General features: G+C 45.6%; 6 protein-coding genes and 1 long non-coding RNA gene across 10 annotated transcripts in view; 4 read left to right on the top strand and 3 right to left on the bottom strand.

Annotated features, from left to right (window-relative positions):
* Idh2 (isocitrate dehydrogenase (NADP(+)) 2) overlaps window positions 1-3,059 on the bottom strand; it is an 18,544-nt gene extending 15,485 nt beyond the window's left edge. The window contains exon 1 of the mRNA XM_026388115.2: window positions 2,864-3,059. Coding sequence (XP_026243900.1) covers window positions 2,864-2,978 — 115 coding nt within the window. The 5' untranslated portion in view covers window positions 2,979-3,059. The remainder of the gene's footprint in view (window positions 1-2,863) is intronic.
* A 17,866-nt stretch (window positions 3,060-20,925) lies between these two features.
* Window positions 20,926-23,016, bottom strand: LOC113182342 (uncharacterized). Its single transcript, XR_003300715.2, has 3 exons — window positions 22,312-23,016; window positions 21,355-21,437; window positions 20,926-21,010 (listed from the first exon to the last, which is right to left on the bottom strand). It is a non-coding gene; the product is annotated as an uncharacterized LOC113182342 (long non-coding RNA).
* Window positions 23,017-63,161: 40,145 nt separating this feature from the next.
* On the top strand, window positions 63,162-100,685 carry Sema4b (semaphorin 4B). The gene is made up of 15 exons (XM_026388193.2): window positions 63,162-63,300; window positions 76,095-76,343; window positions 89,277-89,440; window positions 89,597-89,659; window positions 91,336-91,434; window positions 92,153-92,264; window positions 92,565-92,678; window positions 92,793-92,944; window positions 95,353-95,534; window positions 95,674-95,824; window positions 97,136-97,346; window positions 97,445-97,560; window positions 97,835-98,001; window positions 99,464-99,549; window positions 99,815-100,685. Exons 2-15 carry the CDS (start codon window positions 76,232-76,234, stop codon window positions 100,555-100,557), a joined length of 2,472 nt encoding a protein of 823 aa, XP_026243978.2. The 5' UTR covers window positions 63,162-63,300; window positions 76,095-76,231; the 3' UTR covers window positions 100,558-100,685.
* Window positions 100,686-102,516: 1,831 nt separating this feature from the next.
* Window positions 102,517-106,090, bottom strand: Cib1 (calcium and integrin binding 1). The gene is made up of 7 exons (XM_026388180.2): window positions 105,946-106,090; window positions 105,781-105,815; window positions 104,621-104,729; window positions 103,486-103,636; window positions 103,231-103,349; window positions 103,054-103,142; window positions 102,517-102,758 (listed from the first exon to the last, which is right to left on the bottom strand). Exons 1-7 carry the CDS (start codon window positions 105,994-105,996, stop codon window positions 102,737-102,739), a joined length of 576 nt encoding a protein of 191 aa, XP_026243965.2. The 5' UTR covers window positions 105,997-106,090; the 3' UTR covers window positions 102,517-102,736.
* A 264-nt stretch (window positions 106,091-106,354) lies between these two features.
* Gdpgp1 (GDP-D-glucose phosphorylase 1) lies at window positions 106,355-112,640 on the top strand. 2 transcript variants are annotated; one of them, XR_013343739.1, is made up of 2 exons: window positions 106,355-106,686; window positions 107,540-107,588. XR_013343739.1 is itself a non-coding variant. In XM_026388158.2 (2 exons), the coding sequence occupies exon 2, from the start codon at window positions 111,304-111,306 to the stop codon at window positions 112,453-112,455; it is 1,152 nt and encodes a 383-aa protein (XP_026243943.2). In that variant the 5' UTR covers window positions 106,355-106,686; window positions 111,285-111,303; the 3' UTR covers window positions 112,456-112,640. The 2 variants fall into 2 exon arrangements, 1 of the variants encoding a protein (XP_026243943.2); XM_026388158.2 differs by lacking the exon at window positions 107,540-107,588 and adding an exon at window positions 111,285-112,640.
* Window positions 112,641-118,332: 5,692 nt separating this feature from the next.
* Window positions 118,333-133,022, top strand: Ttll13 (tubulin tyrosine ligase like 13). 3 transcript variants are annotated; one of them, XM_026388157.2, is made up of 14 exons: window positions 118,333-118,592; window positions 119,145-119,185; window positions 120,238-120,356; window positions 123,217-123,347; window positions 123,612-123,768; window positions 124,347-124,490; window positions 124,829-124,914; window positions 125,225-125,456; window positions 125,956-126,140; window positions 130,104-130,289; window positions 130,580-130,760; window positions 131,054-131,233; window positions 131,785-132,139; window positions 132,769-133,022. In XM_026388157.2, the coding sequence occupies exons 1-14, from the start codon at window positions 118,333-118,335 to the stop codon at window positions 132,846-132,848; spliced, it is 2,337 nt and encodes a 778-aa protein (XP_026243942.1). In that variant the 3' UTR covers window positions 132,849-133,022. The 3 variants fall into 3 exon arrangements, with proteins under 3 accessions (XP_026243942.1, XP_077656023.1, XP_077656022.1); XM_077799897.1 differs by having other exon boundaries at window positions 131,992-132,103; window positions 132,478-132,838; XM_077799896.1 differs by having other exon boundaries at window positions 131,785-132,103; window positions 132,478-132,838.
* Window positions 133,023-133,368: 346 nt separating this feature from the next.
* On the top strand, window positions 133,369-139,946 carry Ngrn (neugrin, neurite outgrowth associated). The gene is made up of 3 exons (XM_026388159.2): window positions 133,369-133,592; window positions 134,006-134,116; window positions 138,941-139,946. The coding sequence occupies exons 1-3, from the start codon at window positions 133,429-133,431 to the stop codon at window positions 139,545-139,547; spliced, it is 882 nt and encodes a 293-aa protein (XP_026243944.2). The 5' UTR covers window positions 133,369-133,428; the 3' UTR covers window positions 139,548-139,946.
* Window positions 139,947-141,378: the final 1,432 nt, after the last annotated feature.

The following is a 141,378-nucleotide window of genomic DNA, read 5'->3' as shown; positions in this document are numbered from 1 at the left end:
CATCCCTGGGCCTATTTTGTATTTTATTTAGAGACGGGGTCTCACTGAGTTGCTTAACACTTTGCTTTTGCTGAGCCTGGCTTTGAACTCTTATCCTCCTGCCTTAGCCTCCCAAGCCACTGGGATTACAGGCGTATGCTATCACACAGGTTTCGACTGGGTACATTGCCACACAGAGGCCAGAGAGTTTGAGCCAGCTGGCTACACCAGAGGTACACGGGCGGCTCTGCCAAGCAACGGGCTTCTGCCCCAGACAACCTCACAACCTAGAGTATACTAATATTTGCAGTCTGGGCTGGAGGTGCAGCTCAGTACTTGAGTGCTTGCCTAACATGCATAAGTTCCCAGGTTCTAACCCCAGAACCAAGGGGAAAAAAAAAATGCAGTCTGCTGGCACTTTTAACATGGGTTTACACAGTATAAAGCCCAGGGCAGGTGATGGCCCCTTGCTTCCTGGAATCAGAAAGCAATTTCCAGACCTCCACCCTGAATGGAATCAGCCCAAGAGGACTCAACCTTAGGTAGATTTGGGGACAGGACCCAGGCTTCTCAAGTTGTGTGGTTTGGTTTTGTTTGTTTTTGTAGTGCTGGGAATTGATCCCAGGCCTCCTTCATGCTTCCAAGTGCTCTACCACTGAGCTATATCTCCAGCACAGGCCCCAAGCTTTCCAGAGACATTTTCCCTTAATACCTACTGGATGAAAACATAAGCACCCAAACCAGCTCTGGGGAGAGGGAATTCAGCAGGAGAGGAGGGTGGGGGTGGTGACTGATGGTAAAAGACTCCACAGGGGAACAGATAAAGAACTCTACTGGTGGGTCTTTAATCATTAAATAATTTGTCCTGGAATGGAAGAGTGCAGGTAAGACACCAATCACATCTAAATGGGAGCAGGGTGAAAGTTTCTGGCTAGAAATAGAATAAAGGAAGGCTAGGTAACTAATTTTCCCACGGAGCAGTTCCGAGTGGCCCTCACTTCCCTGAGCTCTAACTTATCAGAACCACCAGCAGCAGTCGCTGAAGGCTGCGAAGTTTGAAAGAGACCCGTGTGGGAATTGCAAGGCAGCAAAGACACAGAGCCGTTTTAGCCAAAAATTATTCTTTCTTTGTCATCAAAGGGAATGCCAAGTATTTTGTCTCCAGCAATGTTGCCAGGTAACAAGCTGGCAGAACTGTCAACTGTAGAGACGGATGTCCAATTCAAAGTACAGGCATTTTCTCTGTTATAACTACCCCACCCAGGGACTTCTAGAAGGACTCGCAACTGACCACTTTTTTAAAGTGTATCCAAACCCAGGCCCTAAAGGGGCTTCATTTTGTTAGTGTAATTGTTGCTTTTGTTTTGGTTTCTTTTTCATCAACAAGGCAGAAAAAAAAGGGGGGGGGGGTGGAGAATTGGAAAATGTATCTAACTTTTACCATTTTGTGAAGGTGGTGCCATATGTAAATCTTAGGGGCCTGGGGCACCTGAAATCTTAAATTTCAGGGTGGACCCTTAGAGACAGATCCCAGAAGTACAAAAGCAAACATATCCTTTTCTCCTTAGAGGGGACTGGGGCCCACGTCCTTTTCCCGCCTCCCAGCCACCAGTTCTGGTCGGTTGTTCCCACTCCGTTAAAGATTACCCAATCTGGAGGCTGGATTTGTGGCTCCCTGATAGAGGACTTGCCTAGGATGCATGAGGCACTGGGTTCAATACTCAGTACCACGTAAACGTAAAATAAAGATATTGTGTCCACCTAAAACTAAAAAATAATTTAAAAAAACAAAAGATTACCCACTCTGGCCAAGCCAAGCAGTGAGCCCCACTCCCTCATTCTCCCGGCCCACCCCAAAGGACTTCAAGGCAGGTCTGATGCCTACTGGCTAGGAGTTTCTGTGCCAGCAGGCATCAGAAAATGCCAAGAGACCGTTCCCTGTCTTCTATAACAGAGACTTGAGTACACAGGGTAAGAGGCAGACCGATGCTCACATGCCAGGCTGGGCAGCAGTATGGGTAACCGGGTCTCAGTCTAAGTCTCCCTTTTTTTGACTTTCCTCTCCTTAGCAGAGTTAAAAGTATCCCAGACGCCGTGAGAACGACTCCAGAGAAAGTGACATTTTGCGCACGCTGCCAAGTCTCCGAGGCGGGTAAACCAGGCAGGGCCAACAATGGAGTAGGGCATGGGCCGGTAGGCAAGAAAAGGCAAGTCAAGCCAAGGAGAGGCCCCAGGATGGGGCCTCAAGTGCAACGACCAAGAAGAAGCGGGGGGGGGGGGGGGGACGGGGGGAAGGGGGGGCAGTCTAACAAAAGGGGAAAACTGAAAGGACACTCCTTCAGCTGTCGAGTAATGGCTCCAAAAATAGCTGACGTGGGCCTGATGGTGAGGAGGGATTAGAGCGCGCCCGGCTGTAAAGGAAGGGGAAGTGGATGCCTCCCCCCTCTCCGCCTTTGTCTGAGCAGGGGCCGTGCTGCGACCCTCCCTCTCGCCAGAGAAACGGTAGGGTGCCCCCCTCGGTTCCTTGTCTCCCTCCAGGGGCGCAGGCGGGCAACACATCTATCAGATCCCGGACTCCCCCCAGGACTCCCCCCCGGAATACCTGGGGGCGTACGGCAGCCCCGAGCCCAGCCCTCGCAAGACAGCAATCTCCCGGGCCACCAGTTGCCACCGTCCCTCAAGTCCCCACCACTGCGCCTCACGCGGCCCGGAAGCGCCAGACAGGGTAGTGCAGAGCGTGGCCGCCCCCCCAGCCTTTTGTGTGCCAGATCCCGCCGCTCCCGGGCCACAGGCGTCGCGAGTCGCGCTCCCCGGCCCCCGCCCGGGAAGTCGCCACGTCGCGGCACCGGCGCGCGCCCGCCCGGACCCTCCGTGCGGCACTCACAGTGGCGCCGTGGCTGCTCTTGCAGGCTGGAGGTGTTCAGGGCCGTCGGCACCCAGGCCGGCCCGGAGCCCGAGGCTCTACAGAGCGAGCGTACGACCCGCAGGTAGCCGGCCATCCCGAGCACGGGAGCGAACGAGCGGGCAGCTAGAACCCAGTGCGCCGCTCCACCAGGCTGCCTGCAGCGGGGCCGGGTTGGCGCTGGCAGCCAGGACACAACCGGGGCGGGACTGCTAGGGCCCGCCGCCCCATTGGGCCTCGCCGGGAGGGGGCGGGGCCAGGGCCCGGCCCCGTCGGACCCTTCTTAGGGCCTTTCCAGAGCCTGCGGGCCAGAGTGCTGAGCCCGCGCATCTTGGGCGCTGCGGCTTACCCAGCTCCGCGGGATCCAGAGGTTGAGAGACTCACTTGAACCGGCGAGGGGCTGACTGCTCCAGGATGCCCCACTGAACCTGAGTGTCAACTGCCCAAACATCGCCTTAACCCCTGTGTCCTTTGCATTTGAAGGGCTGAACCCCGATGGGCATTAACCAAGTGCGGGTTCCGCATTAGTGACCCAAGACTAAGAAACCTCGAGTTTCTCAGATCCAGCTGGTTGCATAGATTATCTAGGATCGAGAGTTGAAATCCCTTTTCTCCTCACTAGGTCAGACTCCAGTCCCCCAAGTCCCTTAGCATAGCCAGTCTGTTTTCCCCTGTGCTGAACGGGATATAATAATAACAAGGCTGCCAGAAGACGTGGGTGAAATTATGTAGTAAAAAGCTTGGGGCGCTCCCCTGTGCTCAACAACTACTTATTCCAAGTGTTAGCTCTGCAGCCCCAGGCAGAATTGAACCCAGGGCCTCAAGCAGGCTAGGCAAGAGCTCCACCTCTGAGCTACATCCAACCCGACAGTTTGATTTTACCCTGTATGCATGTGATGGATTCTGCCACAGACAACCAAACCCTCTCTCTCTTCACCCATTTTCTTGAAATGAGACTAAAACTAAGGACTGAGTTTTATTTAGAAAAATGTCATATCAGCCCCCTTTCCCAGTCACATCAGTTTACTCCAAAAAGGAGCGATCTTTCTGCCCTCTGTTCAGGGTTCTCTCCACAGCCTCTCAACATTGCCAGATGGAACTGGCCCAGGAAGGTGACCTTGAACTCCACTTCAAAGCTTTCCTCACCTAGTCCCAGCCTGGCAGGCTACTGCTTTGGCCCTAGTCCAATAGACTGGGCCCAAGTGGAGGCTGTTTTGGGGCCTCCCCAAAGTCTAAGACTACAGTCAAAGGCCTGATCTTGGACCAGGGTGTCCCAAAACAACATATTATCCCTTTCACTCTGTTCTCAATTCTCTTGCTCAAAACACTAGTATAAGCCAGCTTGGCAACACGTGTCTGTAATGGCAGTGACTCAGGAGGTTGAGGCAAAAGGATCACAAGTTTGAGGCCAGCCTCAGCAATTTAGTGAGAACCTATCTCTAAATAAAAAAGGGCTAAGAATATGGCTTAATGGTAGAGCACTCCTGGCTTTAATATCTAACACTGAAAATGAATTTAAAACATACACATATACACACACATGTAAGCCGGGCATGGTGGTGCACACCTGTAATCCCAGTTGCTCTGGAGGCTGAGGCAGGAGGACTGTGAGTTCAAAGGCAGCCTCAGCAACTTAGAGAGGCCCTGTCTCAAAATAAAATATAAAAAAGAGCTGAGGATGTGGCTCAGTGGTTAAGTGCCCTTGGTTCAATTCCTGCTACCAAAAAAAAAAAAAGAAAAAAGAAAGACACACACACACACACACACACACACACACATATACACACACATACTAGAAGATACCAAGACAGCATTTGGCTTTCTTACCAAACTGGTATTATCAGGTACCCAGATCTCAGTGACTGTATCTATGAGGTTGGAGAATGGACCCCTCTGAGGAGCCTTCTGGTCCAAACAGTCTGAGAAACTGATGTGACAGCTTCTACCTCGAGGCCTGTCCTAAGGAAGGGGACGTGACCCTTGTCCTTGGAAAAAACCCACAGAGCACTCCTAGGCACATACCCACCCTGCTGAGTTGTTTGTCTGCAAATAACAGGAGAGATCTGAGGTGCCAGGTGTCCCTGACTCAGTTAGGCTAGGTGAGGACCCATAGCAACCCCCCCCTAGCAACCTCCAATCAGCATAAGACAGGGACAATACCTGGGATGCCAGATGACCCCCCAGTAGTTTATGGTGGTTGATAACATGTTGGAAAACCATGTAGTTTAGCACATACATCCCTCATGGCTTAAACCAATCAGTTCAAAGGAATCCCTCTTTTGTACAACCAATCACCCCTACCCAACTTGTTCCCACCAGTGAATGTGCTAATCGATGTTAAGAGTTGTTTGATTTTCCCGAGGTATGGAATGGTTTGCTGTGTGATGTTGTGACGCATAAAGTATCCCCAAAAAACCTATAAAATATCACTAGACAAAAGACTGGGACTCACTCCCTGGGACCGCTGCATAGGGAACGGTTGTGAGTCCAGGCTCGAGCTTGCAATAAAGACTCTTATGTGATTGCATCGGAGTCTGCTCCTGGAGGTCTATTGGGGTCCCATGAATCTGGCATTACAAGTCAAATTCAGTTATCAATAACCCATACTGACACCACTGAAAGGGTGGTAAAGAAATTGCTTCCCACACACAGGAGCCTGTCTCTTCCTCCATGTGGTGGTCTGGGATCTCAGAGGCCTGGAAAGCCTCAGTGAGTTCCTGAGTCTGTTCTCTACCTGCTTAGGGATCAGGGTGGGAGCTCTTGTGTCCTTCAAAACATAGCGGTAGCTGGGGGCAATTGAGACAATCTTTTAATTTTTATTTATTTATTCAGTGGTGCTATGGATTGAACCCATGATTTTACACGTCCTATGCAGGCACTGTACCACTGAGCTGCACCCCCAGCCAAAGAGCCAAAATCTTAAACTGCCCCTCCCTGCCTTCCTCCCAGCTCTCCAGCTCTGGGCCAGCTTTCCCTATATAGTGCCTGTTTGGTAAGGCAGCTGGTGTCAGCTCCACTGAATCAGAAAGTCTGGTCACTTGGTTAAAATCACACAGCTGGGATGTAGCTGAATTCCAATTCAAACCATGGTCCTGGCTCATAGTCTATTACTCTTAAGGACAAAAAGAAAGAGACCAAAATCTTATTTATTGTGCTCGTGTGGTAACTACTGGCCCTGAAAAACAGTAAAACACTAAAGAGAAAGATGGTATTTAAAGAAAAGGGGCTTAGATCCTGTAGTCTGAGATCAGACTATATTTCTATATTTTTAATCATACTGTATTTCATTATTAAGTCTACGTCATACACAAGTTCCCTGTAGAAGCACAAAAATGCCTATCACTCAGTCCCAGCCCTTTCAGAGCCAGACAAACATATATGCAGTCCAGGGAGAGGAAGAAGCTGTTCCAAGGGGAGTTCATATGTCATGTTTGGCATCTGCAAAGACAGCATTAGTTCTGCTGGGACAGATGGTGGAAAGTGTATGGTGCAGGGAGGGGGCATTCATCAAGCTGGCTCTTCCAGGATATCTGGGAAGAGGCTGGATGGGTAGGCTGGCAGAGCGACCCAAACTTCATCCAGCCCTCACTCCAGGGCATTAGTTTGGGGAGGGGGCGGTATTTGGTAAGCAGAGGGTCATCCCTGTCAACAGTAGTGAGGGAATGTTGGGAGGCAGGGATCAGGCCTGGGGAAGGGGAACCAGAGTCCCTTAGCTAGTCCTGTAGCCTGACACAGCACCCTGGCAGGACCTGTAGGGGAAAAGCTGCAGCAGTGTGTGGAGGAGACGAAATGGGCAGGAACTGCAGCTGCTTGGAAGCGGGCATGGCAGGGGGAGGACTCAGAGTGACTCAGACTTCCATCCCAGGGGCTGGAAGAACGGCAAAGCCATTATTAGAAATTGGAAAATAGGAGGAGGAGGAGGAGGAGGAGAGGGTTGTGGGGGAGGTGTTGATAGCAGAGCTATTTATGGTCATCTCTATGCTGATTCCCTGCCAGCAGCCTGTGCCCTCTCCCCCACCCAGTCTGCCGGAGCACTGCTTCCAGCACCTTTGTGCGTAAGCCCTGAGCAGTCAAATGCCTGCAGCTCAAATGCCTGCAGTAGCTTCCCACTGACTAATATGATGAACCTGGATAGCTTAGGCCATTCGTGGCCTCCACCTCTTGCCACTCTTCTCTTCTGCTCATTCCTCTGCCCAAGAACCCTAACCCTACCCTTTTCCCAAACAGGTCCTGCCCCTGTGCCTTTGCACCATCCATTCCTTCCACCAAGTGAACTGTTTCCCCTCCCACAAAAACTGCCAACACACACAATTCACAAGAAGTACCCAGATCTCCAAGATGTTGATATGTGTGTATGTATTTGGTACTGAGGATTGAACCTAGGGATGCTTAACCACCAAGCCATATCCTCAGCCCCTTTTTGTATTTCATTTAGAGACAGGGTCTCACTGAGTTGCTTAGGCCCTCCCTAGATTGCAGAGGCTGGCTTTGAACTTGCAATCCTCCTGCCTCAGCCTCCCAAGCCACTGAGATTACAGGCATGCACCACTGCACCCAGCATATGATAGTATTTAGAGACAGTGTCTTTGGAGGGTAGAACCCTCATGAATGAGACTAAGTGCCCTTGTAAGAAGAGACATGAGGCAGTGGATCCCTCTCATGTAAGGTTATATAACTAAGGAGAGTATCCTCATCAGGATGGACTCCTGCTGCATCTTTAACTTGGATTTCTCAGATTTCAGAAGGGGGTAGGGGACAGAGAAGAAAAGATTCTGTTAAACCATTGGGTTATGATATTTTTGTTCTAGCAGCCATTACTGACTAACACAGTGAACAAATCCTAGCCTACCTTCTCAAGTATGCACTGGGGGTGAGAGGTAGGGAGGTGACACAGCATTTATTTACCTGAGTTATCCTATAAGGTATCTGACCCCCACCCCAGGCCCTCAGTAGAAGTACAAAACACTACAGTGATGTGGGGGTGTGGGGGGTGTGTGTGTCACACCCACACACCCCCCACAGAGAGAGAGAGAGAGAGAGAGAGAGAGAGAGAGAGAGATGCTGGGGATTGAACCCAGGGCCCAGCACATGTTAGGCCAGTGCTCTCCACCACTGAGCTATCTCCCCAGCCCACTACCTTGATTTATTTTGTCAAATGGGTGATAATATGCTCCAAAGCATATTTGGAAGATTTTGTATTTTGTGATAATGTGTCCACCTACAACTATATCTATCTATCTATCTATCTATCTATCTATATAGATATATAGATATATAGATATAGATATAGATATAGATATAGATATAGATATATATAAAGATATATATACACATATACACACAATACCTTTATTTACTTTTATGTGGTGCTGAGGATTGAACCCAGTGCCTCGTGGATGTCAGGCGAGCGCTTTACCACTGAGTCACAACCCTAGCCCTTGACATACTATTTAATTTACCAAAATTTTCTCTCTGTTGCATTTATAATCCTAAAAAGTCCTAATAAAACAGAGAGCCAGGGCTGGGCTGTAGCTCAGTGGCAGAGCACTTGCCTAGCATGTGTGAGGCACTATGTTCTATCCTTAGCACCACATAATAATAAACAAATAAAATAAAGGCATTCTGTCCATCTACAATTACAAAACAATTAAAAACACAAAAACAAAAACAGAGAGCCAGAATCTGAACAAGGGGAAATAATTGAAAGCCATTAAAAAGAAACAGATGTGGGACTGAAGATATAGCTCAATGGTAGAGTGCTTGCCTGTCATGTGTGAGACCTTGGGTTCAAGTCCCCAGCACTGCAAAGAAAAGGAAAGAAAAGAAAAAGAACCATATGTGATATTATTATGTTGTAGCAGACTCCCAGACCATAAAGGTTTCTCCCAATTTGCAGGAGTAATTTGTATGATTAAGGGTCTCATTGCCTGACTATCACCTAACCTCTCTGAGCCTCAATTTCCTCATCTGGAAAATGAGAATAATAACAGCACCTAACGCAAATAAAGGCTAACCAGGTGGGCACAGTGGCACATGCCTGTAATCCTAGAGGCTCCAGAGGCAGAGGCAGGAGGATTGCAAGTTCAAATCCTCAGCAAAGGCGAGGCACTAAGCAACTCAGTGAGACCCTGTGTCTAAATAAAATACAAAATAGGGCTGGGGATGTGGCTCAGTGGTCAAGTACCCCTGAGTTCAATCCCCAGTACCGATAGATAGATAGATAGAAGGATATTCTGTGATATATTAAATGAAAATAGAAAATTGCTTGCTTGCTTGCTTCATCGTATTTATTTATTATAGCACCAGGGATTGAACCCTTTTTTATTTTTTATTTTGAGACAAGATCTCACTAAATTGCCAAGGCTGTCCTCCAACTTGCCATCCTCCTGTCTCAGCCTCCAGAGTAGCTGGGATTACAGGCTTGGGCTAACACACCTGACAAAACAAATTTCTTTCAAAAATAAATGGGGTGGTACAGGCCTATAATCTCAGCCACCCTGGAGGCTGAGACAGGAGGATCAGGAGTGCAAGCCAGCCTCAGCAACTCAGAAGGACCCTAAGCAACTTAACCAGACCCTATTTCAAAATAAAAAATAAAAAGAGCTGAGAATGTGGCTCAGTGACAAAGTGCTCCTAGGTTTAATCTCTGGTTAAAAAAAATAAAATAAAATAAAAAAGGACACTAATTATGGTGCTGTACAGAGTGCTCAGCACAATTCACTCTGCTGTTCATTTATTTATTTATGTATTTGGTACTGGGGATTGAACCCAGGGCACTCTACCACTGAACCACATCCCAGCCCTTTTATTTTTATTTTGAGACAGGGTCTGGCTAAGTGGCTGAGGGTATCCAAATCCCTGAGGCTGTCCTCAAACATTCTCCTGACTCAAACTCCTGAATGGCTGGGATGACAGGCGAATGCCACTGAGCCTGGCTGGCCACGTCTTTCAGTTAAGGTTTTACCTTGGCGTTTTGTCCACCCCTGGGAGGAGGAAAGAATTAAAGGCGTTGGGGGAGGGGAAGAGGAAGTGAGGTAGGGGAAAGGAGGGTGAGGGGCCCTGCCACCGGGCAATTGCCACCAGAAAACAAAAACCCGGCTGCTGCCTGAGACTGGCCACGCCCACAGCTGGGGCTGCTGGCAGCGGAAAGCCACTTCTCACACAGGAACCAGAGGGACCCAGAGGATGAAAGACAACAAAATACGAATTAGGTGGAGATTAGGACGAGGTCCTGCAACCCAGAGCCACGGTTCTCAATGCACGGCCCTGAGACCCTTGGTATCCAACTAACGAAACTGTCTTCATAACAATGCTAAGACATCACTTTACTTTTTCATTGTGTTCACGTTTGTAAAGATGGTGCAAAAGCAAAGGCGCGAAAACTGATGCCTTAACAGGAATCATGCGGAGGCACCAAACTATGTTAGTAGGATTTCATTGCTCATCACCGTGCACTCCCAGTTGTTTTAAACCCTATTTTAGGTAAAATATCTTTAATAAAGCAATAGCAATTAATAATCTTATTAAGTCTTGCAAGATACAGTGACACATGCCACGTGGAAGGCTGAGGCAGGAGGATCACAAGTTCAAGGCCAGCTTAAGCAATTTAGTGAGGCCCTAAGCAACTTAGACCCTGTCTCAAGAAATAAAAAGGACTGTCGATTGACTCAGTGGTAAAGCGCTCCTGGGTTCAATCCCCAGTATCAAAAAATAAAGAAAACTTATAAATAAAATATTATTTTCTTGCGCTCTTGTGTTAAAGTATATGTTTTATTTGTACAGAATTCTTATTCAAATACAGCTGTATTTAAAAATTCACTTAATCCAGGCACACATGGTGTGGTACCCCTGTAATCCCAGCAGCTTGAGAGGCTGAGGCAGGAAGATCACAAGTTCAAAGCCAGCCTCAGCAGAAAAGTTCTAAGGCTCAGGGAGACTCTTTCTTTAAATAAAGTGTAAAAAAGGCCTGGGGATGTAGTTCTGTGGTTAAATACTCATGTGTTCAACCCCCGGTACCCCCCCACACACACACACACACCCACACACCCAATCCAGGCACAGTGGTATATTCAGGTAATCCCATTGGCTCGGGAGGCTGAGGCAGAAAGATTGCAAATTTGAGGCCAGATGCAGAAATTTCATGAGGCTTACCTAAGCAACTTAGTGATGTCAACTTTATTTAATCTCAAAATAAATTTTTTTAAAAAAAATTTGGGGTAAGAACCCTCCACAAATAAAAAATTAAAAGATAAACAAAAACAAAATAAAAATCTTGTGCTACAGACCACAGTAAGAAAGATGATTGTGCGGGCTGGGGATGTGGCTCAAGCGGTAGCGTGCTCGCCTGGCATGCGTGCGGCCCAGGTTAGATCCTCAGCACCACATACAAACAAAGATGTTGTGTCCGCCGAGAACTAAAAAATAAATATTAAAAAAAATTCTCTCTCTCTCTCTTTATTTTTTTTTTAAGGATATATTTATTTATTTATTTTTTTTAAAGAGAGAGTGAGAAAGGAGAGAGAGAGAGGATTTTTATTATTTATTTTTTAGTTCTCGGCGGACACAACATCTTTGTTGGTATGTGGTGCTGAGGATCGAACCCGGGCCGCACGCATGCCAGACGAGCGCGCTACCGCTGAGCCACATCTCCAGCCCCTCTCTCTCTCTCTTTAAAAAAAAAAAGAAAAGAAAAGAAAAAAGAAAGATGATTGTGCCCTGGAAATGCACTTGGGCTGACTGGAGTCGTGAGTTTTCTTCATAGAATACCATTTTAACTTAAAAAATAACTGATAGAGAAACCACAGTTATTCTGACTTGATATTTGCCAGATACAGTCATCTCTCCGTATCTATTGGGGTATTGGTTCCAGGACCCCACCCTCACCAACACCCAGGATATTAAAATTCATGAATGCTTAAATCCTTTATGTAAATGGATCAATGTTTGCATATAATCTGCACATAACCTCCCATATACTTTATTTTTTTTTTAAAGAGAGATTGAGAGAGGGGAGAGAGAGAGAGAGAGAGAGAGAACTTTTAATATTTATTTTTTAGTTCTCGGCGGACACAACATCTTTGTTGGTATGTGGTGCTGAGGCTCGAACCCGGGCCGCACGCATGCCAGGCGAGGGCGCTACCGCTTGAGCCACATCCCCAGCCCTCCCATATACTTTAAATCATTCTGAGATCATTTATAATACTCAATAAAATATAAATGGCATATAAATTGTTGTTATACAATATTCTTTAAGGAATAATCACAAGAAAAAAGCCTATACCTGTTCAGTACAGATACAACTTTTAATTTATTTTTGTTCAGTACTGAAGATGGAACCCAGGGGTGCTCAACCACTGAGCTACATCGTCAGCATCTTTTATGTTTTATTTTGAGGTCTTGCTAAGTTGTCCGGACTAGCCTGGAAATTAAGATCCTCCTGCCTCAGCCTCCAGAGTCAATGGGATCACAGATCTTGCACCATCATGCCTACCCAACCCAATATTTGAATCTGAATTGATCTTCAAAAATGCATATATTAAAAGTTTGGTTGCCTGTGGCACATTGGAAGGTAGAGGAGCCTTTAAGAGATGGAACCCAGTGAAGGAAGTTAGCCCGTTGAGGGCATGGCCATGAAGAGGAAATTCCCCCTTCCTCTCTCACTTCTTGGCCATCCTGAGGTGGAAGACCTCCTCCAACCTGGGCTCCCACCATGACATACTGTGCTGCCACAGGCCCAAAGCCATGTGGCCCATGGACTGAAACCTATGAAACCATGAGCCAAAACAAACCTTTCCTCCTTTTAAGTTGTTTATCTCAGATATTTGTCATAGCAACAAAAAGATGACTAACACACCTACTCACTGGCTTGGAAAGTATGCATTCTATTTGTATATATTTAGAAATTAAATTTGTAATATCACCTTACAAAGCTTAAAATGCATTTTCCCCTCAGTGCTGGGAATCTAACCCAGGGTTTTGAACATGCTAGGCAAAGCACTTTACTACCAAGTTACATCCCCAGCAAACTGATTATTTTATTCATCCTTCTTAAAAATACAAAAATTAGTCAGGGGCTGGGGATGTGGCTCAAGCGGTAGTGAGCTCGCCTGGCATGCATGGCGCTGGGTTCGATCCTCAGAACCACATACAAATAAAATAAAGATGTTGTGTCCACGGGATACTAAACAATAAATATTTTAAAAGTTCTCTCTCTCTCTAAAAAAAAAAAAAAAAGACTCTTAAAAAAATTAGTCAGTTATGATGGTGCACACCTGTAATCCCAGCTACTCTGGAGGCTGAGGCAAGAGGATCACAAGTTTGAGGCCAGCCTCAGCAACTTAGTGAGACCCTTTCTCAAAATACAAAGGGCTGGAGATGTAACTCAGTGGCACAGTGCCCCCAGGTCCAATACTGAGTACTCAAAAAACAGACAGAAAATTAGATGATTTTTCCCCAGTTCTCCTCCCTTACCTCCATGTTATTATCCCATAGTATTTTAGTTTCCTGGGATTTTGAAGCTTCCCTCCTTTTTTTTTTTTTTTCCTACTGCTACATTAATAGACATTTTTGCTAGTTTCTTTCTTTTTTTAAAATGTTGAGACAGGAACTTTTTAAGTTGCTTAGGGCCTTGCTAAATTGCTGAGACTTGTCTCAAACTTGTGATCCTCCTGCCTCAGCCTCCCGGGTTGCTGTGATTACAGACATTCGACCCCACTCTTGGTTGCAATTTATTTATTCAGCATCGTGTCTTGAATTCCACTCCTACCTCCTGGACTCAGTTTCCTAATAACTGAACAGGTCTTTCAACAAAAGTCTGTATTTAAGTTTTTCTCTCAAAATATTTTACCCTTGCTGCTGTGATTGAAATGTCCCCCAAAATTCATATATTGAAACTTAATCACCAACGTGACAGTCTTAAGAGGCAATTAAGTCATAAAGGGTTGAGCCCTCACCTCTAGGATTAGTGCCCTTATGAAAGGGCTTGAAGGGCTGAGAGTGTGGCTCAGGGGAAGAGCACTTGCTAAGCATGTATGAGGCCATGGATTCAATGACAAAACCAAACAACAAAAGCCACTTTTATGAAACAGCCATGATTTATTTCTACTATGGATTGAACATCCCTAATAGAAAATCGGAGGTCTGAAATTCATCCAAAATCTGAAACTTTTTGAGCACTGACATGAGGCTGTAAGTGGAAAGTCCCACACCTGGCCTCCTGTGATAAGTCATGGTCAAAGTAGTATTTAAAACTGCCAGTCTTCAGCTATTACTAATAATGTTTCTGTGAATATTCTTGCATAGAGGTATGAAGTTCTGTTTCTATTAGTTAGGAGTAAATTACTTGGTCATAGGTACATATATAAGTGTTAAGTGTTTTGTTTCAGTACTGGGGGTTGAACCCAGGTCACTCTATCACTGAGCTACATCTCCAGCCCTATTGATGCTTTATTTTGAGTCAGGGTCTTGCTAAGTAGTCCAGGCTGGCTTCAAACCTGTGATTCTCCTGCCTCAGCTTCCCCAATAGGACATTACAGGCTGCACCACGGTGCCTAGCAGCTGTTCTGCTTTAATAGAAACTGCCAAAATTTTTCCAAAGTGGTAATTTATATTCCACCAGCAATGCATGAGAGTTTCGATTTTTCTACTTCTTGGCCAACAGTTGGCATTGTCATTCTTTTAGATTTTAGTCATTCTGGTGGGGACAGTGGTGTCTCATTGTGATTTTTAATTGCATTTCCTTGGAAACTAATGAAATTGAGACTCTTTTCATACGCTTATTAGCCATTTGGATATTCTCTTTTGTGAAGTGCCCATTTCAAGTCTTACCATGGCCTGTTTGTGATTTTTTTTTAAGAGTTTGATAAGCATTCTGATATAATTCCATCTTTTGGATATGTGTATTTCTTTTTTTTTCCTCCCCCACCCTATCCCCCACTGGGGATGGAACCTAGGGATATTCTAACGCAGAGCTACATCCCCAGCTTTATTTATTTATGTTTTTTTTTGGGGGGTACCCAGGATTGAACTAAGGGGCACTCAACCACTGAGCCACATCCCCAGTCCTATTTTGTATTTTATTTAGAAACAGGGTCTCACTGAGTTGCTCAGGGCCTCACTAAATTGCTAAGACTGGCTTTGAACTGTCATCTTCCTGCTTAGGCCTCCCTAGCCACTGGGATTTACAGGCGTGTGCCACTGTGCATGGCTCTATTTTTTATTTTGAGACAGAATTTCTCTAAAGTGCTGAGGCTGCCCCAGTCTCCAGAGTTACTGGGATTACAGGCATGTGCCACCAGGCCCGGCTGGATAGATGTATTTCGAATATCTTCTCCTACTCAGTGGCTTGACTGCTCTCATTCTCTTAAAATGTCTTTTGATGTATGATGTATAAAAACTATGTGGTGTGTGTGTGTGTGTGTGTGTGTGTGTGTGTGTGTGTATGTGTGAGAGAGAGAGAGAGAGAGAGAGAGAGAGAGAGAGAGAGAGAGAGAAACATAGGAGATTGAACCCAGGATCTCACACATGCTAGGCAAGAGTTCTACCACTGAGCTACATCCCCAGCCCACAAAAGCTCTTAGTTTTATTTTATTTATATATATATATTTATTTATTTACTATTTTTCTGCAGTGTTAAGGATTGCACCCACGGGTACTCTACTGATGAGCTATGTTCCCCCTCCATTTTATTCTTTTCTTTTCTTTTTTTTTTTTTTTTTTTTTTTTGGTGCTGGGGAATGAACCAGAGATGCTTACCAGTCAGTCATAGCTCCAGCCTTTTTTAAATTTTTTATTTTGAGACAAGGTTTGGCTAAATTGCTAAGGCTGGCCTCAATCCCTCCTGCCTCAGCCTCCTGGACCACTGGGATTTCACGTATGTGCCACAATACCTGGCTAAAACCTCTTAACTTTAATATAAAGTTGAATTCACTGACCTTTTTTTTTTTTTTTTTAATGTGGTACCAGAGATTGAACCCAGGGACAGTGAACCACTGAGCTACATCCCCAACCCTTTTTAATTTTTTTTTTTTTTAATTTAGAGACAGGGTCTACCTAAGTTGCTTAAGTCTTCATTAAGTTGCTGAGGATGGCTTTGAACTCAAGATCCTCCTACCTCAGTTTACCAAGTTGCTGGGATTACTGGCATCCACCACCGTGCCAGGCTACAGTTATTTTTTTCTTAATATCCATAGGCATTTTTATCTGCCATTAAATATTCTACAAGATGCCTGTCTGTATTTTTATTTTCAAATTGTCAATTTTAAAATTATAGTTACATGTATTTATGGGATCCAGAGTGATGTTATGATTTATGAATACAAAGTCAAATACTTAATCAAACTAATTAACATATCCATCATCTCTAATACTTAGTTGTTGTTGTTGTTTGTAGTGAAAACTTACTCTGTAAGCAATTTTGAAACTTATTATTTACTGTGTTCCCCATGATGTGCAAATCTATCTCAAAGGAAAGAAAGCTTCCTCCTATTAATTGAGGCTTTATTCCTTTGACTATCTTATTCTCATCATCCTTCCAAGATGTCTTTTTTTTTAAAAAGCTGCCTAATAGCACATCCTATGTATTGCCTCTCCCTGGAGCAGGGCCTCTGGAATCAAGCAAACCTGGATAATATCTTATCTCCCGCCCCTCTTCTTTTGGTACTAGGGATTGAACCCAGGGACACTTAATCAATGAACCACATCCCCAACCATTTTTATTTTTTACTTTGAGACAGGGTCTCACTAAGTTACTTAGGACCCTGATACATTGCTAGGGCTGACTTTGAACTTATGATCCTCCTACTGCGCCTAACCTGTCTTCCCCTCTTAACAAGCTACGTAACTTTGGCAAGTAATTTAAACTCTCCAGATTTTAGCTTTCATGGGAGGTGGCCAGGTTTTGAACTGAGTTTATTTTACATAGCTGGCTCTCAATTCCTAATTAATAATTGATTGGTTTATAAGTGCTGCATCAACTGAAACAGTGAGTCATGAACTCTAGAACACTCTGGAACACTCTTAGTAATTTGTTAAGATGTCCTAAAGACCTAGGAAAGGGAGATCACATTTTATGACTTCTCAGTTTTATTGTATGTGACTAAGAACAATAAACCATCTCTAACAATGCCCTATGTGGGCAGAGGGTATAGCTCAGTGATACAGCACTTTCCTAACATGTGGAAGGCCCTGGGTACAATCCCTAGTATTGCAAAAAATAAAAAATAAAAAAAGTCAAACCAAGCCCTGTGATCATTGAAAGCTCATGGGGTGTAAGGGTTGGCTGCATAAAGGATCTGCAACTGAACCACTTAATTCTCTGATCAAATAATCAGATTCTTCTTCTGAGGCTGTCCTTGAACTTAGGATCTTTGTACCTCAGCCTGCCAAACCACCAGGATTACAAGCATGCACCACTGTGTCCAGTTTCAGATTATGCTTTTTTATTTTTCATATTTTTTATTTATCAATGGACCTTTATTTATTTACACTCAGTGCTGAGAATAGAACCTAGTCCCTCGCACATGCTAGGCAAGCGCTCTATACTGAACCACAACCCCAGCTCCACTTTCATATTATTCTTTATCAGAGATTTTTAACCTTGTCCCAGCTGGTTGTCTTGAAGGAAAGTGGATAAATTTCTCTGTGGGGCTTACTCTATGATCTGTAAAATGGGTAGAGTAGAGTAATAGTCCAGTGCCAGCCTCATGATAATGTGAGGATTTAATAAGAACTTCACTGAGAAAGGACTTGACAAGTGATAAGTGATCCATAATGGCCACCATTGTTCTCACCTCTGGTATGGGGAAGGACCAGTGGGATCTGGACATTTGAGGCAGCTCATGTGGACACTGGAGTGGGGACTAGGGAATACTGAAACTCATGAGGAATGGCTAAAGACATTGTCCAATGAGGTGCTAATGAACATTTCAGGACCAGCTTTGGTGCGGTTGTGTGTGTGTGTGTGTGTGTGTGTGTGCGCACGTGCATGCACACACGCATTGCTTTGTAGTGTTTGTTGATTTCTATGGCATAAATACTTCTACCCTGGCCAACTTCAAACTACTAACATCTGCTCCGGTGTGGTGGCTTGTTCCTGTAATCCCAGTGGTTTGGGAGACTAAGACAGGAGAATTGAGAGTTCAAAGCCAGCCTCAGCAACTGCAAGACACTAAGAAACTCAGTGAGATGTGGCTCATTGAGATGTGAGATGTGGGGATGTGACTCAGTGGTAGAGTACCCCTGAGTTCAATCCCTGATCCCCGGTACCAAAAAAAAAAAAAACCCAACATCACTGAACACAGAATAGTATACTACTTCCACCACATGCATAAGGAAGATACAAATATCCTCAGGTGAATGGATACTATAAAATGTCAGAAAATAATTATTGAACATAGGAGATGCTTTACCTTTGAGCCACATCCCTAGCCCTTTTTATGTTTTATTTTGAGTCAGGGTCTCTGTAGGCTTCTTAGGGTCTTGCTAAATAGCCCAGGCTGGCCTCGAATTTGTAATACTCCTGCCTCAGCCTCCCAAATCACTGGAATTACAGGCGTGCACCACTGTGCCCAATACACCTATAATTTAATTTTGGGGGTGGGGGATTGGGGATTGAACTCAGGGGCACTCAAACACTGAGCCACATCTCCAGCCCTATTTTTTTTTTTTTTGTATTTTATTTGGAGACAAGGTCTCACTGAGTTGCTTAGTGCCTTGCAGTTGCTGAGGCTGGCGTTGGACTCCAAATCTTCCTGCCTCAGCCTCCTGAGCCGCTGGGATTACAGGTGTGTGTCACCACGCCTGGCTTAAATTTTATTATTTTTATTTAATTAATTTATTTATTTATTTATGGTCCTGGGATTGAACCCAGGACCTTGTGCATGGGAGGCAAGCACTCTACCAACTGAGCTATATCCCAAGCCCTGGCTTAATTTTTATAACAACTGTTGTTTTAGTCCAGTTTTTGTTGCTATAACAAAATTCATGACGCCTGATAATTTATAAAGAGAGAAGGTTTAGCCAGATGCAGTAGCACATGCCTATAATCCCAGGAATTTAGGAGGAGGAGACAGGAGGATCTCAAATTCAAAGACAGCCTGGGCAATTAGGCAAAACCCTATCAGAATTAAAAAGGACTGGGATTGTAGCTCAGTGGTAGAGTACCCTTGAATTCAATTCCCAGTATGGGGGGGGGGGGGAAGAAGAAGAAGAAGAAGAAGTTTCATTCTGTTAATGGTTCTGGAAGTTGAGAGAGATCTAAGGTCAAGGGGCCAGGCCTAGTAAGGGCCTTCTACCTGGTGGGGACTCTGTGGATCACAAGGCACCACACAGTGAGAAGGGAGTATCCAACAGAGCCAAAGTGGCTTTGTTTCATTTTTTGCAGTACTGGGCTTTGAAGCCAGTACTTGCTAGGTAAGTCAGTGTTCCATCACTGAGCTACAGTTCCAACCCTTTTAATTTTCAGACAGGATCTCACTAAATTACTAAGGCTGGCCTCGAACTTGTGATCTGCCTGCTTCAGCCTCCTGAGTCACTGGGATTACAGGTGTTTATCACCATGCCTGGCCCAGTCACCTCTGAAAGGTCCATGTGGTCTCATCGCTTAATACCTTCCAGTTGGAATTAAATGTCAACTTGAATTTTGATTGGGTACATTTGAACCACAGCAGCTGTGTTTAATAATTGCCTTTAGAAATTCTTGAAAATGTAGCAGGGCATGGTGGCACACACCTGTAATCCCAGCAGCTCAGGAGGCTGAGGCAGGAGGATGGAGAGTTCAAAGCCAGACTCAGCAATTTAGGCCTTAAGCAACTTAGTGAAACCCTGTCTTAAAATAAAACATAAAAAGGGTTGGGGATGTGGCTCGGTGGTTGAGTGCCCCTGGGTTCAATCCCCCATACCATCTACCCCCTGCCCCCCCAAAAAAAAAAATCCTAAAAACTTAATAATTGACTCTCATGAACTGGACAAGCTGGCTCCAGCCACCGCAGATACTTTTAGGGCCTGTAATCATAGACAAACAGCAGCTGTGTGTAGTTCAGGACCTGGCAACTGGACAAGTGTGAAGGGCAAGCTCAACGTATTTCTTAAGGACGAGGCTTTTTCCTCCAGTGATTGTGTCTGTCTCCCCCCCCCCCCCCACACACACACAAATATCTGGTACAAAAGGTGGACTTCTCCCCTGGCTTCAAGCTGTTTAACATTCTAATCCACCAGCACCCCCACCCCCTCCACTGCAGGACAGACTATCTCAGGAATGCCAGGGACAGGCATGCATGGAGGGCACTGTGGCCAACCACGTGTTTGCTGAACTCACCCTGTCAGGTGTTTGCAAGGTCATCCACATGGGCAGAAGGAGGGCAGCCTCCTGGGAACCGGCTGCGTACTCCTGCCCTCCGCCCTGAGACCTCTGCGTTCTGGGTTAGCAGATAAACTCCACCAGCCCACTGCCCCATGCGTTTCAAGTCCCAGGAACAAATGACCATTTCCTGGTTCATTTCGCTTCTCTCCACAGCCTCCCTGAAAATAAGAAGAGCCAGTAATAATGCTGAGAACTGGCTGCTTGCTCTAGAAACATCCCACTTAATCCTCATAACAACCCTATGAAGTAGGAACTATTCTTATCACAGTTCTGTGGATGAGAGATCCAGGACTTAGGTAGGGTGCTAACTTGCCCATAGTCACATGAAGGACCCAGGACTTGACTTCTGTGGAACCCAAACACATCATTATCGGGGTTTTTTCTTCTTCTTCTCTCAACCATCTTCCATTATGTGGTCTCCTCAGCTTGCAATTATTTGGCGTTCTTTGGCATGCTGCCCGCCACTCAACAGTCTCTGCATAGGGACAGTGGTAGAAGCTGTGGGTCTGAGAAGCTTGCTCAAAGAGCGAGTGTGTATGAAGAGGAATCATTGCTGGGGGTCCTGCACACACCCGCACCAAAGGAACCTCAAGAAGAAGAGAAGGACGACTGAGATGGAAGCTACAGAGTAGATTCCTTGTCCATGGATGTGCAATCAAGAGACGATGGATGGCCAGACACTGTGTCTCACGTCTGTGATCCTAGTTACTCAGGAGGCTGAGGTGGGTGGATCCCAAGTTCCAGCCCTGCCTGGACAACTTAGTGAGACCCTGTCTCAAAACAAAAAATAAAAAGGGTCAGGGGCAAGTGCGGTGGTACTTGCCTGTAATCCCAGTGGAGGCTGAAGCAGGAGGATCAAGAGTTCAAAGCCAGCCTCAGCAAAAGTGAGGCACTAAGCAACTCAGTGAGACCCTGTCTCTAAATAAAATACAAAATAGGGCTAGGGATGTGGCTCACTGGTCAAGTACCCCTGAGTTCAATCCCTAGTACTTCCCCACCGCCAAAATAGAAGGGCCAGGGATGTGGCTTAGTGCTAGAGCACCTCTGGCTTCAGTCCCCAATACTAATACTAATACTAATACTAATAATAATAATAATAATAATAATTGCTGACCTTTGCCAGTTCATGGAGGCTGGAGCAGGAGGTTGAAGTCAGGAGCCCAACCACATTGGGGATGGCCAGGGTAGACATCTCTTCTAGGAAAGAGAAGATGGGAAATACTAGAGACATGGGGACCTTTGGGGATTCGAGTCTCAGTTTTGTTTTGTCTTAAACTGTCCTTAACAAATTAGTATGCTGTGGAAAGGAGCTGGCGGAGGGTGGGTGGCTGAGCATGCCAATGAAAGAACCGTGATGGGGCTGGCTCCGCAGCCCGGTGACTTGGGAAGCTGAAGCAGGAGGATCACAAGTTCGAGGACAGCCTCAGCAATTCAGCAAGACCCCAAAATTTTAAAAGGGGGAGGATGGGGGATGTGGTTTAGTGACAAAGCCCCCCTGGGTTTGATCCCTAGAGAGAGGAAGGAAGGGAGGGAGGGAGAGAGAAAGAACAGTGATGGTAAGAGGTGGCTGGTGTCATGGGTGACAAGGGATCCCAGCTTCACACCTGAGAACTCACCCCTCCCCACCTGGAGAGGTGGGAGCTGAGAAGCTTCTGGTCTGATGGCCTCTGTTTTCTCAACTAGGAGGCCACAAGTGAGGGGGGACTGACTGGGGTGACGGAGGTGTGGGACAGCCAGTTGCAGTAGACAGAGGGCGCCACAGAAGCAACTGAAGTAGGAAGCATTGCAGGTGCGGTGGGACAGTGCCCGCAGCTGTCATGGCCCCAGCAGCTGCTTCCTTCCACTTGTGGGTGGATGCTGGTTTCATGTCATCTGTGGGCCCGGTTACCCCTTCCTTACTTGCTGCTTCTGCCACCAGGGGGCGACACTCTCCCTCTGGGTTCTGGAGGCAGCTCCCCATGCCCCGCCCACAGGAAGCACACAAGGGCATCCTGGATTTCTTTCTTCCCTTGCTTGTGCACGGCCTTCCTCATGCTCTCCTTCCTAACACATGACACGCAGAACGACTCACCTGCAGAATGAGGAAGTCAGGCTGTTGTTGTGCTCAGAGCACAGCAGAACTTGCAGTAAGTTTTCCATGTCATGGGATGCACCCCAAGATCTCTTGAAGCTTTGGAGCTGGGGTCATGGCTCAGTGGTACAGCACTTGCCTAGCATGTGTGAGGCACTGGGTTCCATCCTCAGCACCATAAGAAAATAAATAAATAAAATAAAGGTATTACAACTAAAAAAATATATATCTTGAGGCCTACCTGTACTTGGTCAAACAAAAAATATGTCCTTCCAGAAAAGAAAGAGCCCTTGGAATTGGCTTTGCCCTATTCAGCGTAGATGTAGGAATTCATTGCAACATTGGCCCTTTTCTTTTGAACCAGATTTGCCTGTTTCCATAATTCAGACCCGAGGGCTCGGGATGTAGCTCAGTGGGGCAATACTTGCCTAGCATGGAGGAGCCTCTGGGTTAGATCCCCAGCACAAGAAAGGAAGAGGAGAAGAAGAGAAGGAGGGAGAGGGAGGGAAGGAAAGAGAGAGAAGGGAGGAGGAGGAAAGGGAGAGAGAAAGGAACAGGAAGGGGGAGAGAGAAAGGAAGAGAGGGAGAGGAAGAGAAAGAAAGAAAAGAAGAGAAGGAAGGAAGAGAGAGAGGAGGCAAGGGAAGGAGAGGGGAGGGGAGGACAGAACAGAGATTCGGGAAAGAGAAGGTTTATGTCTGTTTGTTGGAGTCAGGAGGGGGTATCCAGAAAAGAAAAAAACAGCTCTTGGAGTTTAGACACACCCTCCCCCAAATCCAGGGCACAGCAAGCAGAGCAGTTGCCAAAAATCTCAGGCACAGCTGCCTCTTGGCACGCAGACCTGCAGAGGTGGGGGGCCAAGGGCCTGTGGAAATGGTCTGGGAGGAGGAACGCTGAGTTAGCCCTCCTGCCAGAGGCAGGCACAGGGTGTACCAAACGCAGCCTGCTCCTTCACTCTGGGCACAAATGGATTGTGATCCTGTGCAGACTGAAGCTTACCCAGTTGGATTGTCAGGGCTGGGGAGTCCTTTCTACAGGCTCTGACTCTTGTCTATACAAGTATAGACGCTTACGCTTCAGAAAGGGCTATCTGTAAAGAAGAAAATAAAAGAGGGTGAGGGGATAGAGCAGAAAGGAAAGGCTCTTCTACACTGAGTGGCAGGGGGAGGGGGTCAGGGAAGACCTTGTGAGCTGACTTTTTGGTCTGTTTGTTTGTAGTATTGAACCTAGGACCTCATGCATACTAGTCACACTTTCCACCCCTGATCTATACTCCCAGCCTATGAACAGACTTTTGAGATGCAAAACAAATAAGAAGGAATCGGCTATGGGGCTATTTGTGTGAAGAACATTCTGGGCAGAAAGGAACAGTATGTGCAAAGGCTCTGAGGTTGAACCAACCCTGTGGTTAGAGGTAGAACTTTCAATCCCCCCACACCCTAGAGGGACTAAAGGTTGGGTTGGGCACCAACAGTCAATAATGTAATCAATCATGCCTATGTAATGAATCCGCTATAAAACCCCAAAAGGACAGGATCCAGAGAGTTTCTGGGTTGGTAAACAAGAACAAATCCCTGGGCACTGAAATTCCTGCACTCAGAACCCTTCTGAACCTTGCCCTTTGTATCTCCAGGTAGACCAGTGTAGGACACCTATAGCTAGTGTCTGCTGGGGAATCGCTTGGCATATGAGGGGTTAATTTTTGCTAAGAATTCCCAACACATCCCCCCACTATTATTCTCTCCTCTGAGATAGGTTTACTGGGATCCCCATAACCAGTTCCTCAGGTTTATCATGGTCTTTGTTTGTCTCACTCCCCCCCCCCCTTTTTTTTTTTTTTTTGTACCAGGGATTGAACCCAGAGGTGGTTAACTGCTGAGCCACATCCTTTTTTTATATTTTATTTCAAGACAAGTTCTCCCTAAATTCCTTAGGGCCTCGCTAAGTTGCTGAGGCTGGCATTGAACTCGTGATCCCCTGTACCCAGCTGTTTCCCTCCCTTTCTACAGATTATTGATACACTCTCAATCTCTTTCTCTCCCTCTTTCCCCCTGAACTGCAGGCAAACATTTTGCTGCCTTGCCTCCCAAAAATCACTCTGGGCAGGCCAAAAGTCCATTGTTTAGGCTCCAACTCAGTCCTCTCCACCAAATCTTCAAATCTTCTCAAATCTTCTCACTCTCACTCTCACTCTCAAATCCCAAACAGGGAAGGGCACTGGGGCTACCATGTTGATTGGTGTCTTGCCTTAAGCTCCAAGGTGCACCTTGGTGTAGTTGTGCACACCTGTAATTCTAGCAGCTCCAGAGCCTGAGACAGGAGGATGAAGAGTTCAAAGCCAGCCTCAGCAATGGCAAGACGATAAGCAACTCAGTAAGACCCTGTCTCTAAATAAATAAAAATACAATATAGGGCTGGGGATGTGGCTCAGTGGCCAAGTGCCTCTGGATTCAATCCCCAATACCAAAAAAAATAAAATAAAATAAAATAAAAATAAACCACAAAAAACTCCAGGGTGCTATAAAGTATGTCCTGGCCTTGTCCAGGGAGCTCTTGGTCCTCCCAGGGTGGGAAGAGGAGGCTAGTGGGGTTGTCATGGCACATATTCCTCTAGACAGTGGACACTGGTGACGCTCATCCTGCTCCTGCTGCCCTACACCCTCCACCCTCTTCCTTAGCTTGAAGATCCTCTGACCACTTCATGTTTCCTTTCTGAAAAGTTCCTTTCCCCCTCCATGGAGCAAACTCGCTCATCAGACCTCCTCAGCAACCTTCCTCCTTTCTTCAGTTCCCTTCTGGTGACACATTCTTCCCACTGGAGGTTGTAGGAACTCAAAGATTCCCAGGGAGAACAGCGTAGTGGCATCCATCTGAAATCCCAGCTATTTGGAGTCTGAGGCAGGAGGATTGCAAATTTGAGGCCATCCTTGGCTACCTAGTGAGATTCTGTCTCAAAGTAAAAAATAAAAAGAGCTGGGCATGTAGCTCAGGGGTAAAGCACCCCTGGGTTCAATCCCTAGTAACAACACATATACACACACACACACACACACACAACACACACACACACACACACACACACACACACACGGGAGGGGATGGGGGGATGAGTAGGAACTCTGGCACCTTTATCTCCATGATAATAACAGTGCACTGTGAGGCCCTGCCCCCAACCAACTGAAAAATTAAGCAATGGAAGCTATCTTTGGGGAGTTGTAACAGTGACCGTTGTGATAAGCCTTAAGTGGAAGGAGACCAAAGATAGTTTCAGCTTTATTGTTTATAACTGACATATCAAATTAGATATACTTAAGGTATACAGTGGGAGCTAGGCGGTAGCTCAGTGGTAGAGTACTTGCCTAGCACGTTCTCCACAGGCAAAAATATATTAACAAATAAAGCTAATTATTAACTTTTATTTTTCCCCCTGTGGTGCTGGTGATAGAACCCAGAACTTTAAACATGCTCCAAGTAAGTGCTCTACCGCTAAGCCACATCCTCAGCCTTTCTTTCTTTATTTATTTCCTTCTTTTTCTCCTGGTATTAGGGATTGAACCTGGGGCACAATCCGAGCTATATCACCAGTTCCCCCCTCTTTTTTTTCTTTATCTTGTTTATTCATTTTTATGTGGTGCTGAGGATCGAACTCAGTGCCTTACATGTGTGAAGCAAGCACTCTGTCCCTGAGCCACAACCCCAGCCCCAGCCCCAGCCCTTTTTTAATTTTTAATTTGAGACAGGATCTTGCTAAATTGCTGACAGTGGCCTCCAAGTTGTGATACTCCTACCTTAGATTCCTCAGTTGCTGGATTGCAGCTGTGCACCACTGAACCCTGTGCGGGAAGGCTATTAAAGAAGAGCAAGGGGGCCAGGCACAGTAGAGCACATCTGTAATCCCAGTGACTCAGGAGGCTGAGGCAGGAGGATCACAAGTCTGAGGCAGCTGCAGCAATTTAGCAAGACCCTGTCTCAAAATAAAAATTTAAAAAAGGGCTGGGGATGTAGCTCAGTGGTAAAGTGAAGAAGAGAAGGCAGGTAAGGGAGGAAAATCGGGCTCGATTTGATCAAAGTATATTTTTTGCATGTATGACTGTGCCACAGTGAAACCCCCTATTCTCTATCATTAAAATGCACTAATCAAAAAATCATGATGTACAAAATATTTTTTAAAAATCTGTGGAATTACAAAAGCTAGGATCACTCAGACAGATGCAAGCAATGTGTCTGGGACCCCCAGGAAGACAGCATTTTAAGTAGATAAAGAAAACCTCATTAAGTGGTCAGTAGAAAGCATGTCTTGGTGGGTGGGGGCAGTCAGCTGACAAAGCCAGAAGGTGGCAGTGTCTACTCAGAGAGGGCAGGGCCCTGGCTGGGCCACATCTTTCACCCTTCCACAACCAGAGCTGCCCAAGTAGAAAGCCCTACATTGCCCCTGGGCAAGATTCAGGCCTGTCAGGCCTTCCCTCCAGGCCTGGTCCTCACGTTGGTCGGCTATGATGTCACACCAGGAAGGGACAAAGTATTAAAGGACAGCTGCCTAGGCTTAGCCCAGTTGCATGGCTGAGTGGCCCTAGACTTTATTTCTTTATTTTATTTTATTTTATTTTGGGGGGCACTCAGCCACTGAGCCACATCCCCAACCCTATTTTTTAAATTTTATTTAGAGACAGGGTCTCAACAGGTGCTGCTAAGCACCTCCTGTTGCTGAGGCTGGCTTTGAACTGTCAGTTCTCCTGTCTCAGCCTCCTGGGTTGCTAGGATTTCAGACGTGAGCCACAGCCCCCAGATAAACTTTAATAAGATCTCCTCCCATGACAATCCCAGCAGCAGTGGGGACCTCAGGATCCTCCCCACCGCTTCCAGGTGCCACTGGACTGAGTTGTGGCCCAAAATCACAGCCCCTTCCTCCCACTCCCTGGTGGGTCCATCTCTTGGGCCGGTGCTAGACTCAGTCAACCTCTTTTCTTTACCTCCTCCTCACATGAGATGAGGTTTTGCTGAAAGATTTGGCAGTAGACAGCTATACCTAACAGGAAGACAAGCCATTTCCAATGGAGTGTTATACAACCTGACCTTAAAAGTTCTAGGGCATCAAAAATCCCAACAGTATTTTGGACAAAAAAAAAGAAAAATCCATTGTAAAAAATCACATGGAACGTCTGTCATAGGACCACACACAGCCTTGAGATGCCAGATGAATTTTATTCATATGCATAGCCAAAATAATCTTGGGAAAGAAGAAAATGATTGAAGGACTTCCACTTCCTTGAAGTCCTCAAAGCTTACTACAAAGTGATAGTAATTAAAACAGCATGGGATCAGCACAAACACAGACACAAGAGAACAATGGAATAGAATAGAGAGCTCAAAAATAGGTCCTTACACATTTGGTTAAGCCATTTTGGCAAGGTTACAAAAAACATCCAATGATGTGTTAGTAAAATGGAATACCCACATGCAAAAGAATGAAGATGGGCCGAACACCACATATAAAAGTTAATTCAAATATTCATACAATTAAGTTAACATTGTATTTTGTGTAGTTCTGTCAGACTACGGCCTCCAGAACTGTAAGATAATTTTTCCGGGGGTGGGTTCCCACAGATTGAACCCAGAGGCATTCTACCACTGATCCACATCCCAGCCTCTTCTTATTTTTTAAATTTTGAGACCATGTATTGCTAAGTTGCTTTGGGCCTTGCTAATTTGCTGAGGCTGTCTTTGAATTTGTGATACTCCTGCCTCAGCTCCCCAGCCTCTGGGATTGCAGGCGTGTGCCATGGTGCCCTGCTTCTTTTGTTGTTTTAAACTACTAAAAATAAAATAACAATAACAAAAGGGATCAAAGACCTAAATATAAAAGCTAGAAAACTATAAAATTCTTCAACAAAACATAGGAGACAGGCTTCATGACATTGCATTTGGCAATGGTTTCTTAAATACAATACCAAAGGCAAAGGTAACAAGAGCAAAAACAGAGCCAGGATCAGTGACTATAATCCCAGCTGTCATAATCCCAGCAACTAGAGAGATTGAGGCAAGAGGATTGCAATTTAGCAAGGCTCTAAGCAATTTAGCGAGAACCTGTCTCCAAGTAAAAAAAATAAAATTAAAAAGGGCTGGGGGGCTGGGGTTGTGGCTCAGCAGTAAAGTGCTCACCTAGCACATGTGAGGCCCTGGGTTTGATCCTCAGCACCACATATAAATAAATAAAATAAAGGTATACAAAAAAGGGCTGGGATGGGCTAGGGTTGTGGCTCAGTGGTGGAGCACTCGCCTAGCACATGTGAAGGCCTGGGTTCCATCCTCAGCACCACATAAAAATAAATAAAAATAAAGTTATTGTGTCCATCTACAATTTATATATATATATTTAAAAAGGGGTAGGGCCGGGGATGTGGCTCTGTGGCTCAGTGGTAAAGCATCTTTAGATTAAGCTGCAAAAAAAAAAAAAAAAAGAAAGAAAGAAAACCAGACAAAAGTGAATACATTAACAAAACTACATCAGTATATAAATTGTACTATATCAATCACAATTAAACATTTGTGTGCATTGAGGAAATGAAGAGAGTATAAAAAGCAACTCACAGAAGAAAATATTCACATATCTTTGCAAAGCATATGTCTGATAAGGGATAAGGGATTAATACTCTGTTATTATTGTTATTGTTTTGGGGGGGATTATCAGGTATTGAACTCAGGGGTACTTGACCACTGAGCCACATCTCCAGCCCTATTTTGTATTTTTATTTAGAGACAGGATCTCACTAAGTTGCTTAGCACCTCCCTTTTGCTGAGGTTGGCTTTGAACCTGCAATCCTCCTGCCTCAGCCTCATGAGCCACTAGGATTATAGGCATGTGCCTGGCTGTTTTTTGTTTTGTTTTGTTTTGTTTTTGCCTCTTTTGGTACCAGGGATTGAACCCAGGGGTTCTTAACCACTGAGCCACATCAGCAGCTCTTTTTGTATTTTATTAGAGACAGGGTCTCACTAACTTGCTTAGGGCCTTGCTGAACTGCTGAGGCTGGCTTTGAATTTGTGATCCTCTTGCCTCAGACTCCAGAGCTTCTGGGATTACAGGCGTGCTCCACCAGACCCAGCTAATAGTCTGACTTATATTCAGAGTATTTAAAGAACAACTCAGTAACAACACAGTCAATTAAAACATGGAGGGCCAGGCTGGAGATGTAGCTTAATTTAGAGAAGCCCTGGGTTCCATATCCCCAGGACCACACACATGCATAAAGAGGATAAGGAGGAGGAGGAGGGGGAGGAGGAGGGGGAGGAGGAGGAGGAGGAAGAGGAGAAAGCCAAACCAGGGTGGGGAAGCATGATATCTTTTATATGTAGAATCTTTTAGAGAGAGAGGGGAAAAAACAGTTGAATACATAGAAAAAGAGATTAGAATGGTGGTTACCAGAGATGGTAATAAAATGGGGAGATGTGGTCAAAGATTATAAAATTGCAGTTACACAAGATGATTAAGTGAAAGATATCAAATATATAGCTGAGGACTATGGTCAGTGATACTGTATTATAGAGCTGGGAATGTGGCACAGAGATAGGGCAAAGCACTGGGTTCAATCCCCAGCATTGCAAAAGAACAAAATTAAATCACCAATAGCATACAATGTACTTATCATCAAAACTTTTGGGAGTATGTGTTTTATATTTTTTAATTTTATTTTTTAGTTATAGATGGACAAATAACTTTATTTTGTTTATTTATTTATTTATTTATTTTTTAAAGAGAGAGAGAATTTTAATATTTATTTTTTAGTTTTCGGCGGACACAACATCTTTGTTTGTATGTGGTGCTGAGGATCGAACCCGGGCTGCACGCACGCCAGGTGAGCGTGCTACTGCTTTTGAGCCACATCCCCAGCCCCGTGTGTGTGTGTGTGTGTGTGTGTGTGTGTGTGTGTTTTAATGGGAATCAAACCCACTGCCTCTTGCATGTGAGGATACTATACTACTAAACTAGAACTCCAGCCTGCTGTATATATTTTACCACTTTTTTTTTTTTTTTGATACTAGTGATGGAACCCAGGGGCACTTTATCCCTGAGCTACATCCCCAGCCCTTTTTATTTTGAGATAGGTCTTGCTAAGCTAAGTTGCTAAGTCTAGCCTCAAAGTTGTGAACCTCCTGCCTCAGCCTTCCAAATCACAGGATTGCAGGTGTATACCACTGCACCTGGCATTGTATTTTAACACAATTTTTTTAAAGTCCTCTGGTGTCCCTGCCACTAGGAATTTCTCACTAAGCACATGCATCCCAGGTTCTGGCCCTCTGCCATTTTGTTCTGCCCCTGCTTAATTTCCCTGAATTTCTCCTCCATCTTCACTTTTGGGGATCTCTCAAGTAAGTCCCAGTTATTGTTCTCTTTAAAGCTGTTTCGTTCCTCATGTGTTTAGCCATCTCTCTTCATCCATGTCCTTGGCACCTCCCCTTCCTCAGCCAAAGTGGCTGATCAAGATATTTTCCAAAACAAGATCTGTTCTCACCCTGCTAAATGCATCGAAAATTTACCATCTGGCCTATATATGGGTCTCCTGAGAAATGGATTAATCTGAGGCACAGCTGAGACATGAATCGCCTCTCCACCAGCTGCCAGGTTGAGATAGACCAAAGGCCCCAGGGGTGAATTTGTCAGGAGAAAGGCCACGTTGGGCAGTCTCTTGGCAGCATGCCAGTAGCCCCTTCTGGCAACATCCCAATTCTCTGAGCATCCTAGATCAAGCCTCAGCAGTGTGCGGACTAAGGGAAAAACTGAAAAAGACGGTGGGCAAAGTAATCACCAAGTCCAGTAAGGGGGGACTCAGCATGGTGCTTGGAAGCCCAGAGGCTGCAGGACCTGGTGGGGGTGGGGTGGGGTGGGGGTGATGGAATACTAGACAGAAGGAAAGTCCTACCTGTACAGAAATCTAGGGCTGGAGACAGGTCACCCCTGGAGGGGTGTGTGGGGGTGGGAAAGTTAAAAGGGAAGACCAAAAGCTTTCCCTGTGGTGAAAACTGCAAGCCAAGCCCAGAGGGGAAATAGACAAGCCCTTCTGGGCACAGATCTTCAAAGCAGAAGCAAGAGAGGGAGAGAGAGAAGTCTTTAGAATAAAAACTACTCTTTGATAACTGTTTGCTTTTCCACCTGGCGGTCATTGAGTGCTGATAGTGTAACTGGGACTGAGAGAGGATTCCTTTGCTAAAAGCAGCAACTCTCTTAGATCTGCAGATACCCTGTGGGATAAATCTTGGCACCTCTGCTAGGGGAGCAGTGGTGTACACCTGCAATCCAGCAACTTGGTAGTCTGAGGTAGGAGGATCGCAAGTTCAAGGCCAGCCACAGCAATTTAGCAAGACTGAGCAATTCGTGAGAACTTGTCTCAAAATGAGTAATAAAAAGGTGTAACTTAGTAGCTCACTGGGCTTAATGAACATTGTTATATGTTTTCCAATAATCCAATGTACAAGCAAAAAGTTTCAGTTATCCACTATTATGCTCAGAGTGTAAGAGTGAGCCCAGCTGACTTCCCAAGCCTTACTAATCATCATGGTACACTAGAGTCTCTGAACTTGGGCACTGGTATAGGGATGGGGATAGGGCTCAGTGGTAGAGCATTTGCCTAGCATGTGCAAAGCCCTGAATTCAATCACCATCATGGCTGATAATAATAATAATAATAATAATAATAAGGGGCTGGGGATGTGGCTCAAGCGGTAGCGCGCTCGCCTGGCATGCATGCGGCCCGGGTTCGATCCTCAGCACCACATACCAACAAAGATGTTGTGTCCACCGAGAACTAAAAAATAAATATTAAAAATTCTCTCTCTCTCCTCTCTCACTCTCTCTTAAAAAAAAAAAAAATAATAATAATAATAAGGCTTTGTGCAGTGGAACATGCCTGTAATCTGAGGACTTGGGAGGCTAAGGCAGGAGGATCACAATTTCATTTTTTTAAAAATTTTAATATTTATGTTTTAGTTTTCGGCAGACACAACAGCTTTGTTTGTATGTGGTGCTGAGGATCGAACCTGGGCCGCATGCATGCCAGGTGAGTGCGCTACCGCTTGAGCCACATCCCCAGCCCCAAAGGATCACAATTTCAAAGCCAGCCTCAGCAATTTAGTGAGGCCCTAAGCAACTTAGTAGGACTTCTCAAAATAAAAAGTAAAAAGGTCTGGAGATGTGGCACAGTAGTTAAGTGCCCCTGGGTTCAATTCCTGGTTTAAAAAACAAAAACAAATAAACAAACAAACAAAAAGGCAATGATATATGAAACCTATGAAAATAGTTTCCATGAGGCACTGAAGTGTTAACCATGCTTGAGTTTAGGTAATGGGGTGGCAAGTTGTTTTCCTTCCTTTATCTTCTCACATAACTGTTTTTTCCCTATCTTTTCTTGCATGAGCTTATGTTTCTTTTGAATGGAAGAAATAAACAACTGGCATAGAATACTGCCAGGGAGGACAATTAAAGGGAACTTGGGGGTTGTTCAGAACAAGAAGATGCAGGAATGGGCAAGCCTGCTGCTAGGAGCTGGGGGGGAGGGTGATATTTGCAGAAGCCAAAGGGCAGGTGGGACCCGTTGGGCCTGGCTTTCAGACGTGATAGGAGTGGGCAAGTGAGCATAACCAGGGAGGAACTGTGCTTAGCTCGTCCAAAATGGATTGAGGAGTTGATAAACAAGCAAAATAAGTTTGTGTCCCTTGGCCTGGACTAATTATACACTAATCTACAGAGAAATGGGGTGGTGAGTACCTGTCAGAGGTCTTTGAAAAATGACAAAGATGAGGTAGAAGGCTGGACAAAAAGCCATTCCCTTTTGTTGTGGTATGGATATGAGGTGTCCCCCAAAAGCTTATGGGTGAGACAATACAAGAAAGTTTACAAGTGAAATTGTTGGGTTCTGAGAACTGTAACCCAATCAGTGACTTAATGCACTTGAATGGATTAACTGGGTGGTAACTTAGGCGGGTAGGGTGTGGCTGGAGGAGGTGGGTCACTGGGGGCATAACTTTGGGTGTATGTCTTGTCCCTGGTGAGCAGAGCTCTCCCTGCTTCATGTTTCCATGTTCTGAGCTGCTTTTCTTCCTCTAAAATTGTTCTTGTCTGGTCTTTTAGTCACAGGGGTGAAAAAGTAGCTAAATCACTATTTAAGAAGAGAAGATAATGGCCCAAGAAATATTGGGTCAAGCCAGGTGCCAGGGCACATGCCTGTAATCCCAGTGGCTCAGGAGGCTGAGGCAGGAGGATTGCGAGTTCAAAGCCAGCCTCAACAACTGCGAGTCGGTAAGCAATTCAGTAAGACCCTGTCTCTAAATAAAATACAAAATAGGGCTGGGAGTGTGGATCAGTGGTTGAGTGCCCCTGAATTTAATCCCTGGTACTCCAAAAAGAAAGAAAGAAATATTGGGCCAAAGGATGAGCAAGATTAAAGGAGCAATAAAAAGTTTCTTACAATAAATAGGGAGTAAGAGGAGATTGGGGAGCCTGAGGCAGGAGAATCATAAGTTCGAGGCCAGCTTGGGCAACTTAGTAAGACTCTTTCTCAAAATAAAAAATAAGAAGAGTTGGGGGTGTAGCTCAGGTGTAGGACACCCCCCACCCTGGGTTTAATCCCCAGTACCACAAAAAAATAAAATAAAATGGAGAAGGGACTAGGACAACCTGGGTCAAGTGGTAGCAGGTGAGTTATAATGACCCTCAAGTTAGTGAATTGAAGTCAAAATGAAGGAAGTTCTCCAAGTCTCTGTTGAAAGGCTCTGTCCTGTTCAATATTTTAAATCAATTACTAAGAATACAGCAGAAAACAAGAAAGGCATGTCCCTGCCTTCATGGAATTCACAAACTGGTGTAATCTATTGTTACTGGGGAAAGTTGATTTTGTTTTAAAGAATCACAACTGTTTCTTTTACCTCATGGAGTGAGGGATAGCTAGTGGAACTGAGTGTCAATTAATTATTTCAATGACCTTGCTGCCTTCCAGGTGGAGTATGTTGCCAATCTCCACATAGGTGGAGCCCAGCAATGCCCCCGGCAGCAGTAGTGACTGGGTAACCAGTACATGAAGGAGACCCACACGTGGCTGCCCAGCCCCCATTCTGAGCTGAAAGCCAGTCCCTCACTGTGGGAGATCCTGCTGGCTGCCCACTCAGGAGCCATTCCTCAGTTCTTCCAGTCTAAAAGTGCCACAGATTTTTCCTCCACTCTCTACCCTGGGGGTTGAGCTCAAGCCTTATGCATGTTAAGCAAGGGCTCTGCCACTGACCTATATCCCAGTTCCCACCTCTCTTTCTGGCAGCCATATGCCTCAGGGGGAGTTGACCTTCACACACCAGGAGTGACCCTAATTGGCCTAAGAATAATTTTTTCTTCTTGACAGTGATTGGTCCTGGAAGGGGCATTGATCCAATCTGACTGGTATCCTGAGGAAATGTCTGGGGAGGCAAAAAGGTTATTTTGGGGAAAAATATTCTCCTTAATTTTTTTTTAAAAATAAGGAGTCCCACAGCTTTTATTGTCACCTGGCAATAAGATAAGGGTAATTAAAACAATACAAACAAATGTTTTAGAACTATGCTCCTAGCAAAGGACACCTAAGAAAACAATTTTTGAGCTTTCTCTGTAATTTCTCACTTCATTGATCATTTCTAAGTATCAGCGTAATATTATCTCTTCTGCATCATCTAATACAAGGTCCATGTAATCATCAAAGCCAATTAAACATCCCCTCTATCAGCATATTCGCTTGTTCATAGAGCCACACCTGAATCCAGGATCTCTTTGTTTTCTGAAGGACAGAGCTGTGTCAAATGGCCACTCCTAGCTGCAAGGCAGGCTGGGAAAGTGTGTTTTGTGCTCTCCTCTCTAGAAAGAAAGAGAAAATGGGACTAGGAACTTGAACCAGGTGAGCTACAATAGGAATTTATAGACACTCCTAATTTCTGGACACCTCAGTATGTGTAACTACTGCCGCCATCTTGATTCTAGCCTAAACAGGAAGCAAGAGCTGAAAAGGCCAGAGCAGAGAGGTGGAAATAATCTACACCCAAGACTAACAGCCCAAATGGAAAGTGGACAAAGGAAGTGAAAGCAAAATTCACAGAGAAAGAAAAACATGTATCCCTTAAGCATGAATAAATGTTCCACTCCACCTCACTCAGAATGAGAAATTAAAATTGAGGGGTTGGGGTTGCGGCTCAGTGGTAGAGCGCTTGCCTAGCACATGTGAGGCACTGGGTTCGATCTTCAGCATCACATAAAAATAAATAAAAGATATTGTGTCTGAAGGGAAATCCAGGAACAAGAGACCGGTAAGTGTGAAATGGAAGACGGAGACCAGGCAGAGGTACACAGGAGAGTTTATTTGTCAGCTCTGACAAATAAAGGCCATCTCTCATAGCAGAGGGGGGGCAAAACAGGCTTGGGTTCTGGGACTTCCATGGGGCAGGCTCAGGAATCAGAGCCCTGCAGGTCCTGATGCCAGTGGTTAGGGGTTGGGTTGGTATGAGGGAGTGGTGAGCCTTTCTCAGAAAGGCCCTTGGGCAGGAAAGTGAATCTTCTGTAAAATGGCTGCTGTCACTTAAGATGGCCATCCAGATGCTAAGCAAGGACTTTATGGTGTCTATCTACAACTAAAAAATATATATATAAAAAAAAACTGAAATAACAATGTGATAACACTCTTCACCTATTAGACTGGCAAAAATACAACTGTTTGACAACACACTCTCAGGCAAGAATTTTAAAATGACACAAATCCCTATGAAGGGGAAAGAGGACACAGGAACAACGGGTCCTCATTGAGTTGCTGTAGCAATTGATCTGGAGCCCACTTCCTACTAAATGACACAATAAATGTCCTGGCTAATTAAGCCAGTTGGAGTAGAGTTTTTGTTACTTAGAGCCCAAAACAGCCAAATCATGCCTGCCCCATACCCTGAGCCCATGAGCAAAGTGGTTCTGTCCAGAAGACAGATTTCTAGGTCTAAATAGGTCATCCAGTGACTAGCCAAACCCAAACAGGTACAAGTCCAAAGGCTGAGATCATCGCTGACAACAGAATCCCTCCCAGAGAATGGGCCCAGAGCCAATTCAAGAGTTGTGGGTGGGCTGTTGCCTAGGGTTAAATCCATTCCATGTGGTCATAGGAGGGGGTGGTGGTATCCTGAGCGGTTAAATGTTCTGGGGGAATCCACTGGCAGAGATGGTTCCAAGGAGATGAAACCTAGAGTTAGGGAACACAGCTACCTTGTTTTTTTTTTTTTGGTAGTACTGTAACAGTGGTCTACTTTATACTTTGAATATAGCCCTTGCTGCTCTGCCATTGCAACTTTTTTTTTTGGGGGGGGGCGGGTACTAGGGATTAAACTCAAGGGCACTTGTCCACTGAGCCACATCTCCAGCCCTATTTTTTATTTTATTTAGAAACAAGTTCTCACTGAATTGCTTAGCACCTTGCTGTTGCTGAGGCTGGCTTTGAACTCGACATCCTCCTCCCTCAGCCTCCTGAGCTGCTGGGATTACAGGTGTCAGCCACTGTGTCCCGCTACTGCAATTGATTTTTAAAATAGACATGTTTTGCCCGGCATGGTGGCAAATGCCTGTAATCCCAGCAGCCTGGGATCCTGAGGCAGGAGGATCTTGAGTTCAAAGCCAGCCTCAACAAGTGGCAAGGCGCTAAGCAACTCAATGAGACCCTGTCTGTAAATAAAATACAGAATAGGGCTGGGGATGTTGCTGTGTGGTTGAGCGCCTCTGAGTTCAATCCCTGGCATGCCCTCCCCACCAAATAGACATATTTCTTTCTTTATCTCTCTCCCTGCTCCTCCTTAATCTTTCTCCCTCCCTAATCTCAGGAGAAGCAGGATTACCTTTCTTCCCCATCCCAGGAAGAGTTATCTGTCCCTGTGTACACACCCACCATAGGAAGGACATAATCCAGACTTTGGGGATATTATCAGAAGATCTCAGAAGTGACTGTCTCCCAAATTAACAAGTGATTTACAACTCCAACAGAGAACTCTGTGGAATGCAGCCTTTGAGTCACCTCTGAAAGCCCCCTGTTCCTGCTGATGGGAGAATCACAGCCTCTGGAAAGGAGTCCCCTGTGTTTCTCTTTGCTAACAAAGCAATAAACCTTCTTTATCCTTTTTCTCAAAACGGTGTCCTAGGGCTGGGGCTGGGGCTCCATGGTAGAGCGCTTGCCTAGCATGTGTGAGGGGCTGGGTTCGATCCAAAATAAAGGTATTGTGTCCACCTACAACTATAAAGTAAATATTTTTAAAAAGGAAAAACACTGGGTTTTTTAAACATTATTGGGTGGGCATGGGGACAAGGATCAAGCTTTCAGCAACAGTACTGAGGGTTGAACCCAGGGTGCTCCACCACTGAGTTTTATTCTCAGCCCTTTTCATTTTGAGACAGGGTCTCACTAATTTGGTTAGAGTCTTGCTAAATTCTCGAGTCTGGCCTTGAGCCTGTGATCCTCCTGCCTCAGTCTCCCAAGTTGCTGGGATCATAGGTGTGTGCCAACATACCCAGCTCCCTCAGGCTGCTTTGTCATGGTGTCTTTTGGTATTTGGTCCATCCTATTGTATTTAGTTGTTTGTTTTTGTTTTTTCAATTCGTTTTGTTTTTGGTGCTGGGGGTGGAACCCAGAGTCTTGTGCATGCTAAGCACGCAGTCTACCACTGAGCAACACTGGCCCTTTCAGTTGAGTTTCTCATTCACTGAACGACTTCCTAGTTGCCGAGTATTCCAAGTGGTGTGGCAATCTCATACCCCAGTGTAAGTGAATAATTTGGCATTCTGCTTGTCTTTTGAAAAATTACTGATGAACTGAGTTCAGGTTAGTGGAATCCCTCCATCCTCCGCAGGCAACATTCCTCACTAACGACCTTACACGTGGTTAAAAACGATTGGTTCCTGCCCTCAAGCTACACTGCTTTAGGTAACTGAATTTCATAATCCCTGCCTTCTCTACTGAGCCCGGTGACTGGGACAAACTTCCAGGGCAGTCCTAATCAGAGTGGAGTGCTGCTACCTGTAGTTTGCTGCAGACGCATGTGTGGAGCTGCAGCACCACACGGCCCAGGTGATCTCTTCAAAGAATGAGCACATCTGACTTTGGGGGGTGGTGGAGCTCTGGGAATCCAAAGGACTGAGTTTGCACCCTTCAGCGAGGTTGTCCTGACAAGAAGTATTCTGATGCCCCTGGTACAGCCTGAAGTCTGCTGGGGTCGGGGAGAGGCGCAGGAGTGGGCCAGACAGACCTGGCAGTGGCTCATATTGAGCTGGGGTGGCAGTCATTCAGGGGGAGCAAGAACGTGTGGGGTCTTGGCATGGACAGACTCTGGAGAGTAGATGGCAGGTGAACCATGGTGCTTTAGTGGGCATAATGGTTTTATCTCTAGAAGATGTGTTGATTGTTAGGTCTGTGGAGGTGGTTGAGGAACAAAGCACCAAGCAACCCGCATGCAAAAGAACCACCAATCAGGCACTGAGGGAACCACCTGTCAATCAGTGGGGTCTCCTGGCTAACCCTGGATCTTAGCCAGCTCCCCAGATCAATCCCAGTAGGACAAGGGACTCTGAAAACCCCCCTTTTCCTGTCCCAAGCCCTCCCTTCCTGCCCTAAACCCAATAAAAATTCCAATCCGGTCCAGCCCCATGTGCTTCTCCAGGGACCCACCCTGTTGGTCTGGAGGGTCTCTCCCAGGAGTGAAATCTCAATAAAGCCTCATTTAGCAGCCTTTTAAAATCTGCCTCCTTTTGGTCCCACTGCATGACCTTACAGTGATGTTGGCCTCTCCTTGACATCTACCCACACCCCATAAGACCCCAGTATATGGGCATAGTGTTCTTGTTTGTTTATTTGTTGCAGTACTGGGGAATTGAACCCAGCTACCTCCCCATCCCTTTTGATTTAATTTGGGGACAGGGTCTCATTAAGTCCTCCAGGCTGGCCTTGAAACTTGGGATCCTCCTGCTTAAGCTTTCTGAGTCACTGGGATTACAGACATGAACCACCACATGCAGCTTGGGCATGGTATTCTTCCAGATTCCTCTTAAACCATGTTTCCTAGCCTGGCATGGTGTCTCACCCAGGCAATTAGTCAGACTGTCTCAAAAAACTAAATAAATAAATAGAGTTGGGGAGGTAGCTCAGTGGTAGAACACTTGGATAGCAGGCTCAAGGCCTGGGTTCAATTCCAAGTATTACAAAAACAAAACACGCACTCAAAAATACGTTTCTTGCCATTGGCCTTGCTTCCCCTCTAATGACTGCTCTCAACACACACGTGTTTAGTAACCGTCCACCGTTGTATTGTAGTGGTTTGCAGGTTGTGTGTGTTGTGACTAAGGTGGACAGAGAGGCCTCTGGGATCAGAATCTGTCTTCTGTTTTTTTGAATTGTCTTTCTTCCCTACCACCCCCACCCCCAGTAACAGCTAACATTAATCCAGGCATTACATAACATAGACAAAAATGCCTGTAAATAAGTCAACATCACAGACACTCGGAGGTTTGCCTCTATTGCAAATTCACACAACATTAGAGAAAGGCTTAGTTTTCAAAGCTAAAAAATATGGAGAGAGGAGGGGTTTTTGTTGGGTGTTTTTTTGTTTGTTTTCTTTTCTTTTTTGTACCAGAGATAAGACCCAGAGGGGCTTAATGACTGAGACACATCACCAGCTCTTTTTTTATATTTTATTTTAAGACAGGGTATCATTAAGTTGCTTAGGGCCTCCCTAAATTGCTAAGGCTGGCTTTGAACTCACCATCCTCCTGCCTCAGCTTCCAGAGCCACTGGGATTATAGGCATGTGCCACTGTGCCCAGCGAGAGAGGAGCTCTTTACCTCTGCAGTTCATTTCACAGACTAGGTACCTGTTTGCCCTGACAGGGTTGTTGGAATCATAACAGAAGGGGAAGTTCCATAACCTCATGGAACATGTTTACCTAGAGCTGGCACAGAGCAGGCAAATAACTAAGACAACAATTTTCAGACATCACATTCTTCTGTCTGAGTAGTTAAGTTTTAAAATAAATTAGAGTCAGAAAATTTGCTTTGGCTTCATGAAAATCTAAAAATCCTTTTTTCAAAAGTGTTTACTCTGCATGGTGCAGTGATGCAAGCATCATTATAATCCTCACAGAGTCTGAGGCAGGAGGACAGCAAGTTGGAGGCCAAGTATCAGCAATTCAGGGCAGGGGGTGTAGCTCAGTGGTAGAGCCCCTGCGTGCAATCCACAGTACCTTAAAAACATTAATAAAAAAATTTTTTTAAGAGTTTACTTTGAGATTCCTTAAGAGATCAACTTGTATAATTTTCATTCTTTTTGGTACTGGAGATTGAATCCAGGGTACTCTACCACTGAGCTACATTCCTAGAGGCTCTTTTTATTTTTTCATTTAGAGACCTGGTCTGGCTAAGTTGCTCAGGCAGGCTCTGAACTTGCCATCTTCCTGCCTCAGCCTCCCAAGTCACTGGAATTACAGGCATGCACCATGAAATGTAGCCAGAATGCATTTTATTTAAAATACAAAACACACCTGGGTGTGCTGGTGCATGCCTGTAATCCCAGTGACTCAGGAGGCTGAGGCAGAAGGATTGCAAATTCAAAGACAGCCTCAGCAAAAAAACAACAACAACAAAAAAAAAAAAAAAAAAAAAAAGGCGCTAAGCATCTTAGTGAGACCCTGTTTACCCTGTTTATAAATAAAATACAAAATAAGGCTGGGGTAGCTCAGTGGTCGAGTGCCCCTGAATTCAAACCCTAGTACCCCTCCCCCCCCCCAAATAAATAAAATAAAATACAAAACACATACAAAGGTGCAAATTCTTCCTCTCCCTGAGGGTCAAGGTGCTGAGCATCTCCCAGCCACAAGGAGGCGTGGTCTCCTCAGTTCCAAACTAAGGAAACAATTATGGTGACTCCAGCTGTGCCAGCCTCAGCCAGCAGAACTAGGAGGGAGGAAGCCAAGGTCCAGGGGTTCCATTAGACTCCAGACTTCTTCCCTTATTTCAGCAGCTCCAGCAGGGGAGTGAGCGTACGCCTGAGCTGCAGAGTCCACGAGCTGTCATGCTGGGGCGGAGGTCATATTTAAATTATAGACTGGGCAGGAGTGCTGTGCTGGCAGCCTCACCCAGGAGCCAGCAGGGCGGGCCGTGTCTGGGGCATGACCTCTGGGAGGCTATGGTGTGGGTTAGGGTGCTGGGTGGAGCCTGGCTGACAAGGCTGAGAGAGTGTGGGAGTGACAACCACAACAGAGATGGAACCACGCAGCGCCTGGCCAGCTGCTGCTCCCAGGCCAGCCAGAGTCGAGACTGTAGTGTGGTCAAGGCAAAGTCCAATTTGGGGTGCAGCCCTCTGAAGTCTGGCTTCACTCTCCCTTCCCAGCATCACCTTCTTTAAAGTAGCTCTTCTCCTGCTCAGCTGAATGACCAGCTCTTCCCCAAATGACTGACACTTCATTATTCACTCACTTTTTCATACTTATTGAGTGCCTACTGAGTCAGGCACTGCGGAGAGCTGAGGCACTGCTGGGCCTCCATATCTTTATTTCTACTTGCTTACCAATTATTGGGGGTGCTTTACCACTGAGCTACATCCCCAGGCCTTTTTAATTTTTTATTTTGAGACAGGGTCTCTCTAAATTGCCGAGGCTGGCCTCAAACTTGTGATCCTCCTGCCTCAGGCTCATGCCTATATCTTTTTTCCCTTTGTGGAATAGTCTGTCTTTCTCTCTCTGCCTGGCTGGATGTGACCATCATTTAGTGGCCTCCTCCAACCCCACCAGCTCTAGGAATTCCCTTCTGATTATTCCAAAATGAGAAAAGGGGTCTTGTCTTTATTTGTTATGGTCATACCCTGAGTGTCAAGTACTGTACCTGGCATAGACAGGGGCTCAGTCAGTATTTGTTGACTGAATAAATAAGGTTGACTGGTCCACCTCTGACTTCATCGCTTAGACTGCCCAACTTTCACTTGGCAAACCATTCAGTTTGCCCGTGACATCTCTCCTACTGAACTGTTGTATTCATTACCACTCAAGGTGGAGTGGTTTGGTTGGGCAGGACTTTAGAGTTGCCAGGGACAGGAAGGAATTTATTGCCTCAATCAACTACACAGGGAAGGCAGAAGGGAAGACAGGGACCTGGGAGTATAATGTCAGGACACCATCCCTCTCATGGCTTCTCTCTTTGATGTCTTCATCTCCCCTCTGCTTTTTCAAAGGTGCTTTCTCTACTCAGAGAATGGCTTTTGGCTGATCTAGATTCACATCCTTCCAGCTCAGCAACCCAAGAAGAATAGAATTTCCCTCTCCAGCTTCTAATTTAAAATTCAGGTAAAGACACTGGCAGGTCTAGCTTTTCTAGATTACTCAACCTTCTCTTGGACCAATCACTGTGGCCAGGGACTAATTTTTGTTTTTGTTTTTTGGTACTAGGAATTGAACTCAGGAGGGCTCAACCACTGAGCCACATACCCAGGCCTATTTTTTTTTTAATTTAGAGACAGGGTCTCACTGAGTTATTTAGTGCCTCGTAAATAGCTGAGGCTGGTTTTGAACTCATGATCCTCCTGCCTTAGCCTTCCGAGCTGCTGGGATTATAGGCGTGCACCACCGCAAGGTTCCCAGCTCCTACTTGGATGGCAGAGCCAGACTAGAAAAAGAGCTGTTGATTGAGAGGAAGGGATGGGGTCATTGGGAAGAGCTGGGACAACCCTCTGATGGATGTGTATGTGTGAGTGAGATATATATTTGGTATGTATATATATTTGGTATGTATATATATTTCGAACTGATGATTGAAACCATAGGTGCTTTACCGTGTGTGTGTGTGTGTGTGTGTGTGTGTGTGTGTGTTGCTGGGGATTGAACTCAGGGCCTTGTGCATTCGAGGCAAGCACTCTATCAACTGAGCTATATCCTCAGCCTGGTGCTTTACCTTTGAGCTACATGCCCCCCACCCCCCACCCCACCCCCCTTTTTTTTTTTAAATTTGAGACAGGGGCCTCCTAAATTGCTGAGGCTTGCATTCAGCTTTCGATCCTCCTGCCTCAGCCTCCTGAGATGCTGGCATTACAGATGTGTACCACTGTGCTTAACATATGTTTTTATGTTTATTCCCTGTTATTGGGCTCGGAGACAGACATACCAATGGTGTTTTTGCTGATAACAAGAACCTGATAAATATTGTCTAATTTATAGAAGAAGTGTTTTTGTTTGTTTTTGCTTGGCTGAAATCCTCAGTGGATCTTCCCTAGACTCTACCTCAGCTTACAACAGTCTGTCTGGGCATCTTGCTGTTGCTACTGTGGTGGGGTCATTTGTCTTAGAGTGGAACAAGAGAGATTCCTAGTAACCAGGTGATGACTTGAGTTGTCACTTCTGATTTTCCTTCTGAGAAAATCCTCTGAACCCAGGTGAGTAATACTGGCTTTTGGGAATGGGAATGGTAAAGACTGGCTTTTCTATTTGTGATTATTGATTTTGGTAGAAAGCAAGAAGGGAAATTTTGTAAAAGAACAGCTTTTAGAATGATCTCAAAGGAAGAGGCACTGGCCGGATGCAGTAGCACATGCCTGTAATCCCAGCGACTCGGGAGGCTAAGACAGGAGGATTGTCAGTTCAAAGCCAGCTTCAGCAACAGTGAGGCACTAAGCAACTCAGTGAGACCCTGTCTCTAAATAAAATACAAAATAGGGCTGGGGATGTGGCTCAGTGGTTGAGTGCCCTTGAGTTCGATCCCTGGTACCCCCCCCGAAAAAAAAAAGAAAAAAAAGAAGAGGCACTGGCCAGGTGTCGTGGTGCACACCTGTAATCCCAGCAACTCGGGAGGCTGACAAGAGAATCGAAAATCTGAGACCAACCCAGCAACTTAGTGAGACACTGTTTCAAAGTAAAAAATAAAAATTGGGGTTGGCACTGTGGCTCAACGGTAGTGCACTTGCCTGGCATGTGTGAGGCTCTGGGTTTGATTCTCAGCACTGCATATAAATAAATAAAATAAAAGTCTATTAACAACAACAAAACATTAAAAAAAAAAAGTGGTGCATTCCTGTAATCCCAGAGGCTTGGGAGGCTGAAGCAGGAGGATTGTAAATTCAAAGCCAGCTTCAGCAACAGTGAGGCACTAAGCAACTCAGTGAGATCCTGTCTCTAAATAAAAAATACATAATAGGGCTGGGGATGTGGTTCAGTGGTGCCCCTGAGTTCAATCCTGGGTACCAAAAAAAAAAAAAAAAAGATTGGTGATGTAGCTTAGTGGTAAAACTTCTCTGTGTTAGATCCCTGCTACTAAAAAAAAAAAAAAAAGAAAAAAGAAAGAAAGAAAGAAAAGAAAAAGCACTGGAAGAGCTTTCCACTTTCAACAACCTTATCAGGTAATTTTTATTATGCCTATTTTCTTGATGAGGAAACTGAGGTTTGGCATTAGTTATGTGCCCAAGGTCACAGAGAAGTGGAGAGGAAGACAGCAAGACGTGTGTGGATCAAGGTTGTCCTTATTTCAGATCATTTAATGTGTGTGTCTCTGGTGCTGGGGATCGATCAAGCCTAGGCCTTGCACATGCTGAACACTGAGATAGGCCCCACCCCAGCCTAAATAATTTGAATCTTCCTAACAGTCTTCTGTGGTCAGATTCAGATGACCTTGTTCAAGATCACAGAGGCAAGCAGGGCTGGGATTTGTTGATGGTAAAGCCTAAGGAATTTGCACTTCCTTACACTGTGTGACCTGCACCTTACCTGTTTATGCATCAATCTCCTAATCTGTAAAATGGGGATGATAATGGTTTGTGCCTCTCCAGTTTGTGGTGAAGGTTAAATGAAATGACGCAGCTGGTCTGTAGTAAGAGCTCCACAAGTGGACAGCTATTGTTGTTCTTGTTGTAATTATATCACAAGACCTCCCTCAGGGTCACAAGGTGACCACTCCCTGTTGCAGGAGAACTAGATCCCGTGGGAGCCCCTGGCTGGCCCAGGTGCTCCTGAGGCCTAGTGCAGGTGCCTGGGAAAGTTTGCAACAGGAATAAAGGGAACAAAGGCTCCAGGTGCTGGGTTGGTGGATGGCTTTGGCTGGCTGGAGGCCAGTTTCCTGCTTGATCAGGTTGCTCTTGGCTAGCTGGGCTCAGGGAACTGACCCCTCTTCCCTGCTGCTGCCAGCTCCGGGATCAGGCCTGGGCCTAGTGACGCAGGACAGAACCTACCGGGGCAATGCTCTTCCTCCTGGAGCACAGTGCGGGGTCTCAAGGGCTGAAGCAGGAAGCCCGGGGGCACCAGGAGGGACCCTTCCAGGCCCTCCTTCCTGTTCTGTGGCTTTCTGAACCTTTTCCAATCACCCTGGAGGGAATTGGCTTTGAGGGTGGACTGGGACAGGGATCTGGGACCCGGGCTCCAATGCCAGCAGGAGAATGAAGCAGTGGGGTGTCTTCAGGCAAGCGGCTCCCTCTCAGGGCCCAGTTTTCCTGCTCTGGAGGTTCAGGTTCACAGTCAATGCCCTTGCAAGTTCTTTAAATTCCCTGGTGCCTCCACTACAGCTTGCAGGAGGTAAAACTCCAGTCCTAGAGGAAGATGATCTTTGTAGGACACAAACTAGATCGTGTCTGGCCTCTCCTTCAAACCTGCCGCAAGCCTCAGCATGCTCCCTTCACACCCTCTCCAGCCTGGGCTCTCAGCCACCACCAGCCTTCTTCACGTCCTTCAGCAGGAGTTTGTTCCCGCCTCAGGGCTTTTGCACTTACATCCCCTTGTGCTGGAACACTCGGTGCCCCAGGTCCTCACATGGCTTTCTTCCTCACTCAGCTCTTGTTCTCAGGTGTCACCTCTTGCAAGAAACCTCCTCCTCCTCCTCCTTCTTCTTCTTTTTCTTTCTTTTTTTGGTACTGGGGTTTGAACCCAGGGCACTTTACCACTGAGCCACATCCCCAGCCCTTTTTTGTTTTTTACTTTAAGATGGGGTCTCGGGCTTGGGGTTGGAGTTCAGTGGTAGAGCTCTTGCCTGGCATGTGTGAGGCCCTGGGTTCCATTCTCAGCACTTCATATAAATAAATAAACAAAATTTAAAAACAGAAGGGGTCTCACAGCTGGGTGGTGCCACATGCCTGTGATCCCAGCGGCTCAGGAAGCTGAGGCAGGAGGATCGCAAGTTCAAAGCCAGCCTCAGCAACTTAGTGAGGTCCTGAGTTAGACCTGTTTCAGGGCTTAGTGAGACCCTGTTTCAAAATAAAAAAATTTTTTTAAAAAAAAGGCTGGAGATGTGGCTCAATGGTTAAGTGCCCCTGGGATCAATTACCAGAACAGAAGGAATGAAGGAAGGAAGAAAGAAAATTCATATTTGGGTTAGAATGTGTTAAAAATAAAAATAAAAAGATGGAGTCTCATTAAGTTGCTAAGGCTGGCCTTGAACTTGTGATCCTCCTGCCTCAGCCTTCTGAGTCTCTGGAATTTCAGGCGGACAACACCACACTGGCAAGAGAAACCTTCTTTGGTGGTCCCTTAAGTTGCTCCTGTCTTGTCTTTTCTCTCATTTCCCCCAGCACTGGGGATGGAACCCAGGGCTTTGTGCCTGCTAGGTAAGCGCCCTACCACTGAGTTCGCTCTCAGCCCTGCCCTGTCCTTCTCTACTATCTTTACTGACCTTGCTCAGTTTCATTCTGTTGGGAATCCAGAGCACACCTCTCTAAGTTTCTGTTTCCATATGTTATTTCTCTCTGTCTCTCTCTGGCAGTGCGGGATGAATCCACAGCCTCAAGCATCCTAGGCCAATGCTCTGCCACTGTGCTATGCCCCTAGCCCTATTTATCTTCCTCTTTATTGTCTGCTCCCCCCACCATGTGGTCACTGACCACATCTGTCCTCCCCAGTCTCAGGCACCTGAGCAAGCCTGGCACTGTGGACGCGCTGGGGCTCTCTGTAGGTCTCCCTCCAGCACTACCACCTTGGAACAGTCTCATTGTGTGACCCTCATCACCTCTATCCTGGACAGGGAGCAGAGCTTCCAAGACACAGCTTGGCAGGTGCCAAGCGTACATTTTCAAACCACTTTCACATGTGGTGCCTCATTTTCACTTCACAATAATTTTGTGAGACAGGTAGGGCAGGATCATAAACCTCAATTTATAGATGACAAAAACTGAGGTACCCAGAGGTTTAAGGAACTTGCCTAAAGCCATATGCCTCATTAGGTGAAGAACCAGAAGTAGAACTTGGGTTTTAAAGAGTGCTTCCCAGGGGGCTGGGGTTGTGGCTCAGTGGTGGAGCGCTTGCCTAGCATGTGTGAGGCACTGGGTTCGATCCTCAGTTCAATCCTCACATAAAAATAAATAAACAAAATTAATGTATTGTGTCAATCTAAAACTTAAAAGAAAAAAAGTATGTTTAAAAAGAAAAAAAAAAGTGCTTTTCCAGGACCTTGAGCCAGATATGACAATGCCTTAAAAGAGGAAATCCACATGTCAAACCCATTTTCCCATTACGTCATGTTATAGGTGTAAATATATTTAGAAATACTGTGTGAGGGGGTAGTAGAATGATCTCTGAGCCTCTTTTCTGCTCTACATTTTTTCAGGGCTCTAGGATACCAGCATCCCTCAGTATCCAAGGAGGGATTGGTTCCAGGACTTCCCCCCACCAATACCAAAATCCACAGATGCTCAAGTCTCTTATATAAAATGGCACATAGCATTTGCACATAACCTACACACATCCTCCCATATAATTTTTTAAATTATATCTAGATGACTTATAATATCTAATACAATGGAAATGTCATGTAAATAATTGTTAAACTATATTGTTTAGGGAATAATGACAAGAAAAAAAGGCTATACATGTTCAGTACAGACACAGCCATCATAGGCCTAACACTTTTTTGATTGGCAGTTGGTTGAATCTGGATATGGAACCCATAGGTATGGAGGGTTTACTGTATGTATGCTGCATCCAGGAAAATTCTAAAGCTTTTACCCTCTTCCTGGACTGAACAAACCCAATTTCTTTCCTATTCTTTTTTTATTTTTTATTTTTTTTATTTAGTTGTAGATGGACACAATACTTTTACTTTATTTATTTACTTTTATGTGGTGCTAAGGACAGAACCCAGTACCTCACACATGCCAGACAAGCACTCTACCCATGAGCCACAACTCCAGCCCAATTCTTTTGCCATGGAATCATAGCAATGCCTCTGTGTAGCTGGGTACATACATGTAGTTCTTGGCACTCTAATGCACCACACTTAGTTTTACATACATTTCAACTGCAGAGGAAGTTTAGAATGAGGAAGGGACTCACCCACACAAGAAAAAAGGCAAAGACAAGTCTAGAGCTCAGCCACTCTGACCTCAAGTGGGGTGTTCTTCCCACCACGCTTAATTCACCAAACTGCATGGAAGAGGGAGTTCTTCATGGCTAAATCGTTAAATTCATAACGCCATCTTTATATGCCTCTATTAAGCTCATTAAAGGCTTATTAAGGCCTTGCTGTAGCCTTCTGCAAGATTTTGCAGCAGGAAAGGAGGGAGACAAGGAAGATCCTGGTTACACCCACATGGCGGAATACAGGGCAGCTTGATCTCAGCATATTGATGACTTTGTAAGTACGTGCCTGTATTATGTGCCGGCATACATAGAGAAAGTCAGGAAGGATGTACTCCAAAGTGTCAATGCTGTCATCTCTTGGGATGCTCTTGTACATGATTTTCTTTTTGGAGGGAGTACCAGGAAATGCCCTCAGGGGCACTTGGCTACTCAGCCACGTGCCCAGCCCTATTTTTTTTTTGGGGGGGGGGTACCAGGAATTGAATTCAGGGTACAGACCACTGAGCCACATCCTCAGTCCATTTTTGTATTTTATTTAGAGACAGGGACTCACTGAGTTGATTAGAGCCTCACAGTTGCTGAGGCTGGCTTTGAACTAGTGATCCTCCTGCCTCAGCTGCCCAAGCCGCTGAGATTACAGATGTGCACGCCTAGCTATCCTCAGCACTTTGAGACAGAATCTGGCTAAATTGCCCAGACTGGCTCTGAAGTTTCAATCCTTCTGCTTCTGCCTCCCAAATTGTGGGATTATAGACTTTTTCCAAATGTCTGACCAGAAATTGTTTATTTTATAATAATAAATAATAATAATAAAGCTATTTCACTTTGAAAAGGAATTGAAAAAGTCACCGAATTAGAAAGAAAAAAAGAGTGGGAAAAGATCTTTATATAAAATGTTTAATGCTTTCATTCAAATTGCTTCAAGATGTATGCAGGTAGAATTTTTCCACGATCAATGGACTCTCTGCTTGAGGGCCATTCAAAATAGTAAGGTAATAAGGACTAAGCACACATCTTCCAATGGATGAGGAGGAAAACTGATCTTCCTGATGTCTTTTTGAACAACTCTTTAACTTGGGATCCAAATGGCTAATGTCACCAAAAGACTGTGTGGTGGCTCTGGAAGAAACCCAAGAAGTGAAATGACTTGTTTATAGATAATTGTCGTGAGTCAGAACTCATTCAGAGCTCTGGAGTTTCCAGGCCGTTAACTTATCTGCCTGAACCTGTGAGTCAGAGTCAGTGGGCCTGGGGTTTGTGCACATACTTCCCTGTCCTGCTCTGCCAGCCTGGCTTCTGGGCTTCACGCATGCACACACAGAAGCACTCACAGACTTCCTCATGCGTACATCCTGGGAAGGGTGCGGGCATGCTTGCCTTATTTATCCATCCACAGGAGATACGCACAGGATCTTAGTACCCTCCTGAGTAATAAGATTGGACCCTAAAAATCATTTACTTTCCCTTTAAGTATTCCTGTGAAAAAGGTGGATATGCTTCTGAATATCACTGGGTTACGTCCCAGTACATGTAATAAACTATTATTATTCCTTTTTCCCCATTAATCTATCTTCAGATTGTCAAATTTAATTGTCAAACCTTAAACACTTTTTAAAAATATTTATTTCTTAAGTTTTTTTTTTTTAGGTGGAATAATATCTTTATTTTACATTTATGTGGTGCTGAGGATCAAACCCAGTGCCTTGTGCATGCTAGGTGAGCACTCTACCGCTGAGCCACAACCCCAGGCCCTAAACACTTTTTATTAACACTTTTTTTTAAAATTAATTTTTATTTATTTTTTGTTATCAGGGATTGAAGCTAGGGTGCTTAACCACTGAGACACATCCCCAGTCCCTTTTTTGTATTTTATTTAGAGATAGGGTCTAACTGAGTTGTTTAGGGCCTTGCTAAATTGCTGAGACTGGCTTGAAATTTGGGATCCTTCTGCCTCAGCCTCTAGAGCTGCTGGGATTACAGACATGGGCCACCGTGCCCAACTCTTAAACACTGTGTCTGTAAGGATGACCTTATGGGGCTGGGGATGTGGCTCAAGTGGTAGCGCGCTCTCCTGGCATGCGTGCGGCCCGGGTTCGATCCTCAGCACCACATACAAAAACAAAAGATGCTATGTCCGCCGAGAACTGGAAAATAAATATTAAAAAAACTTTCTCTCTCTCTCTCTCTCTCTCTCTCTCTTTCTCTAAAAAGAAAAAAAAAATCTTAAAAAAAAAGGATGACCTTAGGCCTTAGCCTAAGCAACTCCACTTTAAAACTCCAGTTTGAAACCTGCAGTCTCACCAGACACACATACGGAGCCCTCTAGCAGGCACAAAGGAGTCACTTCTCCCCACCCCACAAACTCAGAGTGAAGTCATGCCTTGGTTCCTGATCTGATCATCATGGTCTGAGTGAGTTTGCATCTGCTGGACTTAGAGCCTAAGGCTTGAGGTTTTTGATCTGACACTTGAGCTTAGCATGCAGAGGGAATGTCTGCCTGTCATGATTAAGTGTGTTTTGCTGTGCTTAGAATTAATCTAGAATTGTTTGCTGTGAATTGATTATGTCTATTGCAGTGCCTAGCATTAAGGATTGTCATCTTCTTGATTAAGAACCTATAGAGTGAAATTGTGTTGAGTGATTTGACTGAATAAAACATTGAAAAGGGCAGAAGTGTGTGGACATTCTTTATTTCTCCCCAACAGCATAAGTTGCACTTTTTGCCCATCTCGACAGTGTCCCAGCAATGTGAGGGTATAACCCTCCCACAGACTCAGAAAGAGAAAAGACCTGGAAATATCAGTGAGCTTTGGAACATCCAACTAGCCTCCCTTCCAAATCACTCTTTAACAGGTACCCTTCTGGGTGTTTTTTGTTCACATTGATATACAGAGTAATTTTACAATTACATATTAATTAATTAATTATCTTTTTATGGTGCTGGGATCAAAGCCAGGGTCTCACATGTGCTAGGCAAACACTCTACTGCTGAGTTACACTCCCAGCCCTACAAACTTAAAAATACACAGTATATGTTTGTTAGTCCCCCTAGGTTTGAATCCCTAAGAGGTTACTTACCACTTGTGTCCCCTTAGACAAGCCCCTTGATTTTTTGAAGACTCTGTTTCCCATCTGTGTGGCAGTCCCCCCCTTATCTACCTTTCCACATTCCTCAGTTTCATTTACCCATGGTCAATTGTGGTCTAAAAATATTAAATGGAAATTTTCAGAAGTAATTCATAAATTGGGTTTCTTTTGTTTTTCTTCATTTTCCTGTGGTTTTAACCCACTGGGAATTTAACCCAGGGCACTCTATCATTGAGGTATATCCCCAGCCCTTTTTTATTTACTAATTCTTTTGAGACAAATTCTCCCTAAGTTCACACGCATGCCAGGTGAGCACGCTACCGCTTGAGCCACATCCCCAGCCCAGATTGCTGTGTTTTATTATTAGTTATTATTGTTTTTTTTTAATATTTATTTATTTTTTCTTAATTCTCGGCAGACACTACATCTTTGTTTGTATGTGGTGCTGAGGATCGAACCCGGGCTGCACGCATGCCAGGCGAGCGCACTACCACTTGAGCCACATCCCCAGCCCAAGTTATTATTGTTAAGGTCTCACTGTGCCTAGTTTATTGTAGGTATTTATGCATAAGAAAAAATAATGTCGGGCTGGGGATGTGGCTCAAATGGTAGTGCGCTCGCCTGGCATGTGAGGGGCGCTGGGTTCAATCCTCAGCACCACATAAAAATAAAATAAAGATGTTGTGTCCACTTAAAACTAAAAAATAAATATAAAAAAAAAAAGAAAAAAAGAATATCATTGGCATTATTCAGGCATCCACTGAGTTCTTAGACCATATTGGATATGGAGGAGCTACTCTATTTGCATCCTGGAAACGTGCAGATTAAATGTAATGGTGTAAATTAAGCTCTTAGTAAGCAGCTGCTTAGTAAAGTCATAATAGTAATGTGGACCTAGGAAATGGAGTGTTTGAGGGTGATTGTTTAGAAACTATAAATAAATATGCAAAAAAAGATTATCTCCATCCATAGATGGAAGTTTTCTTTTCTCCTCCCCCTCCTCCTCCTCCTCCTCCTTCTTCTTCGATTGAACTCAGGGGCAATTAACCACTGAGCCATATCCCCAGCTCTATTTTGTGTTTTGTTTAGAGTCAAGGTCTCATTGAGTTGCTTAGTGCCTCACTTTTGCTGAGGCTGGCTTTAAACTCATGATCCTCCTGCCTCAGCCTCCTGACTTGCTAGAATTATAGGCGTGTGCCAATACACCTGGCTAGATGGAAGTTTTCTAGGTCGATATCTGGACCAGTTTCTCTGGTATCACATAACCCTGGTGGGGAGGGGGAGATCGGATTTTTTAATGGCCAGGTCTTCCTTATCTTTTTTTTTTTTTTTTGTACTAAGGACTAAACCCACGGGCACTCTACCACTGAGCCACATCCCCAACCCTTTTTATTGTTATTATTATTTATTTATTTTTAAATTTTTTTAGTTGGAGTTGGACACAATACCTTGTTTTATTTATTTATTTCTATGAGGTGCTGAGGATCGAACCCGGGGCCTTGCTCTGGCTAGGAGAGCACTCTACCGCTGAACCACAACCCTAACCCCTACTGTTATTATTTTTATATTGAGACAGGGTTTCACAAAGTTGTGGATGCTAGCTTCAAACTTGTGATCCCCCTGCTTCCATCTCCCAGATTGCTAGGATTACAGGCATGTGCCTGGCTGGGTCCAGATTTTCCATACTACATTACTGAGCCTCATCTCTAAAATGACAGGGTCAGACTCCAGCCCCTTTCAGCTGAAAATATTCAATTGCACATCATTCCTGACACATCAGTAGGCCCAGACAGGTGGTGTACGTGTCCTGCTTGTTGGGTGCCAGCCTCCGCTGCACAACACCAGACTGGCTGCACAACACCAGACTGAGGTTTGGAGAACTACAGCCTGTCCCTGGTCCTCAAGAGGGTGAAGTGGGGGTGCTCTGTGGCCAGGCATTTGGCTGGGTGCCTACAGAATCAGGCAAGGGCTGCCCATGAGGGCTGGCTGAGTGCCGGGAACTTCTTGTCTTTCCATTGAAACAGACACTGGCTGTCTGTTGAAATTCTGGAAACATCTGACCTTTTGCGAGCATCTTTAGAGCTGTGTGTGTGTGTGTGTGTGTGTGTGTGTGTGTGTAGGTTCCTGCTTTCTGTAAGTTGTTTAACCCTTTCCATGCAACCCTTGATTGGGGGCGGGGGCGGGGGGCGGAAATCAGTTTCCAAAGAACTCCAAAGATTTGCTTGGCTCATCTTGTCAGGTAGGGAGGTAGATGGTGCTTGGGGACAAAGAGACACTTAGCCACAACTTCTTCACTGAGGTCAGGTTCAGACACCCTCCCTTTACTTTATATACCAAATAGAAGTCATCAGAGTAGAGTCATGTTTTTCCTACTTGCTTTGAGGTACCTGGGCTACTTTCATGAAAAGGGTGGTGGTCTTGGGACAGATGATGTGTGGATAGATAGCACATTACAAAAAAAAAATGCAGTTATTTAAAATGATTTGCTTTTGGATGGAGGGTACTGGGGATTGAACCTAGGGCCTTGCGCATGCTATGCCTGTGCTCTGCCAGGGCCTCTCCTATGAGATGTGGAGATGTGTTAAACATTAGATAAATGCAAATTAAAACAATGTACAGTACTTTTGGTTTTGGTACTGGGGATTGAACCCAGGGGAGCTCTACCACTTAAGTACATCCCCAGCGCCCCCCCCTTTTTTTTTTAATTTTGAGTTATTTAGATCCTTGCTACATTGCTGAGACTGTCCTCGAACTGGAGACCATCTTATTTTAGCCTCTGCCTTAGCATCCGAGTTGCTGGATTTACAACAGGTGTGTATGGATAGCAGTTTATTAATAGTAGCTTCAACCTCCCCAAACTGGAAATGACCCTTATCAGTAGGTGAAAAAAATGATGGTAAATACAATAAATGATTATTTAACCATAAAGAGAAACCAGGCACAGTGGTGCTCTCATCTGTAATCCCAGAGACTGGGGCTGGGGATGTGGCTCAAGCGGTAGCGCGCTCGCCTGGCATGCGTGCGGCCCGGGTTCGATCCTCAGCACCACATACCAACAGGGATGTTGTGTCCGCCGAGAACTAAAAAATAAATAAAAAAAAAAATAATAATCCCAGAGACTCGGGAGGCTGAGGCAGGAAGATAGCAAGTTTAAGGCTGGCCTGGGCAATTTAGGAAGACTCTGTCTCAAAATAAAATTAAAAAGTGTGTGTGGGGAGGATAAACTATTGATACTTACATCCTTATAACTCTAGAAAACATCATACTGTAGAAAGAAGTCACGCTCAAAGGGTACATACTGTAAAGATTCTCTTTGTAATGAAGTTCTAGAACAGGTGAACTAATTTGTAACCATGGAAATAAGATCAGTGGTTGTTGGGGGACAAAGGATATGATTGATGGCAAAGGACACAGGGAACATTTTGGTGTCTTGGAAATGTTTTATATCTTGACTGTGATTGTGCTTACAATTATGTACATTTTCAAAATTCATAAAAAATGTGCACATAAAGTATGGCACGGTGGCACATGCCTATAATCCCACAAAGTTGGGAGGTTGAGGCAGGAGAATCATAAGTTCAGGGCCAGCCTCAGCAACTCAGTGAGGCCATAAGCAATTTAGGGAGAACTGTCTCAAAAATGTAAACAGAAAAATTGTTAATATTATTATATATAAGTTTATCTTGATAGAGTTGATTAAGAATTATGTCATTTAAGAGAAAAAAATGAAAAGAAAAATATATAATTTAGATTAGAAAAATTAGCCAGATAATGCCAGAAATTAGCAGGGTACAAATTTCCTACTAATGGGTACATGGGTGGCCTGTGATCTAGCAATTCATTTCCCACAAATAACCTCAAAAGACAGTCTCAAATGGGTCCATAAGGTACAGAGGCAAGAAGACATTCACTTCAAAGTTACTTCGGGATTGGAGTTTGTTTTCATTCCTTGTGGCATAGCTGCATAAAATGTAGTAGATGTGCACTTGGATTATTGTGTGGTAGAAACAGTGGATTAGATGTACCCAGAGTAGCATGCATGGGTCTGCAGAATAAAAAACTAAGAAAATAAGGCATGTGCATGTGTTGTTGGGTGTAGTGGTGTCCACCTGTAATCCAAACTACCTGGGAGGCTGAGGCACAAGGATCACAAGTTCCAGGCCAGCGTTAGCAACTTAGTGAGACCCTATCTTAACTTAAAAAAAAAAAAAAAAAAAAAGGCTAGGGAGACAGTATAGTGGTAAAGCACTACTGAGTTCAATCCCCAGTACCACAAAAAGAGAGAGGAAAGAAAGAATGAAAGAAAGAAAGAAAGAAAGAAAGAAAGAAAGAAAGAAAGAAGGAAAGGAAGAAGGAAAGGAAGGAAGGAAGGAAGGAAGAAAGGAAGAAAGAAAGAAGAAAAATGTGGAAAAACTAGATCTTTGGTACATCCCTGGTGGGAATGTAAAATGGAACAGCCATTCTAGAAAATAGTGTGGCAGTTTCTTACAAAACTAACATGCACTTACCTTAAGACCAATAATTATACTCTTGAGGCATATATTCCAGAGAAATGAAAATTCATATTCACATAAAAACCTGTACATGAATATTCATAATAGCTTTATTTGTAATAGCCCCAAACCAGGAACAACCCAAATATTCTTCAGTTCAACATGTGACTGGCTAAACTCTGGCACACCCACACTATGGGATACTACTAAGTGAGAAAAAAGAAAGAACTAGCCGGCATGGTGGCACATGACTATGGTCCCAGCACTTGGGAGATAGAGGTGACAGGGCACTTGAGCCCAGGGATTTGACACCAGCTTGGTCAACATAATAAGACTCTGTCTAGGAAGGAAGGGAAAGAGGGAGGAAGAAAGGAAAGAAGGAAGGAAGGAGGGAAGAAGTGAGGGAGGGAAGGAAAGGTAGGCAGGCAGGGGAATTCACACAAAAAGAAACATAAATGTACCTCAAAGTCATTCAGGTTGTGTGTGTGTGTGGGGGGGGTGCTTATCTTGAAAAGTGATTCCATTTATTTACATAATAGCCCCCTGTTGTTTTGTTTAAAAGAAAAAACAGGGATTGACTCCAGGGATGCTCTACCATGGGACACATCCCCAGAGCCCCCCACTTTTAAATTAAATTATTTATTCTAATTTGTTATACACAATGGCAGAATGCAATTCATTTCATATTACACATATAGAGCACAATTTTTCAAGTCACTGATTGTATACAGAGTATTTTCACACCATTCATGTCTTCATACATGTACTTAGGGTAATGATGTCTAACTCATTCCACCTTCATTCCTACCCCCTTCCCCCCTCCCTTCCCCTCTCTCCCCTTTGCCCTATTCCTCCATTCCTCGCCCCCCATCACCATTATGAATCAGCATCCTCATAGCAAACAAAACATTCCGCCTTTGGGTTTTTGAGATTGGCTAACTTCACTTAGCAGTATATTCTCCGACTGAAAATGCCATGATTTTATTGTCTTTTAATGCTGAGTAATGTTCCATTGTGTATATATACCAAAGTTTCCCTATCCATTCATCTACTGAAGGGCATCTGGGGTGGTTCCACAATTTAGCTATTATGAATTATGCTGCTATAAACATTGATATAGCTGTATTCCTGCAGTATGCTGTTTTTAAGTCCTTTGGGTATAAGCCGAGGCATGGGATAGCTGGGTCAAATGGTGGTTCCATTTCAAGTTTTCCATACTGCTTTCCATATTGGCTGCACCAATTTGCAGTCCCACCAGCAGTGTGTGAGTGTACCTTTTTCCCCCACATCCTCATCAATACTTATTGTTGTTTGTCCTCTTAATAGCTGCCATTCTGACTGGAGTGAGATGACATCTTAGAGTAGTTTTGATTTGAATTTCTCTAATTGCTAGAGATGTTGAACATTTTTTTCATGTTTGTTGATTGATTGTCTATCATCTTCTGAGAAGTGTCTGTTCAGTTCCTTGGCCCATTTATTGATTGGGTTATTATTATTATTATTATTATTATTTTGGTGTTAAAGTTTCTGAGTGCTTTATATATCCTAGAGTTTAGTGTTCTATCTTATGTGCTTGTGCTAGAGATTTGCTCCTATTCTGTAGGCTCTCTATCTACTTCACTGATGGTTTCTTTTGCTGAGAAGAAGCTTTTTAGTTTGAATCTATCCCATTTATTGATTCTTGGTTTTAATTCTTGAGCTACAGGAGTCTTATTAAAGAAGCTGAATCCCCAGCCTTTTTTACTTTTTGTTTTGAGACAGGATCTTGCTAAATTTATCATCTGGCCTCAACCTTTTGATCCTCCTACCTCAGTCGCCCGAGTCACTGGAATTGAGACCTGTGTAACAGCACCCCTTTTACTTAACTATTATTATTTTTTCCTTAGGTACCAGAGATTGAACCAAAGGGCACATAATCACTGAGCTACATCCCCAGCCCTTTTTAAATATTTTATTTAGATATGGGGCCTCACTAAATTTCTGAGGCTGGCTTTGAACTCCTGCCTCAGCCTCCTGAATTGCTGGGATTATAGGTGTGTAGCAGCTACATAATATTTTTGAAATAAGATAAAGAGATTAGTTTTTGCCAGGGACAAGATAGAAGTGAGTGGGCAGGACTGTGACTATAAAGGGAGTTCCCTTGTGGCAGTGTTACTGAAAGTTTGGTCCTTGTCCCTGATTCCAATCCAATAATGAGGATGGGTTTTGAGAAAAAGGAAAAGGAACTTTTATTGCTTTGCTAGCAATGGAGAAGCACAGTGGACTCCTGTCCCAGAGGCTGTGATTCCAAAAGCTACATTCCAGGTCTCTTGAGCTGTAATTCACTTGTTAATTTGGGAGACAGTCATTTCTGAGATTTTATGGTGCCAACACCAAAGTCTAAATTACTTCATTCCTATGATGGGTGTGTGCTCCCACCTAGACAGATAACTCTGCCTAGGCTGGAGAAGAATGGTAATCCTATTTTCTCCAGAGCAGGAGAGATTAGGGAGATGGAAGGAGAGAGGAAGAGAAAGAAGCATGTCCCTTCCAAAAATAAGTTGCAGTAGCAGAGGAGCAAGGGCTATATTCAAAGCATAAGGAGGACCGCTGTTACAGTGTTGGAGCAGTTCTGTATCTTGACTGTGGGGGGTACAAAGATTGATTCTTGGGATCAACTTGCACAGATCTATACACATACATACAGCATGAGCACGCACGCGCGCGCGCGCGCGCGCGCACACACACACACACACACACACACACAAAGTGCATGTCACAATGGGAGGAAAATTAATGGAAAGATCTGTAGTCTATTTCACAGCATCGTAACAATGTCAGTTTCTTGGTTTTGCTATTTTTCTGTGGCTATATAATGTCATCATTGGGGGAAGCTTGAGAAAGTTTCATGGGACATTAATTTTGCGACTTTTTGTGAGTCTATAATTATTTCAGACTAAAAGGATAAAAAGAACAACAACCATATATACAATTCTTCAATACACACTACACAAGAATGGCTAAGAACAAAATCATGTTTATCAAACACCTTAGAATGGGAGTCTAGGGGGTGAGGGAGTGGAGGAGGAATGAGGATAAAAGGATAAAAACAGCAACATTAATCAAGGTCCTCTATGATGATAATGTGCTGTACACTGAAAAGATATTAACTCCACCTTCCCTGCACCTGAGGTCCTGCAGATAAGGAGGGTGTTTGTTGACCACAGGCAGTTGTGGGGGAGGTGGATCCATAAGAGTAAAGATGGGGCCTTTTCCCAGGGACATTAAATGTTTCTTCCTTTACTCAATAGAAAATTGGAGGAAGGTTGGGCTGGGATTGTTGTGGCTCAGTGGTTGGGTGCTTGCCTTGCATGTCTGAGGCACTGGATTTGATCCTCAGCACAAATAAATAAATAAAATTGTGTCCTTCCACAACTAAAAAAATATTTTAAAAACCCTTCACACATCAGATAGAGCAGTAATCTCTAGGGTATATAAAAAACTCAAGAAGCTAAGCACCAAAAAAACACAAATAACCCAATCAACAAATGGGCCAAGGACCTGAAAAGACACTTCTCAGAAGAGGATATACAATCAATCAACAAATATATAAAAAAAATGTTCAACATCTCTAGCAATTAGAGAAATTCAAATCAAAACTACTCTAAGATTTCATCTCACTCCAGTCAGAATGACAGCTATTGTGAAGACAAACAACAATAGTGTTGGTGAGGATGTGAAGAAAAAAGGTACACTCATACATTGCTGGTGGGACTGCAAATTGGTGCAGCCAATATGGAAAGCAGTATGGAGATTTCTTGGAAATCTGGGAATGAAACCAGCATTTGACCCAGCTATTCCTCTCCTTGGACTATACCCAAAGGAATTAAAAACAACATACTACAGAGACATAGCCATATCAATGTTTATAGCAGCACAATTCACAATAGCTAAACTGTGGAGCCAACCTAGATGCCCTTCGGTGGATAAATGGATAAAAAAAAGGTGGCATATGTACACAATGGAATTTTACTCAGCATTAAAAAAGAACAACAGCATGACATTTGCAGGTAAATGGATGGCATTGGAGAAGATAATGCTAAGTGAAGTTAGCCAATCCCCAAAAAACAAATGCCAAATGTTTCTCTGATATAAGGAGGCTGACTCATAGTGGGTACTGAGGGGGAGCATGGGAGGATTAGATGAATTCTAGATAGGGAAGAGAGATGGGAGGGAAAGGGAGGGGGCAGGGAATTAGCAAGAATGGTGGATGTGATAGACATCATTATACAAAGTACATGTATGAAGACTTGAATTGGGTGTCAACATACTTTATATACAGAGATATGAAAAATTGTGGTATATATGTGTAATAATAATTGTAATGCATTCCACTGCTGTTGTGTACTTAAAAAAAATAAAATCAATGAAAGATTAAAAAAAAAAGAAATTTGGAGGAAGGTTGAAGGGGGAAGAGGAAGAAAAGGTGATGGGAAGGGATGGATGTGGTGTTGGTGTGTGTGTGTGTCTGTCTAGAGTATTCTTCTGGGGGTTCTGGGTTGGTCTAGGGATTACATGGGTCACAGTGACCAAAGCCTTCTAGAGCTCAGAGGTCCTAATGAAGAAGGCCAGAATTTTAGGCACTCTTGTGAGCAGCTGGTGCTCACAGGATGCTATATGTGCTGGGAACTTGGAAGTTTTTGCATGGCCTCCTGGATCTAATGACCTTAGGTAAGACCTCTAATTTAGCTGTGTTCCCACTATTCTTTGCAGTGCCCCACAATACTGTTTAGAAGGCAGAGCTAATAAAAAGATAAAAAGATTGATAGGACTTTTTTTTTTTTTTTTGGTACTGAGGATTGAAATCAGGGATTCTCAACTACTGAGCCACAACCCCAGCCTTTTTTTAATATTTTATTTAGAGAGAGGGTCTTGCTGAGTTGCCAAGTGCCTTACTAAGTTGCTGAGACTGGTTTTGAACTTGTCACCCTCTTGCCTCAGCCTCCCAAATTGCTGGGATTACAGGTGTGCATCACTGTGCCCAGCATTATTTAAGATAATGAGTGATGCTGGGCACAGTGGTGTATTTCCAGCTCCTTGGGAGGCTGGGGCAGGAAAATTGAAAGTTCAAGGTAAGCCTGGACAATTTAAACCTGTCTCAAAATAAAATAAAATAAAAAAGACTGGGAATATAGCTAAATGGAGGAGTACCCTGGGGTTCAATCCCTAGTACAAAAAAAAAATGCTTAGAAATAATTTAATGTTCAATAGTAGAGTCTTGGTTAAATGTACATTTTATTTGAATAAATAGAACATATTAGTTGGGCAGTGGGCCGGGAGGCTGAGTCAGGAGGATAGAGAGTTCAAAGCCAGCCTCAGCAAAAGTGAGGCACTAAGCAACTCAGTAAGACCCTGTCTCTAAAAAAATAACATAAAATAGGGCTGGAGCTATGACTCAGTGGTGGAGTACCCTTGAGTTCAAATACACATACCCCCCACACACAAAAAAAAAAAAAAAAAAGGAAAAAGGAAAAAGACCAGTGGATAGTCACCAAAATTGTAATGCCAGTGGACTTAAGATTTGTGCACTTGGTGGCTGGAACTGTAGCTCAGCCATAGAGTGCTTTCCTCTTAGGTGTGAGGCACTCCGCTTGATTTCCAGCACCACATATAAATAAGCAAAAAAAGGTCCACCAACAAACTAAATAAATAAAGATTTGTGCACTTTACCAAATGTAAATTAGGTTTAAATTTTTGAAAAGTTTTAGCTTTCCTTTTTCTTTGGTACTAAGGATTAAAACCCAGGGCCTCGTGCATGTTAAATAAGTGCTCTATTACTAAGTTATACTATCAACCAAAAAGTTTTTAAAAATATAATACTGGTGGTCTCTGGTGAGATGAAATTATGGGCAACAGTATTTTTCATTATTATTCAATCTTCCTGTGGTAAATATGTGCTACCTTTTGTAGGCAGGTAATAAAATAACCAATTTGTTCCTTTTCTAATGGAGTCTAGCAGCTCTGCCTGAAAAGAGGGCATAGGGACAGTGTGCTCTTAGGCCTACTTTGGCCCAGAAGAGGCTGGCACTTGGCCTCTTGTTTTCTCCAGCCTCTTGACCAGCCAGCTCTGGCCAGCTCAGCCATTTACACGCCCAGAACCGGTTGTTTCGGGAACCGCCCAGAAATCAGCTGTTGCTTTCCTGGAAGATAGGAGAACCAGGACATGAAGGTCTAAAGAGAGACCGGCAAGGTCACTTGATAAATGTGAGATATTTATAACCATATCTCTCCCCTCCTGCAGATCTCTTCCTTTACTCTCTCAGGGCCGTCTCCCATTGGACGCTAAGGAAGGCAGCCAACGGCATTTATCATGGGTGGAGATCTGGGTGGATTCACAGAGGGTGGCTTGCTCCCCTCTCTCATTGCCTCCTACTATAAACAATACTACCTTTATAGCGAATTGGCCACGTGTCAGGTGTTTCTCCACCACTGCATTTCACACCACAACCCTGTGAGGTCCCCACTGGTCTGATGCCCACTTTACAGGTGAAGAACTCAAGGATCAGAGAGGTTAAGGAACTCGCCTAAGCTAACAGTAGTGAATTCCAACCCGGGCCAAGCCAGGGCTCCAGCTAGTGAGACCGCCCCGCTTAGGGACAGGACCAGCGAGCCTTCCAAGGTCAAGAAGGACGCAGCCCCGTGGACCCCGCGGCCTATTTGGGCACGCAGCCACGGTTGGGGACAAGACCCGAGGCGGGGTGGGAAGACAGCCTGGAGTCCCGAGTAAATGCCCGGGGTCGGCCGGAGTAGTGGCCGGGCCGGGGCGGGTGGGGAGAGGGACCGCGCGGCTGTGGAGCCCAGAAGCCAGAAGTGCTGCTGGGGACCTTCCCGTAAACGCTGGCAGGGCGGGGCGGGGCGGGGCGGAGCTTGGCCTCGGCCCAGCATTTCCGGGGACACCGCGCTGGACAGAGGGCGTTCGCTGGACCCTCCGGGCTCCCAGGGACTGTGTCGGGCCGTCCTGGCAGCGGGAGCGAGCCTGCAGAACCTCGGGCCGCGCTGTGGCTCAGAGGTGGCTACGCCGGGGGTGGTGACTCACTCCAGGTAGGCGCGCGTGGCGGGGGGGTCGCCAGGCGGCATGGGACCTGCGGCCCCAGGGTAACAAACGAGGCCCAGGCAGCTGGACAGCCTCAGTCCCCCACTCTCCGAACTACCACCTCCCGCCAAGCCCCTCTCCCAAGAGGGCGCCACCTGCACGCTCTGATGGGCACCCGCGCCCGCCACTGGGGGAGCCTGTTGCCATGGCAGCGCAGGAGGCTGGCGCACGTTCCCATGGCCACCGGGGGCCTCTGCTTCGAATCCTTTAACTGCGTCTTAAAACACTCTGCTTATGCCACCCCTTACTCCCAAACCGGGAATTCTGACCCGGGAGGGAAGAGTAGTCACTTGGAATTTGGAAAGGCTTGGGCCCCTCCCCATGGTGGTCTTTTTATACCCTCCAAATTAGGCCCTTTGTTATGGCTTTTTTTCTTCTCTACAGCAACTAGGTGGATTTAGGGGATAGGAGGGGAGGAACGTGAGGGTCTTGGGAAAGAGATCCTGTTGTGGCCTCTCCAGAGCCATTATGATTTAGCACAAAAGTGCAGGAACCTTGGGTCATCTTGGGAAGGTCATCAAACTTCTGCTTATATTTCCTCACAGGGGTTGTAGCTCAGTGGTAAAGCGCTTGCCCCCCATGTGTGAGGGAGGCTCTGGGTTTGATTCTCAGCACTGCATATACATAAAGAATCAAATAAAGCCCATCAACAACTAAAAATGCATATAAAAGTTTTCAAAAATCACAGGATTCTTGTGAGGGTTGAATGCCATAAGAGCCCAGAAGCATATAATTAAAAAAAAATTTCCCCCATAGATGCTTTACAACTGGAAGAGATTTAGAAATCACTTAGTCCTGTGCTGCCTCATTTTCATGGGGGAAACTTGACTCGCAGATTAAATTACTTCCTAAATGATAGTGAGTTGGTGGGAAGGCCAGAGTTTTAACTCAGTTGCCTGAGTCCCAGGCTGTGGCTGTTTTCCTTTGTGAATATTCTTTCAGAAGCTCAGAGAAATAAGGTATATCACCCGCTATTGGCTGAAGATAATTTAAAGATGGAGATGGGACTGGGCATGGTGGCTCATGCCTGTAATCCCAGTGACTGGGGAGGCAAGGCAGGAGAATCTCAAATATGAGACCAGCTTCAGCAATTTAGTGAGGCCCTAAGCACTTTAGGGAGGCCTATCTCAAAAAGAATTTTTTTTTTTTAAAGGGCTGGGGGAGGGACTGGGGTTGTGGCTCAGAGGTAGAGCGCTTGCCTAGCATGTGTGAGGCACTGGGTTCAAATCTTAGCACCACATATAAATAAAGGTCCTCAACAACTAAAAAAAAAAAAAAAAAAATATATATATATATATATATATATATATATATATATATATATATATATAAAAGGGCTTAGGAGAAGGAAAAGGGGAACTGGGAATGTGGCTCAGTGGTAAATCACCCCTGGATTCAATTCCCGGTATCAAAAAAAAAAAAAAAAAGAGAGAGAGAGAGAATGGGACTGGCAGTGTGGCTCCGTGGTACAACATGTGTTTAGCATGCTTTGAGGCCTTAGGCTCTATCCCCAGCTTCAAATAAATAAAATTAAAGACGGAGACATTGACAATAGGTAAACTAAAGATGGGAAATTGAGGCTTTTGCTTTAGGGAGAACTGAAAGATTCTCTCTCCCTGGCACATGGGTCTTATATGCCCAGGACTTTTACTTTAATGCTGTTATCTAATAGGAGCAAGAGAATTCAGCTACTCTCCAACATACTATCTCTTCTGAAGCCAACAAAGCTGAGACTAGAGATATATGAGTAAGAAAACCCTTTGCCCTAAAGCCAGGAAATGAGGCTCTAGCCCTTCCTGCATGGTGTGGTACCTTTTCCTTTGAACAGGATAGAGGAAGGTGGGAAAGAAAATGAATTAATCGTTTGGAAATGATTTGAGACAGGCAGCTAGAGCAGAAAACTCATTTATTCATTTAGTAAATATTTACTGTGTGCCTGCTATTTACAAGTTCTGCCCTGGGGCTGGAGATTTAAAAACCCGAGTTAGGCAAGTCTGGTTCTTGCACCAAGCAGCTTGTAGAAGAGAAGGGAAGAGAGGGAAGGGATGTGCAAATGAGTGTTTTACTACAGCATAATGAGTGCCTTAATGGAAATCTGAGCTGAGTGCAGAGGGAACCCAGAGAAGCAACTCTGGAAATCGTCAAAAACAACAGGATTCTAGCCTCTACTGCCTGGGAGCACTGCTGGAGCTCTGCCAGGTTGGCCCTGGCCACTACCTTTTGGGAACAAAGAAATGAGTAATGGACATGTCTAAAGAAATGTGGGTGAGGATGGGTTTTCCCTGGAAGGAAGAGCTTAAAGGATCCCGATGCACTGTAAATGTGAGGCAGCTACCATTTCCTTCACATTATCAACAATGCTTAGAAGGCAGCAAGTGCCCCAGAAACATTTGTGGGAAGAAGGAATGAAGAAAGGAAGGATGGAGAAGGAAGGAAAAGAGGAAGAGATGAGAGAGAGAGAGGAATTGAAAGGCAGGAAGGACAACAGCCCATATTATCTGAAGAGGAGATGGCTTTAGAAACCTGGTTGAGATTCTGACTATAGGTAGAGTGCCCATGTGGGCCCTGGAGTAGAAGATCTGGGTCTGGTTCTAGACCTGATTTAGCACTTGTGTGACTTGAGCAAGTTCCCGAGCCTCTCTGTGCTCCAGTTTCTTGTCTGTGTAGTGGGAATAAACTGTAACTTATGTCTCCCTCTGTTGTGAGGATTAAATAAATGATTAAATGTAAAAAGGTCAGCACAGTGTTAAATGTCAACTTTGATTTAGGTGAAAAGAGTTTGCCAAATATTTCACATCACAGTTATATAACTGTTCCAAAGTAAGGTATGATTTCTTTTTACCTGAAGAAGGCTAATTTTTTGTTTTGTTTGTTTGGTACTGGGGATTGAACCGAAGAGTGCTCTGCCACTAAGTTATATCCCTAGACTTTGTATTTTTTATTTTGAGACAGAGCCTCATTAAGTTGCTGAGGGCTTTCTAAGTTTCTGAGACTGGACTTCAATTTGTGATCCTCCTGCCTCAGCCTCCAGGGTTTTGAGGATTATAGGCATATGTCAGAGTGCCTGGCTTGATCAAGGCTAATTTTGAAAGTTCCCTGTATCTGCAGATCAATCTAACTTAAAGAAATAGTTCCTCATTTTTTGGGGAGGGGAGTTTTTTTTTTTAATATTTATTTTTTTAGGTGTAGATGGTCACAACACAATGCCTTTATTTTTATGTGGTGCTGGAGGATCGAACCCGGGTCCTGCCTGTGCTAGGCAAGCGCTCTACCACTGAGCCACAATGTGGGAGTTTTTTATTTTATTTTGTTTTGTTAGTTACTGGGGATTAAACGTAGGGGCACTGTACCACTGAGCTACATCCTTAGCCCTTCCTATTTTTTTATTTTGAGATAGGGTCTTATTAAATTGTCAGGCTGGCCTCCGACTTTTGATTCTCTTGCTTCAGCCTCCTAAATCACTGGAATTACAGGCATGAGCCACCTAACTTATGTCTCCCTCTGTTGTGAGGGAGTTGACAAGGATCCTTTTGAAATCAGATGAAAACTCTGATCCCCTTTCTCCAGAAATAGCATGTCATTCTTGGGGTTCACAATTTCCTGACACCTACCCTGGGGTTAAGGGGCTCCCTGCTCTGCTCCACATCCCACAGGCTGCAGTGAAAAGGCCTAAGGCAGCATTCATTGAAGAGGCTCTAGGAGGTGCAAACGGGGTCTGCTCTTTCAAGGGGGTATGGAAACCACAAGATAGGAGATTTGGAACTAATCCCATGTCTGGGTGGGTCTGGCTCCTTAGAGCTCCCTCCCCTGCTGGGACCAGGCTAGGGCCACTCAGAACCTCAAGTGCTGCAGAGTTCCTGGTGTGGCAACCTCCAGCCTGATGCTCACTTTACACTTATAAATGGTGCTGCTAGCAAGTCCCAGGGAGTCACGGGCCTGGGTAGTTAGTGTATAAGCTCCCTCAGAAAAGTCTTTGTTGCCCTTTCTGCGAGTGTTGTCTCCTGATGCCATTGCTTTAGGGTGGCAAGTGGGCATACCACTATGGGTTGGGTATTTCTTAGAACCTTCATTCTGGCAAAGCAGGGTGGAAGTACCATCCTTGCAGCCACAGAAAAAATAGCAACCTATATGTCCATTCCCACCACCCTTGTAGGCATACCAACCTGCCTACTCTCTGGATTCAGCATCACAGTCAAGAGAAAGGCTCTAGGGGCTGGGGATGTGGCTCAAGCGGTAGCGCGCTCGCCTGGCATGCGTGCGACCGGGGTTCGATCCTCAGCACCACATACCAACAAAGATGTTGTGTCCGCCGAGAACTAAAAAATAAATATTAAAAAAAAAAAAAAAGAGAAAGGCTCTATCTGGGAGCAAGAGTGGCAGCCACCAGGTAATCTAAAGTGATTGAGACCTACCAGGTGGCCTAAAATGCCCATCCTCTCTGGGACAAAAGAGGCTAAGTGGAGAACCTTGGGCCTGGGAAGGAAGGTTTATTCTCTTGGGTAATGGCAGGGCCCTGGCCTTCATAGAGCAATGCCTAGGGGCCTGGGGCTCAGAGTGGATTTACGAAGGAAAGAACTCAGTGGCAAATGGAGAGATAAGTTTCTTACTTCTTAAGATCTTGAGAACTGAGTCTTATAATAAGCTGAACTGGAAGCCAAGACTCTTTCTCCCCCAGGCCTGAATCCTTCTTGCCCCATCCTTACCTGGCCTAGAACACTTACCTTCTACCTGTGAGAGGCTGCAGTGGTTTGAGAGCAGGGCAGAGTTGCTGGGCAGTCACTGTGCCCCTTCAGGGTTATAGGTGCCAAGTACCTGTCAGGCCAATTACCCTATGCTCTCTAGTCCCCCCAGTGAGCAGGCCTAAAGGCACAATATCTCCTGAGCTAGTGTTGGGGGTGCAAAGGAGTGACAGTGGCAACTTCATGTTCTACCCTGCCTGGGCAGGGACAGATTGAGCCCTGCAGGTTGCACAATACCCCTGTAGGGCGGGGGGGGGGGATCCCCTCCCAGGGAGTGGCCAAATCAGGCCCCAACAGGCCCAGTGGGGGTGGTGCTGGGTGGCAGGCTGCTCACCATAGCGGGCACACCCAGGTTTGGGCTGGGTAGGCTGGTTTCTTCTCCCTGTGAGAGTTGCAACCTCAGCACTGGATTTGTAGGAGGCAGCCTAACCAAGAAAAGAGCCTAGAAGGGGTAGGGGGATCCTTAGCATGGGCATCTAACATGGTTAAAAGTTGTTGAGGCTTTGGACAACTTTTATATGGAGTGATACCATAGCCTGGAACATGGAGCAATCACTACATTCCAGTGTTGCCAATTGCTTTATAGGTATTATCTCTTCATTTCTTTTAACTGCTCTAAAGTACTGTTAGTATTCCCATTGCAGATGAGGAAATGGAGGTCCAGAGGGATGCATGGCTTTCTTTCCCATTTTTTTTTTTTAAACAAGTACTTTACCATTGAGCTACACCCCCAATCTAAACGACTTTCTTAAAGCCCACAAAAATAACAGGTAATGTTGATTTCTTCTGATAGAAGAACCTGTGTACTCAGTCACTGGATTCTTGCACTTACAGGATCAAGAAAAAAACAAAGGACCAGTGGACAGGAACCTGGTTTGGGGAATAGAGATGAGGCCATTTATTTACATTCATTGCCAGACCTTGGTTGAAAGCTGCCTGAGATTTGAAGGCAGTATTAGTACTAACCCTGGGTGGATGCCCTCTTCTGCAGAGGGCACTGCCCCAAGGAAGCACCCAGCCCCCAGGACCTGGCAGCTATTGGCTGATTTAAAAGCACACACAGGATGTGCCAGCTGGTGTCACTTGCTCATCAAAATGTATCCATGCTGCAGCTGAGCTACTTACCGAGCCCTAGAGAAGAGACAGAAGTGGCGTGCCCAGCCAGGGCAGGGTGGGGAGCTGCAGCTGCAGATTGGTATAAGAGAAGGACTTGGGGCTACGAGGGGATAGTGGCAGGGGGCCAGGACCTGAGGAGCTGGGCCACAGCCAGTTTGTGTCTGCAAGGCCTTGCTTGGGCAGGCTGCCAGTCAGCACCAAGAGCAGGGAGGAGTCTGGAGACTACCCTAGGAGGGAAAGTGGGACCTCTGGGTTCAAGCTCCACTGGACTTGGCAGGAGGCCCCCCCCCCAAGGGCAGCAAACAAAGCAATGACTCCCGAGTAGAATTGTGGGAGCCAGGGAGCCAGGCTCCCTGGGTGGGAATCAGAGCTGGCAGGCTTGGCTAGGGACTGCCTGGCAGGGGTCATTCATGGGCAAGGATGCCTTGTTTGCACCTGGGCAGAAGTGGTACCTCAGGTGATTAATCAGTATTGATGGGTTTAGGAGACTGAATGTGGCCTGCTGAAGGTTCTGTGGCGAATGCTTGCCTGGTGCCTATTCCCAGCCTTCCTGGAGAGAAGAAACAGGAGAGAGGCAGCAGATAGATGTGTTCATTTGATTCACATTTCTTCTTCTTCTTCTTTTTTTTTTTTTTTACAGGGATTGAACCCAGGGGTGCTTAATCACTGAGCCACATCCTCAGATCTTTTTTGTATTTTATTTAGAGACGGGATCTTGCTGAGGGACTCAGCCTCTCTAGCCACTGGGATTATAGGCGTGTGCCTCCACACCTGGTTTACAGTTTTCTTCTTGTTTTTTTTATTTTCTCTTTCTCAGTAGCCTTTCTTATTTCTCATCATTCTCTTTCCTTCTTCAGTAGTTCCTCTCTTTTTTTAAAATTTTACCACCGGCTACCCGAAAACTCTCCATCCTCCTGCCCCTCCTGCCCCAGCCTCCCAAGTAGCTAGGATTACAGGTGTGGCCACCCCGCCCAGCCAGTCTCTCTTTTTTTCCCTATGATAATAGATAGAAAGTATAAGTTTACATACAGTAAAGTGCATGGATCTTAAGTATACAGCTTGACATTTTAACATTTGTACACACTTGGAAAACCAATACCAGATCTAGATATAGAATGTTTCTATCATCCCTCAAGTTTCCTCCTCTCCTGCCTACAAGCCATGTACTCACTAGTCTGACATCTCTCACCGCAGAGAAGTTTTGTCTCAACTTTGTTATAATGTCTTCCAATGCACATTTTACCTCTTATTCTTTATTTTGTGTGTGTGCTACTGGGATTTGAACCCAGACACTTAACCATTGAGCCACATCCCCAGCCCTGTTTTATATTTTATCTAGAGACAGGGTCTCACTGAGTTGCTTAGGAACTTGCTAAGTTGCTGAGGCTGGCTTTGAACACGAAATCCTTATGCCTCAGCCTCCCAAGCCTCCTCAGTCTCCCAAGGGATTATAGGCATGCATGCGTGTGCCACCGAGCTTCCCCACATTACCTCTCATTCTTGTGCCTTTGTCCTTATGTGTGCATAAGACAGACCCTCAGATAGAGAAGGCAGGAGGGTCAGAATGGGAGGATGAGTTAGGACCAGTGAGCACGGGTGGAGATGGAGATGGAGGGCCACACTTGATGATGACTTCATCCTGCTGGCTCCGAGCACAGAGGAAGTGTTGCTTTTCTCTCTGCCCTCCCCCCCCCTGCCCCACCACCACTCTGTACTCCCTTTCTAAGCTGCCCCCTGAGCTCTTTATAAACACTGACAATTCTGGCCAAGAAAGACTTGCCTCCATCCAAGAGAAGCAGAGGGGAAGAAGAGACATGTCATTGGCTTGGGAACCACTCTTCAGCCTATAGGAAGTCTGTTCAAAGGAGATTTTTCTCTGTCGGTTGTCCTTCTGTTTCTTCCAGTCTGGGGAGAACACATTAGCACACTCACAGAAGACGGTGGAGCCCACGAGGACTGAGGTTGCCAGGCTGGGGATGCGGGTTAGAGGGCTCTTCTCCAGGCCAACATTGGGCCCCTCCTATTGTCAGCCCTGTGGAGCTCGTACTGGAGTGCCATGAGAGGCAAAGGGGGTTTGGAAGACTGAAGACCTGTCACTGCCCTCAAGGGGCTTGCTGCCCAGTTGGCACAAGACATACTTTTGAAGCATTTGAGCAGCCGTGAGCAGGATATAATTAACCACCAAGTGAGGCTGCAGCAGCCCCTGCCTCCTCTCCCCAGAGATGAGTATAGCCCTGTGTTGCCAAGACTCGAGGCAGACCAATCTTTCTGCCGCCTTAGGAACTATCTGATGTTGAGATTCAGGTTCTCAACAAAGACTAATTGAGCAGGTGGCCACAGATCAAGTGCTGCTCTAAGTAAGGGCAATAAGCAGAAAACAAGAGAAGGAAATGCTGTAACCATTATCTTCATTTCGACAAAATTTCTTGAAGGTTTTTCCCATAATAGTCTTATGGATAATATGGAGAAACGTGGGCTAAACAGTGGAGTTAGGAGGGCACAGAGATAATTGCTCAACCTATTAGGGCTATTGGTCTATTTTAACCCTATTGAGGGGATCCTATGACATGCCACGGGGCTCTTTTTTCGGTGGTCTTACTTATTTTTCCCAAATGAAGAGCTAAAGGATCGGTACAAAAATATCCATAACTTTACCTTTATTGACAAACTGTTTTTTTTTTTGAAAGTTTTTTTTTTAAAGAGAGAGGGAGAGAGAGAGAGAATTTTAATATTTTATTTTTTAGTTATCGGCGGACAGAACATCTTTGTTTGTATGTGGGCCGCACGCATGCCAGGTGAGCACACTACCACTGAGCCACATCCCCAGCCCGACAAATTGTTAAAGTTTTACCACAGTCATGTTCTTACTCTTTCTAACACACACACACACACACACACACACACACACAACTTTGGTTTTTTTTGCTGAAGTATTTGAAAATAAGTTGTAGTATCATGACACTTCACCTCTAAAAACCTCAATAGGCATTTCCAAAAAACAAGGACTTTATCATACATAAGAAATACCATTATCATACCTAAGAAAATGAGCAATATTGAGCATGCCTGTAATCCCAGCTGAGGCAGAACTATTGCAAGTTCAGGATAACTTAGTAAGACCCTATCTCAAAAAAATTGGGTTCAATCCCCATACAAAAACAAAAAAACAAAAAACCTAGAAAATAAACAATAAAGTCAATAAATACCAGCTGGGCATGGTATTTATTACACACCTGTAATCCCAGTGATTTTGGAGGCTAAGGCAGGAGGATCACAAATTTGAAGTCAGCCTCAGTAACTTAGATCCTGTCTGAAAAAGGAAAATAAAAGGGCTGGGGATGTAGCTTAGCGGTAAAGCATTCCTAGGTTCAATCCCCAATACCAAAAAAAAATTTTTAAAACCCAGTAAATATCATCTTACACAGTCTATATTAAAATTTTCCCAATTGCTCCATGGCATTTTTTCTCTCCAAGATTCAATCAAGGTTCATTTATTACCTTTGGTCATTATGCCTTTTTAGTCTCTGAACCTAAAATGGTCCCATCTTTTTTGCCTGTTACTAGATTGACCTTTTGGAAGAATTCAGGCTAGTTGTTTTATAGAATGTTCCCACATACTGGATATGTCTGATTGCATCCTTGTTATTAGATCTGGATTAAACACTTTCGGCAAGAATGCCACAAGATTGTTGTATACTTCTTTTTTAAAAATATTTTTTAGTTGTAGATGGACACAATATCTTTATTTCTTTTTATGTGGTGCTGAGGATCAAACCCAGTGCCCCATACGTGCAAGGCGGGCACTCTATTACTGAGCTACAGCCCCAGCCCTGTTGTATACTTCTTATTGCATCAAATCAGGAGGTAAATTATGTCACACAGTCCTATAACCAGTGATGATACTTTTGGCCTTTTGGTTAAGATGGTAGCTACCAGATCTCTCTCTCAGAGATAATTCTTCCCTTTGGTAATTAGTAAAGTCATTTGTGGGACAGACTTTGAGACCTTGCTAATCATACTTTCCTAATAATTTGCCAGTTTCACATTCATTGATGATTCTTGTTTGAGTCTACATTTTTAGTCAGCATTTTTCTGTAAAGAAAATCTTCCTTTACAGAAGATTTTCTTTACAGAAATTAATGGATTATATTTTAATTTCATGCATTGGAAGCCATTATGCTATTTGATGCAAAAAGTGGTCATCAAGCTGGCTCCTAAGTCCCTTCCCGCCCTGCAAAATTTGCTCAGTAACAGAATAAGGCACCTCCTAGGTCTCCTTTTGACATGACCCCATAAGTCTTTGATCACTCTTTGCTTTCTGGGCCAACAAACTGTCCTGTGTTTACTTCGTACTTTTCCTTTCATTTTCCAAGGAGTCCTTATTCCTTTTATTGGAAACTGGTTTATAGAAACCAAGATCTGGGTGTTAGGTCTGCTCATCCATTATCTTTATCAATGACTTGTATAAAGGCATAGGAATACTTAGCTAAATTTACAGATTACTCAAAAGTGGGAGGGGAATATTGCAGCAATATTCAAAATGACTTCAGGAGGATGAAACCTGGGCCAGAATCAATAGATTTACAAGAGATACTAAGTCCTGTGTTGAACTGAAAAAGCTAATTGCCTAATTTCAGATTTGGGGGAGGTCTTTACTGGATCAAAGCATATAAAAACCTAGTTCTATAGCTGGCCATGGTAGCGCATGCCTGTAATCCCAGCGGCTTGGGAGGCTGAGGCAGGAGGATCACAATTTAAAGCCAGTCTCAGCAATTTAGTGAGGCCCTAAGCAACTTGACAAGACCCTGTCTCAAAAAAAAAAAAAAAAAAAAGAAAAGAAAAGAAAGAAAGAAAGAAAGAAAAGGACAAAATAAACGGTGTCTGTGTGGGGGTAGTGGGGACATGGCTCAGTGGGTAAGCACCCTGTGTTTAATCCCTGGTACAAAAAAAAAAAAAGTTCTATTGTTAGTTAAAATGAGCCTGTAGTATTTTGTGACTCTTAGGTTACACTCATTCATTCATTCAACCAATATTTACTAGGGCCTGCCACTGTTCTAATGCTTAGGACAGGTTAACAAACCAACCAAACACAATTCTTGCCCTTTGATTTTCACCACTGAGCAGAGGAGAGGGGTGACTTGATTTTCTTTGATACTGGGGATAGAACCCAGGGGCACTTTACCATTGAGCTCTATCCCCAGATCTTTTTATTTTTATCTTGAGACAAGGTCTCACTAAAATTGTTGAGGCTGGACTGCCTAAGGATCCAGGGATTATAGGTATGGGCCACTGTGCCCAGCCTGATTTTCACTTTTCTTTCTTTTTTGATCATAGTCTTTTTATTTTTTTATTTTAGAGACAGGGTCTTGCTGAGTTGTTTAGGGCTTCACTAAGTTGCTGAAGCTGGCTTTGAACTTGGGACCCTCCTGCCTCAGACTCCCCAGTCACTAGGACTTCAGGCAAATGACACCACCAGCCCCTGTGGAATTCTGTATCCAATGCTAGGAGCCCCTTTAAAAGGGATGCCTAGCTTGCACCATGTGCACACAAGGATGTCAGGATGGTGGAGGTGCAGATATCATGTAACAAGAATAAATTTGGCTTGAAGAGAGGAGACCTGGGCCACTTGGAGTGCTGTGCTCACCCTCTGCCTGCTGTGGGAGAGGATATGGCAGCAGGGAGGCAGGGCAAAAGGATGTGACTCCGAGGACACTGATTTTGGCTGCGGGGTGAAAAAGAGTTGTCTTGCAATTGCAGCAAATTCCTGGAGACTTGGTTCCCAGGGCACGGAACTGAATAGCAGAGGCTTTCAAACTCCTTTGTTATTGTAGTTAAATAAGGACTTACATTTTACTGTAATCCTGTGCACACTTAGGAAAAACTGAAACAGGTTTCCCAAAACATCCATTCTGTGATCCATGAACTCTGCTTTTTCTAGGTTGGTTTTTCACCAAATTGATTTCAGAATTCAATAAGGGGTTCAGGCTACTACTGAAAACCCCTGGTCTCAGCATTGCTGAACTCCACCCATAGGGATGTTGGGAGAATTGTGGAATACTACTCCAGCATTAGTGGGTCCTTTCCCCTGCCAGGTCAAGTGCATATTGTGAAGAAGATCTCATTTTCTTGGCAGTGTAGTGCATTAAATTCTCTTAGCCCACTTAAGCTAATTTTGCCCCGCCTCCCGGGCTTAGGGTGGACAGAATTCTAAGCATGGTCAAACCCCCGCAGGGTACCTAGACTAAGTGCTGAGCATGTAGTGAACCGCCAGCTAAGACCTGCAGTGGATTGACTCTTGCGGAAATTAGATTCGCAAGCAACCAGCCCCCCTGTCTGCATGAGCTCTGCGGAGTTCAATTGTTCACAGACAAGTGGGTGCCAGGAAGGGGGGCTAGGGGGAGCCTCACATAAAGGAAAGAGACCGAGGCCTGACCTTCCCAAGGCGCACAATTCTCAAACTGAGGTCTCGGAGGAGCCAGAATGGGGCCCTGCCCCGCGCTGGTGGGCGGGTCTGAGAGGTAGGGCGGGGATCTGGGGGTCTTCTGTCGTTCGTGGCCCAGGGCTCCAGCTGCGTCGGTGGCTACTTGATCTCGCGGCTTGGCCGCTCCAAGCGAGCCCAGAGGGGGTGCACTAAGCCTGCGCCCCTTATGCTTCCAGCGCCCAGGAAAAAGGAAGAGGGAAGGGGAGGGTTGGACAGGAGCGGAGCCCAGAGAGGCAGGACTAACCGCCCAACTTCCTCCTTGCCCTCCTCTCCCTCCCTCCCTTCGAGCGACACTCGCTGGGGAGCTTGGTCTGAACCCACTGGCAGGACGTGCGCCCGGCGGGAGGATCGCGGTGCCAGGGGCTACCCACGTGACTCGTTCCCCGTCCGCGTCCCCTACCCCCAGGTCTGCAAGGGGAGGCCGGAGGAGTGACTCGGGGGCCGGACTGCGGGGCGGGGCTGCTGCCTGCGACTCCAGTTAGCAACCTGAGCCCGAGCTCGAGGACGCCGTCTCTCCCCGCGGTCCGAAGTCGAAGCGCCGCGATGGGCCGGGCAAGCGGGCCAGCCACCCCGCTGCCGCTTCTGCTCCTCTCTCTGCTCCTGTTGCCGCCGCCTCCGACGCGGGCTCTCAGCCCCAGGATCAGCCTGCCGCTGGGTGAGTGCTGCTGCGACCCGCGGGGTGTAAGGAGGGGAGGGCTGCTTGGAGAGGTGCCTTGTGCAGAAGTGACCGTGACAAAGGAGGGAGGAGGGGGCCTGTGGGAGGCTTGGGATCCGTTACGATACCTCTTTCGAAAGTGCTGAGGGGAGGGAGGGAAAGGAGAGGGGAGCTGTGGGGCCGAGGGCCTCTTTCTTCCGTTTTCTTTCTGGGCATGGAGGGGGTTTCACTCACTGTCGCTCATCCCCTAGGAAGATACATTTTCCGTTGTGTCTGGGGGCCTCCGGGTGCTGACCACCTGGCCTGCACTCGGTGGCCACCCTGTCCATCTCCTTGTCTTTGATGCTGGCCAGAACCGGCGGCGGTGCCGCCCCCAGTGCCGCCCCCTGAGCACGGCTCTGGGTGGAGGGAGTCTGGTGCTTGCTGTGCTGTAAACACTGGGGTTCTGGTATTCCTAGCAAGTTACTGCAACTCCAGGAGAGGTGGCTGGCTGGCGAGCGCCTGATCTTTCTTCCCTGCCCCTCTGTCCTTGACTGGAGGGAACCCCCATCTCCACCGCCCCAGGTCCTGGGAGCCAGCCCTCTTTAGAGTGACCTGGAATGCCATCCTTTTGGGCCACCTTCCTCTGGTCACCTCCCTTTCCCGTTTCTGCTCTTGCCTCTTTACTCCCAGCTCCTCTTGGCCATTCAGGCTTTGGAATCAGAGGGACCTGAGTCCCCAGCCCAGTAAGTACTTTCTGCTCCCCAGTTTCCTTATTTGGGAAGAGGACTCAGTCCTAGGTATCTTGCAGAGCTATCTTGGGGATTTGATAAAACTAGGTGCAGTATATGGGCATAGGCTTATAGGTGCCCAACAAATGTTTCTCCAAGCCCTTTAACTGGTTGTCACCTTGTATAAATTAGAATAAAGCAAATTAGAGGTTACAGACTGAAACAGTCCAGGCTTCCTCTCCTCACAGCATCCCCACCCCTAAAAACATCCTATTTACAAAAGGACAGAGCAGAATCAGCACTTAAATTAAGGCAGGGCTCCAGTGACCTGAGTAGCCCTGTGTTAACATCTATCTGAAGCATTGCAGACAGCCTGGGTTCAGATCCTACCTCAGCCACTTAGTATTTAGTATCCCTGTGACCTGGAGCAAGCTACTTCTGTGGACCTTGGTTTCCTTATTTGTAAAATGGGGATAATAATTGCACCTAACTCAGGTTTCTGAGTATTAAATCATCACATGTTTGAAAAGTCCTTAAGACAGGGCTTGGTACAGAAACTGCTCAATAGGTATTAGCTATCATTCTTGATATACATTGACCTTGGACCACTCTTACACATCCTGCACAAAGCTAGGGCAGTTTTTCCTGAGGAGGGGATGGTGGGGGGGGGGGGGTGACTGCAGCCCCTTGGATGCTCCAGCTTGTGAAGTGAGGATGAACAGGTGTGTTTAGCCTCAGGCTGACTGCCTTGCTATTTCTGCCGTGACCTTGACTCATTTTTGGCCTTCAGACCCTCTTAGTTTGGGAAGTGAGGTGAAGTGGAGACAGATCCTCTGATGGACTTCACTTATACCTTGGGGAAACTGGACTGGCTCACAGGGCCATGATAGATGCAATAAGTGTCCCACTCAGAAAATGCAGTAAGTGTTGTGTCCAACTCAGAAAAGGGTGACTGGAAAGCAGAACTGGGGAACTGTGAAGGGGGAAAATAAGAGGACCTGCTTCCTGAAAACAGCTGAACTCTTAGTTATTGACTGCACAGTCCTAGTACCTGGCTCATTTCCACAGTTAGGCTCTAGTGGGGACTTTTGTCACACACCAAAACCCCCTGTACAGGTCACACCAGTTTATTTGTCAGGACTGTCACAGATTGTACAAGGGTGTCTAGGTGAGAGATTCAGAGGGCCTGAAATGCAGGCCATAGTATTCATCAGACTGGAAGTCCTAAAGAAAAGACCCCTTCCACTGTGCTCTTGGGGCCAGGTCTTCCCAGATGGAACCCCTTTTCCAGTCCTACCAAATCCCTAGAATAGTTCAGCAATACCCCCACCTACTGAACTATGGAACACATATCCACACTTGACTGAGCTACCACACCTGGCATACTTCCCCTCCCTGAGCGTCTGCCTGGCCCTTAATACCTGTCTCTACCTCCTATCTATGTGCAGATCCTTTGCCTGTCTGGGAGTTCCAAAGGGGAATGCTCAATAGTGACTGAACAGGCTCATCCTCAGTGTGGCTTGAGGCAGTTTCCTCCCTCATCCCTGGGGGCTCGTTAGATGTTCCTGGCAGCCTGCCCATCTTGGGCAGGCCTATGGTGACCAAGGGATGCTTGGCCCAGGGCCTTTGGGTCCTTCCTTCACATGCCTCTCAGGAAGAGAAGCATGGGACCCGAGACCACACCCCCTCTTCCTGCCACCTACCTTCCCCTACTGAATTTTCACCTAAACCTCCCAAGGGCCAGGATACCTAAGACAGTGGGCTATGTCCACAGCTTAAAACAAATCCATTGAAATGGATGGAGCATCTAGTTGCTCTGCATCTGGGGTCCCTCATGGAAAACCCCCACCATCAGTGTTGATGAATAGCACATTCTTGGGGCCTTTAGGTGGTGAGGGCAGGAAAAGGACGACTAGGGGTAGGCAATGGGGACTCCAGAGTTATCTGGAAGTCTCTGTGAAAGGAATATATGAGAGAAGAGTGTGGAACTTGAGTTCTTTTGCACTGAAAACTGAAAAGTTCTAGGACCAGAGCATTGTCAGTGGCAGGAGTGATATTGACTATAGGGTCCAGTGCCTCCCAGCCTGGCCATGTGAGAAGAAATAAAACAAATCTGTTCCCTGTTTCACCAAAATCTTATGTAATTCCCTTATTTAGGCAATTTAAGGGAGTTATAATGTCCCCCTGCCCAAGAAGTGCATTTCTGGAAAGCTTGGACACAGTGTGTCTGAACTAGATTGAAAATAAATCTATAGGCCTGCAAACTTCAGTCAAGAAAACCCCAGTGAGCAGAGAGCAGGGACCTTGGCACGAATCAGATGCTAATCCTCTGATCCTGGGTCAGGCACCCAGGGTGAAGACTGCCTTGAGAGGTCCCCTGTGCTGCTTGCTTGTTTAGTCTTATCCCACCCTCCTTGTTGCGGCCTCAGCTTGGAATGAGTCTTTGTCTTCAGCTCTGTCCCATCCGCTGGCCTTTTCATGGTTCTTCAGGGCCAAATGGACAGGGCTGTAACTGAATGCTAAGAACCTAGTTGGGAAAACTAGCTGACCTCCCTCACTAACTACATATCCCAGAGCAAGCTTCCGGCCTTCTCCAAGCCTGCTCTCATGTTGGAAAGACTGGAATAATAATAGCAGGACCTGTCGCCCAGACTCCTGAGAGGATTACATGAAATAACGCAAGTAAAGTGTTTGGCATGATGCCTGGCACGTGCTGCGAGTGTCCCCAGTAAAAGACAGTAGCTTCTGCTCTGCTGTGCTAGAAAGTCCCTCCAGCCTCACTGTGTGAGTCTTTTTGCACCAACATGGTGGACATCGTGTGAGTGCTGGCTGTATACAGCCCTCTGCAGAGGATAGGGAAGATCAGAGTTGGAGAGGGACAGGGAGGGAGAAGATGTCCAGTCCCAAGCAGATGAGATTCTTGGGGCAAAGGGGAACTTTGATTTTTTTTTTTTTTGAGGGGAAAGTACTGGAAATTAAACCCAGGGGTACTTCACCACTGAGCTATATCGCCATCCTTTTTAGTTTTTATTTTGAGACAAGTTCTCACCAAGTTACTTTGGGCCTCGCTAAGTTGCTGAGGTTTTTAGGTGATATAGTTGGTGATCTAGCATTTGGGCTTAGAAGAAGGTAGAAGGTGAGGTAATGGGGATAGAGCTATTGTGAGCATCAGGCTTTCATGGTCTGGACTTATAGGTAAGATTGCTCAGGATCACAGGGGGAAGGATTTTGTCCAGGTCGTAGAGTTCTGCCTCCAAAGCCTGTGATCTGACCTATTCTCCATTGGGACCCCTGAGCTCTGCACTCATGGGTCCATCTTGAAGCCCATCTTCTATATTAGAGGGCTCTAGCGGGGTGGGGCCTGCAGTGAGGGACTTTCAGTGGGGATGTAAATGGGAGACAGAAGCTCTCATTCCACCCTACTCTTCAAGAGGGTCCAAATTAACCAACTTCCCTCCCCATTTTTGGCCTCTTGTTGTACATCCTTCAGAAGAGGCCCTTCCTCTGGAACAGGAAGGAAAACTGCCGTCGTGGAGTGCCCACTGTGCCAGGTGTGGAGGTGTGTTGTTTTATCTTGTGCAAAAGAGAAAGTCAAGCTTAAAGACTCCAACTCATATTGTCAGGGTTGTGCAGCTAGAAGGATAAGGGACCAAGACTGGACCACAGTCCTCTGACTCAGGAACCACATTTCCTCATGAGAACAACTGCTTCTTGCTTCACCTGTGAGTTGGACAAAAGCAGCAAAATGACCCCAGCTCACCTTTTGGGTAATTGATAAGTTATGTGACTCCATCTGTAAAGAAATCTATTGAGGCCACTCTTGGATAGGACAAGGAAGCCAGCTGAAGCACCTGAGGACATAGCCCCATTTGGAAATGTGGCAGAGCCCAGCTGACCTGACCAGGATTGCAGCGCATGGGAGACAGAGGACAGATGTCTTAGAGGTTTGCAAATTCTGGGGTAGTAAGCAAGAGCCAACCTGAAGATATATTTGGTTTGGCCCCCAGGTAACGGTAAAATTTTAACTAGTGGCTGATATTCAAAACTAAGGAAATTTTATATAAAAATCCTCATTTCCGACTTTTTAGATGACCTGGCAAGGCTGCACCCCCTTTCCATTTGGCAGTAAGCATCCAGGACAGTGGAGCTGCCACTGCTTCAGAGGGCACTCCTGCCTCTGGGTGGCTGCACCCCTCTTCCTTCCCTGCTGGAGTGAGCAAGCATCAGAGGTGGAGGTGACCAGCGTGCTGCATGTTGCCCAGGGAAAGCATGTTACCCATATGACACATGAGAGAGGCGTAGAGCAAGGTTGGGAGGAAGGAAGGCAGTCAGAGGAGCAGCAGAAGTCCTGATTGCTGGTGACCCCTGGTCTTTGCAGAGCCTGGTGTGCCACATGGGCCGGGTTGTTGCCTTTCGTTGCAATCCCTTAAGGCCTCTCAAGAGTCAGGTGATTTGTTCAGGGTTGTAAAACTGGTCAGTGATGAAGTCAGGATTCACATGCGGCTCTTGTGACCTCCTACTCAGTGCCCCTCTTTTGGTACTGGGGATTGAACTCGGGCACTCAACCACTGAGCCACATCCCAGCCCTATTTGTATTTTATTTAGACAGGGTCTCACTGAGTTGCATAGCACCTTACTATTGCTGAGGCTGGCTTTGAACTCGTGATCTGCCTGCCTCAGCCTCCCAAGCCAGTGGGAGTATAGGCGTGCACCACTGTACCCGGCACTCAGTGCCCTTTCTAGTCCTTGTGGCTTGTGTCCTGTCTCCCTCAGCCCTTTAGCTTCTATCCGTGGACCCTGGGATTGCAGGGCTGAGTGTGCAGTGCTCCAAGAAGGGGACAGGGTGGAAGAAATTGCTTCTCAAACACACTCTTGTGAGTCTTGTGAAGTTCAGGACCTCCATGCTGCCTTTGAATCTGATACCCTCCTAGGGCCAGAGCACCCCAAACTGGATGACTCTGTCACTCATTTATCCAGTCAACAAACATTTATGGTAAAACTCCGTAGTACTCACATAACCACATACAAATACAGAATACAAACATGACCAAAATGTGGTACTGTTGGCTTGATGGAAAAGACAGGTACAGAAAAGTACAGAAAGCTTATAATCATTAGACAAGGTCACCATTGCACTGTGAGAAGTGTGGACAGAAAATGATGGGCACACAAAGAAGGGCCTCAGCCCAGCTGGAGATTCAGGAAGGTCTCCTGGAGGAGGTAAAACCAAGCTGGGTCTCAAAGGATGAATGTAAGTTAGTCAAAGGAATGAAGGACCTTTTGGGCAAAGGGGACCACCTGAGCAGAGATAAGAGATGAGAAATGGGCCCTTGAGTTGCGGTTCTGTGTCACTTAATTGAAACAGGGGAGGGAGGTGGTGGGTTAAAGCTTGGATGATGGGGCACCACTGGAGGTTTTAATCAGGAAAGACAGTTCCCAGAGAACCTTCTTTTTGCAGCATAGGGAGGCCCTTGGGAGGCTGCTGTAGTGGCCCATGTGAGCAGATGGTGACTGGCCCTGGGCTGGGCAGTGGACATAGTGAGAGGAATGGATCTGGAAAATACTAAGGAGGATAAATTAGCAGGACTTGATGATAGATTAGATGTGTGTGGGTAAGGGAGAAGAAGGAGCACAGGGCAGTGGGGCCATACAGAGACACCAGATTCCAAGCCCATAGGTGGTAGTGGTGGTGCCCATTGAGGGTTTCCTTGTGTGAACAGATTTGGGGGTCATTAGCATCCACATTATTGAAGTGATGGGTATGCATGTGTGACTCAGGGGCTTTCCCAGAGTGAGAAGAGCAGGGTCAAGAGCAAATCCAGAGAACAAGAACATTTGCAATTAGAGCCTTGAGAGGCTCTGGGGTAGATTAGTAACACATACGCCAAAGCCAGGCAGCTGGGTTCAAATCCCAGCCCCACCACTTTTCTACTTGGTGATTCTCATCTGAGGAATGGAGATGACAAATCCTACCTGACAACCACCTTGGGAGGATTATGGCCCTTAATCTACATAAGGTGCTAGAATATGACAGCTTTTTGAGGGATGGAGGCCCAGAAGGAGTGGAGAGAGATTGGAAATAATCTTTGAGACTGTTGGAGCATACACACCTGGCATACCTGCAGGACAGGTGGATGGTAGTCCACAGGCAATCCCTGGGCCCTTGGAGTGCTAACCCACTGAATGAGGAGCTGCTTGAGGTCTAATTCCCTCTTGGAGTAAGTGGGAGGTGAGGAATGGAGACAGCATGGGCTGCTGTCTTCTTTGGAGTTTGCCTAAGGGATGGGGAGAGTTATAAACTTAAGAATGGACTTAAAGAAAAAAACTGCTTTCTGAAAGTTCAAGTCTCTAAGGAGATTGGGGCTGGGATTGATGTTGACTATGCCGAGGGCCCCAGTATCCTCAGAAAAAATAGAAGCTCTTGAGGAGGAAGGTGGACCCTAAGGCAGAGCCCTCAGCACATGGGGGTGTTGAAATGGCCTGCCCCTGAGCAGAAGGCAGAGGAGCTGACCATGGTCCCAGGTGGGCCCTGGACCCGCAGATGGAGGTCAGGGCCCTAAATTGGAGGTGGCAGCTTGAGTAATTGTGTACAGGCTCCACAGCCTGGGGATTCTGACAGAAGCTCTTGGACAATTCGCTGAGGGTCATGGCAAAGGGCGGCAGGCTGTCAAGAGTGTGCCCACTCTAGAACACAAATCTTTTGACTATTTTAGCCCACGGGGGGGGGGGGGGCTTCTGCTACAGTTCTCCTGTAATCCCCCCCTACACACACACACACACACACACACACACACACACACACACACAATGGGAATGACCCTCTGATTGTGGACTGTGCTCTGGCATGGTGACATCAGAGGTTGGTCTGCTGTTCCACACTCATATAGCCTGGGGAAGAGGTGGCTGCTGGCTGCTCCCTGCCCCACACTGGGTGGTGTGCAGGAAGTACATCCAGGTCAACCTGCCATACCCTAGTTTATACTGACTGTAGTCCAGTCAGCCTGCCTGTCTCAGGGGTGGTGCCCCTACTGTTACATGTAGGCTCAAGGTTCTGGTGACTTGGCATGATGCCCCTGGGACACATCCTCTCAGGGCTGTCCAGGGACTTGTCCTGGCTCATTCCCCTCTCTCTGGGGCCAGAGGAGCCTCTGGTTGCCTCCCCCATTGGAGGTGTTTTCTGGCCTCATCCTGCTGGGGCCTGTGGAGGACAGGATGTTAGGGCTAGGTCAGCATCTTGCTGCGATGCCAGGAGCCATGGAGGAGAGAAAGGTGGGGTGGAGCTCTGAGTCATGGCACTGCTACAACTCACTGGCAGGCCAGGGGTGGGGACTGCCCAGGGTGGGGATGGTACTGAGCTCTTTTCCCGTCTTAACTCAGAGAGCACCAAGCTTCCGGCTGAGTCACAGGGAAGGGGAGAGACTCTAGAAGGGGCTGGGGTCTGAGTTGTTCCCACATCACTTCCTGCTGAAAACCCACACCTCTGGGGTGGGGAGTGAGCCCACAGGTGACCCTGATGTGCCTAACGCAGCACTCCCTCTTTAGGAAGGTTGGTGCTGGGACAGCTCCCGGCCAGTCTCCATCCTGCCTTCTGGGAGGATGCCTAGCTTGCACTGGTCTTGGAGAAGCCATGGTTTTGGCCAGCCCAGGGCAGAAGGTGGGCTTTCATCCTGCCTGGGAAAACCAGCCACAGCCTCAGACAGGCCCAGCTTTCTTTATAGTGGACAGCCTACTGGGTAGATGGATTTGGAGGATGTCTAAGCAGCACATGCAGCCCAGTAGACAAGGTGAGACGTGTTCGTTAGCACTGGAGCCACAACAGAGAACAACATAAAAGTAAAACTGACCCAAGATTTACCAACCCTTGCAGGGAGCAAGATGCAGAAACACCTGTCCAGTCACCTCTGCACAAAGAGCACCCAGGAGTGAGCACACAAGCATGGGCAGGCCCTGTGGTTAGGTGCACATAGACACAGACAGAGGCAGAGCACCACACAGGCATCTACAGTCACATCTACACTGGAGGTGACCCCAGGCACCTGCGAGCTTAGGCATTAACACCACTCACACAGTCAGGCACAGTCCAGCTCAGTATGCAACACATACCTGCAACCCATGCACATTTCTATTTCTGAGCTGTTTTGGCCATGAGACCCTTGAGTGACCAAATTCAGGCCTAGTTAGAATCATCTAGACTAAGTGCTTTAACCACACAGGTGAGGGAGGCCCCACTCCTCCAATGGCCCTGCCCCTCTGGCCACTCTCGCCTGGCTGGATTTTCCTGCAGGGCTTTTGAATTTTGTTTTTGAGCCACTTGAGAATTGATCGTGTGCCAGACACCATGCCAGCACAGAGTAACGTGTGCAAAGTTGTTTTGAGTAAAGCTCTCAGTAAATGTGGGTTATTATGTATATTATTATTTACCTACATAATCTCATTTCTTCTCCTAACAACCCTATGAGGCAGAGTGCTTTGATTGTCCCCATTTTACAGATAAGGAAAGTGAGGCTGTAAGAAGTTAAATGGCTTGTCCTGGTGGCACACAGCTAGTGAGTGCCAGAGGCTGGGTGTGAATCCAGGTCTCTGACTCCAGTTTGTACTCTCAATCTCTGTCTTGTTGAGATGTCCAGTGGGGAAGCCAGATCCACCAACCAGCCCTGGCCAAGCCCACAGTGTCAGGGGACAAGGACATCCATAAACTATGGGTTTAATTCTGAGGCTCAGGCAGAGGGATGTGGGCAAGCTTGGAAAGCAGTCCCCAGTGGAAATGTATGGAGCCAAGGGACCCTTACCTACCTCAAGGTACATTCCACTTTCTGTCCTTTTGCATTTTGAAAAGTGTACTCCCAAGATGACTGGAGGGATGTGGGGGTTCTGGAGCAACTGGATTGTTTGGAGGACAAGGGACCCACTGATGACCAGGCTTCCCCTCCAGCCTGGCTGTGCTCTATCTGCAAGACCCTGGGCAGCTTGCCATCCTCCTCCCAGGCCTGAAAGGGGTTGAGCTGCCACCTGGGACTTCAGCTTATCTCCAACTCCTGGCATTTCTGTTTGGACATGTTCCAAGGGTGGCCTCCTGCTCAAAATTACAGGATCCGCCCAGTTGGAAATGCCCCTCCAGTGCAGGCAGATAAGCATTGGCAAATTGGAGGCCGTCCTTGCTTTCAGAAAGTGTTGTGGAGGGATGTGAAAGATGTAGCTATTTGCCTTAATCTCACTGATTCTTCACGAGAATCTTGTGAATTTCTTTTTTCATTATCCCTATAATTTGAATGAAGAAACTATAACTTTGTGAGTTGACGTCTACCCTGCCATACAGAAGGGCCCACTTGATGCTTCTCAGAATCACCCATGGTCTGGTAAAATGGCCCATTTTCAGGCCCTATCCTAGATAAGCAGCATCAGAATTTCTAGGGGTAGGCCTGGGATTTTCCCATATTTTGTGGACCATGGATTCAGGAAGGAAGCCTCATGGGCCAGCCTCCTGCTCTGGCTTCCTTTGGCTTAAAGCTCTTTGAAGGTTGATGACCTCATTCATAAACTGGTGATGACAATTGTACCTGGCTGTCCCATACAGTTGTGGGGATGCAGAGTTAGCATCTGCAATGTGTTTGGCACAGCAGGGAAGGGTCTCCTAGGGTGGTGGTTCTTCCAGGGGCAAAGCACAAGATGAGATTGCTTGTTCCAACGTGCTTATTGGCTCGTGGCATAAAATACAAGCAATGTGATTGGATCCCAATATGTTGGGGAAATTTCTGATCTAGGAGAAGTTGGGGGTGGGGGGTTGTGCTGGGGACTTTCCAGTGTGTAGAAATGGTGAGGAACTGGGACTCTAAGGCAGAAGTCCAAGAGTCTGATGTGATTCTGGACTTCGTGGTTGAAATATAGCCTCTTACTCATTTAAAGAGAGGTTCTCTTCAAGCTGAGCATGTTGGCACACGCCTGTAATCCCAGCGACTTGAGAAGCTGAGGCAGGAGGATCATAAATTTGAGGTCAGCCTCAGCAACTTAGTGAAACCCTGTCTCAAAAAGTAAAAAGGCTGGGGATGTGCCGCGACATGACTGAATCAGTCAGGGTCACTCCAGGTGAATTAGGTTGGCATTGAATAATCATACAGAAACAGAGAAAATACCTTTTTCTTGGGGTTCTTTGCCCCAGCTCCCACAAGGGAAGCAAGAGAGGCAGACAAAAGAGAGAGTGAGAGAGAGCACCCCTAAAGCCCTATTTCTTGAGGGGAAGACACTACCCAAATGAGGTAAGAGATTGGGCTTCAGCAGGGTGTAGCCCAGTCTCATTGGGTGACGTCCACTTCCAGAGCTTCATTCCCTGCCTAGCAAAGGTGAGGTCCACCTGCTTCGAGCTCACTGTGAGCCGAAGCCAGTCCCATACCTACATGGCTCAAGGCTAAGGTCAAGGGTCCGAGCTCACTCCTATGTGGCAGCTCCTGACAGGGATGTAGCTTAGTGGTAGATTACCCCTGGGTTCAATCCTCATACCAAAAAAGAGAGAGAGATCCTCTTCAGACTACAGCTGCCCTCTGTGGTTTCAGTAGAAAGTTTGGGCTCTAGTCTTCAGGCAGGACTGAAGAATTCCCCATGAATTCTAGCTCTGGTTCCAGAGTATGACAAGACTTCCAGCTGCAGAGCCTACACACGTTCCCTATAAACTCCTACGACTAGTCTCCTTGTGTCACCACTTCCTCTCACCAGGAGTGGGCTTGGACCTGCTGTCATCCTGTCAAGATAGCATTCTGTCAAGATGCTCTCCATGTCATGTCTGGGCACGTATACTGGGAAGACCCACCTGAGAGCTCCCTGAGCATTAACTTCCAGGGGCCGAAAAACTGAGTTTTCCAGAAAAGACTCATGTGCATTCTTTCTCTTAAACAGTGAAAACAAAGTAACTTCATTTCCCTTTTCTCTTTGGCCACCAGGAGGAGGCTCTACATTAAATGTGCAATCCATTTCTAGTAGCTGTGTGGAGACCTCATGACCTGCTTATGTGACTCTTTTCTTTCTTTCTGGTTTAAGTCTTCAGATATTTCCCCCCTCTGCCCTTGATTTTCATGTTTATATTTCACTACTTTCTTTTCTTTTGTGTTTCTTGCCTATTGTGGAGCCAGTCTGAGGGTATGTAAAAGAAACTCACATACAAACACACATGAAGTCATTTTCATAACTGCTCTGTTGGCATGGCCTTTTTGCTCCCTCAGCTTCATGAGACTGTGTTTGTTTGTGTGGTCATAATCCACTGGTCAGTTAGGACTTGCTTGAGGTTGCTGGGGGAGGAGGCTGCATTTTACTTGTTTTTCTGTTCTCATCAGCTGCTTAGAACAAAAGTATTTTTCAAATAATTACTCTCAAAACCTATTAGGTACTCCTAGCATAAACAATACCCTGGCGAATCAGTGGGTGCGTTTACTTCGTTTTTCTTCTTTCTCTCTGATTTGTATCTTTCACAGTATACAAGTATAACCTGCTTATTGTAGAATCCAAAAGTGTTAAGTGAAAATTAAAAAAACAAAATGACCTGCAATCCTACTAGAAATTCTGCTTTTCAGCATTTTTTTACATCCTTCTGGATTTTTTTTTTAGTTGATTTTTTAAAGTTTTATTTATTTTGTGTGGTGCTGAGGATCAAACCCAGTGCCTCGCACTTGCTAGGCAAGTGCTCTACCATGAGCCACAACCACAGTCCCTAGATTTTTTGTTTGTTTGTTTGTATTTTTCCCACAAAATAAAAGAATCTGACCATATGTACTACTCTACAACCTTGATTTTCACTTTGTGGTAGGTAATTAGTATTATTACTTCATATTCTGCAATAATGAATGATACTTAAAATTTATATCAAGGGTACCTATACTTTTTCATTTTTTGTTACTGGGAATGGGAACCCAGGGGTATTCTACCACTGAGCTACATTCCCAGCTTTTTCTTTTTCTTTTCTTTTTGAGACAGGGTCTGGGTACTTAGGCTGGCCTTGAACTTGAAATCCTTCTGCCTTAGCCTCCCAAGTCCCTGGGATTATAGGCGTGCACCACTGCATCCAGCCTGTTATATAAGTTTTTGTTTGTTTCTTATATAATTTTTAAACCTGTCCCTCCTGCTCCCAACCCCTTGCCACCCAGTGCCTTCAATTAAACTGGCCCAATCAAGAGGTTGGTGTAAGAGGTTTGTCATGGAATGAAAGGTTGTCCCTAGGTAATGTCAATCTTCTCCCCAGGCTCCAAAGATCGGCCGATCCTCAAATTTGAAGGTGAAAACATCTCTAACTACACAGCTCTTCTGCTGAGCAAAGATGGCAAGACTCTGTACGTTGGTGCCCGGGAGGCCCTCTTTGCACTCAACACCAGCCTCAGTTTCTGGCCAGGCGGGAAATATCAGGAGGTGAGAGATATTGTCCAGGACTGGTTAGGCTGGGCAGAGAGAGAACGACAAGAAGCCTGACCTTCTGGGTTTGAGGATGATGCAGACGGGAGAGGAAATTGGCTCAGTGAATCCTCCATAATTCTTGTACACTTTCCTTCTCCTCTTATTCCCCAGCTGCTGTGGAGTGCAGATGCAGAGAGGAAGCAACAGTGCAGCTTCAAGGGCAAGGACCCAAAGGTAAGTCAGGACCTGGGGATGACTTGGGCTGAAGGAGGTTTGGAGGGTAATGGATCTGGGTCCAGGGCAGAGACTACAGAGGGGAGCAGACATATCCAGGTATGTCAGAAAGGGCATGGACTTCTGAGATAGCAGCACCTGGGTTTGAATATCAGCCCTGATATTATTATCTCTATGACCTTGGACAAGTAGATACACCTGGCCAAGCTATATGCATACACCTGTAAAATGGTAGTAATGATACCTATCTCACTGGGCTTACTGTGAGGATCTAATGAGCTGGTAGCACCTGGCACATAATAAGTGCCATCAGCATCCAATATAGATGGGGTGGGAGCTGTATCCTTCTGCACGTGGTCCCTGATGGCAGCTAGTCAGACAAATTCTGGTTTGATTTTGGTCTAACCATTAGTAGGGTCTGGCCCAACCCAGGGTTTTCTGAAGGACTCCACACTGTCCCAGAGGCTCCTCATCCTGAACCAGCAGGTGCAGCCAAGGCAAAGGCAAAAGAGCACCAAGACTTGGGGGGCGAGGTAAAGGTTCAAGCCTTGTGCAGTTGGTGAAAGCCAGTAATCCTAGTGTCTCAGGAGGCTGAGGCAGAAGGATTTCAAGTTTGAGTCCAGCCTCAGCAATTTAGCAATGTCTTGTCTCAAAATAAAAAATAAAAAGCCTGGGGATGTAGCTCAGTTGTAAAGCACGCCTAGGTTCAATCCTCAGTTATCCCCACTCAAAAGAAAGACAGAGTGAAGAATTGAGAAGGTGGTTAGGAAAATTTTTAAAATGTAGTCATACTATGTAAAAAGTGACATTTGAGCAAAGATTTAGAAGGAGGTAAGGGAATTGACCGTAAAGATATGTGGGAAAGAAACAGGATTTTGGATTTCACTCAGAGAAACATTTGGGGAACAAATGGAGAGCTAAGCAGAGAAGTGACATGGTCTCCCCTGGTGTTGGGTGACTCTGAGCTCTGGGGTAAAGGAGCCTCCATGCACAGGACAGAGGTGGTGGGCCACAGTGAAGAGCAAGAGATGATGGTGGCTCTTTCTAGAGTGACATTGATAAAAGGAGTAAAAATGGTGGATTCCAGATGTATTTTGAAGCTGGAGCTACCAGAATTTCCTAATGGAAAATTGTGGGGTTTGAGAGTCCAAGGCTAGGCCTTCAGCCACTGAAAAGACTGCATTGCAGTTAATAAGGATGGAGCAAGTTTTGGGAATGATGAGCGGGGTTGGAGCTGTCTAGTAGATACCTCATGGAGTGACATGCACCTGGGTTCCGGACTGAGAGTATCCTGCTCTGGGCTGTAACTTTCCCACAGGGTTGGTTGGGAGAGCTTTTGGTTTTCACTGAGCCTATAGAGGGTTAGACAGCAAACAGTTTGAGATTCCCCTGCATCAGGGTACCCTTCATTCACCAGACAGACAGAACCTTTGCTAGACAAAACTAGCTAAATCCCAATGCCCCTGTGGTGCATATACATGCTGTGATCTTCTGTCTGCTTGACTCCTGGAAGCTCCTGGATTCTCATTTGTACCAAAACTTGAGTGCCCACCTCCAGATCCTCTGAGCAGAGGCCCCACCCCCTGGCTTGGCCTTGGATCTGTGGAGGAGGGATCATCATTGGTGCCCCTTGGAGGCTGGGCTGGAACTGACATCCTCCTCCTCTTCCTCTCTAGCGTGACTGTCAAAATTACATCAAGATCCTCCTGCCACTCAACAGCAGCCACCTGTTCACCTGTGGCACAGCAGCCTTCAGCCCTCTGTGCACCTACATTGTGAGTACCCTCCTCAGCCCTGGGGTACCCCATGCCAGCCCCACAGGAGGAGCTGCCTCTCCTCCAGCTCCAGGGAGCTGTTTCTTAACACACACCCTTGGTAAAGAATAGGGCTGAGGCGGGGGGGGGGGCTTCTAAGTAGCAGTGGACTCTGAGAGCCCTGAGCCCCATCACCCTGGCACCTAGCCCAGCCCTGAGAGCCAGAGTCTCCTGTAGGGGGAAGAGGATGCATGCCATCACCCTTGAACAAAGATCCTGTTCATCCCTGACTGGCTGCCCTTTCGTTTTCTCCAGCTTCTCTCCCTTGCTTTTACTTGAACCTCTTGAGTCATCTTATTATGCACCCCTCCACCCCCCACCACCACATCGTTTCATTCCTGTCCTACACACTAGCCGAGGCTGACATTTGAGGTCATGGATTGAAGCCCCAGCTTTAGAATCAGAAATACCTGGGTTTGCATCATGTTGCTATCTCTTCCCAGCTTAAATCATTTTCTAGGTCTTATCTCTCTGCTAAGTGGTACTGATAGTTTCCCCCTACATCATCTCACAGACAGGGCAGGTGCCAGAGTGAGAAGGATGGCCTCCCTGACACCTGAACCCTCTCTCCCGCTCACCTGCCTGCAGTCGCCCTGTCTCTCTGCCTTTTCTCCTTTTCTGCTGAGCATATTCTTCATTCCTGGGCATGCTCCAGAACCCACCTATCTACCCCCTACAGAATGTGGAAAACTTCACTCTGGCACGGGATGAGATGGGAAATGTCCTCCAGGAAGATGGCAAGGGCCGTTGTCCTTTTGACCCCAATTTCAAGTCCACTGCCCTGGTGGTTGGTGAGTATTGGAGTCAGAATGGGCTCATGAAGCCTTCATGTGGAGGCAGGCAGATGCACAGGGCTGGAGAGTTGGCTATGGGCAGGGTGGGTCCAAGGCCTGAGCTGTAGGTCTGTGCTGTGCTGATTCCCAGGGGCACAGAGTGACCATGGGCTGCCCTTGAGTTTAGTTTTTCCAAGTTCCTGCTTCCGTCTCTGCCCACTGCAGGCAGATGGATGATGCTGGGGTCACTCAGGGCCCCGAGCTGGGAGAAGGAGCCGTGCCCAGGGAGCCATTCCCATGGGAATGTTTTTTTGGCAGATGGTGAGCTCTACACTGGAACAGTCAGCAGCTTCCAGGGTAATGACCCGGCCATTTCCCGGAGCCAAAGCCTCCGCCCCACCAAGACCGAGAGCTCCCTCAACTGGCTACAAGGTGAAGTTATCCTGCCACTCCTCCAGTCATTGGTTCTGAGGGGGCATTCTCCCCCATCTGGGCCTGTCTCCAGGGTTCCTGGGCTGACTCTGTGCTTCCCACTGGCCCCCACAGACCCTGCATTTGTGGCTTCAGCCTACATTCCAGAGAGGCTGGGCAGCTTGCAAGGTGATGATGATAAGATCTACTTCTTCTTCAGTGAGACTGGGCAGGAGTTTGAGTTCTTTGAGAACACCATCGTGTCCCGCGTCGCCCGCATCTGCAAGGTTAGTGGGTTGGGCTGGTGCCTTGGCTGCAGGATAACCCACATCTGTGGTCTTTCTTGTCATCCCGGGAGCAGCAGCTTAGCCAACTGTCTGTCTTTCCATCTTCTGTTTTTATGTGGAACTGAGATGGAACCCTGTGTCTCATGAATGCTAGGCTGGTGATCGATCTACCACTGAGCTACATCTCCAACCCGTCTCTCCTTTAAATTAAAAGATTTCTTATTGGTTTTGCTTACTTGAAAAATGTGAAAATGTAGAAAAAGTACACAGGAAAATCACTTACAATATAAAGATTAAGGTCTTTAATCTTGCCAGGTACAGTGGCACAGGCCTATAATGTAATCACAGTGATTCAGGAGGCTCAGGCAGGAAGACTGCAAGTTTGAGGCCAGCTTTGGTGACTTAATGAGACCGTGTGTCAAAGTTTAAAAAGGTAGGGGGATGTAACTCATTGGTAAAGAGACCCTGGTCTCAATTCCAAGTACCAAAGAGAAAAAAAAATCTTGATTTTAATTTAATCTTAATTTAAAGATTAAGAGCATAGCTGGGCACAGTGACACGTGTTGGTAATCCCAGCAAATTGGGAGGCTGAGACAGGAGGATTGCAAGTTCAAGGCCAGTATCAGAAACTTAGCAAGACCATGCCTCAAAATGAAATATTAAAAGGGCTTAAAATTGGAGCTGGGGTTGTGACTTAGCGTTAGAGCGCTCGCCTAGCACTTGCGAGGCCCTGGGTTGAGATCAGCACTAAATAAGATAAAGGTATTGTGTCCAACTACAACTAAAAAATAAATATTTAAAAAAATTAAAAACTAAAAGGGCTAGAAATATAGCACAGTGGTAGAGTACCCCTGGGTTTAATTCCTAGTATCAAAAAAAAAAAAATTAAGAGCACAGACTCTGAAATCAGACTGGTGGGTTCAAATCCTGCTCTTCAGGCTCTTGTATAAATCCTCACACTCTGGGTTAACAGATTCCTCATCTGTTGAATGGGAATAAAAACAACACTAACCTCAGAGTGTGGATTAAATTCACTCACGGAAAGTTCTTAGGAGTGTGGGAGTCATTGACCAAATGGAAGCTGTTAGTGTTTTAACCCCCAACTCCCACAAGAAGGGGCCACTGTTAACACTTCAGAATGTTCGTTGCTGGGCTTTTAAAATTATATGTGAATTTACATTATTAACTTATTTACAAACATAAATTATGCTGCATCAGGGTGCTTTGTTTTCCCTGTCTATCCAGAATTCTGTCATAGACACCTTTCCCTATTTGATTGATTGATTTGAGACTGAGTCTCACTGTGTTTCTCAGGTTGGCTGAGAACTCCTGGGCTCAAGTAATCCTCCTGTTTCAGCCTCCTGCTCAGGCTGCATGCATGTAGCAAAATGGCTGGTAATGCTTGTATGCTGGGCAAGCACACTTCCACCAGCTACATCCCCAGCCCTTTCCCTGTTTATATGGGCTCCTGTTGGTCCTTGTCTTTTGTAGCCCACAGTAAGGAATGTTCTCTCATGATGGCATATGCACACTGCCTCCATATTTTCTTTTTGGTGGTTTGTTTGCCCATTTTATTTTATTTGTTTATTTATTTTATTTGTTCCAATTTGTTATGCATGACAACACAATGCATTTCGACTCATTGTACACAAATGGAGCACAACATTTTGTTTCTCTGGTTGTACATGATGCAGAGTCACACCATTCGTACAGTAATACATGCACATAGGGTAATAATTACCATCTCATTCCACCATCCTTCCCACCCACATACCCCTTACTCTCCCTTCCCTCTCCTCTGCCCAATCCAAAGTTCCTCCAATCTTCCCTTATCCCCGAGGCACCATTATGGATTAGTATCCACATATCAGAGAAAATATTTGGCCTTTAGTTTTTAGGATTGGCTTATTTTGCTTAGCAAGATATACTCCAACTCCATCCATTTACCTGCAAATACTATAATTTCATTCTTCTTTGAGGTTGAGTAATATTTTATTGTGTATATGTACCATAGTTTCTTTATCCATTCATCTATTGAGGGCATCTAGGTTGGTTCCATAGTTTAGCTATTTAGCTGCTATAAACATTGATGGGCTGTGACACTATAGTATGCTGATTTTAAGTCCTCCTGAGGAATGGGATAGCTGGGTCAAATGTTGGTTCCATTTCAAGTTTTCTAAGGAATCTCCATACTGCTTTCCAGAATGGTTGTACCAATTGCAGTCCCACCAGCAGTGAGTGTGCCCTTTCCTCCCACATCCTCAACTCCAAGTTTTCTCAATTGTAGATGGAACTTTGTCCCAGCTCTCATTTGTTTTTCATTCCACTAGGAAGGGGCAGTGAGGAGCACCCTGCCTCCTGCTTGCCCTGCTCCTGCCTCAGCTAGCCTGTGCCTCCTTCTCTTCCAGGGCGATGAGGGTGGTGAGCGAGTGCTGCAGCAGCGCTGGACATCCTTCCTTAAAGCACAGCTGCTATGCTCCCGGCCTGATGACGGCTTCCCATTCAATGTGCTACAGGACGTCTTCACGCTGAGCCCCAGTCCCCAGGACTGGCGTGACACTCTTTTCTATGGGGTCTTTACTTCCCAGTGGTAGGGCTCCCAGGAACTAGCGGGGGATAGGAAGGTGAAGGGTGGCTGGGACTGGGACCCAGGAGCCAATCTTTGGGCCCTATGGGTCTCATCCTGAGCCCCTGGAGTTCCTGGGTTAATCTGGCTGTTTGCTTTGCAGGAACAGGGGGGCCACAGAAGGCTCTGCCCTCTGTGTCTTCACCATGGACGATGTGCAGAAAGCCTTCAATGGCCTCTACAAGGAGGTGAATCGAGAAACCCAGCAGTGGTACACTGTGACCCACCCGGTGCCCACACCCCGGCCTGGAGCGGTGGGTACTGGCTTTGCACTCAGGGCCTGTATTGGGAAGATGTGGATCCCCATGTCATGCTGGGACCAAGGCTGCCCAGCCTCAAACAAATCATATAGTTTCTCGGAATCTGATTTCTCACCTTTAAAACTGAGGGTTTCTCTATGTAAGTCACTCTCAACCAGTAAGTGAGGCAGCAGTTGGTGATAACTCCAAATGAACTGTTCTGAGGTGGGCTCCACACCACCTCGCAGGCCCCACTGAGCCTAAGCTGCAGTCACCCACAGCAGTAAGGGCTCACTGATACACCATTATGGCTTTCTTCTCCCACCTTCACCTGCCTGTGATAGCGGGCTTGGGTCATGGCTCAGCGGTAGAGTGTTTGACATTATGTGTGAGGCACTGGTTCAATTCTCATGCACCACATGTAAAATAAATTAAAAAAGCAAAACACTGGGGACACAGCTCAGGCCTGCTTGACTCACTAAATATAAATATGTGTGTTGATATGCCTTTGATCCTGTCCTATCTCAGGCTGGGCAAGTGTGTCCCCATTACTACTTACTATTGTAATCATCCCTTCAGTTGGTCCTCTCTCCTACTCAATTGCAAGCTCTTTATTTAACAAGTGACCAGATGAACAGGCTTTAAGGCAATAGACCTTTGTATTTTCATTCTAGCCTAATGGGCTCCCCCAAAAGCAGACCTTGAAACAAGGCTATGAGTGCCATTAGCTTATTTGGGAGGTGACCCCAGGAAGTAGCCTGAGGGAACAGGCAGGTGAAGGTGGGAGAAGAAAGCCATAATGGTGTATCAGTGAGCCCTTACTGCTGTGGGTGACTGCAGCTTAGGCTCAGTGAGGCCTGCGAGGTGGTGTGGAGCCCATCTCAGAACAGTCCATTTGGAGTTGTTATCACCAACTGCTGCCTCACTGGTTGAGAGTGACTTACACAGAGAAACCCTCAGGAAGAGAGAATCGGGCAGCTCTGGAAGGTGCAGGAACTGACTGTAGCCATTGCTGCCAGGATACTGCCCAGCCAGGGCTTCCTGAGCACTCTAGTGGGAAAGATGATAGAAGTACAGGGAGAGTAGGCATGGTTCTTGAGGCCAGTGTGTGAATGGAGTAAGGAGGCCCAGCAAGGATACTCAAGTCAGCCCTTTGAGTCTACACCTTGGGCTTTCCCTTGGGCCTTCTGACTGGCACTCTGCAGAAGGCCAGGCAATGTGCCATGGCTTCTGGGGCAGGGGCAGAAGACACTCCTGTCCACTGGGCCCCCATCCTGCCTGCTGCCCTGCAGTGTTGCTGGCTCATGCTGCTACCTTCTCCTTCAGTGTATCACCAATAGTGCCCGGGAACGGAAGATCAGCTCGTCCTTGCAGCTTCCAGACCGTGTGCTCAACTTCCTCAAGGACCACTTTCTGATGGACGGGCAGGTCCGCAGTCGCCTGCTGCTGCTGCAGCCACAAGCCCGCTACCAGCGTGTGGCTGTGCACCGGGTCCCTGGCCTGCACCGCACCTATGATGTCCTCTTCTTAGGCACTGGTGAGTGCCTGCAGCCCACAGGCTCAGGATAAGGGGCGTGGCTGGTGGGTCATGGGTGGTGGACTGTACCCAGGGCCTGAGTGCTGTCCATTCTCCAGGTGATGGATGGCTGCACAAGGCAGTAGATGTGGGCTCAAGGGTGCACATCATCGAGGAGCTCCAGATCTTCTCGTCAGGACAGCCTGTGCAGAACCTGCTCCTGGATAGCCACAGAGTGAGTGGGCATGGGAGGAGTCCAGGCAGCGTGCTTGGGAGTGGCCCTCCATAATTACCAGGTAGTCCCTACCCAGTTTTTCCTCCCCTGCACCAGTGAATGAAAAGTTATGAAATCCAGGCTCATGGCACAGGTGACCAGAAAGTGGAGGGTGCCACTTTCTGACAGAGGCCTCTTGGGTGGAGCGCTAGTGGGCATGTGAACCAAGTGTGGTCATGGGTGGCGGCCCTGGCTGTCCATGCCTGCCTCTCATCCCCAGTGTCTGGCTGTGCAGGGGCTTCTGTATGCTGCCTCCCACTCGGGTGTAGTCCAGGTGCCTGTGGCCAATTGCAGCCTATACCGGAGCTGTGGGGACTGCCTTCTTGCCCGAGACCCCTACTGTGCTTGGAGTGGCTCCAGCTGCAAACATATCAGCCTCTACAATCCTGAGCTGGACTTCAAGTAAGAGCTCCTTGGGGCCTCCCACCCTCCCATCCCTGCCTGTGTACCCAGCCTCAGAGCTCTTCCTCAGGTCTCTCTAGGATCATCACCTGGTCTCATTTGCACTATCTTAAGTCTGCTTAATTATCCTGAGCTCCCCTGCTTCCTCTCAGCTGTTTTGTAGTTCAGATAGTGTTTTTACCCTACCTGCCTGGAAAGGAGTGACACAATTTGGTAGAGTATGCAATGTCACAGCTATGAAAAACCTTGCAGGAGAATATGGATTGGCATGTGAATACGTTTTAGGAACAGTAAGGGCTACAAAACAGTCTATTAAACCAGTAAAGAGTGGTTCAGAATAACATTTGGATTATAAAATGTTCCTGTAGAAAACAGGGATAAGCATAAACAAAATAAAAACTACCCCTAACCCTACCACCTAAAGAGAATCTGAGTAGGATTCTGATTTACTATTCTTCCAGATGTTTTTACATATGTAGTAAATAAACAACATAAATGTTAAATAACCATGGAATCTGTCCTATTTGTAGTGTTCTTTTTGTTTGGACCCAGGAAAAAGAATATACAAATTTATTACACACTTAAGGCATGGGAGTATCAGATTCCCCATTTATAGCATTCTTTCTTCTCAAGCATATATCTGGTGACAGTTTTTTTAAAATATTTTTTTAGTTTTTATGTGGACACAATATTTTTATTTTTATGTGGTGCTGAGGATCGAACTCAGTGCATTACGTGTGCTAAGCAAGCACTCTACCACTTGAGCCACAACCCCAGCCCTGGTGACAGTTTTTATGTCAAAAAACCAAATAGGCTGGGTGCAGTGGTGCACACCTGTAATCCCAGCAACTTGGGAGGCTAAGGCAGGAGGATCACAAGTCCAAAGCAGCCTCAGCAACTTAGTGAGACTGCCTCAAAATAAAAAAGAAAAAGGGCTGGGGATGTGGCTCAGTGGTTAAGTGCCCCTGGGTTCAATCCCTAGTACCAAAAAAATAGGAGTTTATGAACGTACACCTGGAAGGACATGCTGTCATGATCAATGGATGGCAGATTACATGAGATTTTTGTTTTATTTATATCTTTTTGCTTGGTTGAGCTTTCCATTTTGAGTGTAGAATTATTTTTCTTTTTATTATTCTTTATGAAGTAAATCAATGCATGTGGATTAGTCAGAGACATATTTACATATAGGTCCAGCTGTCCTTTCAGACTGTTTTTGAGAGCACATTCTGCTTTTATAACTAAGGGAAACAGTATGTCACTTTTATCTGCAATGTGTGTAAATAGGAGGTGCTCATTCAAGCCATGTAGGGTTGGGGAATGAGCTCAGGGAAGTCTCTTACCCTCTGCTTTGGGCTTGGTGTTCCCTGAGAACCAGGTCCCCTGGCCAGGCTCAGGTATGCATTGAGGGGTGAGGGAACACAGGCTCATGGGGCTATCCTAGACTTTTTCTGGTCCTCAGGCCATGGATCCAGGACATCGAGGGGGCCAATGCCAAGGAGCTCTGCAACACTTCCTCAGCTAGGCCCCGGTCTTTTGTACCACCAGGTAAGGTACACCCTCAGAGGCTGGAGGAGGGGGGTGGGACCAAGGCTGCTTAGAAGACCTGTCTGAACATTGATGGGTGTAAATGCCTTTCCTCACATCCTCATCTTTTCAACTGGCAAGTGAGACCCTAGAAAATGAGACTCAGTCTCAGGAGTTCCTAGAGTTGCCCATCCTGGCACCAGGAGTATAGCTGGGAAGGAGGGTGTGAAGCTGGAGCAACTGTGGACACCAGCCCCCAAGTACCTGATGCTTCTTCTGTCCACAGCCAAGAAGTCCTGTGAGCAAGTTCAGTTCCAGCCCAACACAGTGAACACCTTGGCCTGCCCACTCCTCTCCAACCTGGCCACACGGCTCTGGCTGCACAACGGAGCCACTGTCAATGCCTCTGCCTCCTGCCGTGTGTTGCCCACTGGGGACTTGCTCTTGGTGGGCAGCCAGCAGGAGCTGGGGGTGTTCCAGTGCTGGTCACTGGAGGAAGGCTTCCAGCAGCTAGTGGCCAGCTACTGCCCAGAAGTGGTGGAGAATGGGGTGGTGGAACGAACAGACCTGGGCGGCAGTGTGCCTGTCGTTATCAACACATCGAGAGTGAGTGCGCCAGCTGGTGACAAGTCCACCTGGGGTGCAGACAAGTCCTACTGGAATGAGTTCCTGGTGATGTGCGCACTGTTTGGGCTCGCCGTGGTACTTCTGTTTTTATTCTTCCTCTACCGGCACCGGGATGGCATGAAAGTTTTCCTGAAACAGGGGGAGCGTGCCAGTGTGCACCCCAAGACTCGACCTGTGGTGCTGCCACCTGAGAACCGACCACTCAATGGCGTAGGTCCTCCTAGCACTCCACTGGACCACCGAGGGTACCAGGCCTTGTCAGATAGCTCCCCAGGGCCTCGGGTCTTCACTGAGTCAGAGAAGAGACCACTCAGCATCCAGGACAGCTTCGTGGAGGTGTCCCCTGTGTGCCCTCGGCCCCGGGTCCGCCTGGGCTCTGAGATCCGGGACTCTGTGGTATGACAGCTGACTTCTAGATGAGGCTTCCCTGGCTTCAGAGGCTGTGAATGCTCAGAAGGGGGTCACTAGGCCTCCATTTCTCATGGAACCCAACCAGGGTTCCTTGCACTTGGGAGCCTTGGAGTTAGCTGGCCTGCTGCTCTTCAACCAAGTCTTACAGCCCGGCAAGCTATAAGAGGGCTGCCCTCCAGGGCCCAGTGGGGCCTGCCTATGTGGGCAGAACAGTGCTCCTAAGTAAACTGAGCCTTTGGTTTAAAAAGACAACTGAAAATGTGAATCCAGATGGGAAAGAGAGAGAACATGGACATGCCATGTCACAGACACACGGTTTCTACCTTCACGGCCTCCCAGATTCTTGGGACTTTTATTCAAAGTGGTTGTGTGAGACAGAGTTGGAAATCCCTGCCCAGTTGGTATCCTCTACCTTCTGCCTTATCCTCCTGCCATAGGCTTCCCTTCTCCCTGCAGAGCTAGGGGCTAGCTTGGGCTCTGAGGGTCCTTGAATTGCCTGGTTGAGGATATAGCTGTGCCGCCATCACCCCACCACTCAGGGACCAGAGGGCCAGGCTGGCTCTGCAGCCCTCCTTAGGCCCTGGGCTCAGACCCAGCTCCTGGGCCTTCTTGCCCATGTCAGGCTGTGGCCACGTAAGAGAAGGAGCATGAGCCTGGGAGAGATTGTGACAATGTACACATTTCCATTGGAATTCAAGGAAGGAAGAAACCGTTGCCTGCCTTCATCCCAGTCAGAGAGACAACTCTTGTGTCCCTTTCACCATCTCAGCCCCATTTATGAACTTAAGCACAGGGTGGAATTGACTGTATCCCAGCTTCTTCTCATCCCAGTTGACCTTCACACCCCGCCTGACTCCACACTAAGGGATACCCATACTGACACTGCCCAGCACAGGGCCTTGAATTTACATGGGTTTTATATATATATTTTTTTTAATAAGATGCACTTTACTTTTTTTGTAATAAAATTTGAAAAAATAATTGTTTAATCATGGCTCTCTTAAAGGACTTTTGCTTTTTGAAGTTGGTCTGTTTCTGGGGGTTCTAAGCTTTTTTTCCCCCAAGGATTAGTGAACCACAGCCAGCCTGGAGTGGAGTATGGCACTTACCTAAGGGATTTTAGTCTGCAGGAGTCACTCCGTCCATCAGTTCAGTGTAGCTAGGGATGGGCCTACTTTCCTTAAATGCCTTTCAATTTTGGCAGGGTTGGGGGGTACCAGAGATTGAACTCAGGGGTGCTAGGTATTGAACCCAGGGACTGAAACCAGGGATTGGACACTGAACCACATCCCTAATCCTATTTTGTATTTTATTTAGAGACAGGGTCTCACTGAGTTGCTTAGGGCCTTGCTAAATTGCTGAGGCTGGCTTTGAACTCACAATCCTCCTCTCTCAGCCTTCTGAGTTGCTGGGATTATAGGAGTGCACCATCATGCCCAGCCTCTTACAATTTTTAATTTCACAAATGATAATATGGTAAAACTAACTTTTCTTTTAGTATACAGTTCTTCAAATTTTAACACATTCCAAAATTCATGTAACTACCACCACAGCCAAAATTCTAGAGAGTTCCACCTCTCACTGCTATCTCCTTATACTTATACCTTCATTCAGGGGTGGGAGGGATTTGATTTCTCACTGATCCAACCTTTCTTTTTCTATATCTCTTTCTTTCTTACTGTACTGGGGATTGAACCCAGGGATGCTTTACCACTCCCAGCCCTTTTAATTTTTTATTTTGAGGCAGGGTCTCAGTAAGTTGCTCAGAGCCTTGCTAAATTGCTGAGGCTGTGATCCTCCTGTCTCAGCCTCCCAAGACTCTGGGATTAGAGGCATGTGCCACATGCCTTGCTGGTCCCATTTTTAGATGTGACTTATTACTAGTATGATCAAAAGTTTCTAAAAGTTCCGTTCTTCCTTATACCAGTGTTTCTAGTGCCACACTTAGGATCAAAACCTCTAAACCTTTATTATTGATTAGTAGAAACAGAGTGATGACAATGGCAGGGAAAAGCAGGTGGGGTCCTCTCCTGCCCGGGACCAGACTGCGCGGTGCCGGCTCCAGGCTGGGCCTGCTTGGCCGGCCCTGACAACGCAGGCGTAACCTTGGCCACAGCTCAGCAGTGGAAAGGTCTTGGACAGGGTGCTGGGATACACGCTGGGGCTGCTGTCACAGGACAATCTTAAAGGAACTGCACAGAAAAGAGTGAGTTGGATTTTCTTTTTCTTTTTTTCCCCAGTGCTGAGGTTGGAACCCAGAGCCTCATGCATGCTAGGAATATGCTCTGCCACTGAGCTACACCTCCAGCCCAAGTGGGGTTTTCTGATGGAAGAGGAGAGTAGGGACTGAATCCAAACCTAGCCGCCCCTCCCCCTAAGACCTTCTTTAGAATGGTTTGTGTCCCATGTGAGTCTGTCCCTTCTCCTTTGGAAGAAGAGTGACCTGAGACCTGGTCCCCAGAATGCAGAGCAACCATTACCAAATACCTGGCAAAGTCAGGTGAACGGGAGATGACATGCTGGAACTCAGAGAGATTGATGGTCCCATCCCTATCAATGTCTGACTCTTCCAGGATCTGGGAAAGGGAGAGCTTTAAGCCAGAGCCCCAACTCTTGCCTCCTGCTCCCAAGCCCAGCTAGATCAGGCCTGATCTGGCTACTCACATTATCAATGAGCTGCTTCATCTCTGAGGCACTGAGTCGAGTGTCCTCGCCCTCTCCCGTAAGACAGTTCACAAGCTGACTCAGGTCTTCTCTGTCCAGAGTTCCATCATCATCAAAGTCTAGAGAGCAGACATAGGAGGGCATGGTCAGGAGGAGCACCACAAAATGCACAAATGCCACCCACTTCCCAAACAGCCCCACCATGAAGCCCATGTTGGAATAGGTGGTGTTCTACCAGTTCTTTCTGGTCCTTACCGAAAATTCGAAAGGCATAGTGGGACTTGATGTCTGGGGTTGCTGTGTCACTAAATACACTCAGGAGGTCCAGGAAGTCCTCAAAGCTTAGGCTATCCCTGGTGGGGGATGTAGAGAAGACCCTGCAGATTCGTTCCTTGAAGGGATTGGCCTAAGTAAGAGAGCCTTTGTTGAGTGCTTTGGGAAGTAGCCCCAGGTCACATGCTCATTAGACCCTATCAGAAACTTGATGGAGTGGGTCACAGTACCAGCACCATGGAGCTCAGATTTATGGGGAAGAAGCTCTGGGGCCAGGATAGAAGGCCCTGGTAGGGGAGCGCAGGGGGCACTAAATGAGCCAGCTGGAGAAGGGGCAGGAATGGCTTCCTGGCAGTCTGTTTAACTCAAAGTGAGAACAGAGTGGGAAGAGGAAGGAAAAAAGATGAACTGGTTATTTTGGAATATAAGTATTTAACTGAACAACTATTATGTTACAAGAATTGGGTTAGTCTCTTTGTATAAAAAATTTCACAGCAGCTCTACTGAGTTACAACCAACCTGTGCAATAGGGTTTCTCAAACTTTAATAAGATTTTGTCCTCTTAAAGGACAAAACTTGTCTGAACTTCCAAGAATATGTCCTGGAATCCCAGTTTAAAAACCACCATTCTAATTCAGGCATAGTGGTACCTGCCTATAATCCCAGTGATTTGGGAGGCTGAGGTGGGAGGGCCAGTCTTAGCAACTTTGTGAGACCCTTTATAAAAAATAGAAAAAGACTTGAGATGCAGCTCAGTGGCAAAGTGCCTCTGGGTTCAATTTCTAGTACCAATAAATAAATAAATAGCAACATTCTAGATAATTTTGCTGGGTGATTTTTCTTAAATATTTTTTTAGTTGAACACTTACTTTTATGTGGTGCTGAGAATTGAACCAAGTGCCCTGCACATGCTGGACGAGCACTCTATCCCTGAGCCACAACCCCAGCCCTTGCTGGATGAATTTGATAAATCCTTGCCCTCAGAAAGTTAAAGCTAAGCAGGAAAAAAATAAAAACTGGAATACAGACCAGTGACACCATTTTCTCTATTTGAGTGGCAGGAAGAATTAGGGGGTCTAGCAGAGTAAAGGTGGGTAGAGGGGGTGGGGAGCCTTACCTTGAGCTCTGGAATGCTGAGAATCAGCTCAAAGGATACCCGTGCCTGCAGTGATTCATCCACACTTCGTTGCTCCTGGGGAAGGAGCTCACAAAACCGCCTGTGGGCTCTGACAACGAGAGGGGAACTGGTCTCTCTCAAGCAATTGGTCTCCCTGTATGTACTTGCATTCCCATTCCTTGCCTTGCCACCTGACCCTTTATAAATCAGGTGAGGAGCTAAGCCACACACAGGGCTTCTGAGTCACTGGGCAATGGTCAGTCAAAAGGATATAAGTCACAAGACAGTACAGGCTGGGAGTCCATTCTTGCAATAGGTATTTACTGAGAGCCTATTGTGTGTTCTCTGGCACTGTGCTGGGCACTGATTCTAGATCACTGATGGATGGAGAGACTAGAGAAAGAGCCAAAAGGTCCTTAAGAACAGAAAGAAAAGATCAAAACCACAATCTCATTCTCTTTCACTCCAGGGACTCCTCCAGACCTCCCTGAACTATCTTCCTTCTCAGCCCCACCTCCTTCCCAATGGAATGATCTTTGCCAAGGGAAGTCCAGGAATCTTCTCATTCAAGGGTTCTAACCCACATCAAATCCACTTCCTCCCAAGGTAGTCTTAGGCAAGTTACCAAACCCCTCTGTACCTGTTTCCTTGCCCTATACCTCCCTAAGTTAGATGATACAGGCAACCACTTAGCACAGTTCCTGGCCTAGGTAAATGCTCAAGAAGTGTTAACAGTTACTATATTATTCAAGTTAAGTTGGAAGGAAACGCCAGGCTCTCCAAGGCTTCTCTGGTTTTGTTAGTGGGCAAAGTCAGCCGCGAGAGCCACAGCAACCCTTGCAGGACAGGGGCAGGATGTTCGCTAGTGCAGAAGCTAGTGGAGCACAGGGTCAAACAGCTCCCAACTTTTCCCGGATCCTGAGAGGTGGTTCTGCGGTGCAACTCTGGGGTCCCAGGCGCGACACGAGAGGGTGTACCAGGAAAGGGGTGCAGCCTTGGGCTTGGACTCCTCGCTTCCAGTAACATCTCCGCTGCTTAACTCCAGCAAGCCCTGCCCCACCCTCCAACAGGGGATCAGTTTGCCCATCTATAAGACAGTGACCCCCAAAGCCGCCTCTAGAGGATCCCAAGTCGCAAGTGGGGTTCAGGGCAGCACTCACAGGAGAATCTCCTGCTTAGTCAGGAACGTCAAGTCCTGGAAGGCAAACCAGAAGGGAGGTCAGCCGACCGTCCGGAGGCCGCAGCCGCTGGGCCGCCCACCCCGGGACACCGCTTCCGGGCGCAGGCCGGCACGCGAGCTCCCCGAGAACCCGCGTCCCGCGCACCTGGTACTCGGCCAGCAGCTCTTTGGACAGGCGACTGCCCGAACCCCCCATTGCCGCGCCGCGCGCACAGCTCCGCCAACTCTTCTTGGGACACCGACAACTTTCTCACTTCCGCCCTCGGCTGCGTCACCGACCAGTCCCCCCGGCAACAGCAGCTGAGGCCACCAACCCCCGCACCCCCTCCTCGCCACGCCCAGGCCTCCCAGAGCTGCTCCGCCCGCCAGCTGCCGGCCCCCGCGGTACTAGGCGAGCCGGAGGCGGGGCCCGGGGCGGGGCCGGACGCTCCGGGGCAGGGCCCAGGCCCCGCGGCCCCGCCCCCTGGTGGGCGGTGCGGCCGCGCGCGTAGTGCAGACTGCGCCTGCGCTAAAGGCTTCCTGACCCGCTTTCCGCGAGGTAGCGGCTGCAGATAAAGTCTCGTGGTGTTGCATCCCCACCTGCAATAGGTGCTGGCAGCAACAGCCCTGGGCGGGACCCGTAAGGAACATCTAGGAAATCCCTTCAGCTGGAGTATCCGGGAAACCTCGGACTCGCCGGGTGACTGGAAGCGGTTGGCTCCCCATCTGCCCTGAGAGCACTTTTCCAGTCTGTATCAGCGGGCGCCTGTTACAACACTCGGTACACCGAGCCCCTTTTTCCAGAAGTAACCACAACCTTGCTGCCTGTTAAGCCTGTTTACTGAGAACCCACTGGATGTCAAGTACTGTGCACAGTTATCTTCCATTCTTGAAACAGCTGGACCAGGTAGGCTCCCATTTTACAGACATGAAAATTCACGTCCAGAGGTGACTCTTCTGGCTCGGACATTTAGACATTTAGGACATGTAGGTTGACCCCCTCCGAGGCTCCCACCCTACTCTATTATTCCAGCTGAGGTGCTTCCTTGAACTCCACCCCAGCGCCAGATTACATGCTCCCAACTGTAAAAACCGAGCTCTTGATCTTGTCCTCTCTCAACTCCCAGGTCATTGCTTGGCACATAGATTTTCAATAAATATATATCGGATGCGTGCTTGAATAAATGAACCTATACTACTCTAGAAGGTGAGGATTCCAAGTTGCTGGGAGGAGGAGGTGGAGGTAGGATTAATTTTTTATTCTTCCAACTCATTATTCCTCCTGATCTTTGTAGAGTCTAGACCTGAGTATGTCATTCTCAGTTTAAAAACCATTAAATGGATCCGGGCCAGAGAGCATATGCCTTGTAATCCCAGAGACTGGGAAGACTGAGGCAGGCGGATAGAAAGTTGGAGACCAGCTTCAGCAATTTAGCAAGATACTCAGCAACTTAGTGAGACCTTGTCTCAAAATTAAAAAAGGACTGGGGTTATAGCTCAGTGGTAAAGCGCCCCTGGGTTCAATCCCCAGCAAACCCCAATCCAGGGGGGAAAAAAATGAAATGTTTAAAAATCCAAAGCCTGATCTTCTGGAACCCAGACTTCCTCTTTTCTTTTGGCCCTCTCCTCCTGTGTTTCAGCCACTGTGGCTTTTGTTCCTTTTTTTTTTTTTTTTTTTTTTTTTTGGTATTGGGGACTGAACCCAGGGGCACTTTACCACTGAGCCACATCCCTAACCCTTTTTTATATTTTATTTACAGACAGGGTCTTGCTGAGTTGCTGAGACTGGCTTGGAACTCCCGATCCTTGTGCCTCAGCCTACTGAGCTGCTGGGATTATAGGCAAGTGCCACCACTCTTGGCTTTTGTTCCTCTTCATTTTATCTTCAGGGAAGTCTTTCCTGACTCCCTAGATTAGATTAGGATTCTACACTTAGAGAGGTTCTAATGCTTCTTCCATGACAGTGCATATATATCTTGTTTGCAATGTAGGTTTATTTGAGTGATGATTGCATAAGTGTCTGTTTCCCTTTGTAGAATGCAAGCCCCATAAGCACAGCTAGGACCTGATGTGTGGCAGTTGTTCAGTGTTTAATGAGTGACTCTAGTTTTCCCAGCACTTCATAATAAGGGGATCATTTGAGAGTGATTTTGTTAAGAAAGATTCACTATATCAATGTATGAGTACCACATTTGTGGAAATGTTACACTCCATGCAGTGGAAACTACAGTGCTATGGAAACACCAAAACCAGTCAAAGTGATTGGAGTGTAGCCTCATCCCAACCTGATTATTTTTCTCTTGAGAGTAGGCCCTTTCTATCCAAGATAGGGTTGATCTTCTGTATTCAAACAATAGATAAGGGCTGGGATTGTAGTTCAGTGGTAGAGCACTTGCCTAGCATGTGTGAGGTAGCACCACATATAAATAAGTAAAATAAAGGTCCATTGATAAATAGAAAATAATTTAAAAAACTAAACAGAAACAATAGACAAGCAAGAATCTGTCACTGTGGCTCCTATGTAAGACAGACCAGGAAAAGCTAATCAGCCAGGGATACCTTGACTGCATGGTAATCAGAGATTTATATGAAGATGTGGCAATTGACCTTGTGACATGATGACTAGCTGTCATCTAGATCTCCCAGCCGCCTCATTTGGTTCTGAATCTTCCTTCCTGAATAACCTTCTGATGGTCACTTTGCTTCCTGGTAGATATTGTGCCATTTGGCACATTTGTCATAGTATTAAATAGTTATTCTGAATCATGTGGTATCTGGTTAGCATATTGTCCTGTTTTTTTGGTTTTTTTTTTTTTTTTTGCCTAATCATTGATAAAATTGAGTTCCTAACGCCCACTGTGTGTGTGTGTGTGTGTGTGTGTGTGTGTGTGTGTGTGTGTGTGTTGTGCTGGGGATCAAATCCAAGGGCACTCAACCGATAAACTATATCCCCAGCCTGTTTTATTTTTTTATTTTTATTTATTTATTTTTTAATAAATGGGATGTTTTTTTTTAATTTTAAGGAGAGAGTGAGAGAGGAGAGAGAGGAGAGAGAGAGAGAGAGAGATAATTTTTAATATTTATTTTTTAGTTCTCGGCGGACACAACATCTTTGTTGGTATGTGGTGCTGAGGATCGAACCCGGGCCGCACGCATGCCAGGCGAGCGCGCTACCGCTTGAGCCACATCCCCAGCCCCTTATTTTTTTATTTTGAGGTAGGGTCTCACTAAGTTGCCAAGAATGACTTTGAACTTGCAATCCTGCCTCAGCCTCCCAAGTCATGGAGATTACAGGCATGAGCCATTGCTCCTGGCTCTGATATACATTAAAAGGAGTTTATCAAGAACTGAAGGATAGCTCAGTTGTAGAGCACTTGCCAAACATTCATGAGTCCCTGGGGTTGATCCTTAGCACCACCATTAAAACAAAACTAAACAAAAATTATCTTCTCATTCTGATTATAATTTTATTTCTTGGTTTGATTCTCTCAAAGGTTAAATTTGTGTGTGTGTGACTGGAGATTAAACCCAGGGCCTTGCACATGATGCCAGGCAAGTTGTCTCCCGCTGAGCTCCGTTCGTACCCCTTTTTAATTTTATTTGAGACAGTGTTTGGCCAGGTTTCTCAGATTTGCCATCCTCCTGCCTCATCCTCCCAAGTAATTTGGATTACAGGCATATTGGTTATGATTTTGTCAAGAGTATCAACTCTTGGATTTATGGATTTGTTCTACTTTTTTTCAGTTTTTTTAATATTTATTTTTTAGTTATAGGTGGACACAGTACCTTTATTTTATTTTTATATGGTGCTGAGGATTGAACCCAGTGTCTCATGCATGCTAGGCAAGCACTTCACCTCTGAGCCACAACCCCAGCCCCCTTTTTTCATGTTTAACAAGACTTTCTTTTTTTTTCTTTTTTGGTGCTGGGAATCGAATCCAGAGCCTTGTGCATGCAAGACAAGCAATCTACCAACTGAGCTATAGCCCCAGCCCAACAAGACAATTTTTTTTCCTGCTTGTAAGATTATTCCTTTCTTCTTGTTTTCTTTGGGACCTTCAATAGGATGGCCATACAGATTTCACCAACACGTGATTTATGATCCGAGACCCAAAGGAGCCAGCCATGTGAAGAAACTTTGGGAAAAAGATCTGTTATTTTGCATTAAAGGAACAGAAAGTACTGACACCCTGAGCAAGAACAAACTTAGGAAGAGTAAGGAGTAGAGTGGCAGTGGGGAGAGTGGTCTGAGATGAATTGAAAAGCATACAGAATAGGTATCCCCAGAATATCAGGAGTGAACATTATGTAGGTCTTTATCCTGAATGAATGAATGAATGAATACTGTCTTTGATATAGCTCGGGTAAATAGGAAATAATTGAATTTCTTAAATTCATTTTGAGACACTTTTTTAAAAAAGTTTTTAATTGTGCTAACAGATGCATAACATAAATTTTATGTTATCTTAATCTCTCTACAAAAGATTTTTTTTTATATACTGAGGATTGAACTTAGGGGTGCTCCACCAATTCCAGCCTTTTTTATTGAAACTGAGTCTCACTAAGTTGCTGATTTTCCTGCCTCAAGTCTCCCAACTTGCTAGGATTAAGGACATGCATCACTATGCCCTGCTAAAATTTTTTAATTGCTTGGGATGTAGTTTAATGGTAGAACACTTGCTAGCAAATGCCAGGCCCTGGGTTCAATCTGTAGCACCATACACACAAAAAATATATATAAAACACAAACAATATATTATATTGCCAGGCTTGATAGCACACACCTACAACCCCAATGACTTGAGAGGCTGAGGCAGGAAGACCAAAAGTTTGAGGCTGGCCTTGGCAACTTGGCAAGACCCTCTCTCAACATAAAATTTGAGGACTGGGGATATAGCTTAGTTGGCAGACTGCTTGTCTCACATACACAAGGCTATGGGTTCAAACCCCAGCACCACAAAAATAAAATAAAATAAAATTTGAAAAGAGGTGAGGATACAGCTCAGTGGTAAAGTGCCCCTGATTTTAACCCCCAGTATCAAAATAAATAAAATAAAATAAATTGTTTGGGGAACTGCTATACTTTTTCCTCCAATGGCTGTATTACTTCACTCTCCACCAACAGTGTACAAGGGTTCCAGTTTCTCCACATCTTTGCCAACATCATAGAATAAGTCTTTTATCTTTTTTTCTCCCATTCCTCTCCTCTGTGTATACATATACAGAGAATACATATGTGTGTATGTATGTATGTATATATAAATATATATGGATGTTTGTATATAAAACTGTCAACAAAAAATAGTCAATATATATTTTTGATTTAGTAAAAACATGCTCATCTGCAAGTGATGGAAATATGAGCAATTTCTATTTTTTCTAGGTATTTTACCAAAGGCATGGATTATATATTGTTTTTGACTATAATCTAAACAAAAAGTCAAGATTTTTTGAAAATAAAAATCTCTGAAAATGGACTACTCTCATGTATTTTTCATCTCTTAGGATTGTTTCAGGTAGTTCCATGGCTCTTTTGCATTATTCAAAGGAAACTTCATATTTGCTACCTCCAAACAATGAGGACTGGGAAGAGAAAGGCATCCCTGATTTTGTCTATGGGCAGAAGGAACTTATAGTGGAAGGCATTCAGTGGCCAAGGAATGCACCCAGCGCCCTGGACATACCAACGAGATTTGACTCTGCCCTCTGTTCTGCCTGGAGGCAGAGGGTGGAGCTAGGGCTCTTTCGCTACCGCCTAGGGGAGTTGCAAACTCAAACCCTCCCTGGTGCTGTGGGTTTTGTGGCTCAGCTAAATGTGGAGCGAGGTGTACAGAGGAGACGTCCTCAGAACATCAAGAGTGTAAGGCAGGCATTTGACCCTGAACAGTTTAACTTCAACAAGATCCGGCCAGGAGAAGTTCTCTTCCGTCTGCACCGGAAGCCCAATGACTGTAGAGCTGTCCAGCAAGAGGACATCCTGGTGATAATCAATGTCAGTCCCCTGGAGTGGGGCCATGTGCTGCTGGTTCCTGAGCCTACTCTGGGGCTACCCCAGCGCCTGCTACCAGGTGTGCTGCGGGCAGGGCTTGAGACTGTGTTGCTGAGCTCTCACCCAGGCTTCAGGGTTGGCTTCAACAGCCTGGGGGGATTGGCTTCAGTGAACCACCTCCACCTGCATGGCTACTACCTGGCCCACAGATTGCCTGTGGAGGGGGCACCAAGTGAGGCTCTAGACCCAGGGGGCCATTTGTATTTGCTCCAGGCCGTACCAGCTCCTGGTTTCCTCTTTTACACTAGTGGGCCAGGGCCTGACTTAGAAGCCTTGATTAGCAGGGTATGTCGGGCCACTGACTACCTCACTGATCATGAAATTGCACATAACTTGTTTGTAACTCGGGGAGCTCCACCTGGAAAGGCGTCAACATCCACAATTCTCACAGGGGTCCGAGTAATTCTGTGGGCCCGGAAGTCCAACTTTGGAATAAAGGAAGGTGAAGCTTTCAATGTTGCCCTCTGTGAACTGGCTGGCCACCTCCCTGTCAAAACATACCAGGACTTCAGTAGCCTGACAGAGGAGGCTGCCCTGGCCCTCATTCAGGACTGTCTGCTGCCTCCAGCCCAAGCAGATGAGATACAGGAAGCACTGGTAGCCTTGATGGCCCAGGAAGAGCTGTGATCCTTCTGGAGGTATTTATTTGCTAACTGACTGAATCCCTTTCCATTCATAGTCATTCATTGTCGTAGTCATCTGGTCATTTATTTTTATGATTGCTTTCCTACTTCTCTCAGCCTAAGGGGAAGAATAAAGAAAGAACTGATGACTGGTCTTGGTGAAGGAGAGAAACCTTGGAATAAATTGAATCAGCATGCTCTCCTGGTTATATCTGCTGTTTTTCACCTTTCTTCCTGTTCTCACCTTCTCTGTTTGTTCCTCCTTTGCCCACTGTTTTGTTGTTGCTGCTGTATGTTTTTTTTGTTTTGAGACTGGCTCTCCCTATGTTATTCAGGCTGTCCTCAAATTCCTGAACTGTTGAGCTCAAGTGATTTTCCTGCCTCAGCCTCCCAAATAGCTGGGATTACAGATGAATGCCACCATACCTGACTGCAGCTCAGGCAGTCAGATGCCAGAATCTGAGCTGGGACAATGTGCATTTGTGATTCTCTCTACCATTTCTTTTCTTTTCTTTCCCTCCCTCCCTCCCTTCCTTCCTTTTTCTATTCCATCACTTATTTTTATTTCTTCATCCTTCTCTTGAATTTGTTCCTGCTTCTCCATCAAGATGCCCTACTTCTTCATCTCCCTAAAAATTCATCTTGAATTTTCCTCCCGTACCCAACATAGAGTTGAATGGTCTTTCACATTATCTCTTGTGAAAACAGGGTGTACTCATAACATTAAAGATGCAGGTCCTCTTACTATTTCCATTTAATAAATGAAGAAAGGGAAGTTGACAGATTGTCACTTATCCAAGGTCAGCCAGATAACACATGGGATTTGAACTGCAGCTCAGGCAGTCAGATGCCAGAATCTGAGCTGGGACAATGTGCATTTGTGATTCTCTCTCCAGTCAGCAATGCCCATAAAGTATAATGCTGCCCTTAAAATTTTATGACCTTCTGGAGTCTTTCTCTGGCATTTCACAAGCTCCACATGATGCAGGCTTCTTGAAAAATCCAGAGCTAAGTCTTTACTTCTCTATCTGTATCTGAGTCAATGTAAGATTTTGTATTTGTTTGTGATACTGGCCATTGAACCCAGGGCCTTGTACATGCTAGGCAAGTACTCTACCCTATAGCTAAGCTATATCCCCAGCGCTTTTTAAATTTTATTTTGAGACAGGATCTCAGTATACTGTCCAGGCTGACCTCAAACTTGTGATCCTCCTGCCTTAGCCTCCCAAGTAGCTGGGATTACAGGCATGTACCACCATACCACCATACCCAGCTGTGGAAATTTTTGAAAAATGAATGCTTTGTCCTGTTCCGTTACTCCAGTGATCTCCACACTGATTCCAGAGGAACCAGTCAAAAGGTACTACTGTAGGGCTGGGGTTGGAGCTCAGTGGTAGAGCACTTGCCTAACATGTATGAGACACTGGGTTCAATTCTCAGCACTACAAATAAATAAATAAATAAATAAATAAATAAATAAAGGTCCATCAACAACTAAAACATATGTATACATACAAAAAATTTTTTAAAGGGTATAGTTGTTAGAGAGTTATATATAAAAAGCCATTTTTCCTTGTGCTTCCTTGATTCTTGTATAGCAAAAGTAACCCCAAAAAGGAAGAAAGAAAAGAAAAAAATCCTGAGTTTAGTTTTCAATAGGGATGATCACTGCCACTACTGTTTTCAATAGGGATGATCACTGCCACTTATTTATTTTGTGGGGATTGAATCCAAGGGTGCTTTACCATTAAGCTCCATCCTCAGCCCTTTTTATTTTTTGAGTCAGGATCTCACTAAATTGCTGGGGCTGGCCTGCAATCCTCCTGCCTCAGCCCCAGCCACTGGGATTTCAGATGTGTACAACCATGCCCAGTCCACTGCCACTACTCTTACCCCAAACCTCCTGAAAGAATGGGAGTTCCTACTCACAGTGTAGGAGTCAGGGGGGCCTTCAGAGTAAGGTGCCACCCGCTAGCTGGAAGAGTTCTCCCAGCAGAGGTTTGGGCTCCTCTGTCTTCTATTGTGTAGGCACAGCTTTGGCTGTGGCTTAGGCCCATAGGTACTTGGCTCCCTATGCCCAGGCCTGTATAAAGCTTTATCGTAGAATTTTTTTTTTTAAGAGAGAGAGAGAGAGAGAAAATTTTTTAATGTTTATTTTTTAGTTTTTTAGCGGACACAATATCTTTGTATGTGGTGCTGAGGAGTGAACCTGGACCACACTCATGCCAGGCGAGTGGGCTACCAGTTGAGCCACATCCCCAGCCCTATCATAGAATTTTAATTGGAAATTTTATATCACAAAATAAGTTACAGTCTCATTGAGATAAAGCAGACTATGCACCCATAACCTATATTATAAGAAAAACAATTAAGCATTTTTACATTCTCTCAAATTTTTGACTACCCTCATGTTTTTGGCAAATGGCAGTAATTTTAACCTTTTTCTGAGAGCTTTTGCATATACAAGCTCAATATGCTTGCTTTTCCTTGCTTGCTCCCCAAAGGGAATGCATGAGATGATATTACAGCTAAGTAGATTTTGTGTCCAAGGTGATGAGCCAAATATCTGGATTTCTCCAGTTTGTCCCTGGGACTTCCCTGACCCAAATGAGTTTTTCTATAAAGCGGGGAAGGGTAAAGTCAAATAGGTTTTCTTTATGATAGTGTTTCTCAGCTGTTTATGCTTTAGGAATTGTTTAAAGTTTTGTTGTTGTTGCTTTAGGAATCTTTAAGAAGGTGGGCCAGAGATATGGCTCAGTAGTAGAGCACTTGCCTAGCATGCGTGAGGCACTGGCTTTGATCCCTGGAATCACATAAAAATAAATAAAATAAAGATACATCTACAATTAAAATTTTTTTTAAAAGAAAGGAATTTTACCTGAAGCTTTGTCTCAGCCGGAATATGGAATATATAGGCTCTTTGTACTCAGAGCCATGATAGGAAGTGCTGATCCAAACAGGGCCTCTCCACATTTTTGCCTCTTGATTCAGGACCTCAAATGCTAAGGGCCTATGGATTTGATCTAATGGGAAACCTTGAAGAGTACTAAATGGTGTAGTAACAGATTTGCATTTTAGGAAAAATACTCAAGCTGCAGATGTAAAGTGGTGGGAATATAAGGTTGGGGGCTAATTCTATAAACTAGGTCCACTGTGCTGACCCCCACATGCTTTCTTCTAAAAAGCAATTTACCTGGCTTAAGTCAGGATATGTTACACCTCAGCAAACAACCTATTATCTGAAGAAGAAATGCAGGGTAACAGAAGTTAACCCTAAAGTCGGGGGACTTCTGTGACTTATATAGGCCAGATCCCAGAATTCAGGAAGATAAGGACAATTCCCCCTAACTCTAAAACCCGTAAGAACAAGTTCTAGTTAGAACCAGTCAGCATGGGCCAAATGCCCTGGACCTTTACTATACACAGTTGGGACTTGGAAGTTTGATGTGATTGTGCTGTCAGTCAAATGTCAAGAGGTGTCAGGAGCAGTGGCACATGTCTGTAATCCCAGTGGCTTGGGAGGCTGAGGCAAGAGGATTGCAAGTTCAAAGTCAGCCTCAGCAACTCATTGAGGCACTAAGCAACTCAGTGAGACCCTGTCTGTAAATAAAAATTTAAAAAAGCACCCCTGGTTCAATCCCCATTACCCCCCCCCCAAAAAAAATCAAGATGTGTTGGGCTGGGGTTGTGGCTCACTGGTAGAGTGCTTGCCTAGATGTGTGAGGCACTGGGTTCAATTCTTAGCACCACATATAAATTAACAAATAAATAAAGGTCCATCAACAACTAAAAAAAATATTTTTTAAAAAAAGTCAAGAGGTGGACCTGGGGTGGGACTCTCCAGAAAACTCCCTGGGACCCCCCCCCCCCGGAGGGCAAGAGAGGGGTACCATCCTTCTCCCCTCTGAGAGGACCCCCTCTCACGCTTGAGAATGTTCCCTTTTCCTGTGAACTCAAGTCTGCCTCACAGAATGACACGTCTGAAATCTTTCTGATCACAAGAACTGTTAGTAGAGGACTGTTGTAGCTATCTCAGCTCTGCAGTAGGCGGTGCTCTGTAACAAGGAGGATAAATGAAGAATAGTCAAAGAATTCAATGAAGAGTTTGCTGAATGACAGTGATTCAGGCAACAAATGAAGATGGACCAGATCCTAGGACAGTGCTTGTAACGCTGAATATTTGTTGACAAAATGAGAAAAACTAGAAACAAGGGACTTCAGAGTATTTCAAGGAGATCTTATATAAAGTCAAGCCCCACCTCTTGACTTTTTTAAAAAAATATTTTTAGTTGTAGGTGGTCACAATTCCTTTATTTTGTTAAGTTTTTTAATGTGGTGCTGGGGATATATATATATATATATATATATATATATATATATATATATATAAAATCATGTTGAAGAAAGATCAAGAAATCTATGAATTTTAAAAATGTCCATGTAGAGCTGGGGGTATAGCTCAGTGATAGAGTACTGGCCTAGCATATGCAAGGTCCGGGGTTCCATCCACAGCACCAAAAATGATACAAAAACAAACAGAAAAACAGAAGTCCAATCCTCCTAAAGGATGGAAAATTTTAAAGTGTCTTCTGGATTTAGCCCACAGGATAATCTGAGTGACAAGTTGGGCTAAGTTTGGTGGAGATGGCTAGCAGAAGTCAAAGTGGGAGGGTGTGGGGGAAAAGAGGCCACAGTGACAGAACAATGTCATGAAGCAGTTCCGTTATTCCTTAATGGAGCTGTCTTAGCCCATGTCTTAGCTGAAAGCGCTGGAAGACATGTGTCTTAATCAGAGCTTTCCTAGAGGGCAAAGACTGTTCACTGCATGGTTTCGGAAAAAACCGAAGAAAAGAGAGCAGCTATTCGTCCCCAACGCAGACTTGATTTGTGCGTTCAAGAAAAGATGGGAGTGGGGAGGTGCGAAGATGTGCCAAATCAGGAGAACTACAAGTCCCATGATAAACGGGCGGGGCGGGTCCTCCTGTGCCGGGACCCGCCGCTCTTCCGCTTCCAGCTGTAAGCAAACGTTGCCCGGGCCAGGATGGCCTCAGCCGGCGCCCGGGTGGGTGTGGTCCGCGGAAGGACCCGCCCCCGAAACGCTTGTGCAATGGGAAACGCCCTCGTATCCATGGCGACCGCGGCGGCGGCGGCCGTCGGCTAGCTAAAAACGGCGCCGCCGCCGCCGGGATCTTGGAGTCAGCAGTTAACCCCCAACGGGGAGCGGGCTCCCTTTCGCGACAGCCCGGACAGACGGTCCTGTGGAACTAATAGGCGGTCCCCGACACCAGCAACGCCCAGGAAGAGCCGAAACGGGCGAAGGGCAGCCATGAGCGAGCAGCTGGGTTCTACCCCAGGCCGCTAGGGGCAGCCTCAGCAGCCCCTCAGCCCTTCTCGGAACCTCGGGTGGGCAGTGTCCGCCGTAGGCTCCCCTTCTGTGGTCAGAGCCCAAGGGTTGCCTGGCTCCAGTGTGTTTACATGGAGAAACTGAATCCTGAGGCAGAGAAAGGGCCGACCTATTGTACATTTGATCTTCAGTTGTATTACAAAGCAAATTATCTCCCCAGTTCACCCAGCCATCCCCCATTCCATTCAGGAACAAAAGAGCCATGGTTATGGTTCTTACCATCTCTGCTCATTACTGCACGCACCACAGTGTGTTGTATGATCCAGTGTGATCTTGGGTGGTAGTCAGGGAATCCATATCTCCTGGCATCCCACACACCCTCACCCCAACTTGGAAACATCCTGTTATTCAGTGGGATTGTTCTGTTCCGAAGGAGCTGCAACATTTTCTTAAAACACCACGAAGGGCCTTTGGGTGGATCCCTGCAAGCCATCCTGGGCCTTAATTCCTACCCTCTTCCCCTTAGAATCTAAGAGAATGGAACCGAGTACCTGTAAGACCAGTGAATCTGAGGAAGACTCTGTTGAGGAAGAGGAATCTGAGGAGGAGTGTGTTAAAGAGGAAGATACCACCCCTTCTAACTCTTCACAGCAGGCACTCTCAAAGGCAGACTATAAGGCATTTGAGAATGGGGATCCCTTAGCCATTGTAGCCAAAAAAATTCCAAAGAAAATCATAGCCCCAACTGACACAGATGACTTAGAAGTTGGGAGGAGAAAGAGAAGGCGGAAACGCAGGTAACCTTCCCTGGACCTCCTCACCTGCCTGGCTCCAGAGTCACCCCCTGACCTCCCTTCAGCATTTGGGAGACTGGGACCTAAGCTCTTCCCTTCAGTCTTTGGAAGAGGAAAGGCTGGAGCATGATTTATCTTTTGACACAACAGAAACAAAAATCAGAAACATTTGGGCTAGTTCATTTTGGAATTTCAGTATATTTTTTTTCCATGCTGGGGATTGAACCCAGGGGTGCTTTACCACTGAGCTACATCCCAGTCCTTTTTATTTTGAGACTAGGTTTTGCTAAATTGCTTGGGGCCTCATTAAGTTGCTGAGGCTAGCCTCAGACTGTGATCCTCCTGTCTCAGCCTCCAGAGTCCCTGGGATTACAGGCATGCTCACCATGCCTGGCAGAATTTCAGCATGTTTTTATCACCCTTGTCTTTCCTTTAAGTGGCTTCTAGAAAAAAATGAATTGTGTTTGTTGGATATCTCTGCATCTGAGAGCCTGGCAGCCCAGGGTCTGTCCTTCCCTTCCACTCTGCCTGATTTCTGCTATTCCTCCATTCCAGACCCTTGGCCATCAACCTGACCAACTGCAAGTATGAAAGTGGTAAGCGCCCGACTCACACCCTTTTACACAAGAGGGCTGTCATTCTTACTAGGGAGAAGGAGCTCCAATCAAGCTTCCAGCCTTGGATCTTGCCAGGCTGGCCTAGAGCCCATGTTGAGGCTCATGAGGTTCCCCTGGCTCAGCTACTGGCAGTTGAGATATTGCTATTCTAATTAGTCTCAATGGTAGGGACAATATCTTCAGTTAACTAATAAAAACAACGAATAAAAGTTCTGGGTATGGTGGCTCATGCCTGTAATCCTAGAGACTTGGGAGGCTGAGGCAGGGAAATAAGTTTGAATCCAGCCTCAGCACTTGGCGAGACCCTATCTCAAAATTTTAAAAAGAATTTTAAAAGGCTAGGGGGCGTATAGCTCAGTGATAGAGCACTACCGTGTTCAATCCCCAGTACTGCTAGAAATAAAATACATGAGAGTCACCATTGCCCTACCCTCCCCAGATTTGTGCAGAGATGAGACAAGCTTAAAACAGTTTGGGTAGGTGGCTAGGGATGTAGTTCAGCACGTGCCTAGCATGTGCGAGGTCCTGGGTTCGATCCCTAGCACCTAAAAAACAAAACAAACAACAATAACAACAAAAAAAAAAAACACCCCCCAAACCCCACAGTTCTTAAAGAGAACTTTGGAGGGACTTCACTTACTTAAAAAAAAAAAATCCCCAATTAGGTCAGTGTTTTCCTTCTTCCCCTCTTTTTCCCACTGCCATCTGTGCAAGAGGCCACCCAGAGTGTTAGGCATCAGTGTGGTCCCTACCTATGGTCAGCTCTGCAGAAACAATCCTGATTGAGAGAGAGGACTGGCAGAATCATAAGGCCAGGCTCTCGTTTTTCTCTGCTGCATATTTTGGAAGGGCCTGACAGCCTCATGAACTTGGAATTGCCACCTGATAACTAAGATGCAGAACTGAAGTAAGAGTCATCTCCCTCTTCAACCTGGCCTCTGGTCAGGTCTGTTCCTTTCCTGACCCATCTAGAGTTCCAGGGCTTGTTGCTGGTGCTCAGGCTGGCAACACTGACTCCCCTATCTCTGCAGTACGGCGGGCAGCCCAAATGTGTGGCCTGAAAGAAGTGGGGGAGGACGAAGAATGGACTGTGTATTGGACAGATTGCTCCGTCTCACTGGAACGAGTCATGGACATGAAGAGGTTTCAGGTACCAATATCCTGAGCTAAGATTCAGAATGACTATTCCTAACCCCTGCCCAGGCATGAGGCTGCCATTCTTTTTTGGCTGTACCCTGTTTAGACAGGAAAGACTATACTAAGGGTCTTCTGTTCCAATGGAAATATTCTCTTGGCTCTCTGGAGCTTCTGTTATCTGAAGGAAGTTTCCGGTGGATATATAATTGCCCATTATTTGCTCTGCCTGGTGACATCTATGTCTAGCCTGCCTGCTCCAAGGCAGGACTGAGAGGCAGCCTCAGAGCTAACAACAGGGCCATCTCAGCATCTTAGAACCCATTGGTGTGGTGGTGCATGCCTGTAATCCCAGCGATTTGGAAGGCTGGGGCAAGAGGATCACAAGTTCAAAGCTAGCCTCAGCAACTTAGCAAGGACCTAAGCAATTTACTGAGACCCTCTCTCAAAATAAAAACAATAAGGGCTAGAGATGTGGCTCAGTGGTAAAGCACCTCTGGTTTCAATTCCCAGTACAAAGAAGTGGGGGGAGGAAGAGAAGAGAGTGTGTCAGTTTGGGGTCCTGCCTGGCAGCAAGAAAATCAGGGAAGATGGACCAGGTCCCTAAGAAGAATGTTCCTGCCAGGCTAGGGATGTAGCTCAGTGATCAAACACTAGTACATGCAAGGCCCTGTGTTCAATCTTCAGTATCTCACATCCACAAAAATATACCTGCTTCAAGGTATTTTTATTACCCTCTAACAGATTCCTTGTGGAGAATATCAATAAAATAAGTCATGTGTCACTTAATGACAGAGATACATTTCTGAGGAATGCATTGGTAGGTGATTTCATCATTGTTTGATTTTTGTAAATGTATTTTACGAAATGGATGGATATGATATCACCAGATGACATAATCTTATAGAACCTTATATGTAGCTATTGAGTAAAATGCCCTTATACAATGCATGACTGTAATTAAAAAGGGTCTGGTGGGGCTCCATAGGAAGCTGAGTGATAGGTTTTCAAGTTCGAGGACAGCCCAGGCAACTTAGCAAGACCTTGTCTTAAATTTTTAAAAAGGCGATGGGGGTGCAGCTCAGTTGTAGAGTACTTTTCTAGCAGGCTTGAAGAGCTGGGTTAGATCCTTAGGACACAATAAAAAAGGGAGTTTGGTGTGTATAGGCTTATTTTGAGGGGAAGCCAGTAAGGGATTGAAGAAACTATAACCTGTATCAAGATAGACAGCAAGTCTACAAGTATTCAAGAAGCTTTGAAAAGAAATGCAGAAAGCTATTGTCAGATAAGGATGGCAATAATAACAGCTGTTATTGAGGACTTACTATGCATCTAACAGATACCATGTTAAGTACTTTTATGGTTTTTTTATTATTAAATCCTTAACAATGTTGGTTGTGGGCTGGGGATGTGGCTCAAGCGGTAGCGCGCTCGCCTGGCATGCGTGCGGCCCGGGTTCGATCCTCAGCACCACATACCAACAAAGATGTTGTGCCCGCCAAGAACTAAAAAATAAATATTAAAAATTCTCTCTCTCTCTCTCTCTCTCTCCCCCCCTCCTCTCTCACTCTCTCTTTAAAAAAAAAAAAAAAACAATGTTGGTTGTGATGGAGCAAACCTATAATCCCAGCAATTGGGTGGCAGGGGTGACTGAAACAGGAGGATTACAAATTGAAGGTCAGCCTGGGCAACTTAGTGAAACTCTATCCCAAAATAAAATTAAAAAGGGCTGGGGATGTAGCTCAGTGGTAGAGCATCCCTGAGTTCAATCCCCAGTACCAGGGAAAAAAATCCTTAAAAACATTCCTGATGGCTGGGATATATCTCAGTTGATAGAAGGCTTGCCTCACAAGCAGAAGGCCCTGGGTTCAATCCCTAACATCACACACACACACACACACACACAAAAACAAAACAAAACAAACAAAAAAATCCTGAGCAGCAGGTATCCTTTTGTTAAAAAAGGAAGCTGAAGCTCAGAAATACTAAGTTTATATAGCTAGTGACTGAGAAAGTCATGAAGGACAGAGCAGCCAGAGGTTTCCTGGCAGGCACCATGTCATCTCTAGGTGTCATGGAGTGCATTTCCTTCAGCTGGTCTTCAGTTTCCTTTTCTATTTCCTATCTTTTAGAGAATGTTTTTCATGATTTCTTTGTACTGCCATACATTGTTACTTTATAAGACAAGTACTGGTGGTCTGAGGGATGTTAGAAGATGGCTAGAAGGCCCAGAGGTCTGGCCTAGTACACATTCTTCTCTCTTGTCCTCCTCCTTTTTTTGAATGGGAGGGTAGGGGGTACCAGGGATTGAACTCAGTGTCACTTAACCACTGAGCTACATCCCCAGCCCTATTTTGTATTTTATTATAGACAGGGTCTCACTAAGTTGCTTAGCACCTCGCTAAATTGTTGAGGCTGGCTTTGAATTCATGATCCTTGGGCCTCCACCTCTCAAGCCGCTGGGATTATAGGCATGGGCCACTGGGCCAGCCTCTGTCCTTCATTTTTTTTATATATTTATTTTTTAGTTGTATTGAACACGATACCTTTATTTTCTTTATATGTGGTGCTGAGGATCGAACCCAGGGCCCTGCACATGCTAGGCAAGTGCTCTACCACTGAGCCACAACTCCAGCCCCATGTCCTTTATTTTTGAATGAAGGATGTACACACTGGGTGTAGAAGCCGTGGGAGGGTTTCTCACCTGCCTTAGGGAATCTTCCTGTTTCTACCTTTGGGGTAGTAAGGACAGTGCTCACCTCCACTGTGACTCCTCCCTTCTTCCTCATCCTCTTCCATGATTTTTTTGGGATGCCCAGGCCCCAGGAGCTGTCATTTACTCTAGGAGACAGTATAACTAACTGGCTCTGTTTCAGAAAATCAATCACTTTCCCGGCATGACAGAAATCTGCCGCAAAGATCTGCTGGCTCGGAATCTCAACCGCATGCAGAAACTCTATCCTACCGAGTACAACATCTTCCCCCGTACCTGGTGCCTCCCTGCAGAGTAAGTGAACCTAGCTTCCCAGGCTGAGATCCTAGGGGCAGGAATGGGTTGCCTTCCTTTGTCCCCTCCAGACTCTGGTCTGGTATGTCTTAGGGGGATGAAAGTGGACCAAGAAAGTTTCAGCTGATCAAAGAAAAGTTGTCTGAGAACAGTGTTCCAGGAAGAGTGTGGATTAGATAGCCTAGATAGCAAGAATATAGCCATGGGCCCCTAGGTCAGCCAAGATTTGCAGAAACCTTTTGACCTGCTCCTCTCTGTACATAGCTACGGGGACTTCCAGTCCTATGGTCGGCAGCGAAAAACCCGCACTTATATCTGCAAGCCAGACAGTGGCTGTCAGGGACGTGGCATCTTCATCACCCGGAACCCCCGTGAGATCAAGCCGGGAGAGCACATGATCTGCCAGCAGTACATCTCCAAGGTGAAAGATACCTCGGTACCATTAGGCTCCTCCCTGGCCCTGAGGTTCCTTGTCTCTTCCAAAGCCAGGGAGGAAGCCAGTTTTGGGCTCCTACCCTTTCTGCTGTCCCCATTATCCTGGAGGCAGTATGGAGCCATGGTTTAGTCAGCCTGCCTAGGTTTGAATCTCATCTTTTCTACTTCCTAGATATGTGACCTCAGGTAGGTGAATGACCTTTTGTTTTTTTTTTCTTGCCTCTATTTCCTATTGTTTCATGGGAAGAGTAACAGTAACTACTTTATATGATTGTTGTGAAAATTAAATGAGTTGTGTATTTGAAGCACTTACAACAGTGTGTGGCACATAGTAAGCACTTCAAAAATTAATTACAGGGCTGGGGCTGTAGCTCAGTGGCAGAGAGCTTTCCTCTCATATGGGAGGCACTGGGTTCGATCCTCAGCACCACATAAAAATAAAGGTTATTGTGTCCACCTACAACTAAAACAAATATTTTAAAAAATAAAGGCATGCTATCCATCTACAACTACAAAAGAAAATTTTAAGTTAATTATATTCCTTCTGGGTTTGTGTGCTCTTAGCCTTTCCTTATTGATGGCTTCAAGTTTGATATGCGAATCTACGTCCTGATCACATCCTGTGACCCTCTTCGGATCTTCATGTATGAGGAGGGCCTGGCCCGCTTTGCCACCATGCCATATGTGGAGCCCAGCCACAACAACCTGGTGAGGGGGCAGAATGACACCCATTCTCTTCCATTGCATAAGTGCTGATGTTCTAGGGAGAAACCAGGTAGAGATTTTTCATTATCACACAAGAAAAAGGAAGGAAGTCAGTGAAAGCCATGACACCAAGCTATGAGAACAGCACTTGGTGGGTGGTGACTGAGAAAAGGTGCCCATCATACCCCACCCTCTTCCCCAGAATCTTATAAAAGGATAGTCCCCTGTTGCAAAGGGCCAGGAGACCAGCAATACTAGGGAGGGGTAGAGAAGGCCACAAGACGCTGGAGAGGTGGGCCGCATGGAAGCAGTCTGAGCCCATGGGGCTACTTGCTTCACAGGAAGATGTCTGCATGCACCTGACTAACTATGCTATCAACAAACACAATGAGAATTTTGTCCGGGATGATGCTGTGGGCAGTAAGAGGTACTTGCTACTCTTTTTTCCTCCTTCCTCTATCCTTTAGCCCTACAATTTTAGGAGCCCAAGAAACCCAGCTGACTTTTGGGAGGCTGACTGCTAAGGAAAAACTGTCTTTCTAGACCCTGGATCTGTGCCTGAGTCTATCAGCCCCAAGTCCCACCCTAATAACTAATCCCTGTTCTGAGCTGCTAGCAGCTCTTTGACACACAGGGGCCCAGGCCTGGAATTAGGGTTAGCATCAGGGAACCAGCTGCCTGTAGCCAGGCCCTGGTGGCATAGAAATCTGTATTCCTCTGAGCACTGGGCCTCACAGGAAGCTGTCAACACTCAACGCCTGGCTGCGAGAACACAGCTACAACCCCCGAGAGCTGTGGGGCAACATCGAGGACATCATCATCAAAACTGTCATCTCAGCCCACTCTATTCTTCGCCACAACTACCGAACTTGTTTTCCTCAATATCTGAGTAGTGGTACATGTGCCTGTTTTGAGATCCTTGGTTTTGATGTTTTGCTGGACCAAAAGCTGAAGCCCTGGCTGCTGGAGGTAAGGTTTCTCTCCTCATCTTTGCAAAAGCAAGATTCAGAGGCTTCTCTGAACAGGACACCTGGGATAGGAGGCACTCAGGTGGGGACAGAAAAGGGGAGATGCTAGGGAAACTTCAGGGTAGGTGGCAACCAGCAGAAGGCAAAAGACATCTATCTACCCTACCCTTTTGGCTGGCTGAGTCAAACTTTGGTGATCTCTGGCTTCTACCACAGCAATCCAGGTTTGGGATCCCCAGCGCTTCTGGTATAAACCTTGACTTTCAGGACACTTTATCTGTAGACTTAGGCTATCTGATTTACTCTCCCCAAGATGCCTGTGAATTGGAGGGATCACTATGCAGAGTCCTATGGCCTTGAAAGCTAGAGCTTACAGCCAACTTGGTTGCTGTCATAGGAGGGGATGTTTCTCCTAGACCCTCACTCAGGTCTTCAAGAGACCACCATCTGTTCAGGTGGTGTAGATACAGGAAGGGGGCAATAACTACTTCTCCTGGCAGGTAAATCACTCTCCAAGCTTCACTACAGACTCCCGCCTTGATCGAGAGGTGAAGGATGCTCTTCTTTGTGATGCCATGACCCTTGTTAACCTCCGGGGTTGTGACAAAAAAAAAGTGTTAGAGGAGGACAAGCGGAGAGTCAAGGAAAGGCTTTTGCAGAGCCACCAACAGCCACGAGAAGCCAGGTATGTCATCTCAGCCCACTCTGTTCTTCGCCACAACTACCGAACCTGTTTCCCTCAATATCTAATGTGTTTATTAGCATAACTGGTCTTGCTTTTATACTTTCCTGAGAGTGAAAGTCCACTAGAAGAAAGCCACTAAGAGCGAATTAACTATTGAAAAACATTTTGGGGCTGGGGTTGTGGCTCAGAAGTAGTGCTCACCTGGCATGTGCAAGGCCATGGGTTCAATCCTTGGCACCACATAAAAATAAATAAGTAAAATAAAGGTTTTGTGTCTAACTACAACTAAAAAATAAATATTAAAAAAAAACATTTTGGGGGCTGGGGTTGTGGCTCAGTGGTAGAGCACTTTCCTTGCACAAGTGAAGCACTGGGTTCGATCCTCAGCACCACATAAAATAATTAAATAAAGATATTGTGTCCATCTACAACTAAAAATATTAAAAAAAAACATTATTTTAGGGGACTGGGGACATAGCTCCATTGTTTAACACTTGCCTAGCATGCATGAGACCCTGGGTTTGATCCCCAGCCCTGTGAAAAAAAAATTTTTTTTGCATAGATAGTACATCACATATGTATAGATAATACATCTCATAATATAGACAATATATTCAAAATTCAAATGATACAGTTCACAGTTTTTCCCCTGCCCTTCTCATACAGCTACCCAGTTTTCCTCCAGTTGGAGTCAGTCAACATTCCTAGTGTAGTGTCATACTTTCACAAGCACTTAAAGCACAAATATATATGTATTTATACAAAGTATTTTCTCCCTTGTTTACCCAGACAGTTGCATAACTTATACATACTCGGCACCCGACTTAGCAATGTATTTTAGAGCTATTTTCATATTAACATATAAGGTGCTTTAGGTGGTTTGATTAGTTTTTTTATCCTCATTTTTAATAGTTTTTTATCCTCATTTTTTATTGGTATAATTGTATATTTTAAATTTTTTTTGTATTATAATGGACAGAATGCCATTATTTACTTTTATGTGGTGCTAAGCATCAAACCCAATGCCTCACACATACTAGGCAAGTGCTCTGCCACTGAGCCACAGCCCTAATTATATATATATATATATTTGTAGTTGGACATAATACCTTTATTTTACTTATTTATTTTTATGTGGTGCTGAGGATCGAACCCAGTGCCTTGCATGTGCACTTGCATGTGGGATTTGTTGTTACATATTTATATTTGTACATGCACACAATATAATAATGTAATTTGACCAAAATCACTTCCCAGCTTTCCCCCTTCCCTCTTTACTTTCCACCCCTTGATCCCTGTCCTAATCTCCCTTTGGTTTCGGAGATCCACCCTCACTTTTGTTTTCCTTTTTTTCCTCTAGCTTATGCATATGAGAGAAAACATAGGACCTTCTGAATTTGACTTATTTTGCTTAACATGATTGTCTCTGGTTCCATCCGGTTTCCTGCAAATGCCATAATTTCATTTTTCTTTATGGCTGAATGAAACTCTATTGTGTATATATACTATATTTTCTTTATCCATTTATCCACTGATAAACACCTAGTCTGGTTCCATAGTTTGGCTATTGTGAACTATAAACATGGTTATGCATATGTATCACTGTAGTAAAGGTAAATACCAAGAAGTAGTATAGTAGGGTTCCATGCCTAGTCTTTTGAGGAGCCTCCATTCTGATTTCCATAGTAATTATACTAATTTACAGTCTCACAAACAGTATAGAAGTGTTCCTTTTTCTCCACATCCTTTCCAGCATTTATTATTATTTGTATTCTTTTGTTTTTTGGTACCAGGGATTGAACCCAGGGGCACTTAACCACTGAGCCACATCCTTAGCCCTTTTTATAGTTTGTTTAGAGACAGGGTCTCACTAAGTTGCTGAGGGTCTCACTGAGTTGCTTAGGGCCTTGCTAAATTGCTAAAGCTGGCTTTGAACTTACAATCCTCCTTCCTCAGCCTCCCTACCCCCTGGGATTACTGGTATGTGCCATGGCATCCAGTTCTTATTTGTATATGTATTTTTTAATTATTTGTATTTATATATATATTTGGTGCTGGGGATTGAACCCAGGGCCTTGTGCATTCGAGGTAAGCACTCTACCAACTGAGCTATATTCCCAGCCCTATTATTTGTATTACTGATGACTGCCATTCTGACTGGTGTGAGATATAATCTCACTGTAGTTTTGATTCGCATTTTCCTAATTGCTAATGATGTTGAGCTTTTTTTCCATGTATTGTTGGCCATTTGTATTTTGTCTTTTTTTTGAAAATTATAAATATTTATTTTCTTTAAAAAATTTATTTATTGGGGCTGGGGTTGTGGCTCAGCAGTAGAGCACTAGCCTCTCACATGTGAGACCCTGGGTTCGATCCTCAGCACCACATAAAAATAAATTAAAAAAAAATAAAGATATTGTGCCCATGTATAACTAAAAAAATTTTTTAAAAAATTATTTATTTTAATTTCTATTTTTTCTTTTGAGGAGTGTCTGTTTAGTTTATTTGCCCATTTATTAATTGGGTCATTTGATTTTTTGGTGTAAAGATTTTTGAGCTCTTTATATGCTCTAGATACTAATCATCTGTCAGAAGAGTAGCTAATAAAGATTTTCTCCCATTCTGTGCTTTCTCTTCACATCCTAATTGTATACTTTGCTGTGCTTTTTTTTTTTTTTTTTTTCCCTTCAGTACTGGAGATTGAACCTAGGGGAGCTCTATGACTGAGCTATATTCCCAGCTCTTTTTATTTTTTTAAGACAGGGTCTCACTAAATTCCTGAGGCTGGCCTTAAACTTGTTATTCCCCTGTTTCAGCTTCCCACATAGCTGGGATTATAGGTGTGCATCACCATGCCCAACTGCTAGTTTGTTTTTTTTTTAACACAGCTCCTCTAGAAACCAGTTCCTGAGGAACTTTATAAAAATGAAACACAGAAAACAGTTTAGTTGTTAATAGGGAATTGTTTAAATCAGTATTGATCACCCATTGTTGTTTTTTGTATAAAATGGGTTACAAACATGGTGATTGGTTACTGATATTAAAATTATATGTTAATGATACATAAAATTGAATTTGAGTAGGCTTTGGATATTCCTGTAGTAACATTGCTTTTCTCTACTGGTATTCCAATATGAGGGGTAGTTTGTATTTGATTCCTCATGATAGCCTTAGGGCCTGGTGAATAACAGGTACTCAAATGTTTGTGTGATGAATGGGAGTGAAGGATAAATTAAACACCCTGAGTGTTCCCATGGAACTGAACAGGGGATCTGAGTGAATCATGTTCAGTGGGGAAAAATGGCTGACAACTACTTTATTTCTGAGCTACATCCCGGACACTTTTATTTTTTATTATGAGATAGGGTCTCACTCTAAGTTGCCCAGCCTGGCCTTGAATTTGTGATCCTCCAGCCTCAGCCTTTCAAGTAGCTGGGATTACAGGCATGTGCTACTATGTCTGACACTCATTTTAAAATATTGATATATGATCCCAATTTGGAAGGAAGGAAGGAAAAAAAGGAAGTAAGGGAGGAAAGGCAAACTAGGGAGTAGCAAAGACAGGATTCAAACTCAGGAGGTCCTGCCCTGGAGTCCTTGCTCTGTACTAATTACTAATATGTTAATTTCATAGTAAGATCATGGGGAGTTTTAATTTTTTTGCTCTTCTAAGTTTTCTGTAGTGAACTTATATTAGTCTCAAAATTAGACTCCGATAATTTGGAGTGCCAGTTTATAAGTAAACCCCTCTAAACTTAGAACAAAAATCAAATTTCTGGAAGCAAAGCCTATTCTGCCTACACACATGGTAGTGCTGACCAGAGATGGCCTTGACAGCCTTCCCCACAGTCAAGGGCTTGGGAGGCCAAGCGGCCAGCAGGAGTTTCTCAAAGGCTTACCCAGCCTTCCTTTCTTCAGGGAACATTCTCAAACCTCTGACTCTGCTGAGCTCTGTTTCCACAGGCGAGAACAGATCGAGTCGTCCCATGCAGCCATGCAGGACCAGGAACGATATGAGGATTCCCATCTGGGGGGCTATCGGCGGATCTATCCTGGGCCTGACACAGGGAAGTATGAACCCTTCTTCAAGCACAATGGCTCCCTCTTCCAGGAGACTGCTGCCTCCAAAGCCAGAGAAGAGTGTGCCAGGTACTTTGCCACTTTGTCCTGCATTTCCTTTATGCAAATAGATGAGGGCAGATCCTGAACCTGAATTTCTCCCCAGCAGCAGGGAGGACGCCAGACACTTGAGGAAAGAGAAATAGAGCTATTATATATTCTGTCAGCCTCTTAGTGACTCTTCATTCTGCAGGTTCCTCCCTAATTCCTGTCCCATCAGTCCCAAGAACAGATCACGATTCCTGCTTATCCGGTTTTCCCTCTATTTCCTTTTCCCCAACACAATTCCTTCAGTATCTGAAGCTTTTATGTTTTATCAGGCAGCAACTAGAAGAGATCCGCCTGAAGCAGGAACAGCAGGAGAATTCAGGCACTAAGAGGCGAAAGGAAAACAAGGACCAGAACCAGGGTGAATCAGCTGGGGAGAAGAGCCGATCCAGGGCAGGGCCCCGGGGCCTTTTCACCTACTTGGCTTACAGGAATCGGAAGCGGGAGAAAGAGGTGTCAGGGGTTGTGTGACTCTTATCTTTCTGCAGGAAAATGGGTTGGGACTACTAGAAAAGGGGATCTCTGCTGTCCTCTCCTCCCCTTGCACAAGAGAGATGAGTTCCTTATCAGTAAATTGAAACTGACTTTTTGGAACAGAAGGTGAGAGAATGGACAGCAAAGGGAACTCTACAGGAGGGTCAGGGCAGGGATGAAGGTAGAGTGGGCTAGAGTCCTACAGCCATCCTTGCCGATGGTTTGGGACTTGTCCTTGGAGATCCTGCATTTATCTCTCATGTACCTTGCAGCCCAAATCAATACACCTGGATATTATGCAACCTCAAGATATTGTGGAAGAGGAGGAGCTAGAGCGGATGAAGGCCCTGATACAAAGGGAGAATCTCATTCGAAGCCTGGGTATTGTAGAGCAGCTGACCCGCATGCTACACCCCAGTCACAGGGGCCAGAAAAAACTTCATGAGTATCAGGTGAGGGTCCTTATGAAGCCTTTGGCAAAAGAAGGGATAAAACGGTTGTGATATCAGCAGATGGTGGTGTCACACCAAAAGATGCTTATGTGATGGTATCTGTTAATGGAGCTTGGGAAAGTTGAATAGGCTGGGCCTTGGGAGAGGGTCTGGTCTATTGGTTCTTTTTGCATCTATTCCCCATCTCCCTTATTTTCAGAATTGACATCCAGCAAAGTGCAGGCCCAACTTTCTCAATTACAAGAGACTTTCCCTTTATATTCTTATCTCATAGTAGCCCAAAAGTTATGACTGACAAATAACATGCTGTGGCTTCTGTGTAATCTCTCTAGCATTGACAGTGTCCTCTAACAGGGAATAAGTAAATAGTCTCAGGCCAGTAAAACAGTTGCTGGGTTAGTAACAAATCTATTGGGCCCTCTGTTTTTGTTGAACCCTAACTGGTTAAATAGTGGCTATGGCCTAGAAGAGATTTTTTAAGTTACTTATTTCTTCCAACACTCCATCCAGCCTCACAAGAAATGTGGTAAGGGGCTGCTCTTCTCCTCTAGCCTAGATTTCACCAGGACGGGCTGGGCAGTCAAGAAGTGCAATCTGTGAGTCTGGTCCCATTGGTGCTCCTAAGAGGGGCTACCTCAGAGCAGGGCCAGCCTCATTTCCTGCAACCACTTCGGCCCCATGAATTGATCCCCAGGATCTTAGGGCCACTGCCAAGCACGAATGCTGCAATTCCACAACATTCCCGGTGCCATCTGCAGCCCAAGACCTTCAACTGGATAGGAGATCCAGCAGCCATCAGTCCCTGTTCATTGTCAATGAGGAAAGCTGGGAGGCACTATTTTTCCAGCGCTAGATTCAGGGTCACTAGCCGTAAGTATACAAAACTAGCTTTGGTCACTTTGACCTGTGTAAATTTCTAATAGCAGATATTACAGCTGGGATGCTCCTAAACTATAATGATGCAGTGGTACAGGAATGGGGAGGTGGTGGACCCATTTATTTAACTTCTCCTATGTGTTAGACTCTGATGATAATAATGGCAGAATTACAGTCCTAGCCCTCAACAAAGGTAACAAGAAAGTGGGCAAGTAAATGTACCAAGTATAATACAGTGTGGTAAAGATGCTGGAGGAAAGCATGGGATACCATTCCTCTGTGGTAGTAACTGGATTACAGATGAGAAAGAGGTGGGCAAATCTTTTCTGTGAGTACCAACTCAGGAGGGGTCCATGTTTTCACTGCAGAAGGCCAAGCCAGCAGAAGGCTAGAAGCCATAAACCAAGCCCTGGCAGTATCAGTGCCATCCACTTTAACCCCAAAGCATGGCTATCTTCTGCAGACTGAACGCACATTGCCTTCCATGGTAAAGTCTGAACACAGAACAGCCAAGGCGAGGGATCTCACTCTCTGCCCTGCCTCTGCACCTGTTCTGCAGCATTCCAGTACAATTCTTAACGTTAGCCAGCACAGGTAAAAGCAAGAAGGAAGTCAGCACTCAACCTCTCCTGGAGAACCTCCTGAGGTTCCAAAAGGAGCACTGGGCCTTCAATCTTTGCTAAATGAAAGTCGGCCACCAAGTTCCAGTTTGAAAACCCCAGTCAGGAATCCTGTTTGAAAAAGGAAAAACAAAGACACCAAGAATTCCTCAACACCCTAAGATTCTTTTGGGATTGGTAAAGACTAAAAGATGAAGAGCCAAGGCTGGCCAAATACTCATTTCCACTTGTCAAGCCTGAAGCTGGGATTACTGTTGAGGGATGTCTGAACCTTGGGAGCGGTCACCCCAGCGACGTGTCCCTTTTACCCTTGGAGTCAAGTGCCCAAGGCACGGGTCTGTCGCCGTCAGCCGACTGCCAAGGGTGGACGCCCTTCCTGCCATGGTGGCGGAGACAGGCAGGCCTGGGCAGCTTGACACAGAGGGGCGGCTCTCGGTAATTGAATCCGTCTTTTTATTAAAGTTTATGTCGTTTTCCAGGAGTGTCCTGAACCTCATTTAGACCCTCGCGTTTCAAGGCAGCCAAACAGTTACAGCTAGGAAGAACGGGCCGCTAAACAGCTCAGGCCTGGACTGTCCTTACAGCCCTGGAAAGGGCAACGCCTCGCCTCTGCCCTATTTCCCGCCCCGCCCCTTCCGCTTCCGGGACTGCTTCCGGTGCTGTAGGGTAGTGGGCTGCTGGAGGCTGGTTTACTTCGCCATGGCGGTTACCCTCAGCCTATTGCTGGGCGGCCGAGTCCGTACTGCTGTTGCTCGCTATGGGTTCGCGACCCGGGGGCTGGCGGGCTCAGGCCCTATGGGCCGTGAGCCGGACCCGGATTCCGACTGGGAGCCAGAGGAGAGGGAGTTGCAGGAGGTCGAGAGGTACTAGCTCCTTTCCCGGCCCTCAGCCTGAAGCTGGCCTTGGGCCTCGGCGCTTCAAGCCGCGCCCCCTTAGCGCCGGGCGTCCTCCAGCCGCCTCCACTGTGACTCTAATTTCTTCTTACCTGTTGTTAGCGGCGTAGGGACAGAGGTTCAGCTCCCTTGCGACCACAGGTTCCTTCGCTAGTGACGTATATTTCGTTACAATTTTAGATAGTTCAGCATGCTTACGGGCAGTTATTGTTGTAGGTGTAGATTTTGGGGTCGGTGTACAGAGCGGCGTTAAGCTGGCAAACATGGCCCGGTGGCCTTTACTGACACAAATGAGGGCTGGGCTCTTGGTGATTTAGCCCAAGACTTTTCAAACACCCATCTTGCTTCCACGCATGGCTTCTGCCATTGGTTCTCTCCCCCAGCACCCTGAAACGACAGAAAAAAGCAATTCGATTCCAGAAAATTCGGAGGCAAATGGAGGCGCCAGGTGCCCCACCCAGAACTCTGACATGGGAAGCCATGGAGCAGATACGGTAAGACTCGGGGTACTTTGTTAGCATCCGCTATGATAAGAGATGAAAGATTCTGGGGCTAAAACACGGGTTTGGCCATTTGAGTTTTGTTTTTGTATTTTGCCTTTCTGTTATAGGAAAATTTATACAGAAAATACAATAACATGACGAATTTCCTTAATTTATCATCTAGATTTTATTTATTTTATTTTATGGTATCGGGGATTGAACCCAGGGGCGCTTAAGCACTGAGCCACATCTCCTGCTACCTCTCCCCCATATATATTGTTAGTTAATTAGTTGTAGGTGGACACAATTCTTTTATTTATTTTTATGTGGTGCTGAGGATTGAGCCCAGTGCCTCACCCCTGCTTGGCAAGCGCTCTACTGCTGAGCCACAACCCCAGCCCCCCTTTTCTATATTTTAATTAGAGACAGTGTGTTGCTGAGTTGCTTAGGCTAGCTTTCAATTTGCGATCCTCCTGTCGCAGTCTCCTGAGCCACCAGCTGCTGGGATTACAGGCAAGTGCTACACCTTACGCAGCTGTTATCTAGATTTAGCATATAACAGTTGGTTCGTTTTTGCTGAACATTTTTATATAATTTTGTGGTTATTAATATTTTCATATTTTTATTGGTGCATTACAATTATATGTAACATTGGAATTTCTTATTACATGTTTATACATACATGATATAAAATTATAATTGTCAATATTGCAGAAAATGTAAAATAACACATTGCAACCCTAGGTTCAGAAACAGGACTCACATGGTTATGTGAATTTTCTTTCCTGTTTGTTTTTTTCGCTTTGCTGGGGATGGAACCCAGGACCTTGCACCTACAAGTGCTCTACCACTGAGCTACATCCCCAGCCCAGTTATATGCATTTCCTGAAAAGAGGATCCATACCTTTAAAAATCTTAAAAAGGTGCCTGCTCAAAAAATGTTAAATGCTTTTAAGTTGCTTTTCTTTTTAAATTTTTTTCTCTCTTTTTTTTTTATCTTGAATAGGTAATGTGTTATGGATGGTTCAAAATTATAACTATAACCTAGTGTACACATTGAGAATGAATCGTCCCGTTGCCTATTGGTACTATTTTTATTTTATTTATTTATTTTGAGAGAGAGAATTTTTAATATTTATTTTTTAGTTTTCGGCAAACACAACATCTTTGTATGTGGTGCGAGGATCGAACTTGGCCGCACGCATGCCAGGCGAGCGGGCTACCGCTTGAGCCACATCCCCAGCCCTTGGTACTATTTTTAATAGGTTTTGTGTTTTTTTCTCCAGATTTTCTTATGTAAATACAGCAAGTATGAGTACAAATTTTATTTTCACCACCTGAATCACAAAAAGTAGCATACTATAAATTCTGTTCTACATTTTCCTTTGTAACTTGATGTGTCCTATAGATCTTTCCATTTCAGAAGACAGAGCTACTTGATTCTTGCCAGACGTATTTGTTGTATACATTCCCAGAAGTAGAGTTTAAGGACCAAAAGATAAAGTATTTATATTTTGTTAATATTGCTGAATAGATCTATGTTGATTATGTACGCTGAATGATTCCAGTTGGGAGTAAAAGATTTTGTAGAAAAAATTTTTTGTAGAAAAGATTTTGTGAGTCCAGCTGGATGTAGGGCACATGTGAGTCTGGAGTCTGAGGTAGGCAATTGCAAGTTTGAGACCAGCCTCAGCAACTCAGTGAGGCCCTAAGCAATTTTTCAAGACCCTATCTCAAAAAATAAAAAAAAGGGCTGGGGATGTGGTTCAGTGGTTAAGTGCCCCTGGGTTCAATCCCTGGTTGGGGGGAAGGGGGAAGATTTTGTTAACCTGTACCATCTCCCTTCTAGGGTCCCATGAACTATATCTCCAGTCCTTTTTTTTTTTTAATTCTGAGATTTTGAGACAGGGTCTTGCTAAGTTGCCTAGGCTGGTCCTAGAACTTAAGATCCTCCTGCCTCAGCCTCCCAGCTTTTTTCTTTTTTTCTCCTGGTGCTGGAAATTGAATCCAGGGACTTAACACATGCTAGGCAATCAGTTCTCTATTATCTTAAATTAACTTTTTCAAACCTTCCAGCTTTCTACCTATCAAATCCCCTTTTGTAGTCAATAAATGTCCTTCTAAAAATTTAAAACAGGCCATTAGATAAAAACCCTGTCAGCTTCCTAGTCTTGCTCTTTTATTCTCATTTTGAGAGAAGTGATAGCCTATCACTTTGTTTAGGACAGTTCTCTTTGTGCTTTAGGTTGTCCCCATGTATTTTCTTAGGAACCTGTTTGTTTATTTGTACTAGGGATTGAACTTAGAGGTGCTTTACCACTGAGCTACATCCCCAATGCTTTATTTTTTGAGACAGGGTTTTGCTAAATTGCTTTAGGGCCTAAGTTGCTGAGGCTGCAATTCTCCTGCCTCAGCTTCTCAAGTCTGGCATGGGCTACTTACCCAGTGGAACCTGTCATCTTAAAACCCTCCCTTGGGGCTGGGATTGTGGCTCAAGGGTAGAGCTCTTACCTAGCATGGGCGGGACCCAGGTTCGATCCTCAGCACCAGATAAAAATAAAGGCATTGTGTTGTATCCACCTAAACTTAAAAAAAAAAAAAACAAAAACAAAACCCTCCCTTACCAGGTGTTGTGGCACACCTGGATGGACTGGGGATGTGGCTCAGTGGTTAAGTACCCCTGAGTTCAATCCCTCAGTACTCTCCCATCAAAAAAAAAAAAAAACTATAAAGTAAAAACCCTACCTCTTTTTGTTTCCAACTTGCTTCTACCCATATTAGTTTTTTTTTTTTTTTTTTTTTTTTTGGTAGAGGAACAACATGCCTTTATTTTATTTAATTTTTACATGGTGCTGCGGATCTGACCCAGTTTCTCACACATGCTAGGCAAGTGCTCTGCCTCCTGAGGTACAGCCCCAGCCCATTTTTTTTTCTTTGCATGTGATTTTTTTTTAATTTATTTTTGTATTTGTAAGTGGACAGCATGCCTTTATTTTATTTGTTTATTTTTATGTGGTGCTGAGGATTGAAACCAGTACCTCACAGATGTGCAAGGCAAGCACTTTGCCACTGAGCTATAGCCCCAGCCCTGCCTGTGATTTTTTTAACCACTACAATAAGACTGTTCTCTTTAAATCCATCAGTGACTTCCTTATTATTAGATTCAGCTGACAGTGTGTGATCTTTAGCCTCCTTAAAATTCCTGGAGCATCTGACATCATAAACGGAACCTGGGACACATAGGTTCCTCAAACTGAATGCATACAAAATAGAATTAATCACTTTCACTTTTAATTCTGTTCTTTCTTTCCCTATAACCCATCAACCACCCTAGCTTTTTTTTTTTTCTCTCTGTGTGTGTGTGTGTGTGTGTGGTGCTGGGGATTGAACCCAGGGCCTGTGTGTGCACGGCAAGCACTCTACCACCTGAGTTATATCCCCTGCCCCCTAGCCTTGGCCTTGATACTACCATCCCCAGTATTTAGTTCCTTAACAAATTCTACATTTGACCTTCCTAAATATTCTTCAGCTCTCTTCTGTCCTGTGCATACCTTGCCATTGTTTCTGTTCTGACTGCCTGAATTACAATAATAGCCTTGTGCCTAATCTTTCCACTTAGACTACCCCCCCCCCACCCTGCCCCTGTGATGCTGAAGATTGAACCCAGGCCCTGGGTCGTGCTGAGCAAGTACACTCTGCCACTGAGTGCACCTCCAATCCCTCCACCTACACTTTTTTAAAAAAATATTTATGTATTTTTTTTAGTTGTAGGTGGACACATTATTTTGTTATTACGTGGTGCTGAGGATCAAACCCAGTGCCTCATGCATGCTAGGCAAGCACTGTACCACTGAGCCACAACCCCAGCCCCACTTTTTTTTTTTTTTAATATTTAGTTTTTAGTTGTAGTTGGACATAATATCTTTCTTTGTTTTTATGTGGTGTTGGGGATCGAACCCAAGACCAGTGCCCACCCCCCACCCTCCACTTTTGTCACTGAACAACAATCACTGGGTTGAGCTTCAGAATGAATACTTACTCATGGCATTTTACTGCTTAAAGTCCTTCCTTGGCTCCCGGTTGCCTTGGGATAAATTTCAGACTCCTAGGCGCCATGTGACCTTACTTCTGCTCTGTCTGTTGAACTCTTCCCAGTGAAGGTGATGTGCTTCCTTGTATTTCAGATGTTGCTCACTCAACTATCAATGTCTTTGATCTGTCCTGCCCTCCTCTGTTTTTTTTTTTTTATAGTTGTAGATGGATAGAATGCCTTTATTTTGTTTTTTTATTTTTTAGTTGTAATTGGACATAACTTGTTTACTTATTTATTTATGTATTTATGTATGTGGTGCTGAGGATCGAATCCAGTGCCTTGCATGTGCTAGGTGAGCACTCTACCACTGAGCCACAGCCCCAGCCCCCCTTGCCCCCTCTCTACTAGCTTATTACTGCTTTTTATCTTTTCTGATGGGCTCTAGCTTGGATTTTCTGGAACATTTCCTGGGCCAGCCCTTTTGGATGTTCTCATTACATCATCTGCTGTCATTTAGCATAGTGCCATTGTGTGCTTTTAGGAGTGAAGTTCAGTCTTCCTTCACCCCAGGAAGTAACTTCCAATGGGAAGTGTTCAGTTGAGGTGAAATGAAGTGACCGACTGAAAGTGGTCAGGTGTTACTGTGAGTATGCCAGTTACTTAATTGGCACAATAAAAGGACTGCATTTATAATTTTTCCAAAGTCCTTTTCTTTTTACTTATATTTATGACTGGTATTATCAATTAGCTGTTCTGGTAGAAGACTTCTTCACAACTTGAAAACCTGCTCCTTTTTCCCATAGGTATTTACATAAGGAATTTGCTGAGTCCTGGTCAGTTCCCAGGTTGGCTGAAGGTTTTGATGTCAGCACCGATGTTATCCGAAGGGTTTTAAAAAGTAAATTTGTACCCACTTTGGAACAGAAACTGAAGCAGGATCAAAAAGTTCTTAAGAAAGCTGAGTTTGCCCACTCACTCCGGCAGCTCCAGGGCTCTGGAGATACCGTGAAGTCACTTGCTGCAGGCCACTCTGTAGCAAACTCTTTTCTGATGCCAGGGGATGAAGCCTCATCTGAAGGTCAGCATCACAGCACAGCTTTGACAGTGATAGAGTCAAAAACTCACAGTACAAATGCACTGAGACAAAAGGGAAGGAATAAAGGAATCCAGGGCTTGAAGAAGGAAAGCTTTGAGCCTATCACTGCAGCCTTAGGTCATCAGAGAGAGCTGCAAAAATACTCCAATGATTGTGTAGGCACCAGAAGAACTGACAGTAATGGATTGCCAAGTGATGAGAAACTGGAAATGTTGAAGACGGGGGAGCTACGGAACCAGAACTTCAGCAGCAAAGTAGTGCAGAGGGGACGGGAGTTCTTTGACAGCAATGGGAACTTCCTGTACAGAATTTGAGTTGGGGCCCGGCTTGTGGAGATGCCATGTGAAACAGCTAGACTAATATATTTGGAGCTCCAAGATTTCTGCATGTGGATATCTACTTTGAAATAGGAGGAATTTGATGAGCCTGGAATATGGACAGAAAGAGCTGCTTGGTTATTCAAGCTTTTTGGATCACTGCTCCCAGTCTGACTTGTGTATCTTCAGTATTCTCCTTTTTGCTTAACTTCTGTATGTTGAAAATCAGTATTGTTTCTGTGATACTTGCAATAATATGTTCGGGAGGAAGTGAAAAGTTTGCTTTCTGACCTCATTTCCTTCTTGATCATTGAACACTAACAGTTTTTGAGCTGCTTAGTAAATTGGTTCTTTTTTTCCTTTGGTGCAAAAATAAAATGTAGCAGTTCGTGTTGCTTTGTGTCTCTGGAGTGACTCTTGGAGAGTGCTGGAATGGAAAATGCACTGGGAGATGAGGAATCCCCATCTGAGGGTTCTCTGCAAAGCACCCTGCTCGTTGATAAAATTTGGGGAGCCGGGTACCCAGGGACAATTTACCACTGAGCTACATCCCCAGATTTTATTTTGAGATAGTGTCTCACTAAGTCACTTAGGACCTCACTAAATTGCTGAGGTTGGCCTTGAACTTTTGATCCTTCTGTGTCAGCCTCCTGAGCCACTAGGATTATAGGTGTGTGCCACTGCACCAGGCTCAGTGATAGATTTTGATAACCCCAAACTGTACATCTTTCAGTTGCTGGAGTTTTGAGAGAGATTGGGAGTGGAAATTTGACAAAAAAAAAAAAAAAAATGGAAAGCATGCAAAGGCTTAAGAGTCCCCAACATCAGCCAAGCAGGCTGTAATCCCAATACATCTATAGTCCCAACTCCTGGTGAGGCTGAAGTAGGGAAAAGCAAGTTTGAGACCAGCCTGGCGAGTTAACCTTGTCTCAAAAATAAGAAAAGAGGGCTGGGGTTGTGGCTAAGTGGTAGAGTGCTTGCCTAGCACATGTGAGGCACTGGTTTGATTTTCAGCACCACATAAAAATAAATAAATGTGTCCATCTACAACTAAAAATAATATATTTTAAAAGAAAAGGGTTTGGGATGTAGTTCAGAGTGAAGCTCTTGCCTAGCATGTGCAAGGCCCTGGGTCTAGTCCCCAATACTGAAGAATGAAGTCCCCATTGTAATTTTTTTTTAACATTTTTTAGTTGGACACAACACCTTTGTTTTATTTATTTATTTTTATATGGTGCTGAGGATTGAACCCAGGGCCTCGCATGCGCTAGGCAAGCGCTTTACCGCTGAGCCACAATCCCAGCCCCCCCATCGTAATTTCTAGCCACATTTTAAAGCTTACCTAGATTATATCTGATTTTTACAGTTGACAACAGATTTCTACAAAAGTGCAATGCAGTAGGCAAGAACAGATAATAGGCCTTTCTTACAAATAATGAAATGGATATGATGGCTGCTGTTAAGTGGTGGTGTTGGGACATGAACCCAGGTCACCATTAAGGTTTTCTGAAACAGGAATATTCTAGGATGTGGCATAGTTTCTACTAATTTACTGATTTTTTTTGGGGGGGGGTAATGGGGATTGAACACAGGAGTGCTTCACAATTGAACTATATCTGCGAGCCTTTTTTTTTTTTTCTTTCTTTTGAGACAAGATCATTAAATTGCCAAGACAAACTTGGAATCCTGCTTCAACCTCCCAAGTAGCTGAGATTACAAATGTGTGCCACTGTCCCTGGCCCATGAAAATCTTTTGCTCTAGAGGCATTAGATGCTGTTTGAATATTGCAGTATGCATATCTTTAACACTAAGCCATGCTTACTGCCA

This window comes from Urocitellus parryii, chromosome 6 (assembly GCF_045843805.1).
Source record: "Urocitellus parryii isolate mUroPar1 chromosome 6, mUroPar1.hap1, whole genome shotgun sequence".
Taxonomy (NCBI): domain Eukaryota; kingdom Metazoa; phylum Chordata; class Mammalia; order Rodentia; family Sciuridae; genus Urocitellus; species Urocitellus parryii.
The sequence above is the reverse complement of the archived record's forward strand: the minus strand, read 5'-3'. Positions and strand labels throughout refer to the sequence as shown.

Bases quoted from the DNA above. Each gene is read 5' to 3' on its own strand.
- Sema4b (XM_026388193.2), top strand. From the start codon at position 76,232: ATGGGCCGGGCAAGCGGGCCAGCCACCCCGCTGCCGCTTCTGCTCCTC. The intron at 89,660-91,335 runs GTAAGTCAGGAC...CTTCCTCTCTAG, and splicing joins TCAAGGGCAAGGACCCAAAG to CGTGACTGTCAAAATTACAT. The intron at 92,265-92,564 runs GTGAGTATTGGA...TTTTTTTGGCAG, and splicing joins GTCCACTGCCCTGGTGGTTG to ATGGTGAGCTCTACACTGGA.
- Cib1 (XM_026388180.2), bottom strand. From the start codon at position 105,996: ATGGGGGGTTCGGGCAGTCGCCTGTCCAAAGAGCTGCTGGCCGAGTAC. The intron at 105,816-105,945 runs GTGCGCGGGACG...TTTGCCTTCCAG, and splicing joins AGCTGCTGGCCGAGTACCAG to GACTTGACGTTCCTGACTAA. The intron at 103,637-104,620 runs GTAAGGCTCCCC...TCTCTTACTTAG, and splicing joins TCAGCATTCCAGAGCTCAAG to GCCAATCCCTTCAAGGAACG.
- Gdpgp1 (XM_026388158.2), top strand. From the start codon at position 111,304: ATGGCTCTTTTGCATTATTCAAAGGAAACTTCATATTTGCTACCTCCA.
- Ttll13 (XM_077799896.1), top strand. From the start codon at position 118,333: ATGGAACCGAGTACCTGTAAGACCAGTGAATCTGAGGAAGACTCTGTT. The intron at 123,348-123,611 runs GTAAGTGAACCT...CTCTGTACATAG, and splicing joins ACCTGGTGCCTCCCTGCAGA to CTACGGGGACTTCCAGTCCT. The intron at 124,915-125,224 runs GTACTTGCTACT...TGGGCCTCACAG, and splicing joins GATGCTGTGGGCAGTAAGAG to GAAGCTGTCAACACTCAACG.
- Ngrn (XM_026388159.2), top strand. From the start codon at position 133,429: ATGGCGGTTACCCTCAGCCTATTGCTGGGCGGCCGAGTCCGTACTGCT. The intron at 133,593-134,005 runs GTACTAGCTCCT...TCTCTCCCCCAG, and splicing joins GAGTTGCAGGAGGTCGAGAG to CACCCTGAAACGACAGAAAA. The intron at 134,117-138,940 runs GTAAGACTCGGG...TTTTTCCCATAG, and splicing joins GAAGCCATGGAGCAGATACG to GTATTTACATAAGGAATTTG.